Raw genomic sequence first — 144,179 nt, 5'->3', positions numbered from 1 at the left:
TTTAGTAATTAGATCCCATTTGTCAATTTTGGCTTTTGTTGCCATTGCTTTTGATGTTTTAGTTGTGAAGTCTTTGCCCATGCCTATGTCCTGAATGGTATTGCCTAGGTTTTCTTCTAGGGTTTTTCATGGTTTTAGGTCTTTCATTTAAATCTTTAATCCATCTTGAGTTAATTTTTGAATAATGTGTAAAGAAGGGGTCCAGTTTCAGTTTTCTGCATATGGTATGGCTAGCCAGTTTTCCCATCACCATTTATTAAATAGGGAAACTTTCCCCATAGCTTGTTTTTGTCAAGTTTGTCAAAGATCAGATGGTTATGGATGTGTGATGTTATTGCTGAGGCTTCTGTTCTGTTCCATTGGTCTATATATCTGTTTTGGTACCAGTACCATGCTGTTTTGGTTACTGTAGCCTTGTAGTATAGTTTGAAGTCAGGTAGTGTGATGCCTCCAGCTTTGTTCTTTTTGTTTAGGATTGTCTTGGCTATGTGGGCTATTTTTTGGTTCCATATGAAATTTAAAGTAGTTTTTTCTAATGCTGTGAAGAAAGTCAATGGTAGCTTCATGGGAATAGCATTGAATCTATAAATTACTTTGGGCAGTATGGCCATTTTCATGATATTGATTCTTATTATCCATGAGCGTGGAATGTTTTTCCATTTGTTTCTGCCCTCTGTTATTTCCTTGAGCAGTGGTCTGTTGTTCTCCTTGAAAAGGTCCTTCACATCCCTTGTAAGTTGTATTCCTAGGTATTTTATTCTCTCTGTAGCAATTGTGAATGGGAGTTTATTCATGATTTGGTTCTCTGTTTGTCTGTTTATTGGTGTATAGGAATGCTTGTGATTTTTGCACATTGATTTTATATCCTGAGACTTTGCTGAAGTTGCTTATTAGCTTAAGGAGATTTGGGGCTGAGATAATGGGGTTTTCTAAATATACAATCATGTCATCTGCAAACAGAGACAATTTGACTTCCTCTCTTCCTGTTTGAATACCCTTTATTTCTTTCTCTTGCCTGATTGCCCTGCCCAGGACTTCCGATACTATGTTGAATAGGAGTGGTGAGAGAGGGCATCCTTGTCTTGTGCCGGTTTTCAAAGGGAATGCTTCCAGCTTTTGCCCATTCTGTATGATACTGGCTGTGGGTTTGTCATAAATAGCTCTTATTATTTTGAGATACGTTCCATTGATACCTAGTTTATTGAGTGTTTTCAGCATGACGGGGTGTTAAATTTTGTCAAAGGCCATTTCTGCATCTTTTGAGATAATCATGTGGTTTTTGTCATTGGTTCTGTTTATGTGATTGATTACATTTATTGATTTGTGTATGTTGAACCAGCCTTGCATCCCAGAGATGAAGCTGATTTGATCTTGGTGGAAAAGCTTGTTAATGTGCTGCTGGATTCGGTTTGCCAGTATTTTATTGAGGGTTTTTGCATCAATCTTATCAGGGATATTGGCCTGAAATTTTCTTTTTTTTTTTTTTTTTTGTTGTGTCTCTGCCAGGTTTTGGTGTCAGGATGATGCTGGCCTTATAAAATGAGTTAGGGAGGAGTTCTTCTTTTTCTATTGTTTAGAATAGTTTTAGAAGGAATGGTATCATCTCCTCTTTGTACCTCTTGTAGAATTCAGCTGTGAATCTGTCTGGTCCTGGACTTTTTTTTGGTTGGTAGGCTATTAATTACTGCCTCAATATCAGAACTTGTTATTGGCCTATTCAGGTATTTGGCTTCTTCCTGGTTTATAAAAAATAAAAGTAATTCATGGCTCAAGAAGAGTTTAATGTAATCAACTCAGAGATTTCACTGTGCATTCCTTCAGCTCTTTTATAGAAATACATTTATTAAAAAATGTTGCTCCACCCAATCCTATCCCTAAGGAATCATGCTTTTGAAATGTCAAAACAATCCTTTAACCTCCTTTATCTTTATCTTTGTTTCCTACTTCTCAGGCAATATCTACTCAGAGGAAAGTGGGTTACAATCCTATGGTGACTTAATTCCCTTAAAAACAGATGTTATGCACAGCTGGGAGTGGTGGCTCATGCCTGTAATCCCAACACTTTGGGAAGCCAAGGTGGGAGGGATCACCGGGGTTTGAAATCAGCCTGGGCAACATAGTGAGACCCCGTTCTACAAAAATAAAATAAAACATATTTACTAGGTATGGTGGCTTGTGCTTGGTGCCTGTAGTTCCAACTACTCAGGATGTTGAGGCAGGAGAATCCTTTGGGTCCAAGAGGTTGAAGCAGCAGTTAGCCATGATCATGCCACTGCATTCCAGCCTGGGTGACAGAGCAAGACACTGTCTCGTAAAAAAAAAGAAAAACAGAACCAGTGGTTGTGACATCCTGTCAGAAGCCTTTTGGTGACCTGCAAATCCCGTCTGAATTAAAACAAAAACAAAAACACCCTTTTTTTTTTGAGGCAGAGTCTCCCTCTGTTGCCCAGGCTGGAGTGCAGTGGCATGATCTCAGCTCACTGCAACCTCTGCCTCCCGGGTTCAAGCAATTCTCCTGCCTCAGCCACCCAAGTAGCTGGGACTACAGGTGCACGGCACCATGCGTGGCTGATTTTTTTTGTATTTTTAGTAGAGATGGGGTTTCACCATGTTGGCCAGGCTGCTCTTGAACTCCTGGCCTCAAGTGATCTGCCCACAACCTCCCAAGTTGCTGGGATTACAGGCATGAGCCACAGCACCAGGCCAAAAAAAAAAGAACTTTTTTGAGATCAATTTATATTATATCCACTGAATGTTTTATCTGTTTGCCATATGCTATATAATCTTTCAAGTAAATCCAGTTAACTAAATAAGCATTACAGAAATCACCATAATTTCCTTTAACAAATTATACTGGTTCAGATATGCTCTACTAGCTTTTCTGACATGACAGTCAAACTCCTCAGTTCTTGACCTCTATTGTCACATAAAAATCTTTTAATTATGGATATTTTCAAACACACACACAAAAGTATAGAGAATCACACAATGAAGTTCCAGATATCCATGACTCAGCTTCAGCAATTACATTCTGCCAATATTAATCATCATTTTTTTATTTTGTTTCTTGGTTTCAAGGAAATTTTGAGCATTAGGCTCTAACTAGGAAGACGGCCATATCCACATTCTCACTTGAAATAAAGCTGTAACCTACATAACAGTTATCTAGAGTCTAAAAACATCCCTATTCCCATATTTTCCATCTCTAACCAACCTACTCTTCACTCCCTCTCCTCCCCACCCCTGAGCTGCAACCAAGATTTGTCCCAACCAACTAATCTAACCCTTTCAACTATGTAAATATAGGAGAGGAGGACTTTGAGAATAGATTTGCTCAGCACACTACATAAGAGGCAAAATTGCCTTCTGACAAGTTTATATCAGGGTAATCCCAATTTCAATTCGTTACTTCCTAGAAAAGTGAACAAATAACAGGATTAGAACAAAACTTATTTTTTAGCCCTTTACTTCAAAGATCTGTTTAAAAGCATGCCTAGGCCTGACATGGTGGCTCACGCCTGTAATCCTAGCACTTTGGGAGGCTGAGACAGGTGGATCACCTGAGCTCAGGAGTTCGAGGCCAGCCTGGCCAACATAGCGAAACCTCATCTCTACTAAAAATACAAAAATTAGCCAGGTGTGGTGGCTCACGCCTGTAATCCCAGCTACTCGGGAGGCTGAGGCAGGAGAATCGCTTGAACCCAGGAGGTGGAGGTTGCAGTGAGCTGAGATCGTGCCATTGCACTCCAGCCTGGGTGACAGAGTGAGACTGCATCTCAAAAAATAAATAAATAAATAAAAGAAAAAGAAAAGCATGCCTAGTGTCTATGTATGTAAAAGTGGATGTTAGGCAAACAAGGCCAGAATAGCAAGACTCAGAGTGAATACAATGAAGGAGGATTAAGTTATAGATATTGGGAAGGGGACCAATAGCTCTAGGGTCCCTCTGGGAGCCTATGTCTCCTCTAATCTTCCAAACAACTTCAGGTATAATCTAATTCCCATATTACATATGAGGAAACCGAGAAAACTCAAACCTCAGGAGTCCTGTGGCTCAAAGCACCCAGCTTGGGAGAGTTGAAGGAGAGAACTGAATCTTATCTGACTCCAAAGTCATGTTCTTTCTACCTAAGTGGTAGGATCAGGAGCGCTAGACCCTCACACAGGGAATTGGTTGGGGTCTTCAGGACAATCCCTTTTGAGGTCTGAGCCTGAAAACAAATGCCACTTTGTAATGAGACTTTCTGTCTCTCTTACCAGATGGTCCCCTAAATTAGTTGAAGCCTGTGGGCCTTAAATATAAAGCGGGAGGATGCATTTTGGTTATAATACAGCAGTTTGATTTAGTTACAAGTGTTATGCTTAAAATGGTAGAATGTGATTGACTTATGGCATTTTCTTTTTGAAGGATAGGACGGTTCTTTGTGCATGGTCAGCCCAACCCCTGATGGCTTGGCTGCTGTCCATAACAAACAGAACTACACCAGACAGACCTCAAAAAACAAGGGTTCTATAGTCATTTCCCTGAGACATCCCTGGGCCACAGCACCTTCACCCAATCTACACTGCTGATGTTGATTCTATGAGACCCACTGGTGGCAGCTCTTGCTGTTCATCGCTAGGCAAGAAATATTTCCTCAAGAAGCCCCCAGCTTACTGGAATAACATCCGCTCATTTCCTTCTTCAACATTAGCATTTACCCTATCCTGCCTGGATCTAGAAGCTGATCCCTCTGAACTAAAGATCTTCCCTTTTCTTCCCAACCGAGTGGGGGGACAAGAAGGAGATTTAAAACTTGCTTCTCTTTTACTCACATTCAGTATGACTATTTTCTCAAAATGTAAAGGCCCGTTCATCCAGAGCTAGGAAAAATACTGCTCTCACATCTAACTTTGGAACTGAGAAGTCAGTCTTTATTCAAACACACACGTTTCCTCCACAAAGCATGGCAGTTAGGGTGGAATGAAGGCAGCAGTGAAGCCTACTGAGGATCAAGCAAGGACAGAGAGAAAAGCAATGCTGAAAGGAAGTGAAGGGCAGTCTCTCTCAGAGAAGGCTGATGTGAATGGATCAACTGAGCCCAGGAGTTCGAGACCAGCCTGGCCAAGGTAGTGAAACCCTGTCTCTACTAAAAATACAAAAATTAGCCAGGAGTGGTGGCTCACGCCTGTAATCCCAGCTACTCGGGAGGCTGAAGCAGGAGAATTTCTTGAACCCAGGAGGCGGAGGTTGCAGTGAGCTGAGATTGTGCCATTGCACTCCAGCCTGGGTGACAGAGTGAGACTGTGTCTCAATAAATAAATAAATAAAAATGAAAAATGAAAGCATACCTAGTGTCTATGCATGTCTCTCAGGGAAGACAGAAGGTGCAATCAGAGGGTTAAGCAGGCACTAGTGAGAAAGAGAAATTCATGGTTGAGGAGAAAGGGAGAAAGAACTAAGTATTGGCCAGGCGCGGTGGCTCATGCCTGTAATCCCAGCACTTTGGGAGGCAGAGATGGGCAGATTGCCTGAGCTCAGGAGTTCGAGACCAACCTGGGCAACATGGTGAACCCCATCTCTACTAAAATACAAAAAATTAGCCAGGCGTGGTGGCGCATGCCTGTAGTCCCAGCTACTTGGGAGGCTGAGGCACGAGAATCACTTGAGCCCAGGAGGTGGAGGTTGTAGTGACCCGAGATGGCACCACAGCACTCCAAAAAAAAAACTAAGTACCAAGCACTATGCTAGATGTTTGATATGCATAAAGTAAGGAGGGACTGGAAATGGGGAGGAATGTATGTATGCTATTACACTATTTAAGGCAAGAAGTGATGAAGGACTTAATAAAGTGGTGGCAGTTTGAAAAGAAAAAAAAATGGATGCAAGATTCACTGTGAAGGGAGCATTGACCTGACAGCAACTGACTGGATGTAGAAGTTAGGGAGAAGGAGAAAACCAAGAGAACTTTGCATGTTCACAATAAGTAACTGGGAAGATAAGAGGACATTAATGAGAAAACAATTGTCAGGAGATGGATGTAGGTGAGGTTGATCAATTTGATTTTGGATCTATTTAATATTTTTAAATCTTTATTATGCAAGTTTTCAAACAGAGAGAAAAATAGAGAGAATAGGATATTGAAGCCCTATATACCCATTACCTAGCTCAACAATTATCACCTCAAGGTCAATTTTGTTTTATCAATCTTACCTATTCCTCCCCTTCCTGAATTAAACTTGGAACTTTTTTTTATTTTTTCAAATGTATGGTTTTTTTTGTTTTGTTTTGTTTTATGAGAGGGAGTCTTGCTCTTTCACCCAGGCTGGAGTGCAGTGGTGCGATCTCAGCTCACTGCAACCTCCGCCTTCCGGGTTCAAGCGATTCTCCTGCCTCAGCCTCCCAAGTTGCTGGGATTACAGGTGCACGCCACAACACCTGGCTAATTTTTTTTTTTTTTTTTTTTGAGATGAATCTCGCTCTGTCGCCCAGGCTGGAGTGCAGTGGTGCGATCTCGGCTCACTACAGGCTCCACCTACCAGGTTCATGCCATTCTCCTGCCTCAGCCTCCCGAGTAGCTGGGACCACAGGCGCACACTGCCACGCCCGGCTAATTTTTTGTATTTTTAGTAGAGACGGGGTTTCACCGTGTTAGCCAGGATGGTCTCGATCTCCTGACCTCGTGATTCGCCCACCTCAGCCTCCCAAAGTGCTGGGATTACAGGCGTGAGCCACCGTGCCCAGCCACACCTGGCTAATTTTTTGTATTTTTAGTAGAGACAGGGTTCCACCATGTTGGCCAGGCTGGTCTGGAACTCCTGACCTCGTGATCCACCGGCCTCAGTCTCCCAAAGTGCTGAGATTACAGGCATGAGCCACAGCGTCTGGCCTCAAATTTATTTATTTTTTAAATTGACATGTAAAATTATTTATATTTATCATGTACAACATGATGTTTTTGAAGTATATATACATTGTAGAATGGTTAAATCCAGCTAATTAACAACTACAGTATCTCACGGTTAATCATTTTTTTTTGCAGTGAAAGCACATAACTTCAACTCTCTTTATGCTTTTCAAGGATACAATATATCCTTATTAACTATAGTAACCTTGCTGTATCATAGATCTCGTGAACTTATTCCTCCTATCTAACTGTAAATATGTATCCTTTGACCGACCACCCCCCAACCCTTCTCCCTGTTAATCCCCCCAGCCCTGGCAACCACTATTCTACTCTACTTCTAAGGGATCCATTTGTCTTCCTGTGCCTGGATTATTTCACTTAATATAATGTCCTCCAGATTCATCCATACTGTCACAAATAACAGAATTGCCTTCTTTTTGGTGGCTGAATAGTATTCCATTGTGTATACATACTACACTTGACCCATTCATTCACTGTTGGACACTTAGATTGGTTCCATATCTTGGCTATTGTGAATAGTACTGAAATGGACATGGATGTTCAAATAGCTCCTCAACATACTAATTTGATTTTTCTTGGATAAATACCCAGTAGTGGGATTGCTAGATCCTATAGTAACTCTATTTTTAATTTCTTGAAGGACTTCCATACTGTTTTCTGAATTGAATTATTTTGAAGTAAATCCCAGACATCATATGATATAATCCACAAACAATTCACTATATATTTCTAATTACAATTACATACAATTATCTCAACTAAAAACATTTTTTTTGAGACACAGTGTCACTTTGATGCCCAGACTGGAGTGCAGTGGCAAAAACACAGCTCACTGCAGCCCCGACCTCCTAAGCTCAAGTGATCCTCTCGCTTCAGCCTATTGAGTAGCTGGGATCTCAGGTGCATGCTAATTTTTTAAATTTTCTGCAGAGACAGAGTCTTGCCATGTTGCCCAGGCTGGCCTCAAACTCCTAGGCTCAGGCAATCCTCCTGCCATGGCCTCCCAAAATGCTGAGATTACAGGCATGAGCCACCATGCTTGGCCACCTAAAAAATCAACATTAAGCCTGTAATGTAATCAAATATCCATTAAGCATTTAAATGTTCTCAATCATTTACTTGTTTGTTTACAGTTGATTGTTTGAAATCAGGATCCAAATAAGCAGATTCACTGAACGTTGGATTCTATCTGAAACAGTCATATGGAGATATCAAGCAGGCAGTTGAAATTTCAGGTCCAAAACTCAAGGAAGACATAGAGGCCAGAAATATGGATTTGGAAATCATCCTCCCAGAGGGAGTAGTTGAAGCTATTTGACTAGATGAAGCTATTGAGTAGATATCATAGGGGGAGAATATAGCAATTAAAATGACCCAAGGAAAGAAATTTAGAATGACTGTATTTGGGAAGAAGAGAAAGAGACACCAAGAATGGGGATAAGGAGGGAATAATTTGAAAGAAATGAGAAGTTGAAAGGTTGGATTGGGTGCAGTGGCTCACGCCGGTTAATTCCAGCACTTTGGGAGGCCATGGTGGGAGGATGGCTTGAGGCCAGGAGTTTGAGACCAGCCTGGACAACATAGTGTCTCTACCAAAAAAAAAAACTATAAACAAACAAGTAAATGATTGAGGAAGAAAAGAAAAGAAGAAAAGTCGAAAAAGAAAACAAGACATTGGTGTTGTAACTGAAACCAAGAAATGAAATCTTTGCAGGAGGGAAGACCTGTTTTCCATCTAAAGAGCCTTGGGCTAGGACTTACTCCCTGCTCTATTGTGTGACTTTCTGGATGTGTTGTGTGTAGCAAATTGCCTCCCTAAGGCCAAGATTCTTCAGATGTAAAAAATGAATAAAACCAGTCTTTCTGGTTAAAATGCAGCTATGAGGATCAAGTAAGAATGCATGTGAAGAAGGCCCTTGTTGGCTATAAAGCACTGGACAAATATGAGAGACTGTTCATTCGTTAATCTTTATTATTATTTTTATAAACAATGTGAAAATGTAATTTAACTGTTGAACGGAGGATTTGAATATTGGAAAATTCTGAATTTGAGAGGCCGTAATTCTTCAAGAATCTCATGAGATACAATAGTTGGCTTTTATTGAGCATCTACCATGTGCTAGGCACTGTTTTAAACCCCCTACATACCCTACCTTATTTAATCCTCACGAAAACTTTATGAGTAATAATAGGTACTATTATTAATCTTGTTTTACAGATGAGGAAGCTGCGGTTGAGAGAAGCGAACTGATTTGTCCCAGGTCACACAGCTAGGAAGTGGTAGGACCAAATCTCAAAACCAAGTATTTCCCATCTCAGAGCAGGATCTCTTAATCACAACACTAAGTTTCCTCTTTAAAATATGCCTTGGAAAATTAGATCACCATATTGCAACTCTAGTGAATTACCAATCTAGATATTGAGCATCAAAGACAGCTATCATCACAAAGAGAGACAACCAGACATTATGTGTCTCCTGAGTGAAACACGCACCACCCCCTATGAAGCAGTTTTGCCTTAAAAAAAAAAAAAAGACCATGCGCGGTGGCTCACGCCAGTAATCCCAGCACTTTGGGAGTCCTAGGCCGGTGGATCACTTGAGGTCAGGAGTTCAAGACCAGCCTGGCCAACATGGTGAAACCCCATCTCTACTAAAAATACAAAAAATTAGCCCAGCATGATGGCGGGCACCTGTAATCCCAGCTACTCAGGAGACTGAGGCAGGAGAATCATCACTTGAACCTGGGAGGCAGAGGTCGCAGTGAGCCAAGATCATGCCACTGCACTCCAGCCTGGGAGACAGAGCAAGACTCCATCTCAAAAAAAAAAAACCTGGGCCAAGCTCGGTGGCTCACGCCTGTAATCCCAGCACTTTGGAATGCTGAGGCAGGAGGATCCCTTGAGCCCAGGAGTTCGAGACCAGTCTGGGCAGTATAGCGAGACCAGGGAGACTTCGTCTCTACAAAAAATAAAAGTAAAAAAATAGGTGGGTGTGTTGGCACATACTTGTAGTTACAGCCACTTGGGAGGCTGAGGCGGGAGGATTGCTTGAGCCCAGGAATTTGAGGCTTCAGTGAGCCATGATTGTGCCACTGTACTCCAGCATGGGCAGCAAAGTGAGACTCTGTCTCAAAAAAATATTGATCTTGAATCTAGCATAGCCTTGAGATTAAGCTTAGTGTTGCCAGGTAAAATTCAGGATGCCCAGTGAAAAGTGAATTTCAAATAAACAACTATATATAGGCCGGGCGCAGTGGCTCACGCCTGTAATCCCAGCACTTTGGGAGGCCGAGGCGGGCGGATCACGAAGTCAGGAGATTGAGACCACCCTGGCTAGCATGGTGAAACCCCGTCTCTACTAAAAATACAAAAAATCAGCCGGGCATCGTGGTGGGCACCTGTAGTCCCAGCTACTCGGGAGGCTGAGGCAGGAGAATGGCATGAACCCGGGAGGCGGAGCTTGCAGTGAGCAGAGATGGCGCCACTGCACTCCAGCCTGGGCGAAAGAGCGAGACTCCACCTAAAAAAAAAAAACAACTATATATATACATATATATATAGTTTATTTCTTTGTATATATTATATATATAAATTATATGTTTATATGTGAACTATATATGTGAAATTTATATAAATATATATTTATATAAATATATATATATATTCATGTAAGCACGTCCCATGCAATATTTAGTATGTCCCATACATTATATTTGGGACATGCTTATACTACAAAACCATTCATTGTTTATCTGAAATTAAATTTAACTGGGAGTCCTGCATTTATCTTTGCTGAATCTGGCAACCCTACTTTACTTTTTATTTTATTTTTGTTTTTTTGAAATGGGGTCTCACTCTGTCGCCACAATGGAGTGCAGTGGCGCGATCATAGGCTGAAGTTAGCTCACTGCAGCCTCCACCTCCTGGGCTCAGGCAACCCTCCCACCTCAGGCTCCCAAAGTGTTGGGATTCCAGGCGTGAGCCACCATCACACCCAGCCCAGCCCTACTTAAGATCCAACTACCTGTTTATGAGGAACACAAAAGACAGAGAAATATATTAAAGGAACCAGGATGAGGCAATCAGCACCAGACTAGGTAAAGGTACAAGAAAATAAGGCTGGGTGCAGTGGCTCATGACTGTAATCCCAGCACTTTGGGATGCCAAGGCAGGAAGATCACTTCAAGCCAGGAGTTCAAGACCACTCTGGGCAACAAAGTGCATTTTTACAAAAAATTAAAAAAAAACATCTGGGTGCAGTGGCATGAGCCTGTAGTCCCAGTTACTTGGGATGCTGAGGCAGGAGAATCACTTGAGCCCAGGAGTTTGAAGCTGCAGTGAGCTATGATTGCACCACTGCACTCCCGACTGGGTGACAGAGTGAAACCCTGTCTCTAAAACAAACAAAAAAGACAAACAACCAGATTTCTTCAATAAATAAATATCAAGGGGAGAAAGAGAGAGAAGAAATCTATAGACAACAGAGAACTAAGAGACACATAAACAATCACAATGTGAAGACTATTTGGATTCTGATTCAGACTATTAAAAAATCACATTTGTGATATTGGTAATTTGAACACAGACTGGATGTTTGATCATATTAAGGAAGTTTTTAGTTGTTCTAGTGGTATTGTGGGTTTTTCTTAAGAACTCCTTATGTCTTATAGAGATATACAGAAATGTTTGTGGATGAAATTATATAATTTTTTTTTTTTTTTTTTTTTTGAGACCGAATCTCGCTGTCGCCCAGGCTAGAGTGCAGTGGCGCGATCTCGGCTCACTGCAGGCTCCGCCCCCCAGGGTTCATGCCATTCTCCTGCCTCAGCCTCCCGAGTAGCTGGGATTACAGGCGCCCGCCACCACGCCCGGATAATTTTTTGTATTTTTAGTAGAGATGGGGTTTCACCGTGTTAGCCAGGATGGTCTCGATCCCCTGACCTCGTGATCCGCCCGCCTCGGCCTCCCAAAGTGCTGGGATTACAGGCGTGAGCCACCGTGCCCGGGGAAATTATATAAAATTATATAATGTCCAGGAGACACTTTTGAATAATCTAGAAAGGAATGAAATATGGGTACAGGTATAACTAGACTGGCTTTGAGTTGATGATGTTAAATCTACATAAAAAGTGATTTCATTATAATTTTTTTTCTACTTTTGTATATGTTTGAAATTACCCATAATAAAAAAGTTTAAATAATGATTAACACAATGCCGGATGTATTGCAAACACTTAATATATGTTTGCTGGAGGGTGAATGGGTTTGTTAATTAAAAAAAAAGAAAGCTCTGGTTGGGCGCTGTGGCTCACGCTTGTAATCCTAGCACTTTGGGAGGCCGAGGAGGGTGGATCACTTGAGGTCAGGAGTTTGAGACCAGCCTGGCCAATATGGTGAAACCCTGTCTCTACTCAAAATACAAAAAAATTAGCCAGGCGTGGTAGTGTGCACCTGTAATCCCAGCTACTTGGGAGGCTGAGGTTCAAGAATCGCTTGAATCCAGGAGGCAGAGGTTGCAGTGAGCTGAGATGGCACCACTGCACTCCAGACTGGGCAACAGAGTGAGAGTCTGACTCAAGAAAAAAAAAAAAAACCCTCAGATGGCCATCAAATAAAAAAAAATTTTTGAAATGAAATTACAAGCATGAATATGCCTGAACACACAAATGAGATTCATTTAAAGATTACACTATACACAAATGGAAACAATAATACATTTGTTCAGACAGGAGAGTTTGTTTATTGAACATGAACAGTTGAGAAACTCTGGGCAGAAGAGATACATATATTATAGGCACTTTATTAAGGTAATCACAGAAAACATTTTTAACCCTTCAAAAAGATGTTATGCAGAAAATTCACTGTAGATGTCCTTCAATATTTTTTATTCCAGTGAACTCTTGTGGAAAGCTGTCTTAATTTCCCAAAGGCATTTGGGCAGATTTGAGTGCTCACGTGCAAGTGAATCACTAATTACTAGAAATTAATGACCTCTCATGCTGAATAATGCATGCGTTTGATAGAAGAGCCTTACCCAAAATGCAGTGTCGTCAGTTTTTAATGCATTCTTGCCTTGCGTGCTGTGTACATGAAAGCCACCAAATTCAAAGCAACTCTCCCACACAAGGTGTAGCTTACTGTGTTTAAGGAAGTGTTTAGTATAGGTTAGTGAAATAAGCTCTCTATTTTATGCTTAATATTCCATTATATGGATGTACCATAATGAACTCAAACATTCCCTTATTAATGGCTATTTCCCACTTTTGCTATTATAAACAAGAATATCCAGTTTCAATTTTCTGCATACGGCTAGCCAGTTATCCCAGCACCATTTATTGAATAGGGAGTCCTTTCCCCATTGCTTTTTTTTTTTAACTTTGTCAAAAATCAGATGGTTGTAGGTGTGAAGCATTATTTCTGAGCTCTCTATTCTATTTCATTTGTCTATGTGCCTGTTTTTGTACCAGTACCATGCTGTTTTGGTCACTGTAGGCCTGTAGTATCGTTTGAAGTCAGGTAACTTGGTGCCTGCAGCTTTGTTCTTTTGCTTAGGATTGCCTTGGCTATTCAGGCTCTCTTTCGGTTCCATATGAATTTTTAAATTGTTTTTTCTAATTATCTGAAGAATGTCACTGGTAGTTTGATAGGAATGACATTGAATCTGTAAATTTCTTTGGGCAGTATGGCCATTTTAACAATATTGACTCTTCCTATCTATGAGCATGGAATGTTTTTCCATTTGTTTGTGTCATCTCTGATGTCTTTGAGCAGTGTTTTGTAGTTCTCTTTGTAGAGTTCTTTCACCTCCCTGGTTGCTGTATTCCTAGGTATTTCATTCTTTTGTGGCTATTGTGAATGAGACTGTGTTCCTGATTTGGCTCTCAATTGGATGTTGTTGGCATATAGGAATACTACTGATTTTTGTACATTGATTTTGTATCCTGAAACTCTGCTAAAGTTATCAGATCAAGGAGCTTTTGGGCAGAGACTATGGGGTTTCCTAGATGTAGAATCATATCATCCACAAACAGGGACAGTTTGACTTCCTCTCTTCCTATTTGGATGTCATTTATTTCTTTCTCTTGCCTGATTGCCCTGCCCAGGACTTCCAATACTATGTTGAATAGGAGCAATGAGAGAAGGCATCCTTGTCTTGTGCCAGTTTTCAAGGGCGAATGCTTCCAGCTTCTGCCCATTCAGTATGATGTTGGCTGTGGGGCTGTCACATATGGCTCTTATTATTTTGAAGTATGTTCCTCTTCCTTACACCATACACAAAAATCAACTCAATGTAATCCCAGCACTGTGGGAGACCAAGGCAGGCAGATCACAATGTCAGGAGTCTGAGGCCAGCCTGACCAACATGGTGAAACCCCATCTCTACTAAAAATACAAAATTCAGCCGGGCATGCTGGTGCATGCCTGTAATCCCAGCTACTCAGGAGGCTGAGGCAGGAGAATCGCTTGAACCCGGGAGGTGGAGGTTGCAGTGAGCCAAGATTGCACCACTGCACTCCAGCCTGGGCGACAGAGCGAGACTCCGTCTCAAAAAATAAAAATAAAAAATAAAAAAATTAACTCCAGATAAATTAAAGACTTAAATGTAAAACCTAAAACTATAAAAACCCTGAAAGATAACCTAGAAAATACTAAATGGCATAGGCCCTGGCAAAGATTTCATGACAAAGATGCCAAAAGCAATTGCAACAAAAACAAAAATTGACAAATGGGACCTAATTATCCAAAGAGCTTCTGCACAGCAAAAGAAACTCTCAACAGAGTAAACAGACAACCTACAAAATGGGAGAAAATATTTGCAAACTATGTATCCAACAAAGGTCTAATATCCAGAAACTATAAGGAACTTAAATGAATGTACAAGCAAAAAACAACACCATTAAAAAGTGGGCAAAGGACAATGATATTGTTTGGCTTTGTGTCTCCACCCAAATCTCATCTCGAATTGTAATCCCCACGTGTCCAGGGAGAGACCCAGTGAAAGGTGAATGGATCATGAGGACGGTTTCTCCCAAGCTGCTCTCATGATAGTGAGGGACTTCTCACTAGAGCTGATTGTTTTAAGTGTAGCACTTCCTCACTCTTCCTCTCTCTCTCTCCTGCCACCATGAGGAGACATGCCTTGCTTCCCCTTCACCTTCCACTATGATTGTACGTTTCCTGAGGCTTCTCTAGCCATGCAGAACTGTGAGTCAGTTCCGGCACAGTGGCTCAAGCCTGTAACCCCAGCACTTTGGGAGGCCGAGGTGGGCGGATCACCTGACGTCAGGGGTTCAAGACCATCTGGGCCAACATGGTGAAACCCTGTCTCTACTAAAAATACAAAAATTAGCTGGGTGTGGTTGCATGCGGCTGTAGTCCAAGCTACTCGGGAGGCTGAGGTGGGAGAATTGCTTGAACCTGGCAGGCAGATGTTGCAGTGAGCCGAGATTGTGCCACTGCACTGCAGCCTGGGCAACAGAGTGAGACTGTCTCAAAAAAAAAAAAAAAAGAAGAAGAAGGAAAAGAAGAAGTGTGAGTCAATTAAACCTCTTTCCTTTATAAATTATTCAGTCTCAGGTAGTATCTTTATAGCAGTGTGAAAACAGACTAATACAGACATGAACGGGCACTTCTCAAAAGAAGACATACATGTGGCCAACAAATATATGAAAAAATGCTCATCATCACTAATCTTTAGAGAAATGTAGATCGCAACCACAGTGGGATACCATCTTGTGCCAGTCAGAATGGCTATTATTAAAAAGTCAAAAATAGCAGATGCTGGTAAGGTTGTGGAGAAAAGGTAATGTTTATACACTTCTGGTGAAAATGTAATTAGTTCAGCAATTGTGGAAAGCAGTGTGGTGATTCCACAAAGGGCTTAAAACAGAATTATCATTTGACATAGCCATCCCATTATTGAGAATATACCCAAAGGAATATAAGTCATTCTACCATAAAGACATATGCATGCATATGTTTATTGCAGCACTATTCACAATACCAAAAACATAGTATCAACCTAAATGCCCATCAATGGTAGACTGGCTAAAGAAAATGTGGCATGTATGTACCATGGAATACTATGCAGCCATAAAAAAGAATGAGACCATGTCCTTTGCAGCAACATGGATGGAGCTGAAGTCATTCTCATAAGCAAACTAACATAGGAACAAAGAAAAAAATACCACATGTTCTGTTTTTTATTTTTTGAGACAGAGTCTTGCTCTGTCACCCAGGCTGGAGTGCAGTGGTGTGATCTCGGCTCACTGCAACCTCTGCCTCCCAGGCTCAAGCGATTCTCTTGCCTCAGCCTCCCGAGTAGCTGGGACTACACTTGTGTGCCACCATGCCTGGCTAATTTTTTTTATTTTTAGTAGAGACGGGGTTTCACCATGTTGGCCAGGTTGGTCTCAAACTCCTGACCTCAGGCAATCTGCCTGCCTTGGCCTCCCAAAGTGCTGGGATTACAGGCGTGAGCCACTGCGCCATGCCTTTTTTTTTTCTTTTTTTGAGACAGAGTTTTGCTCTTGTCGCCCAGGCTGGAATGCAATGGTGTGATCTTGGCTCACTGCAACCTCTGCCTCCCAGGTTCAAGCAATTCTCCTGCTTCAGCCTCCCGGGTAGCTGTGATTACAGGTGTGCGCCACCACACCCAGCTAATTTTGTATTTTTAGTAGAGACGGGGTTTCACCATGTTGGTCAGGCTGGTTTCGAACTCTTGACCTCAGGTGATCTGCCCGCTTTGGCCTCCCAAAGTGCTGGGATTACAGGCGTGAGCCACCACACCCGCACTCTCATTTATAAATGAGAGTTAAACAATGAGAACACATGACACGAAGAGGGGAACAACAGACACCAGAGATTACTTGAGGGTGGAGGGTGGGAGAAGGAGAAGATTAAAAAACTAACTATTGGGAACTATGCTTATTACCTGGGTGACAAAATAATTTGTATGCCAAACCCCCAAGACATGCAGTTTACCTATATAACAAACCTGCACATTACCCCTTAACCTAAAATGAAAGTTAAAAAAAAAAAATACTGCTGGCTTGACACAGTGGCGCACGCCTGTAATCTCAGCACTTTGTGAGTCCAAGGCTGGAGAATTACTTGAGGCCAGAGCTCAAGACCAGCCTGGGCAACACAGCAAGCCCCTGTCTCTACAAAACATTATCCAGGGTGGTGGTGCCTGCCTGTAGGCCCCATATTTGGAAGGCTGAGGCAGGAGGATTGCTTGAGCCTAGGAGTTGGAGGCTGTAGTGAGCCATGATTGCACCACTACACTCCAGCCTGGGTGTCAGAGTGAGACCCTGACTCTAAACAAAAACAAAAAAAAAAAAAAAAAAACAAAAACAAAAAAACAATAATGCATTTGCCCCTATTTCTGTGGGAGAGATTACTAGAATGGGTTTGCTGGGCCAAAAAGTATGAACATCTTAATTTTAATAGATACTAATTGCACATGTTTTTTAAATTAGGGCTGAGATATGGAATGTTGTCTTAAAAAAACGCCATTACTGGCTGGGCGTGGTGGTTCACGCCTGTAATCTCAGCACTTTGGGAGGCCGAGGCAGGTGGATCACCTGAGGTTGAGAGTTCGAGACCAGCCTGACCAATGTAGTGAAACCCTGTTTCTACTAAAAATACAAAAATTAGCCAGGCGTGGTGGCATGCGCCTGTAGTCCCAGCTGCTCGAGAGGCTGAGACAGGAGAATTACTTGAACCTGGGAGATGGAGGTTGCAGTGAGCCAAGATCACATCACTGCACTCCAGCCTGAGTGACAGAGTGAGACTCTGTCTCAAAAAAAAAAAGCCATAAGTCAATCATCTCACTAACTTTATTTAAAATGCTAAGTATATGTAAGTTATTTGTCAAGTAAAGAACTGGGTTCTTAGACAATTTCTTATTACCAGCGCTTTTGGTGTTGAAAATCCCATGGTTTATTCTGTTTCAGAGCATCTTGTGTCAATTTTGTGTGTGTGTGTGTGAGACGGAGTCTCGCTCTGTCACCCAAGCTGCAGTGCAATGGCATGATCTCGGCTCACTACAATCTCCGCTTCCCAGTTTCAAGCGATTCTCCTGCCTCAGCCTTCCAAGTAGCTGGGATTACAGGCGCGCGCCACCACGCCTGGCTAATTTTTTGTATTTTTAGTAGAGACGGAGTTTCACCGTGTTAGCCAGGATGGTCTCGATCTCCTGACCTCAGGTGATCCGCCTGCCTCGGCCTCCCAAAGTGCTGGGATTACAGGTGTGAGCCACCATGCCTGGTCTCTTGTGTCATTTTTTAAATAATATTTTTTAAAATTACCAACCACTATAAGAAGCGCTGCTCTTATATTATTAATACTTCCAGTTTGGTATACAGTACTTTTCTATACTAAAAGAAGAATCATTTTATTTTTTTCCAGCTTTATTGAGGTATGTTTGACAAATAAATGTATACAATTAAAGTGCACAATGTGATGATTTGCTATATGTATACACTGTGAAATGATTACCACAATCAAGCTAATGAACATATTCATCGTCTCAAATAGGTGCCCTTATTTTCTAGGAGAAACATTTTATATTGCCTCTTCATCACAGTCTGAATTCTGAGTGTCATTTCTGTCCTTCCTGGTCCCTTTTTGCGAGGACAGACTGGTTCTCTGCATTCTTTGAAAGATATTTTTATTGGTATCTTTTCTTTTTTTTCTTTTTGTCCCTGTAATTTTAAGGTCCCTTTATTTGCTGGTCTTCAAATTCAAAATAGGTGCTGTTTATAACCAGTGAAACAATGCAATACAAGGATGTATAAAGACAAAGCTAATCATCCCCACCTCAACCTCCTGATGTAATCAATATTAAGAGCTTGCTAAGTATTCTTCCATAACTCTCTTTGTTCATACGAACAGATCAAACCTATGTGCACATGTTTGTTTCCACCAAAACATAATCATATAATATGCAGTATTCTGCAATTTGTTTCACTTAACTATATAGGTATATATACATACATACATATATATTTTATATAATATGTGAAATAGACTATATTACTTAACAAAATATAATGAAAATATTCCACGGTCTTAAATTCTTTTCCAGTTCTAAAATTCATTTTTTCTTTTCCAGGGTGCCCACTGTCAGAAATAAAATTCATTTTGGTATTCCTTTAGAAAACATACCACCATTATAATTATTAGTAATAAATTGTTTAATGTCTTTCTTCCCCACTTGACTGACAGCTCCATGAAGTCAGGGTACTTATTTTGCTCACCACTGTATCTCCAGATTTTAAGATAGTGTTGCCAGGATAGTAACTACCTACAATATATTTGTTCATTGTTTCAGAGTTCCCTGAAACCTTCAGTCTACTTAAACTAGGTCACTGACAACACTCAAATACATGTGTGTCTTTAGGAACTCAGGCCCGAGTAAGTCACCACTCAATTTTATCTTAATGGAACCTAGTAACAATACACTTTAAATAATTGTAAAAATTTGGGCTTTTTAGCAAAAAGCCTTCTGCCACAAAAATGAATTTTTTTTTTTTTTGAGATGGAGTCTTGCTCACTCTCCCAGGCTGGAGTGCAGTGGCACGATCTCGGCTCACTGCAACCTCCACCTTCCAGGTTCAAGCAATTCTTCTGCCTCAGCCTCCAGAGTAGCTGGGATTACAAGCGTGAGCCACCACGCCCAACTAATTTTTATTTTATTTTATTTATTTTATTTTATTTTTATTTTTATTTTTTTGAGATGGAGTCTCGCTCTGTCGCCCAGGCTGGAGTGCAGTGGTGCTATCTGGGCTCACTGCAGGCTCTGCCCCGGGGTTCACGCCATTCTCCTGCCTCAGCCTCCCGAGTAGCTGGGACTACAGGCGCCCGCCACCTCGCCCGGCTAATTTTTTGTATTTTTAGTAGAGACGGGGTTTCACCGTGTTAGCCAGGATGGTCTCGATCTCCTGACCTCGTGATCCGCCCGCCTCGGAGTCTCGCTCTTTCGCCCAGGCCAGACTGCAGTGGCGCTATCTCGGCTCACTGCAAGCTCCGCCTCCCGGGTTCACGGCATTCTCCTGCCTCAGCCTCCCGAGTAGCTGGGACTACAGGCGCATGCCACCGCGCCCGGCTAATTTTTTGTATTTTTAGTAGAGACGGGGTTTCACCGTGTTAGCCAGGATGGTCTTGATCTCCTGACCTCAGGTGATCCACCTGCGTCGGCCTCCCACAGTGTTGGGATTACAGGCGTGAGCCACTGCGCCTGGCCAAAAATGAATTTTAAAAGACAGATCGGTGGCTCACAGCTGTAATCCCAGCACTGTGGAAGGCCGAGGCGGGTGGAACACCTGAGGTCAGGAGTTCGAGACCAGCCTGGCCAACACGGCGAAACCCCGTCTCTACTAAAAAAAATAATAATAATAACCAGACGTGGTGGCACACACCTGTAATCCTAGCCACTAGGGAGGCTGAGGCAGGAGAATCACTTGAACCCGGGAGGCAGAGGCTGCAGTGAACCGAGATCCCGCCATTGCACTCCAGCCTGGGCAAAAAGAACGAAACTCGGTCTCAAGAAAAAAAAAAAAGAGACACATCAAATATTTCGTGGAAAGAGAGCTCTGCACTCTTAATTAGAAGACCTGGGGGCCGTGCGCAGTGGCTCAAGCCTGTAATCCCAGCACTTTGGGAGGCCGAGGCGGGTGGATCACCTGAAGTCAGGAATTCAAGACCAGCCTGGCCAACCCCGTCTCTACTAATAATACAAAAATTAGCCGGGTGTGGTGGCGGGCGTCTGTAATCCCAGCTACTAGGGAGGCTGAGGTAGAAGAATCGCTTGAACCCGGGAGGCAGAGGTTGCAGTGAGCCGAGATCGTGCCATTGCACTCCAGCCTGGGCAACAAGAGTGAAACTCCGTCTCAAAAAAAAAAAAAAAAAAAAAAAAAAAGACCTGGATTCCAGTCCCACCTCTGCCATTAACTTGCTGTGTGGACTTTTGAAATTTCCTTATCCTTTTTAGGCCTGGTTCCTCAGCTGTAGTTCTAATATTCATTAATTCCACTAATATTTACTGTCCACTGCGTGCTGGCACTGTGGTTAAGTACTAGAAATACTGGGGTGAATAATAACAGCCAGTACTTTTTAGTAAATGCTTACTCTAGGCTTGAAATTTTGCTAAGGGAGTCATATGCACTATCTCATCTAATTTTCTATGAAATAGGCACTACTGTGACATTTTCTGTACTTTACAAATGAGGGAACTGAGGCACAGCGAGGTGAAGTAACTTTCCTGGGATATCAAAAGGTGTGGTGAAGACAGGATTGGATTCCAGGCAGTGGGGCTTCAGAGCTCATTCCAGTAATAATAGGAAACCGTTGGTGTCATAATTACGTGACTATTTCAGTGGCTTGCGTTTTGGTCTCAGCCCAGGAGTACTGGGGGGGTGGGCAATATGAGGGTTCAAGGACGCAGGGGTACATCAGAGAAACCATCAAGAGGTCTGATAAAAAGCGACACCGGGAGCAAGAATCTCTCGCTCTCGCAATTTCCATGCCAGGAAGGTGAAATGGGAGGTGTCAGCGAGTCGTACGCACGGCCTCTTCTCTGGGCGCCCGTTGGGTAAAGGAGAGCGCCCGGGTCACGCAGGCCTATAGCAAGTCTCTGAACTCGGCAGGGGGCGGGGAGAAAGGGCACGCAGTGTGCGCGCAGCGGGCGCGCCGGCCCTTCCGACGCCTGCGCGGGCGGGCAAACGGACGGCTCCGCCCAGCCGCCGGCTCCTTTGCCCCGCCCCACTACCCCCGCCTTCACGGCGCTCGTTTCCTGGCCCTCCCCACCTTTAGCGAGACCAACGAGAGGACACCGCCTGCAGCTAGAACAGCCTGGCCAGGAGCGTAACGGAGTGGTGCGCCAACGTGAGAGGAAACCCGTGCGCGGCTGCGCTTTCTCGTCCCCAAGCCGTTCTAGACGCGGGTGAGTGGCGGGGCCTCGACCCCCACCCCAAGCGCACCCTGACTCCCCTCCCTCTCTTGGGGGAGGCCTGGGCCCCAGCCCTTTCCCAGCATGCTCCACGCGGGATGCTTGGGCAGGTGCAGCGGGAGGATTGTCAGGACAGGAGACCGAGAGTCTTCTTCCTGGGGGCGCTCTCTTGGTCCCTCAGAGGGATATCGAGGTTACCATGTCCTCCCTCTCACTTCTCTTCCCTATTTCGTCTTCGTTTTCCGTACTTCACCCCAACTACCTTCACCCAAAAAGGTTCATCTAAAAACCATTGGGGTAGTTTCTGTTTCATTTGTGCTCGTGTGCAGTTTTAAGTTTCCTTCTGCACAAAGTATCCTATCATATGCATCCCTAGTGTTATATTTTTTGCCTCTGTGATGGGGAAAAAATCTCCTTAGAATAATTTTTGCAAATTATTTTATTTAAAATGTGTAGACTTACTGAGTTTTGATCACTATTTTTGCAGCCAGGAGTAGGATCACCATCAGGAAGAATTCTGACACATATGCCATAATTGAGCAAAGAAACGTGTGAATTATGTATTGGCCAGAAATAATGAAAACTGCGTGACATGAAATACAAAAATCCTATATAAATTAATCTTAGAGTGCACCTGACAATTCTTTTTCTTTTTTCTTTCTTTCTTTTTTTTTTTTAAACAGAGTCTCGCTCTTGTTGCCCAGGCCGGAGTGCTGTGGTGCGATCTTGGCTCACTGCCTGCAACCTCCGCCTCCCGGGTTCAAGCAATTCTCCTGCCTCAGCCTCCTGAGTAGCTGGGATTACAGTCATATGCCACCATGCCCGGCTAATTTTTGTATTTTTAGTCGAGACAGGGTCTCACCATGTTGGCCAGGCTGGTCTTGAACTCCCTACCTCAGGTGATCCACCCGCCTCGGCCTCCCAAAGTGCTGGGATTACAGGCGTGAGCCACTGCACACAGCCGACAATTCTAATATTATGCCGAGCTTGTTTTCTGTCACTTCTCTTCTTGGAACTGTGTTTATTGACCAAGTTCTGTGAGTGACACAGGAAAGTCTTCCTGCCTCTTGCCCCACCCACCGCTCAGAAATTACATCTGCCAAGCTATTCCACACCTTGTCTTTCTGGTAGAAGTCAAAATTCCATTTCCTCTAGCAGAAAACCACAGGAGTGGTTTCCTTGTAGCAATATGGTGCTGTTGGGTGCAAAATATCAGTTATGGTCAACAGATCCCACTTTTTTTCCATTTGTATGAAAACAAGGATATTCAGTAACCCATTTATTAAACTCTAATGTAGTAGAAGCACTATGGCAATTATTCTTCTGTAATGGAAAAAAACCATTAAACTGATATTGAGAAATGTGGTTTCTAGTCCACTTATACCACTGTCTAACTGTGTGACTGAGTCAGTTATTTAACCTCTGTGGACTTCCATTTCCTCTCTGTAAAATGAGAGAAGTGACTGACATTGGGTAGTTTTCTAAGGCTCCTTTCAACCATAAGAGAAAACTGGGAAGTCTAAGTAGCTCAATAGATTGCTTTTTTCTGAAGATGGAGGGAAGATTGGAAAATTCAGCCTTTACTAGAATAAATGGTTAACATACAATTTTTTTCAACAAGTTTATTTAATGTCAGCTTTTAATTTCTTTTATTTATTTATTTTTTCTGAGACAGAGTCTCACTCTGATGCCCTGGCTGGAGTGCCGTGGTGAGATCACAGCTCACTACAGCCTCCGCTTCCCAAGTTCAAGAGACTCTTGTGCCTCAGCCTCCCGAGTAGCTGGGATTACAGGCACCCACCACCACGTCTGGCTAATTTTTTGGATTTTGGGTAGAGACAAGGTTTCACCATGTTGCCCAGGCTGGTCTCGAACTCCTGAACTCAAGGAATCCACCCACCTCAGCCTCCCAAAATGCTGAGATAACAGCCATGAGCCACTGCACCTGCCTCTTAATTTCTAATTGAAATAAAAGTGTAAATTTTTCCATTTTTACTTCCCCAAAGAAGAAGAAAATTCCTTTTGAGGAAATGAAAATGTTTATTAATGGGCCCCAGATATATCTATCAATATTCCTTTTTGATCCAAAAAATGTAACTTTTTATTATGGGCTTCTATTACATCAATAGTTGGGATACTGTATTGGAAACCATTTAGTTTTAGGAACAAAAGGGTAAATATTAACCTATATGGTGTTATTCTCAAGAAACTTGGTTTAGATTTACTCAAAACACTTAAGGACAGCAGCCATCAGTTAAAGAAAGCACTATGTTGAGAACAGATATGTCAGCACAATACCATTGGTGATTTGCCATTTATAGGTGGTTTTATCTGTTCAACCCAAGGTTTTGGTGTAAAAGTTCACTATATTTTTAGAGGTATTTAAATAATGCAAGCTTGTGATGTGAAATTCTTTAAAGAGAATGGTGGATGGATAACCTCTGTAACACTGGTTTCAAGGGTTTATTAAATCCCCATAGATGAAGTGCAAAACAAACTTCTCCATAGAGGAGTTGTTGTAAAGTTCCAGTTTATACCAAACAGTCATCAGATTCCATTGGAAGCTAAAGATTTTGAGAGCCTTTTGTACTATATGCAACTAACTTGATTTCGAGCTTGGGAACCTTTTAAAAAAAACATTAAAAGCAAAATGTAAGTATATAAGGAATACCAAATCAAATTTATAGACTAATCTTTTTCTATTAAGTATTTTAAGAGTCTTTTTCTTCTTTATAGGAAAAATGCTTTCTGAAAGCAGCTCCTTTTTGAAGGGTGTGATGCTTGGAAGCATTTTCTGTGCTTTGATCACTATGCTAGGACACATTAGGATTGGTCATGGAAATAGAATGCACCACCATGAGCATCATCACCTACAAGCTCCTAACAAAGAAGATATCTTGAAAATTTCAGAGGATGAACGCATGGAGCTCAGTAAGAGCTTTCGAGTATACTGTATTATCCTTGTAAAACCCAAAGATGTGAGTCTTTGGGCTGCAGTAAAGGAGACTTGGACCAAACACTGTGACAAAGCAGAGTTCTTCAGTTCTGAAAATGTTAAAGTGTTTGAGTCAATTAATATGGACACAAATGACATGTGGTTAATGATGAGAAAAGCTTACAAATACGCCTTTGATAAGTATAGAGACCAATACAACTGGTTCTTCCTTGCACGCCCCACTACGTTTGCTATCATTGAAAACCTAAAGTATTTTTTGTTAAAAAAGGATCCATCACAGCCTTTCTATCTAGGCCACACTATAAAATCTGGAGACCTTGAATATGTGGGTATGGAAGGAGGAATTGTCTTAAGTGTAGAATCAATGAAAAGACTTAACAGCCTTCTCAATATCCCAGAAAAGTGTCCTGAACAGGGAGGGATGATTTGGAAGATATCTGAAGATAAACAGCTAGCAGTTTGCCTGAAATATGCTGGAGTATTTGCAGAAAATGCAGAAGATGCTGATGGAAAAGATGTATTTAATACCAAATCTGTTGGGCTTTCTATTAAAGAGGCAATGACTTATCACCCCAACCAGGTAGTAGAAGGCTGTTGTTCAGATATGGCTGTTACTTTTAATGGACTGACTCCAAATCAGATGCATGTGATGATGTATGGGGTATACCGCCTTAGGGCATTTGGGCATATTTTCAATGATGCATTGGTTTTCTTACCTCCAAATGGTTCTGACAATGACTGAGAAGTGGTAGAAAAGCGTGAATATGATCTTTGTATAGGACATGTGTTGTCATTATTTGTAGTAGTAACTACATATCCAATACAGCTGTATGTTTCTTTTTCTTTTCTTATTTGGTGGCACTGGTATAACCACACATTAAAGTCAGTAGTACATTTTTAAATGAGGGTGGTTTTTTTCTTTAAAACACATGAACATTGTAAATGTGTTGGAAAGAAGTGTTTTAAGAATAATAATTTTGCAAATAAACTATTAATAAATATTATATGTGATAAATTCTAAATTATGAACATTAGAAATCTGTGGGGCACATATTTTTGCTGATTGGTTAAAAAATTTTAACAGGTCTTTAGCGTTCTAAGATATGCAAATGATATCTCTAGTTGTGAATTTGTGATTAAAGTAAAACTTTTAGCTGTGTGTTCCCTTTACTTCTAATACTGATTTATGTTCTAAGCCTCCCCAAGTTCCAATGGATTTGCCTTCTCAAAATGTACAACTAAGCAACTAAAGAAAATTAAAGTGAAAGTTGAAAAATATCCCTGAGAAAAAAAACTGAAAATTACTTACAAAATTGAGTAATTTTCCTGGAAGCGAATTTAGTGTCATTCCTCAGAGCATACGCAATTTCATTGTAACTGTCTGTACTTCAGCCTGCAGATACTGACATTGGATTGGTGCCTATGAAGAATGTCATGTCATTTAATTGTGTTGTTTCTCAGTTAATCAAGCTCCCAGCTGCAATTTGGATAAAAATATAGTCCTGCTGGGTCAATGAGTTCTGTGGAAATTTGAAGAACTTGTTTTGGCCATCTGGCAGTTTCACTTACCTGAGTTGAATCTGTTCTGTATTTTGTTTTGTTTTGTTTTTTTGACACAGAGTTTTGCTCTGTCGCCCAGACTGGAGTGCAATGGCACAATCTCGGCTCACTGCAACCTCTGCCTCCTGGTTTCAAGCAGTTCTCTTGCCTCAGCTTTCCAAGTAGCTGGGATTACAGGTGCCCACCACCACACCTGGCTAATTTTTTGTATTTTTAGTAGAGATGGGGTTTTGCCATGTTGGCCAGGCTGGTCTCAAACTCCTGACCTCAGGTGATCCACCCGCCTCGGCCTCCCAAAGTTCTGAGATTACAGGCATGAGTCCCTGCGCCCAGCCTGTTCTGGATTTTGTTTCCTTGTACAAGTTCAGGGAATTTTTCCCATGTTCACAGCTGTACCATATCTGTTTTCAGTGTGGAGGTCCTAACCTATCTACTTTGCATTACCATACCTTTTCCCAAATTTCAATGGCTACTCAGAAACTTAATCCAGTGGTAAATGCAATAGCTCCTCTACTGATAAATGTGTGAAATACTTAGAGCTGACTTGTTCTGCAATCTGGCCAGCACATGCTGTGAGTCCGCATAGAGTGTTAGAGCATGACATTTTAGAGATCAATATTTCTTGTAACTGGCCTCATGATGGTAATGGTCTCCCACAGCTTTAGCAAACCAGAAAGAAAATTTCCTTAAGATGGCCTTGGGCTTGAAGTTATTGATCCTCAGGGTAGTGTGTAAAACTTTGCTTTATTTCTGATTATTCTCATTGAGGGTTTTGGTTAAGATGAAGCGTTATTAGTTTTGAAGAATAACAAAACCCCTTTATGAAGCCCCCTAATATGTGGTCTCAGATGCAATTACTACAATCAAATCATGTTCAATGTGAGTACAGTAATAAACAGTATCTCTCAGAGTGTGACACAGCTTATGCGTCACCTTGCCCCCAACACCAGTATATTTAAAATTTTTCTATTGCATTTATCATCTTCACTTACATTAGTACATCAGAGTATCATCATAAACATGTCAGAATGCATTGCATTGTGTGTTTTGCTAATGAGTACTAAGGTAACATTGCCTTTTAAGCCAAATTGATGCTCTTGATTGTATCTTTATACATATTTTTTTTTTTTTTTTGAGACGGAGTTTCGCTCTTGTTGCCCAGGTTGGAGTGCGATGGCGTGATCTCGGCTCATCCCAACCTCCACCTCCCGGGTTCAAGCGATTCTCCTGCCTCAGCCTCCCAAGTAGCTGGGATTACAGGTATGTGCCACCACGCCCAGCTAATTTTGTATTTTTAGTAGAGACAGGGTTTCTCCACGTTGATCAGGCTGTTCTCAAGCTCCTGACCTCAGGTGATCCGCCCGCCTCGGCCTCCCAAAGTACTGGGATTACAGGCATGAGTCACTGCGCCCGGCCGATACTGAGTATTTTTTTAACGAAATGTTAGGTGTCTCAAATAATATGCTGTCTCTCTGAACTTACTTGCAGCCAGTCTTGCAGATAAAATCTGAATCAATAACAGAAAATAGTACTACTGAGGTTGTGGTTACAGATTTGATCACCATATATGTCTGTTAGCTTTACATAGAAAAATAATATATTCAGTAACCGAAAACAATAACCCTAACCCCACTCATGATGAGAGAGTTGGAAAAAATGGAGGTCTGATGGAAATTGATCGGGATTGTGAATATACTCTACATACGGCTAGTGGCTGTCATATTGGACAGCACAGGTCTAAGCAATTCTAAGTGTAAGATCCCACTCCTGGCTGAGATGTGAATAAGAGAAAACTTGAAATTTCCTCTAAAAGTTGTATTTGTTTGTCTGGTTGTCTCAAATGCAATGGAAACCACAGCATGACTTTTAGCAGGCCCCAGACCATTGCCTTGTGTGAGTTCAATCACTGAATCTTCCTTTTCAAAAGTAAAACATTGGATCTGGAGCAAAATATAGATTTAGACCCCTTGGCTATTTTCTGGGGGCGGTGGGCTGGCAGGGGAGTAAGCTAAAAGGTTGCTTGTGTATCAAATCTGATTCATAATGCCCAGATTTTTCTATAATGCATTTAAACAAACTCAGTTATTGGGTGTTCTTAAAGCAGGGCATACCTGTAATAGAAAAGTTGCTGAAAATAGAGTCTAATGATGATGTACCGCTAATTTCCCTTTCATTTGTTAAGAATATTGTGTTCTGGCTGGGCACAGTGGCTCATGCCTGTAATCCCAGCACTTTGGGAGGCTGAGGCTGGCAGATCACCTGAGGTCAGGAATTCAAGACCAGCCTGGCCAACATGGTGAAACCCTGTGTCTACTAAAAATAGAAAAACTAGCTGGGCATGGTGGCGGGCACCTGTAATCCCAGCTACTCGGGAGGCTGAGGCAGAAGAATTGCTTGAACCTGGGAGGTGGAGGTTGCAGTGAGCCAAAATCGTGCCATTGCACTGCAGCCTGGGGGACAAGAGCGAGACTCCATCTCAAAAAAAAAAAAAAACCAATATTGTGTTCCTTTTGGTATGGGCTGACTTTGATGCACTCAGTACTTGCCTGAGTGGTTATGTGAAAAGCATATGTTTATAGAAGTTAGCTTTCTTTTGGCACACAAAGACATTCAGCAATGTTTATCAACTCCCCCCCAAAAAAATATTGCCCCAAATTTTAAAAATAACTATACTTGACAGTTTTTACAAGTTTGAAAAAAATGACAAAAAATAACTATAGTCAATAATTCTAATATAACCAAAAATAGAATACTATAAAGCATTTAAAGGGTAATGGGAAAATGACTTGTTTGGAAAGTATAAAATGATGACATAGTGTATCTCTAGGGTCTCTACCATAATAAAAAAAAATCCAGCTTTACTAGTGTGGCATCCATACACTATAATTTTCTTTGTATATATTGGGTATCTATGAGGTCAACAGTAGGCAGTAGGCCTGGTACTTTGTGGAAAGCAGAAAGAGCCCAAACTCATAATTCATCATAGTCAAATAATCATTTCACATAAGCTTTGCATGAGCAATAAGACAAACTGTAATTTAATAATGTAGTACTAGAATATAGTGGTCAGCCCTTTTGTCTTAAAATTCCTGGATTTGATCAATGCTTTTTTTTTTTTTTTTTTTTTTTTTTGCCCAGGCTGGAGTGCAGTGGCACGGTCTTGGCTCACCGCAACCTCTGCCTCCCGAGTTCAAGCGTTTCTCCTGCCTCAGCCTCCCAAATAGCTGGGATTACAGGCATACACCACCACACTCGGCTAATTTTTGTATTTTTAGTAGAGACGGGATTTCACCACGTTGGCCAGGCTGGTCTCAAACTCCTGACCTCAAGTAATCCACCCGTCTTGGCCTCCCAAAGTGCTGGGAATACAGGCATGAGCCACTGCGCCCTGCCTGATAAATGCTATTTCTTCTAACCCACATAGTTCCCATTTCTTTAGGTTTCTACTGATTACATGCAAGAATAGCCACATTGGTTATGCCATTGCTTTGGAAATTTGGCAAAAACCCTAGCAGAAAGAGCAGGACTTAAAAATAAGACTCAGGTTTTAGAGAGATAAATAGGATAACTGCCTTTAATGAGTGACAGACTTCCATTAGAAAAAAAAATGCTTTGATCTAGTGAGTGAATGATACAGACATCCACCTAGTTACCCAAAGTGTTGAATTAATGGAAATATTCTAATAGTCAAAATACCACCCCTGTACCATCTGAGGGGAAGAGGGAAAAACTTCCTGGCTTGATGGAAGACTGAATGCTGGCACTGAAAATCTTTTTCATACTTACCACTTTAAAGCACGTGCCTCTAGCACGAAGCTTCAGGGAATACTGCCTTTTCTCCAACCCATCGCCGTCCAATAGATAAAATATGAGCCATATATAATTTCACATATTCTTTCTTTCTTTTGAGATGGAGTCTCACTCTGTCGCCCAGGCTGGAGTGCAGTGGCGCAATCTCGGCTCACTGCAAGCTCCGCCTCCCGGGTTCACGCCATTCTCCTGCCTCAGCCTCCCGAGTAGCTGGGACTACAGGCACCCACCACCGCGCCCGGCTCATTTTTTGTATTTTTAGTAGAGACGGGGTTTCACCGTGTTAGCCAGGATGGTCTCGATCCCCTGACCTCGTGATCTGCCCGCCTCGGCCTCCCAAAGTGCTGGGATTACAGGCGTGAGCCACCGTGCCCAGCCTTTAATTTCACATTTTCTAATAGTCACATTTAAAAAGTAAAGACACAGGTGAAATTACTTTTAGTAATATATTTTATTTAACCCAAACATATCCAAAATATTATCATTTCAATATATAATCAACAGGAAAGAATAGATAATTTACATTATTTATTAAGTCTTTGAAATCCAGGGTGTATTTTACAGTTACAGCACATCTTAATTCAAACTAGTCACATTTCAAGTTCTCAGTGGCCACATATGGATGGGCAGAGGCTACCATATTAGATAGCATAGGTCTAAGCAAGTCCAGAAGTATGAGACCCCCCAATGGCTAAACATGAATGGGAGAAAACTTAGTTTCTTCTAAAAGTTGTATTTATTTTTCTGATTTTCTTGAATGCAATGGAAACTGCAACCTGACTTTTAGCAAGCCCCAGGCCATCTCCTTGCATGACTTTAATCACTGGATTTTTCTTCCCAAAAATTAAATCATTGGATCCGGAGCAAAATGTAGATTAGGCCCCTCAATGTTTTTTCCCTTAAATTATAACTGAACCCAAACTCTTCCTGTCATTAATTTTAATATCTTTTTTTTTTTTTAGATGGAGTCTTGCTCTGTCGTCCAGGCTGGAGTGCAGTGGCACAATCTCGGCTCACTGCAACCTCCGCCTCCCAGGTTCAAGCAAATCTCCTGCCTCAGCCTCCTGTGTAGCTGGGATTACAGGCACGCGCCACCACACCCGGCTAATTTTTTTTTTTTTTTTTTTTTTTTGTATTTTTAGTAGAGACAGGATTTCACCATGTTGGCCAGGGTGGTCTCAATCTTCTGACCTCATGATCCACCCACCTTGGCCTCCCAAAGTGCTGGGATTACAGGCGCGCGCCACCATGCCCAGCTAATTTTTGTTTTTTGTTTGGTTGGTTTTTGAGACGGAGTTTCACTCTGTTGTCCAGGCTGGAATGCAGTGGTGCGATCTCAGCTCACTGCAAGCTCCGCCTCCCGGGTTCATGCCACTCTCCTGCCTCAGCCTCCCGAGTAGCTGGGACTACAGGCGCCCACCACTGCGTCCGGCTAATTTTTTGTATTTTTAGTATAGACGGGGTTTCACGTTAGCCAGGATGATCTCGATCTCCTGACCTGGTGATCCGCCCACCTTGGCCTCCCAAAGTACTGGGATTACAGGCGTGAACCACCATGCCCGGCCTTCCCCAGATATCTTCAAAGCAACTGCTAGTCCTGCTTTTGCACATTACACTCTACATTCTCATTGCCCCACTTAACTAACCCTCCCTCATGTCCTTTTCTAAAGATGTAGAAGACTTTGAAATAGCATAACATTTAAATGGTCACAAATCACCTGGCTTGAAAGTGACTAATAATAGGAAAATCAGACCTCAGGACTGAGTTCAATTTCAAGATTCTCCCACTCCACTTTGCAGTCTAAGAGGGAAACAGAAAAACATTACTCCAGCCACACAAATATGATACTGTGCAAGTATCCCACACTTACTCATTCAAATCCTACCCATATTTTCCCATTGTGGAACAGAGTCTTGCCAACTTATACCTCTCTCCAATAACCCATAAAGATGGTGATTTGAATTTGGGCCAAGATTTAACATTTTATGAAATACAAGAGGAGAGTTTTCTGCAAAACACAGGATTTGCAGACAAGGAGACTTAGGTTCAAATTCCAGTTCTGCCATTTATTACCTCAGAGAGGTCATACAACTTTCCTGAAGTTGTATGACCTCTCTGAGCCTTAGTTTCCTCGTTTGTAAAATGAGAGTTAAAATCTACCTCATGGAATCATTGCTAAGATTAAGCAAGATATATAAGTAGAGCTTGTGCACATGGTAGGTACTTGGAGAATGTTATTTCTCCTTCCCTCTTACTCATCTGGACAAGTTTAACTAGAATTCTAAACAGTTAAATATGTATCAATCCTTTGTATTAAATATCTTGATGGTAAAATGTTAAAATATTGATGTGAATAACAGCTGGTATTGAATATTCAAATTAGGGGAACTCTTTCATTGTTTTAAGATAACATCTGTACATTTAATCTGTGCCATGCAATAAAACAGCTTTTCCTGAAACAGCTTTTTAAAAACTATTTTTAAGAAATTCATAAGTTACTTTTAAGAACATTAGCTTAGAACATCTTCCCCTTTCACAACAAATTAGACATTAGAGCCAAAATTGCCCAAATTGGTATAGTTTCTATCTCCCTACACTTTAATCAAGATGTTTGTCTTTATATCAGCAAAAACTGCTGCTTAAGTGAGATTCCTACATCCCAATAAATATATCTGGGCATTTGGTACTTGAGAGAGGATTGGGTTTGACAACACCCAGAAGCTAATGAGGATGTGCCTTCTCTCAGACCTTTGCATTCAGGAGCAAGAAAGCAGAAATACTTTGTGGACTCCTTTTCAGACACTTTACAAAATACAAAATTTTAACCTTGTGAAACACAAAATAAATGCAGGATAAATGTCCAAACATTTTAGCTCCTACTGTTTTTGAAACTGAATAAAGCCATGCTAGTGAAAAATATTTTCCAGTCAGTGCTTTTTGGAAGCTATTTAGTAGATATTAATTTGATGGGTTAGAGATTGCTATTATCCCATTAAATGAAGCTGTTTCTACTTTATATTCAAATATATTTCAAGTTGAACTTGCTTAAATCTAAAATGCTTACACAAGCAAACTGTGGAAAGAATTTAGTCACGCAAAAGAAAACTTTTTCTTAATCCTGGATAAGTCAACTCTAAGAAAGCTGTCCAGAGCCTACCGAGCAAAAAGGACTTTCTTTCCAGCCTCCTCACCATGTCCAATCTAGTCCAGATGTGAAGAGTCAATTTTGGTTTTAAACAAAATTTGCATGCAGCAGCATTAGAACTAATGAAAACAGTATCCAGACTAAGACGTGCATACAAAAATCTTTCACATCATGAGAAACTAAAAATTTGTTAAAACATCAGTCGGCAGGAACAGACATCTCAAGCTCCACTGATAAGGGAAGCAAAACTGGAACTACATGCTGCTTTTAAAAGTGTCTCAAATTTAAGCTCACTCAAGGACTATTAATAGTGTCAAACTGACATGCAGTTTCATCATTAAATCATCTTATTGGTTTGCAAGTTTCCAAGCCTCAGGGCTTCATTATGCATCAGCATAGGACAACACCAGAATTTGGGGACAAAGACAACATCCCTTTTTGAAAGAGGTGGTAAGAATAAAAACAGGTTGGCCAACCTTGGAAGCCACCGCAGTATGGCTTCCCATGAACCAAAAAGGCAATTGAATTGTATTTGTTTTCAAGGCATACGTTTGGAAAAATAGCACTTTTTCCAAGCATGTGCTTAGTTAGAACAAATGATTTATTGCTTAAAACCCAGTCTTTTACTCACACGCTTGTGAAAATAAGAAGAAATTACCTATTTCACCATAGATTATTAAATGGACGTTAACAGTTATTGACAATTGAGTCTCGTGATAAGAAATTAAAATTATAAAGTAAATCTTCCCGTCTTTAAATTCTAGGTGGTAGAGTTCTGAGAACACTTATAATGAACTTTAAGGGAGTAATTGATTATGCCTTTGAAGTCTCCTATATTCACATATTGGCTGAAAGTAAAGCATTTTAAAATTGGAGAATGAAATGAAGAGCAATAACATTTGTTATATGAAAACTGTGGTTTTACTTTTAAAATGGGATTTTAAAAATGTATTCGTTGGGTCGGGTGTGGTGGTTCATACCTGTAATCCCAGCACTTTGGGAGGCCAAGGCGGGTGCATTACCTGAGGTCAGGAGTTTGAGACCAGCCTGGCCAACATGGTGAAACCCTGTCTCTACTAAAAATACAAAAATTAGCTAGGTGTGGTGGCACACGCATGGGATCCCAGCTACTCGGGAGGCTGAGGCAGGAGAATTGCTTGAACCCGGAAGACAGAGGTTGCAGTGAGCCGAGATCGTGCCATTGCACTCCAGCCTGGGCAATGAAGCAAGACTCCATCTCAAAAACAACAACAACAACAACAACAACAACAACAAATGTATGAGTTGGATGAGTTTAATTTTTTGCTTTGTTTCTGCCTAAAGATAAACCAATTTAGCATATATTGATATTAAGATGTCTGCCATATTTTGAACGTTAGCCTGTTGATTTATAGTCTTCCAAATAAGACTGATGCCTGAAGCTCATTTTTTGGTTAACTGCTTCTGTTAGTTGCACACCTTTTCCTACCTTCCTCTAATCTTAAGTCTATTTAGTCATTTGAAATATCAGTTTTCACCTGTTAGTATGACTAGCTATGTTTGCTATATTTCACAAATACATTTCTAAAACAATCCATTTAATTAGAATTGGACATTAATAGTGAGGCATGTCATTCTCTGTAACAACTAAGATTTTAAGTAGAAATTATTTCACTAACTCATCTTCTATTTCTCAAAGTATTCAAGGCTAAAATTTGGAGTTCTTTAATTTTCATTCTAAGAGGCAAGTATTAATTATACTAATGAGTTCAGATGTTATTTATTTTTCCTCCCAATGACCTATTCTTAATGAACATGGTATTATTAAGAGAAATTCCAGTGAATCATCTCCTGTATTTTTTTACATGCATAAATTATATTCCCTAAGGCCAGACTCTTAAACAGACAGATGAACCTAATAGTCTCAACAATGATTTAAAAACTGGCCCTCAATTTTCTTCATTCATTCCTGATCTCGTGGAGTTGTGGTCCTTTACTTGGTTTTAACACAGTATTCAACAAATTGTTGTTATAGTTGATAACATCTACTCATTCTTTTACCTGCCTTAAAAAGTGTAATAAAAGTATTCATACAAAGTATAAAATACATACAAGTATAAAAATGTATAATACATTTAATTTACATGCATCAATCTCTACAATGACAAGTATGATTTCTTTAGAAACTGATGCATACATTTTCACTGTTTTTCTTTCATTATATATCAGTTTTAATGCATACTCCTTAGAAATTAGAATCATTTTGAGTTTCTTGAAGAGCCTTGATAATTATAGTCTCAAAATTAAGGAACCTAGATAAACAAAGTTAAAATATTTATGACATTTTGCTTGGGCATACATTCATATTTCCATTAATATATAATTGCTACATTATTAATAAGTGACATATTTATTATAATGAAACACCTCCACGAATTTAGTGAATTGTAATTCTTATCTCTTCCTCTGAAGTATTATACTTAGAAATACTGTATCTTCAGTTACTGATTTGTGTACGACGGGGAACCTGGCTGGATATCATTATTATTTGATATATGCCATATAACCTTCTGTTTGGGGAATATAAAATCCCTCAAATTGGAAATGTTCATGACTACCCATGGGATAAATCCAGCTGTTTTTGTTTGGGGTCCAGAGCATAAAAACAGAAAAGGAAAAATGCAGCTTCCCAACAGACCACTACCAAACCACCATAACAGACAGTCTGCTAGAAGAGAACTGATCAGGCCATTATGTCACTGGACAACAGGACAATCATCTGAGTTGGGATGCTGAATCACGGCAACTCCAAGACATCTGGGATTTTTTTTTACCCTCACATTGGATACAATCTATGGAATATTACTACATTTAGTTCATTTGTAATTTACAATTTTTGATGACTAAAATTGGAAAAGGATTAGTACATTCCTACTGGCTTTACATATTAGTATTGGGCTGTCACCATTACCCAGATTATTTAAAATGTAAATTTTCTTTACTCAATAGATTGGAAGCTCCTTAAAAGCAAGGGCTACTTCTGTATTATTCATCTTCATGCCACGTCACTTAGAACCTAGTAGATACTCAATAAATACCTATTGAGCTGAACTGACCTTGTCTGAGTAAAAGTGAGTCCAATACACAAGTTACTAGATTGTAGGTTGGTTTGACACAAACTTAATTTTGAAACTAAAAATGAACTAAAGACACACTGCCTGAGAGAAGCAGGCTCTCTATCCCTGTATTCCTATTCTCACGAATATAGGTAAACTAAGTTTCCATTAAGCACAGTATCTAAAGATGCTGACACATCTGCTAGTTTAATCTCTTTGAATTGCCTTTCATGTATGACCTAATGTTTAGAAAATGACAAGGATCACACATGTAGAGTGACATCCCTGATTAACAGTGATGAGCAGAGGCCTCAGACCCAGGGGAAGCAGAGAACATACATATTTAGTCCATATCACCAAGGCAACACAGTGTACCTCAGCACAGTAGAAAAACAAGCACAGATGTTGATGTTGAATATTTAAAAAGTGTTCCTTACACCCACTGTAACAGTGGTTAGACACAAAGATGAATTATTTCAAAAACCAAGCTATTAAAAGTTTTTACTTCTCTAATGTATGTATATGTGTGCTTTGTTTTTCATTGCTAATACTCCATAGGCAGTCTTGGTCAAAAAACATTCTCTTAGCAACAAAAATAAAGGTTCAAAGTTTGATTCTGACATAAATGACTTGTATATTCTTTTTAAGAACATAAGGAGCTACAGGCCTCAAATAGGGTGCCTCCTCCCCCAAATAGGGAGACATCTGAATTTGAAGCCAGTAAGTCAGCAAAAAATGAAACTATCTGTTGAAGAAACCTCCCTGGGAGATGACTTACAAATGAGTTCCTGATGAGACTATTTATACTTTCGTGGACCAGGAATAAATAATATGGTAAGCTGCAGAATAAAACTGTCATAACATAAGGAAAACTACATGGAACTTGAAAAGGATATAGGAAATAAAATATCAGGGCACCTCTATGGGCTAGGAAAGAGATGAGATTTTGGCAGAGATAAGCATTCTAATTAATGATGAAGCAGGAAAAATTCTCCAAGTCTTACCTCAGCACAACTGAAATATTACCCCAATTTATCAATCTTCCTTTGCTCATACCTGTGTTTACCAAGTAACTTCCTGTTTCCTAATTGTTTACCATAGGCAGACCTATCACTATGAATTAATACATTTATATTCTAACTGGGGAATCTCCAAGTCTCTCAAGTTTCATCAGTGGGAAATGGTTTCTCAAGCTGAGGGTCAGACCCTGGATCTATGTCCACCTATGTTACATCCTGGGAGACCCAGCTGGAACAGCCAGCCAAATGATCTCTCTCTTTTTGCTATCCACCCTCACCTTTCTCACCAACTTCTAACTGTAACACAGGTCACCACAATCTTGTATATGTCTGTATCCATCTGAAAAATAAAATCACATGTCATATATTGGTAAACAACCAAATGAAGATGGCTAAGACACTAGAATAACAGCAAGGTTATTAGGAAGAAAAATGGTCTTTATCAATAAATAAATCCACAACTGCTCTTTTAACTCCCCAAACAGATTACTGTTCTTACTAAAGCAGGTCCATGTCCCTTATATTCCACTTATAGAAGATATACATTATTTAAGGAGTCTAGTAGGGACCCAAATCCAGATGTTCTGGGCATCTGTTTGGTATGACTTTACTCAAAAGAAGGCACTAAAAAAACTGAACCTGAATCTGATCAATCTTATTTGTTTACAGGATATACAGGAGGCATAAAAACAAGTTAATGACTTCACAGTGATACAATCAACAAAATCCAGAATATGTGTGGAAACTTTAAAGACAAAACAACTAGATTTCTTAAATAATTTAAGGGGGAAAAGAAAAGGTAACTTATAAATTAAACAGACTTCAATAAATAACAACCAAATGCAATGTATGAACCTTGTGTGGTACCTATTTCAAGCAAACCAACAGTTAAAGAGAATTAACAGTCTGGACAGTTGATCATATTAAGAAACAGTTCAACTTTTTAGGTGTGATAATGGTATTGTGGGGTTTTTCTAATTTTTAAAGATACATACTAAAGTAGTTATGACGCCAGGCATGGTGACTCATGCCTATAATCCCAGCACTTTGGGAGGCTGATCACTTGAGGCCAGGAGTTCAAGACCAGCCTGGCCAACTATAAAATATATAAAAATTAGCTGGGCACGGTGGCTCATGCCTGTAATCCCAGCACTTTGGGAGGCAGAGGGGGACGGATCACTTGAGGCCAAGAGTTCAAGACCAGTCTGGCCAACATAGCGAAACCCCATCTCTACCAAAAATACAAAATTAGCCGGGCATGGTGGCACGTGCCTGTAATCCCAGCTACTCAGGAGGCTGAGGCACAAGAATCGCTTGAACCCGGGAGGTGGAGGTTACAGTGAGCCAAGATCATACCACTGCACTCCAGCCTGGGCAACAGAGCAAGACCCTGTTTCAAAAAAAAAAAAAAGAATAAAGTAGTTATGGATGAAATGATAGGATGTCTGGGATTTGCTTCAAAATAATTGGGGGGTGGGGAGAAATAATTGAGGTATAGATGAAATAAGACTGACCATAAACTGAAACTGGGTGATGGATATGGAGAGGTCCATTATACTATTCTCCAGACTTCTTAATATGTTTAGAATTTTCCATTGAAGTTTTTTTTAAAAAAACAATCAACAAACAAAACACACACACACAAACACACACACACACACAAGAATGAGCACTGCTGGGTCCCCTGGAGTAATAGAATAAAATTCCTAGTCTAGTTTCTAGCCCCATTTAACTAGACAGTTTCTCTAGAGGTCTACCATAAAATGGCAATCCATTGACCAAGTCCTGCTCTTCACTCTTATATCATTAGCCTAAGAAAGGACATTAGTTGTATGAGTTTGCTTACTTACCAGATACCTTTTAATGTCCAAGTTTGCTACCCAATTTTAACTTGAGTTTAAGAAAACTTAAAATAATTTCTGAAGCTAACAGAATTTTAGCATCTGGTGAATTTATTCAGCATAACCACAGGCATTATCTTCATGCTGTCACACACAGACACAAACACAGATACAGCACAATATCCATATTTAGCCCAAGTGCATTCCTTCTGAGGCTCATTTATATGTCTTCATATGCCACAGCCCATCATTTAAATAATGGATATTTTCAATGCCAATTCCTTTGTTGACTTTCTCACTGTAGAAGGAAAAAAAACACATAAACATACTTTTATGCATTTTTATAGTCTTACTCGTGATAAATATAATTCAAAGTATATTGTTATTTTTTAATTATTAAGCCACAAGTAAAGAACTTATTGACATCACAATTACATTGTTGTTTATATTAAACTACATTACTCTGTGGCAGCTCATATCTAAAAGTGATTTTAGTGATCTAACTAGTGGGTCTATAGAACCAGAGTAACAATGTCACAAGACTAGGGGAATATCAAAGTGCTACATTAACCCTGAAACAAAATTAATACCACTAATTTGGTCATCAAATGGGTTCTAAAATTTTTAAATATACTGCCTATGTTTTGATAATATATCTTTACTAGTTCTCTAAATATTCTACATTTCTTGTACTACCAGGTCAGAATATAAGATACTGTGTGGTGGTGAGATATATCACTGTTTTTAAAACTAGCAGTAATGACCAGGTGCAGTGGCTCACACCTGTAATCCCAACACTTTGGGAGGCCGAGGTGGGTGGATCACTTGAGGTCCGGAGTTCGAGACTGGCCTGGCCAACATGGTGAAACCCCATCTCTACTAAAAATACAAAAATTAGCTGGACATTATGGCGCACACCTGTAATCCCAACTACTTGGAAGGCTGAGGCACAAGAATCGCTTGAACCTGGGAGGCAGAGGTTGCAGTGAGGCGGGATCGCGCCACTGCACTCCAGCCTGGGCAACAGAGTGAGACTCCATCTCAAAAAAACTTAAAAAAATAAAAATAAAAATAAATAAAATGAAGCTAGCAGTAAAACATCTTCCCTCCTCCCCCAATTTAAATGATACTAAATAAGATTCCTAAAGTACCACGTACACACATATAAAACAGCTGTGTTGGCACATGGGTTCTTTTCAGTGCTTAAGAAAGACTACAATCCTGAAGACAAAATAGGTTTCGTTGGCTTCCTAAGTGTTAGGAAATATCAGAAATGAAGCTTCTGTGCTTGGATATTTGTGTAATGTGGTATGCATGATAGCAAATTTCGCCTGTAATTCTGATGCTTCCTGGGTTGGTTACCCATATATCAAAAGTTAAGGGGGCCTAAAGTAAGACTTACATGTCTTCTGCAGACATCTTCATGACTCCAACACATAGAGCATGCTGTTTTCCTTCTGCCATGATAGCCTGAAAGAACACAGCTAAGAAAACTATTTATCAAAATGCCTTGGGGCCTCCCCATCAAGGAAAGGGTGTCAAATAATGATCATGTTACTAGTTAAGCCACTTGGAACCCCTCTTGTGTCTTCTCCTAGACCATTAACTCCTTGAGAGCAGAGACCTAGCAGAGTCTGTGGGTACACTGTAAATACTCAGTAAATGCTAAATGAATAAATCTAATAACCCCTTTTCTTTCAAGTCAAATGTTAATACTATAACCCCATGCTAACAAAACCAGAATAAGTCACACAAAAAAAGGAGTAAAATTTCTTGCACATAAATACTAAAAACTGTGAAATCAATAAATATTAATTGTTCTGATTAATTATTCTGATCACTGACTAGTGGGGATTTTTGTTTGTTCTTGAGACAGAGTCTCACTCTGTTGCCCAGGCTGGAGTGCAATGGCAGTCTTGGCTCACTGCAACCTCTGCCTCCCAGGTTCAAGCAATTCTCCTGCCTCAGCCTCCCGAGTAGCTGGTGCTACAGGCGTGTGCCACCACACCCAGCTAATTTTTGTATTTTTAGTAGAGACGGGATTTCACCATGTTGGCCAGGCTGGTCTTGAACTCCTGACCTCATGATCCGCCTGCCTCAGCCTCCCAAAGTGGTGGCATTATAGGCGTGAGCCACCATAGCCGGCTGTTTGTTTTTTTGAGATGGAGTCTTGCTTTGTCACCCGGCTGGAGTGCAGTGGCATGATCTCAGCTCACTGCAACCTCCGCCTCCTGAGTTCAAGCAATTCTCCTGCCTCAACCTCCCTAGTAGATGGGATTACAGGCACATGCCACCCCACCCGGCTAATTTTTGTATTTTTAGTATAGACAGGGTTTCGCCATGTTGGCCAGGCTTGTCTCGAACTCCTGACCTCAGGTGATCTGCCCGCCTCAGCCTCCTAAAGTGCTGGGATTACAGGCATGAGCCACCACACCCGGCCTGAATGGTGGTTTTATGTAAAGGCTGTTTTAAAATAATAGGTAAATTCCCAGTCTATCTTTAAGAGCCTGATATAACAGTTTCAACCTTTCTAGAAAAACCAGAGTGGTCTTGGTTAACATTTGAAGTTTCTGGAATGTTAAACACTGCAGTACATATTTTAAAAAGTCAAGATTCAGGGTACACAAGACCTCTCTGTACCATTTTTTTTTTTTACAACTTTCTCTAAATCTGTAACTGTTTCAAAATAAAAATTATTTTTAAAAGTAAAGACTAGGTACTAAGGAAATTTTCCATTTAAGGTTAACTCCAGAACTATAAATTTACCAACACTTAATAAATATTAAAAACAAACAACAACAACAAAAAACCCGTCCTCACTTTTCTCCCTTGATTTTCAATTCACTCAGTGTTCCAAATATGTGAGCACCTATTAGGTAAAAAGCATGTCAACATAAGCTGTTCCTAGAATATAAACATACTACTTATACTACCTCTTCGCTATAACTGCCCCAACAGAGAATATCATTTTTTTTCTTATTCTTCTTAAACACACCCCTGGCCAGGTGTGGTGGCTCACACCTGTAATCCCAGCACTTTGGGAGGCCAAAGCGGGTGGATCACCTGAGGTCAGGAGTTTGAGGCCAGCCTGACCAACATGGTGAAACCCTGTCTCTACTAAAAACACAAAAATGAGCTGGGCGTGGTAGTGGGTGCCTGTAACCTCAGCTACTCAAGGGGCTGAGGCAGGAGAATTGCTTGAACCCAGGAGGCAGATGTTGCAGTGAGACAAGATCGTGCCACTGCACTCCAGCTTGGGCGACAGAGCGAGACTCCATCTCAAAAACTAAAATAAGATAAACACACTCTAAAAGTAGTTTCCCTATTCCCACCAAGTACCATTCCTTTTCTATACCCGAGGCAAATGGCTACTTTAGCTATGATAAAGGAGAAGATGTTCTCCTGTCCAGAATAGTCACAAAAATCTATTTAATCCAGAAAATAGCTGAAACAGCATGGTAGAAATGGAAATAATGCCGAATTATTCAGCTATGTCATGAGTTGAATCGATCTTTAAGGACCATCTGGGACTCTGACATTTCTCTTTGAGAAAACGTGCTCTGAGGCCCCCAAACTCAACTTTTCAAATAGTTAATTTTCAAAATAAAAGTTGGAGGTTGCCAATATTTCCCACTATTCACTCCTAACACAAAATTGTTGCTTGGTAAGAGATACCTATACCTGGTGCCTAAATTCTTTTCCCTTTTGAGAGCTTTCACTCCAACGTATGTCAGTAAGTCAAAATGAACATTACAGTGGCAAGTTGATATCCAAAAAGCTGATCCAATTATATCATCTATATCCTTTCCCCTAGTAATCAAGAATTCCCTATTGTGTCCTAAGTCTGATAACAGTAGGCCCTGACTGGGCTGAAATGCAGCTGAGACTCTTCTGTAACTTGTTCTCATTTAACTTCTAAGAAACGACCTAAGATGAGATAATTTAGTAGCAACAAATAAAATTACTTTGTACAACTTCAAATGTAACCAGAAAGGCATGAGATAAGAGTAACAGTAACCTTCAAAAAAGTACATCTAATGTTCTCTTGGATGGTACACCTTTCACAGTAATGATAAGAGCACAATGAATACATTTTTCAGCAGTTTTAGCCTGGGAAGGATACAACAATGGTATCTACTGCAGCAGGGTAAAGCTTAGCTCCAGGAGAAGTTAAGCCTGGACACATGATATTTGCTCCACTGAGTACAAATTTGATGGCTCCTTTATCAACCTGCTGGTGTGGCAGGATAAAAGGATCTATAAGAAAAGAAATACAATATATTAATAATAAGACTAATGACTCAACAGAAAAAGGCAAAGGATCTGAACAGTATTTCCCCAAATTAATCTGACAGATACAAAAGAAAACTCTGAAACACTATCATTTGTTTACCAAATTGGTAATCTTTTTTGTTTGTTTTTTTGAGACAGGGTCTTGCTCTGCCACCCAGGCTGGAGTACAGTGGAGCAATCAATACCTCACAATAACCTTGAACTCTTGGACTCATGCAATCTTCCCGCCTCAGCCTCCCAAGTATTCTCCAAAAACCGTAATTTCAAAACTATGGTTTTTGGAGACTACTTAATATGCCCTGGGAAATTTTTGTGATATAATGTTAAGTGAAAAACGCAGAGTAAAAAAACGATTAAAAAGATCAGTGGTTACCTGGGGTTGGGGAAGTGGGGGGAGGAAGGATGAATAGGTGGAGCACAAAGGATGTTAGGGCAGTAAAACCATTCTGTATGATACTTTAACAGTAGATACTTGACATTATGTATTTGGGAAAAACCATAAAACTGTAGAATACAAAGAGTAAACCCTAATGTAAACTAAGGACTTGCGTTAATAATAATGTATCAATGCTGGTTCAATTGTTACAAATGTATCATTCCGAAACAAGATGTTATTCATAGGGGAATCTGAACTGGGGAGAGGGAACTCTGTTCTTTCTGCTTACTTTTTCTGGAAACCTAAAACTGCTCTAAAAAATAAAAGCCTGTTAATTTAAAAAAAAACTACAAGGGGATGAGGAGAAGTTGGTTAAGGGGTATAAAAATACAGGTCGATAAGTTCTAGTATTCGAGAGTACAATAAGGAAATTATATTTAGCAATGATTTACTCTATATTTCAAAATAGCTAGAAGAATTGTAATCTTCTCAACACAAAGATAAATGTTTGAGGTGACAGATACCCTAATTACCCTGATTTGATCATTACACGCTGTATAAAGGTATCAAATATCACATGTACCCCTAAAATATGTACAACTATTATAAATATATACAGGTGGTGGGGGATACAGGCACCACAACAGCAGACAATGTACAGCTATGACGTATCAATTTTTAAAAACTATGTAACAGAGAGCCCAATTTAAAAAAAAATGCATTTACACACATCACAGGAAATACCTGGATGGAAGGACACTTAGTCAATGCTTTCCCATATATAGACTTTTCTCTATTAGGCAAATAGATACAAATATAAAAGATGAAAATGCTCACAATGCTTATCACAGTTTGTAAATACATATTTGTGTAATTATCTAATTGTTGTTTATTCTCCAAACTAGACTATTAGTTTCTTAAGGACAGAGACAATGTCTTTGCTTCCCATTGTATTCTCAGCACCTAGCTGAGTGCCTAGCACATAGTAAGTTCAATAAATATTTGTCTTTTTTTTTGAGACTAAGTCTCGCTCTTGTTCCCCAGGCTAGAGTGCAATGGCGTGATCTCTGCTCACTGCAACCTCTGCCTCGCGGGTTGAAGTGATTCTCCTGCCTCAGCCTCCTGAGTAGCTGGGATTACAGGCACGTGTGACCACGCCCGGCTAACTTTTGTATGTTTAGTAGAGACGGGGTTTCACCATGTTGGCCAGGCTGGTCTCGAACTCCTGACCTCAGGTGATCCACCCACCTTGGCCTCCCAAAGTGCTGGGATTACAGGCGTGAGCCTCCGTGCCCGGCAATAAATATTTGTTGAATGAATGAATAAATGATCTTTCTTGGGCTTTCTGGAATGCATGAGAGAATCTGCATTTTTCAGATTTACCACAAGATGGGCATTCGTTTTAGTTTTACATCCATTATTACCTAGTACTAATAAACAATGAGTCAATTATCAGAAGTCACTCTAAACTCTTTTTGTGTCTTTCAATATTCCCAAATGCATATTTCTGTTTTTCTCCCCCAGCAGTGTCTTATCTGATTAAATGCATATTTCTTACAAGACTTTACATTTGAATATTGCAATAGGAGTAAAATTTCAAAAAATAAAAATAAAAAAACCTTACATTTGTGAAGTAATCTTAGGGTTGGATAAAAAGGCCCTTCTCTTTGTCTAAAAAAGAGTAATTCTCCATTTACTGTAAGGATTTCTATATGTTCATGGCTGTAAGACAAATGTCACAAAGTACCAAGTTAGATATTTCCTTTCAAAAATTCACAATATAAAACACGCATATACAGTGATAAACTTTCTTAAAAAGTCAGTAAAAATCCTGGCCAAAAAATATTGTTTACATTGTTTTTACTATCATGCAAGTCCAGTAGAGAAAAAAAGAAAAATATTACCTGCTACAACCAATTTTATTTCACATTTTATTAATTCCATTGTTAGGTAATTCAATAAAACAATTCTCTAAACAACAAACTGAAATAAATTAAATCCAACTCTGAACTAAAACATTTAACTCTTTACTAGAACAATCAATACACAAAGCCACATTTTTTCAGGGACATAGAAAATCTTTGAAAATACAAATATTGGAGTTTTAGAGTTATTCTGTGTCTACCCCATTATTAATCTATCAATAGTTAATCTGAAAATAATTCCATTTAGTATGAGTGCAATCTAATCATTAAATATTCAGCTACACCGAGCTTTACACAGACAAAAACAAAGACTTACCATCGGACTATTTTGACAGGATCTTTCTTAGGCATGATTTGATTAAGCCATGGTTCAATACCTGGAAATTGCTCTATCAATTGATTCTTAATACCCTTAATAACTGAAGTTTTCAACTGGATGCAGTTGGACACATTTTCTTTTTCATCAAATCTGCCAAGTAATTTTTGCAAGAAAAGAAAAGGCATTTCTAAGTAGAGGTATCAGAATACCTAAAGGTACTGTTCTAATTAGTCATTTATTCCCAACCAAGTATTTAGATACTTAATTATGAAATAAATTGTTCTTTTTAAAAAAAATACCATCTCCCTTTTACTCTGTCCAGCACAAAACCAATGTCTTAATACAATATTGAAATAAACTGTCAAGTATACAGCAATTAGCTGGGGTTAGGGGGAGGAATATGAGACATACTTTGCACCATAATCTGTAATTAGCTACACAAATGCCTTTCCTGGAAAATCTTATTCAATTCTACCCAGGAAGAAACACAGGCTCCCACCAATAATAAAACCTGAGATCAGAAAACAAAACCCTCAATTCTTGAGATACAGAAGACCAACCCACGCATAACATAGAAAATCGGCCCCTGCTAGGCTATGTAATCTGCTGAGATTTTTTTTAAGTGATGATAATAATGATTTCTAAGATCCCTATTCGTTTTTGCTCAAAATTTCATGCACAAAACCCACCTTCCTTTGCCCATGTTCCCCCTTTGCTTTTTGCGTCTACCAAATCTGGAAGGCAAACCCACTAGTAGGTTCCCAAGGAATTTTTGTCTTCCTTACACTGAATAGCCTATGGGGCAATCGTTATTTTCAAGGCAAGGTTAATCTGGCAGCTAGGCAATAGACATGACAGGCCGCTTGCTTCCTGTCACCCAGACTCCTTCACTCCCATGACCCAGGAAGTCAAGCCTTCCTTTATTCAGTTCATAACTAATAAACATATGGCAGTGAGCGCAGGGCTCCCCTCTCAGCTACAGAGAATATGCCTCTAAATCACAGTGCACGGATGTGATTGGTAGAACCCTAGGAATGGAGACAGAATTGGGGGAGGGGGCAAAAGAGAAAGAGGGGTAAGGAGAAAAAACAATGGGAGTGGAGGGACTGAAACCCAATTAAGGACTACGGATGGAAAGCTTAAAGAAGTGTTCAAGTTGGGAGTGAGAGCATAGTACTATAGAAAACCTTAGGGAGTCAGGATGGCAGGGGCGGGGGAGAGAGAAAGAGGATCTTAGCTCTCGCCCTCTTCCCCACCCCCACCCCACCGCCTTTGTGAGCAGCCGATGGAGGCCACAGCATGTCCTTACTTCTTGAACATGATCCAAGGTGAAGGGGGCGACGATAGGGAAGGGCCCGGAATGGGAAAGAAATTGAATTTGCAGGGGTCCGGCAGATCCCCTCACACGAGGAAGGCCGGCACTGACAGTCGGAGCTGTAGTCGTTATCCGGAAAACGAGAGCCAGCCGCGCTTTACGGCTCTCAGTCAAATCTGACTACTTCCGCTCCTCTGGACTCCACGTAGGCGCTTTTGCCGGCTCCTTTTAGGCAACCGGTTCCTCAGCAGTTGGAGGTAGCTGAAAGGGCGGGACTTGAGAGGGAAGAAGTGATAGAGCAATTGCAGGAAGAGAAGAATGGAGGGGGCGGGGAATCAATCAAAGTAGCATTTATGGCACTTGCGTCAGTTACGGGTTCCTCAAAGGGTCAAGATTCTTCCGTGCTTCGTTGCTACCTATTGTCAAAGTAAACGATTTTTTTAGAGGGAATGGTTTCTGTCCTGTCTGAGGCAACCGAATGGATTGGTGCTTACCTACCAGCATGATCCAGGCAACCCTCATGGCTTCATGTTAAAGTGCTGGTAGGATTGCCAGGTTTAGCAAATGAAAATACAGGATGCCTATTTAAATTTGCATTTCAGGTAAACAACGAATATTTGTTTTCGTGTAAGTATACCTCATTAATATTTTGGATATACTTACACTAAAAATATACAGCGCTTGTTTAGCTGAATTTAATTGAGCATCCTGTTTTTTATCTTATAACCTTATTCACTTGCAACCGTACGATGCTCCCAAAGTTTTTTGCGGGTTTTTATTGAGACAGGGCCTCACTCTTGCCCAGGCTTGAATGCGGTGGTGCTATCATGGCTCACTGCAGCCTCTACCTCCTTGGCTCAAGGGATCTTCCCACTTCAGCCTCCCAAGTAGCATGGACTACAGGCACACACCATCATGCCCGGTTAATTTTTTTATTTTTATTATTATTATTATTTTTGTAGAGACGGGGTCTATGTTGCCCAGGCTGGTTGCAAAGTCCTGGGCTCAAGCAGTCCTCCCACCTTGGCATCCCAAAGTGCTGGGGTTACAGGCGTGAATGACTGTGCTCCCGTAGAATAATTCCCATAGAATTATTACAGAAGGTAATCTGATTTAAGAGATAATAGCTAAAGAGACATGTTTTACTTATGTAATTTTTTAAAAAAGAAAGCTGATAGAGAAACAAAATTATGCCAATCAAGAGTTTCACTTTGTTTTTTGTTTTAGAGACAGCATCTCACTCTGTCACCTAGGCTGGAGTGCAGTGGCATGATCATGGTTCATTGGAGTTGCAACTTCCCAGGCTCAAGTGACCCTCCCTCCTCAGCCTCCGGAGTAGTTGGTACTACAGGCATGCACTACCACACCTGGCGAATTTTAATTTTTTGTAGAGACAGGCAGGGTCTCACTAAGTTGCCCAGACTGATCTTGAACTCCTGGCCTCAAGCAATTCCCCGAACTCAGCCTCCCAAAGTGTTGGGATTACAGCCATGAGCTACTGTGCCTGGCCTAATCAAGGGTTTTGATCAGCCAAGAAATCATGGAAAAATTTAAAAACCTGAAAAGGCCCTACTCAGGAGGTGGGGTGGGTAGGCACTGACATCCAAAACAAATACACCAGTCTCCCCAGGGAGTAAATATTCTAGTCCATATTGAGGAGACGGGCCATTAGAGCAATTATAGCAAACAGTACTATGCATTTAAATGATCCAACTAACACCTTGTCTTAATTCTATGGTATGAACAATATTCTGATTATAATTTGGCTTCCCATGAAGATCTGCCCACAGGGAAAGAATTAGCTACGTTCCAATCAAATCTGCATGAACAATTATGTTTGCATTTGTAAATTAATAAATTGGCATTCTGGTTTATACAACACTCTCTTGTGAACATCCTTAGTGAGAATCCACATTCCCAGCATCCATCAACTCTGCAACATTTAGAATATTAACATTATGAACACGTGAAACTGATGTCCAGACCCCAAGCTGTGGTGAGTGCCACACTGGCAGGATTATTTTTTTTTATTTTTATGGGTACCTAGTAGGTGTATAAATTTATGGGGTACACGAGATGTACAGGCATGCAATGTGAAATAAGCACATCATAGAGAACAGGGTGTCCATCCCCTCAAGTATTTATCCTTTGAGTTACAAACAATTCAATTATGCTCTTTAACTTATTTTAAAATATACAATTAGGTTATTATTGACTATAGTCACAGTACTAGTTCATTCTCACACTGCTAGAATACCTGAGTCTGTGTAATTTATAAAGTAAAGAGGTTTAATTGACTCACAGTTCTGCATGGCTGGAGAGGGCTCAGGAAACTTACAATCATGGCAGAAGGGGAAGCAAACACATCCTTCTTCACAAGGTGGCAGGAGAAAGAAGTGTGTGGAGCAAAGGGTGAAGAGCCCCTTATAAAACTATTAGATCTCGTGAGCACTCACTCACTATCACAAGAACAGCATGCAGAAAGCCACCCCCATGATCCAATCACCTCCCACCAGCTCTCTCCCCAGACACGTGGGGATTATGCGGATTACAATTCAAGATGAGATTTGGGGGGGGGGACACAAATCCAAACCATGTAAGTCACCCTATTTTGCTATCACATAGAAGGTCTTAGTCATTCTTTCTATTTTTAATACCTATTAGCCAACCCCACCTCCACTACCCAACCCCCCACTACCCTTCCCAGCACCTGGTAACCATCCTTCTATTCTGTGTGTCCATGAGTTCAATTGATTTGATTTTTAGATCCCACAAATAAGTAAGAATATGTGACGTTAGTCTTTCAGGGCCTGGGTTATTTCACTTAACATAGTCAACTCCAGTTCCATCCATGTTATTGCAAATGACAGGATCTCATTTTTTTATGGCTGAATAGTACTCCATTGTGTATCTGTACCACATTTTCTTTATCCAAACATCTGTTGATGGACACTTAGGTTACTTCCAAATCTTAGCTGTTGTAAACACCGCTGTAAGAAACATAGGAGTGCAGATATTTCTCTGATATACTCATTTCCTTTCTTTTTAGGTAGATACCCAGGAGTAGGATTGCTGGATCATATGGTAGCTCAATTTTTAGCTTTCTGAGGAACCTCCAAACTGTGCTCCATAGTGGTTGTACTAATTTACATTCCCACCAACAGTGTACAAGTGTTCCCTTTTGTCCACATCCTCACCAGCATTTGTTATTACCTGTCTTTGGATATAAGCCATTTTAACTGGGGTGAGATGATATCTTGTAGTTTTGATTTGCATTTCTCTGATGACCAATGATGCTGAGCAACTTTTCTTTTGCCTGTTTGCCATTTGTGTGTCATCTTTTGAGAAATGTCTATTCAAATATTTTGCCAATTTCTTGATTGTATTATTAGATTTTTTCCTATAGAGTTGTTTGAACTCTTTATATATTCTGGTTGTTAATCACTGGTCAGAGGGGTAGTTTGCAAATATTTTCTCCCATTCCATGGGTTGTCTTTTCACTTTGGTGATTGTATCCTTTGCTGTGCAGAAGCTTTTTAACTTTATGCAATGCAGTTTGCCCATGTTTGCTTTGGTTGTCTGTACTTGTTGGGTATTGCTCAAGAAGTCGTTGCCCAGACCAATGTTGTGGAGATTTTCCCCAATGTTTTCTTGCAGTAGTTTCATGGTTTGAGGTCTTAGATTTAAGTCTTTAATCCATTTTGAATTGACTTTTTTATATGTCAAGAGAGAGTCTCGCTCTGTCGCCCAGGCTGGAGTGCAGTGGCGCGATCTAAGCTCCCTGCACCCTCTGCTTCCCGGGTTCAAGAAATTCTCCTGCCTCAGCCTCCTGAGTAGCTAGGATTACAGGCTTGTGCCACCATGCCCAGCTAATTTTTTTTTGTATTTTTAATAGAGATGGTGTTTCACCATATTGGCCAGGCTGGTCTCAAACTCCTGACCTAGTGATCTGCCTACCTTGAACTCCCAATGTGCTCAGATTATAGGTGTGAGCCACCGTGCCCGGCCAGTGTATTTTACTTTTCATTATAGAGACCTTTCACTTCTTATAGTTCAGTCAATTCCTAGGTATTTAATTTTACATGTGGCTATTGTAAATGAGATTATTTTTTAAATTTCTTTTTCAGATTGTTCACTGTTGGCATATAGAAATGCTACTAATTTTTGCATTTTGATTGTGTATCCTACAATTCTAATTAATTTATCAGTTCTAATAGTTTTCTCATGGAGTCTAGTTTATTCTAAATATAAGATCATATCATCAACAAACAAGGATAATTTGACTTCTTCTTTTCCAAATTGGATGCCCTTTGTATCTCTCTCTTGTCTGACTGCTCTAACTAGCACTTTCAGAATAACAGTGATGACAGTGGGCATCCTGTCATGTTCTGAATCTTAGAGGAAAGGCTTTAAGTTTTTCCCCCTTCAGTATAATACTAGGTGCAGGTCTATCGTATATGACTTTTGTTATGTTAAGGTATGTTTTTTCTATCCCCAGATATTGAGGGTTTCTATCATGAGGAAATGTTGAATTTTATCAAATGCTTTTTCAGCATCAACTGAAATGAAAGGTTTTTATTTCAAACTGAAACTGAAGGTTTTTATCCTTCATTCTGTTGACAGGCTGTATCACATTGATTGGTTTGTGTATATTGAGCCATCCTTGAATCCCAGGGATAAATCCCAGTTGGTCATGATGAATGATCTTTCTAATGTATTGTTGAATTTAGTTTGCTAGTATTTTGTTGAGGATTTTTTTTTTCTTTGAGACGGAGTCTCACTCTGTCACCCTGGCTGGAGTGCAGTGGTGCGATCTCGGCTCACTGCAAGCTCTGCCTCCCAGGTTCATGCCATTCTCCTTCCTCAGCCTCCCGAGTAGCTGGGACCACAGGTGCATGCCACCATGCCCAGCTAATTTTTTTGTATTTTTAGTAGAGACAGGGTTTCACCGTGTTAGCCAGGATGGTCTCGATCTCCTGACCTTGTGATTCACCCACCTCAACCTCGGAAAGTGCTGGGATTACAGGCATGAGCTACCGTGCCCGGCCGAGGATTTTTGCATCAGTGGTCATCAGAGATATTGGCCTGAGACTGAGTCTTGCTCTGTCACCCAGGCTGGAGTGCAGTGACACGATCTCAGCTCACTGCAACCTCCGCCTCCCAGGATCGAGTGATTCTCCTGCCTCAGCCTCCCGAGTAGCTGGGATTACAGGCACATGTCACCACGCCCAGCTTTTTTTTGTATTCTTAGTAGAGACAGGGTTTCACCATGTTGGTCAGGCTGTTCTTGAACTCCTGACCTCGTGATCTGCCCGCCTCTGCCTCCCAAAGTGCTGGGATTACAGGTGTGAGCCACCACGCCCGGCCGTGGTTTTCTTTTATTGTGTCTTTGTCTGGTTTTGGTATCAGAGTAATGCCAGTCTCATAGAGTAAATTTAGAAGTATTCCCTCCTCCTCTATTTTTTGGAATGGTTTGAGTAGGATCAGTATTAGTTCTTCTTTAAATGTTTGGTAGAATTCAGCAATGAAGCCTTTGGGTCCTGGGCTTTTCTTTACTGGGAGAATTTTTATTACAGCTTTGATCTCATTACTTGCTTTTGTGCTGTTCAGGTTTTGGATTTCTTCCTGATTCAATCTTAGTAGGCTGTGTGTGTCTAGGAATTTGGCCATTTCTTCCAGATTTTCCAATTCATTGGCATATAGTTGCTGATAGTAGCCTCTAATGATCCTTTGAATTTCTGTAGTATCAGTTTTAATACCTCCTTTTTCATTTCTGGCTTTATTTGGATCTTCTCTCTTTTTTTCTTAGTTAATCAGGCTAAATGTTTGTCAATTTTCTTTAACTTTTCAAAAAATATCTTTTTGTTTCATTGATCTTTTGTATTGTTCTCTTCGTCTCAATTTCATTTATTTCTGCTCTGAACTTCACTATTTCTTTTCTTCTACTAATTTTAGGTTTGATTTGCTCTTGCTTTTCTAGTTCTTTAAGATGCATCATTAGATTGTTTATTTGGAGTTTTTCTTCTTTTTTGGATGTAGGCACTTAGAGCTATAAACTTTCCTCTGAGTACTGCTTTTGCTGTATCCCATGGGATTTGATAGGTTGTGTTTCCATTATCATTTGTTTCAAGACATTTTTCAGTTTCCTTCTTAACTTCTTCACTGATCCACTGGTCATTCAGGAGCATATTGTTTAATTTCCCTGTGTTTGTATAGTTTCCAAAATTCCCCTTGTTATTAATTTCTAGTCTTATTCCATTGTGGTCAAAGAAGATGCTTGATATTATTTCAATTTTTGAATTTTTTAAGACTTGTTTTGTAACCTAAGATATAGTCTATCCTTGAGAATGATCCATGTGCTCAGGAAAAGAATGTGTATTCTGCAGCTCTTAAATGACATGTTCTGTAAATATCTATTAGATCCATTTGGTCTACAGTGCAGATTAAGTTTGATGATTCTTTGTTGATTTTCTGTCTGAAAGGTCTGTCCAATGCTGAAAATGGGGTGTTGAGGTCTCCAGCTATTATTGTTTTGGGACCTATCTCTTTCTTTAGCTCTAATAATATTTGATTTATATGTCTGGGTGCTCCAGTGTTGGGTGCATATATATTTAGAATTGTTATATCCTCTTGCTGAATTGACCCCTTTGTCACTACACGGTGACCTTCTTTGTCTCTTCTTCTGGTTCTTATCTTGAAATCTATTTTGACTGATGTAAGTATGGCAAATCCTGCTCTTTTTTGGTTTCCATTAGCATGGAACATCTTTTTCCATTCCTTTATTTTCAGTCCATGTGTGTTTTTATAGATGAAGTGTGTTTCTTGTAGCAACAGATCAATGGGTCTTGTTTATTCATCCATTCAGCTACTCTATGTCTTTTGATTGGAGAATTTAGCCTATTTACATTCAATGTTATTATTGATAAGTAAGGACTTATTCCTGCCATTTTGTTATTTGTTCTCTGATTGTTTTGTGGTCTACTCTTCCTTGTTTCATTCCTGTATTCCTCTAGTGAAGGTGATTTTCTCTGGTGATATGACATAATGTCTTTCTATGTTTTTTTATCCATTGTATGTTCTTCAGTTTGAGGTTACCATGAGGCTTGCAAATCATAACTTATAACCCATTATTTTAACCTGACAACAACTTGACACTATACACATAAAGGAACAAACAAGCAAAAAAAAAAAAAAAAAACTAATAAAAACTCTACACGTTAACTTCATCCCCACCGCTTTTTAACTTTTTATTGTTTCTATTTACCTCTTATTGTATTGACTATGTCTTGATGAGTTTTTGTAGTTGTTATTTTTGATTGGTTCATCATTTTGTCTTTCTACCTAGTATAAGAATAGTTTACACACCACAGTTACAGTGTTATAATATTCTGTGTTTTTCTGTGTACTATTACCAGTCAGTTTTATACTTTCAGGTGATTATTGCTCATTAATGCCCTTTTCTTCCTGATTGAAGTACTCCCTTTAGCATTTCTTGTAGGACAGGTCTGGTGTTGATGAAATCCCTCAGCTTTTGTTTGCCTGGGAAAGTCTTTATTTCTCCTTCATGTTTGAAGGATATTTTCATCAAATATACTATTCTAGGGTTACAGTGTTTTTCCTTCAGCACTTTAAATATGTCACACCACTCTCCTAATCTGTAAGGTTTCCACTGCTGCCAGATGTATTGAAGCTCCATTCAATGTTATTTGTTTCTTTTATCTTGCTGTTTTTAGGATCCTTTCTTTATCCATGACCTTTGGGAGTTTGATTATTAAATGCCTTGAGGTAGTCTTCTTTGGGTTAAATCTGTTTGGTGTTCCACAACCTTCTTGTACTTGGGTATTGATATCTTTCTCTAGGTTTGGCAAGTTCTCTTGTTATCATCCCGCTAAATAAACTTTCTACCCCTATATCTTTCTCTACCTCCTCCTTAAGGCCAATAACTCTTAGATTTGCTCTTCTGAGGCTATGTTCTAGATCCTGTAGGTATGCTTCCTTGTTTTTTATTTCTTCTTTTGTCTCCTCTGACTGTGTATTTTCAGTTAGCCTGTCTTCAAGCTCACTAATTTTTTTGTCTGCTTGATCAATTCTGCTATTAAAGGACTGTGATGCATTCTGTAGTATGCCAATTGGATTTTTTTAGCTCCAGAATTTCAGCTCGATGCTTTCAAATTATTTCAGCCTCTTTTTAAAAATTATCTGATAGAATTCTGAATTCCTTCTCTGTGGTACCTTAAATTTCTTTGTGGTTCTTGCAGACTCGTAGGGGTACTGCCTCGATGGTCTTGGACAAGATCTGGGAGAATTCTCTGCATTACCAGGCGGAGAATCTTGTTCCCTTCACTTACTTTCTCCCAAACATAGTCTCTCTGTTCTGAGCCACCTAAATTTGGGGTGGGGTGACACAAGCACCCCTGTGGCCACCACCACTATGACTGCACTGGGTCAGACCTGAAGCTAGCACAGCGCTGGGTCTCACCCAAGTCCTATTGTAACCTGTCCCTGGCTACTGCCTATGTTCGCTCAAGGTCCTGGGGCTCCACAATCAGCAGGTGGCAAAGCCAGCCAAGCCTGTGTCCTTCCCTTCAGGGCAGTGAGGTCCCCAAAGCCCCAGGTGGGTCCAGAAGTTCCATCTGGGAGTCAGGGACTAGAGTCAAAAACCTTAGATGTTTACCTGGTGTTCTATTGTATTGTAGCTGAGCCAGCACTCAAACCACACCATTCAGTCCTTCCCACTCTTCTCTACCCTTTCCAAAGGGAGAGGAGGTTCACCCCATAGCCATTGCCACCCCAGGCCACAAGGAGTACTGCCAGATTATGGCAGATGTTACCTTAAAGCCCAACGTCTCTTAAGTCAGCTTGTCATGCATGCTGCCTGGCCTGGGATTCACCCTTCAGGCCAGTGGGCTTCCCTCTGGCCCAGGGCAGGTCCAGAAATACCATCCAAGAATCAAGTCCTAGAATTGGGGATCCCAAGAGCCCACTTGGTGCTCTACCCCCTGTGGCAGTGTGTAAGGTACAACACAAAGTCCCCTTTACTTTTCCCTCTGCTTTTCTCAAGCAAAAGGAGTTTTGTCCCATAGCCACCACAGCTGGTAATGTGCTGAGTCTCACCTAAAGCCAGGAAGTCTCAGAGGTTCACCCAAAGACTTCGATGTAGTACCTGGGTATTGCTGCTGGTATTCAAGGCCCAAGGGATCTTCAGTTAGCAGGCGATGAATGCTGCCAGGACTGGATCCTTTCCTTCAAGGAAGTGGGTTCTCTTCTGGCCCAGGGTGTGTCTAGAAATGTCATCTGGGAGGTAGAACCTGGAACAGGGACCTCACAACTCTGACCAGTGCCCTATCCTGCCATGGCTGAGCTGTTATCCTAGATGCAAGACACAAGTCCTACCCACTCTTCCCTCTCCTCTCCTCAAGTGGAAAGAAGGGGTCTCTTTTGGAGCCACAAACCATGCAGCCTAGGATTGGGGGAGGGGTGATGCCAGCACTCCCTTAGCCACTGCAGCTGGTGTCTCAGTATGGCGCATGCCCCCACAGTCCACTGTCTCTGGGCTTAATTCAACACTAGGACTCACGACAAGTTGCAGTCCTAATGGCCTAGAATGTTCTTTAAGTTTACTTGGAGACGCAGAGTGCTATAGTCCTCATTGGTGAGGTTTGTGAAAACTCAAGTTCCGAACACCGAGACTGGTGATTCCCCTCTGGCTAGGGCTACTTCAAATGCTCCCTCCAAGGGCAGGCATCAGCTGAGTTTGGTCTGGGTTTCCTTTCTGCTCTAACAGGACAGCACTGAGTTCAGTGCCTCACAATTGCTGTGTTCTCCCTCCCCCAGCACCCAGAGATGCTCTCCCCACCACGCCATTGCTGCCGGGGGTGGGGAGAGGTGGTGTAGGCAATCCCAAGCTGTTTTTTAATCTCTTCAGTGCCTCTTTTAGCAGTATGAACATGAGGGCTCACCTGATTTTTGATTCTTATGAAGGTATTTCTTCTGTGTAGGTAGTTAACTTGGTGTCCTTGTGGGGGCGGAGTATGATCGGTGGCGCTTTCTATTCTGCCATCTTGCTCTACCCTCCTCCAGCTTTTGTCTGTCAGGATTCTTGCCAAATGGCCTTCCTCTCCTGGCAACTCTCAAATCACCCTGGGAGCCTGCCATTTAACAATAAATACATTATAAACAGCAATAGGCCAGGCACATGGGCTCACACCTATATTCCCAGCACTTTGGGAGACTGAGGCAGGAAAATTGCTTGAGCCCAGGAGTTTGAGACCAGCCTGGGCACCATAGTGAGACCCCACCTGTAAAAAAATTTAAAGATTAGTCAGGCCTGGTGGTGTGTGCCTATAGTCCCAGCTACTCTGGAGGCTGAGGTGGGAGGATCACTTGAACTCAGGAGGTAGATTGCAGTGAGCCAGGATCACGCCACTGCACTCCAGCCTGGGCAACAGAGTAAGATCTTGTCTTGGAAAAAAAAAAAAAAATGGCCGGGCACGGTGGCTCACACCTGTAATCCCAGCACTTTGGGAGTCCCAGGAGGGTGGATCACGAGGTCAGGAGATCAAGACCATCCTGGCTAACACGGTGAAACCCCGTCTCTACTAAAAATACAAAAAATTAGCCAGGCGTGGTGGCGGGCGCCTGTGGTCCCAACTACTTGGGAGGCTGAGGCAGGAGAATGGTATGAACCCAGGAGGCAGAGCTTGAAGTGAGCTGAGATCGCGTCACTGCACTCCAGCCTGGGCGACAGAGCGAGACTCTGTCTCAAAAAAAAAAAAAAAAAAAAAAATGACAAAAGTATTACACTGAAAATCTGTGGTGCTAGAAATAATAGTAAGAGTTAACTTTTTTGTTTGTTTGTTTTTTAGACAGTCTCGCTCTGTCACCCAGGCTGGAGTGTAGTGGTGCGATCTCAGCTCACTACAACCTCCATCTCCTGGGTTCAAGAGATTCTCATGCCTCAGACTCCCGAGTACGTGGGATTTCAGGTGTGTGCCAGCCCGGCTAATTTTTTTTTTTTTTTTTTTTGTATTTTTAGTAGAGACAGGGTTTCACCATGTTGACCAGGCTGGTCTCGAATCCCTGACCTCAAGTGATCTGCCCGCCTTGGCCTCCCAGAGTGCTGGGATTATAGGCTTGAGCCACCATACCCAGCCAAGAAATAATAAATTTTATTTATTTATTTATTTATTGTGAAGGAGCTTTGCTCTTGTTGCCCAGGCTGGAGTGCAATGGCACAATCTCAGCTCACTGCAACCTCTGCTTCCCAGGTTCAAGCGATTCTCCTGTCTCAGTCTCCCGAGTAGCTGGAATTACAGGCGCCTGCCACCACGCCCGGCTAATTTTTTGTAATTTTAGTAGAGATGGGGTTTCACCATGTCAGCCAGGCTGGTCTCAAACTTCTGACCTCAGGTGATCCACCCGCCTGGGCTTCCCAAAGTGCTGGGATTACAGGCATGAGCCACCACACCGGGCCCATAAATTTTAATTTTATAAAAATTACACATATGCTATCTAAGTTATGACGGATCTTACATGCATGGGAATTGATATATAACCACATGTACATATATATTTTAATCTACTTTCATACACTCTGACAATCACAGAAACTAAATCTGAATGATGACAAATACCACGTTTGGTCATTAGTATTAACGTGCTATTCAGATCTGTACGTGTGCATAAGTACCTTCATTCATAACCCATCTATACAGGTACATAAGCAGGGCCCACTTTTCACTGCAATGCATTTCTGGATATTGTGTTGTAAATGGTATCATCATAAAGTGGATTCTGTTTTTCCAAGGCTGTAATTGAGGGTTTGCTCCTGACTAATAACTTGTCTTCAAATAAATACTTGCTACAACCATATGTCATTAAAAAAGAAATGCTTCAAAATAAACTTCTTCAAAAATTAAAACAATGAACTTCATTTAGTCATGTAATAAAGGACCTTTATGTTTTAGACATACATTTTCTCTGTCCTGTAACTTGTGCATAAATATTCTGTGAAATTTATCTTACAAGGGTCCTTGAGGTACATGTAGCACAGGACACAGAAAACCCAAGTCTATCATACATTATACTAAAATAAGTAATGTAGCTGTAATAAGCATTAAATATTCAACAACTGTGTTTACCTTCTTAGAATCCTGAAAGGATTTTATAGGGTCATCTTGACACAAGGCTCTAAAATGCTGCCCAAGGAAGTTTGCAATAAGGCCTCCTGTTCTTTTTTACAAATTTCCTTGAGCACCAAGAATGTCACCCAAACCTTTCAGTAAAGAAAGGTTTCTTTAGGAGCTAGGCCAAAGCTTTGAACACTGGAGGAGATGCTTTCACTGCAAGAAAGAATTGGGCTACTGCCAGACCCCTGCTGGGCCTCACATCTCTCAGAATCTACAGCCTGTGAAGTCCTCCAGTAGGTTCCCATTTCCCACAAACTGCCTCTCAGCCTTATACCTTAGAGGCAGCTGCAGCCTGGCCTTATATATCCAACTAGGGCAAGACGCATCTAAGAACCACACCACTGCCGCTACCACCAATTGCTCTGCAGAGCACAGGTGAGAAAATATACTGGTCATGCCACTGCCTGGATCCTTCCACACCTAGCAATGTAAGGAACACCAATAAAACAGCAACTCCTGCCTCCAGGTCCAAATACAGCTAAATTTGGGGAGACCTGAGAGCCCCCGTTTATCACAAAATAGCAGGACTAACCATCTAACCAAATTTGTGATGAGCAAAACCCACCATACCTCATTCACATCCCTGTTTTCCTCTGTCATCATTCAACATGTAAGCATCCAGTTTGACATACCTGCTTTGTGACCTTGGGCAAATCACTTGAGCTCTGTGCCTGTCTTCTCATCTGTAAAATTAAGGTCTACTCTTCATGAGGTTTTATGAGGATTAAATGAAATAATCTATGCAAAGCCCTGTTAGATTATTATTGTTATTATTGTTATGTTTTATTATTATTGTTGTTCTTATCCTCTAACTGCATTCCCATATTGCCTGTGCTTCTTCTCCCTGAACCTGACCTTCCACTTTTTTTTTTTTTTTTTTTTGAGATGGAGTTTTGTTGTTGTTGCCCTGGCTGGAGTACACTGGCAGGATCTCGGCTCACCGTAACCTCCACCTCCCGGGTTCAAGCGATTCTTCTGCCTCAGCCTCCCAAGTAGCTGGAATTACAGACATGTGCCGCCATGCCCGGCTAATTTTGTACTTTAGTAGAGACGGGATTTCTCCATGTTGGTCAGGCTGGTCTCGAACTCCCGACCTCAGGTGATCTACCTGCCTTGGCCTCCCAAAGTGCTGGGATTACAGGTGTGAGCCACCGTGCCCGGCCCTGACCTCCCACTTCTACCTTCACTCCTTACATGCTTCGGCTGTGCCTCCTGGAACACTATTCCATGATTAACAAACTCTTCTGCCATCCACAAACTCATCCCTGAATATCCACGTTCCTGGGTTTCCCATGAGGATGGAGCTTCCTTTACAGCCCTTTCCAGTGAAAGTGATCTATACCAACACACCGCATGTACTGCATATGGAGGAGGTAAAGTGGGTATCCTCTTCCAACCACACTGCACCTTTCAAACCATTCCTCCTCCACCCTCAGGCAAAACCCCCTGATCCTTCTTCCTCTGAGTTTCATGATATTTGGTTACACCTTGACTCCACCTCTTTGCTGTCCTGTACTCATTCATCAAAGATGCTGGCATCTGGTTCACAGCCTTTCTTCTCACTCCTACCCCCAGGGTTGTTAAGCACTGCAAGAGAAAGTCACATAGATGAACAGGTTGTTACCACTCTGAATTCGTAGTCACCAACGTCAAGTGGACCTTCAATATTTCTGGGGATTCCTGTCATATTTTCAACTCACTCTCTTATTTTCCCAAATGATACTTCTCAATCTTCTTCATTTTCCTCAAAACTCCAACTACTCAGCTGCCCCAAAGATAAGATAGAAGTCTCCAGATGGAAACCAACTTCCTACTACCAAACTAGAAACATATTCACAGGCATCCTTTTCTACTGTTAAAATGAAAGATATCCCTCTTCCAATCTAGGTGTAATTCCTCCATGTGCATTGTAGAGCCCATTCATGTACAGGTCTCCTCACTAGCCATACTCAACCTATTATTACCTCTTTCCTATTTTCAACCTCTCACTCTCTACTGGCCCCTTTCTCTTGGCTTTTTCAAAGGACGTACATGAATATTCCAACATTATATAACATCCAAACAACACAGAAGCCGACAATCATAATAGCTAACATTTATTGAGGACTTACCATGTACCAGGCACTGTTGCAAATGCGTTCAGGTATTAACACATTTAATTCTCAGAATTACTTATCAAGTAGATACTATTAGTATTTTCTCTTTTCTTGAATTAAGAACCTGAGGAAAAAGAAGTAACTTGCCGAAGATTACCCAGATATGAAATACCAGAATCTGGATTTGAACTCAAGTGGTCACAACACTATGCTCTCTAAATTACCACATTTAAAGTGTCCCTGCTGTGTGCTGCCCTGTCCTGCCCCACTCCACCTCGTTCTCCCTCCCCTCCTTAACTCTTCCCTTCCTTCCCCATAGGTAATGACTGGCAATAATTTTGTGTGTATATTGTGTGTACATTTGTGTGTATATCCTTCCAGAAATTTTTGGTGCATTTATATACACAGTACATATGTGCTTTTTATCTTTACCTGTTCAGAGAAACTTCTCTAGTAACAAACTATAGAAGTGACCCCTGAAAATATAGTCTTACACACATGCTTTTAAACTGATACATAATATTTGCATAAATTTATAGGGTATATGTAGTATTTCATTGTATGCATCGAATGTGTATTAATGAAGTCAGGGTATTTAGAGTATCCATCACCTCGTGTCTTTATCATTTCTATGTGTTGGGAATATTTAAAGTCCTTTCTTCTTGTTATTTTGAAATGTACAATGCATTGTTGCAAACTATGGTCACCCTACTCTGCTATCAAACATTGTAACTTATTTCTTCTATGTAATTGTATTATTGTACCCATTAACCAATCTTTCTTCATCAACCCCCCCCAACCCACATACACTTCCCACCCCCTCTGGTTTCTATCATTCTACTCTCTACCCCCATGAGATCAGCTTTTTTAGTTCCCACAGATGAGTAAAAACATGTGATATTTGTCGTTTTGTCCCTGGCTTATTTCACTTAACATAATGACCAGACATGTTGCTGCAAATGACAGGATTTCATTTTTATGGCTGAATAGTATTCCATTATGTATAAATACCACATTTTCTTTATTCATTTGCCTGTTAATGAACATTTAGGTTGATTCTGCATCCTGGCTATTATGAATACTGCTACAATAAACACAGGGGTGCAAGTATCTTTTGGTTATACTGATTTCTTTACTTTTGGATAAATACTCAGTCGTGAGATTGCTGGATCATATGGTGGTTCTATGTTTAGTTTTTTGAGAAACCTCCATGCTGTGTTCCATAGTGGCTGTACTAATTTACATTCCCACCAACAGTGCATATGAGTTCCCTTTACTCTGCATCCTCACCAGCATCCGTTGTTTGCTTTTTAATAACAGCCATCCTAACTGGGGTCAGACAATATCTAATTGTGGTTTTGATTTGCATTTCCCTGATAATTAGCGACATTGAGCATTTTTTATATATCTTTTGGCCATTTGTGTGTCTTCTTTGGAGAGATGTCTATTCATGCCCTTTGACCACTTTTTTAATAGAATTACTTTGTTGTTGTTTTTGTCATTGTTTTTACTATGGTGTTGAGTTCCTTATATATTTTGAATATTAACCCCTTATCAGATACCTAGTTTGCAAATGTTTTTCTCATTCCGTAGGTTGCCTTTTTATTTTGTGTTTCCTTTGCCATGCAAAAGCTTTTTGTTTAATTAAGTCACATTTGTCCTTTTTGTTTGTTTGTTTTTGTTGCCTGTGCTTTTGAGGTCTTAGCCATAAAATATTTGCCTAGATAAATGTCCAGAAGTGTTCCTCCCATTTTCCTCTAGTAGTTTTATAGTTTTGGATCTTATGTTTAAGTCTTTAATCCATCTTAAATTGATTTTTGTATATGGTGAGAGATAGGGGTCGGATTTCATTCTTCTGAATATAAATATCCAATTTTTGCAGGACCATTTATTTGTGGTGTGTGTGTGTGTGTGTGTGTGTCCCAATGTATCCATGTAACAACACCAGCACCATTTATTGAAGGCAGTGTCTTTTCTCCAATGTATGTTCTTGGTGCCTTTGTCTATAATCAGTTGGCTATAAATACATGGATTTATTTCTGGATTATCTATTCTGTTCAATTGGTCTATGTGTCTGTTTTTATAACAATACCATGCTGTTTTGGTCACTATAGCCTTGTAATATAATTTGAAGTCACATAGTATGATGCCTCCAGCTTTGTTCAGAAGGCTGCTCCTTCTGAGACTCTTTCACTGATTCCTTCTTCTCTCCCAGAATGCTATTCTTGGTATTCTCTTCTCTGTCCACACTTCCTCTCTTGATAATCTCATCTTGTCTCCTGGCTTTAAACACCATTTATATCTCCATCCTAGACTTCTCCCTTAAACTCTAGACTTGTATATCCAAGTACCTATTTGACTTCTCTGCTTGAATATCTAAAAGACATCTCATAGCACATGTCTAAAACTACCACCTGTTTCCTAAAAACTACTGAAATAAAATAAAAAAATAAACAAAACAGTACTTCTAGTCTCTCCCCATTCTGCCTCCCCACACACATCCGAAAACTTATATTACTGACAACCTTCAGTTGATGACAGTTGCTTCCTTTCACATGGATGGCACTGCATCCTTTGCTTAGATCCAAACTCTTTGGTATTTCTTTGACTCCTCTCTTTCTCTCACATTCTATCTTCAAATAATAAAAAAATCCTATTTACTCTTCAAAATACCCACTTCTCACAGCTCTCACAGCTACCATCCTGGTTCAAGTCATCATTATCTGTTGCCTGGATTATTTCAATAGCCTCTTAACTGGTGTTATACCTCTGCCCCCTACCACAATCTACTCTCAACACGAGTCAGATTTTCCTATTAAAAATGAAAGTTAAATTAAAGTCTCTCCTCTGCTCAAACATCTCCAATGGTTCCCCATCTCATTTAGAAGAAAACATTGTAAGCAATGTCTGTACAATAGCTTACAAGGTCTTTAATTGTCTGGATTTCTGTTATCTCTTTAACATCATTTCCTACTAGTCTCCCCTACTTTCTCTGACTCTTCTCTAGTCACACTAACCTACTTGCTATTTTTCTTTTCTTTCTTTCTTTCTTTGTTTTTGTTTTTGTTTGACAGAGTTTCGCTCTTGTCGCTCAGGCTGGAGTGCAATGGCACGATCTTGGCTCACTGCAACCTCTACCTCCCGGATTCAAGCAATTCTCCTGTCTCAGTCTCCTGAGTACCTGGGATTACAGGCGCCTGCCACCACACTGGGCTAATTTTTTTGTATTTTTAGTAGAGACGGGGTTTCACCATGTTGGCCAGGCTGGTCCTGAACTCCTGACCTCAGGTAATCCACCCGCCTCGGCCTCCCAAAGCACTGGGATTACAGGCGTAAGCCACTGTGCCCCGCCTCCTCCTTCCTATTTTTCAAACACACTAGCCATGTTCATACCTTAGGGTCTTTGCACTGGCTGTTCCTTCTACCTGGAAGGCTCTACCCTAGATCTCCAATGACTACATCCCTCCCTTCCTTCAAGTCTTTGCTCAAATGTCACCTTCTCAATGAGGCATTGCCCTAGTCACTCCACTAATAACGTCATTTGCCCTCCCATCCGTTTTGCTCAGGGATGTAATTTTTCCATAGCATGCATTACCTTCTAACATACTGTAAAATTTGTTATATTATTATTTATTGTGTCTCTTCTCAACCAGATTGTACGCTCAATGAAGGCAAGGATTTGCCTGTTTTAGTTCACTGTTTTATCCAAGATCCTGGCACATGGTACACATTCAATAAATATTTGTTGAATGAATAAATGGAATACCACATTAACTACCATTAAAGTTTCCTATTCCCCATTATAGCAACAATCCTGGAAATAGTTTTCTATATTCACAATCAAGGTTAACATCATCGGTGATAGGTCATGTACCTTTGGTATAATGTGATAATGGCACTTTACCTTCCTGATCTTCCTTCCAGAAATCCATAACCCCTAACTATGAAACAAGCATCAGACAAACCCAAATTCTATAAAATACCTCAACAGACTTTTAAAAATTGTCCACATCATCAAAAACAAGGAATGTTTAAGAAACTTTCACAGCCAAGAGAATCTAAGGAGACATAATAACTAAATATAATATAGTATCCTGGATGAGATCCTGGAACAGAAAAAGGAACATTAGGTAAAAAAACTAAAGAAATCTGAATAAAACATAGAGTTTAGTTAACAATAATCAATATTGGTTCATTAGTTGAGGCACATGGCCTTTCTACTTTCTCTTTCTGTTTAGCCTAATCCCTCTCTTCTTAAATCTGGGCTGATCTTAGAGACTTGCTTAACCAAAAGAATGCAGCAGAAATGACATTCTGGGATTTACAAGGCTAGTTCATAAGAAGCCTTGCAGCTTCCACCTGGGCTTATTGGGACACTCCCCCTTGGACCCTTGAGGCATGATGTAACAAGTCTGTCTACCCTGAGTCTGTCATTCTGTGAGGAGACCCTAGCTAGCCACATGAAAGGATGTCTGGAGAGAGAGAGATGACCAACTTGCCCCCAACTGGTCTAGTCCTTCTTCCTCCTTTCCCCCAAACCAAAACCAAAACAAGAATTTGGTCCTCTTGCAGTATTCTGTAACTCAGTAAATGGCACCATCATCCATCCATTTGCACAAGCCAGAAACTAGGAAGTCATCCTTGTTATGTGCTGTTCCTCATCTTGCCCACTAAATGTCTCTTAAAAGCTTGCTTGGGCCAGGCACAGTGGCTCATGCCTGTAATTCCAGCACTTTGGGAGGCCGAGGTGGGTGGATCACTTGAGGTCAGGAGTTCGTGAACAGCCTGGCAAACATGGTGAAACCCCGTTTCTCCTAAAAATACAAAAAAAAAAAAAATTAGCCAGGCATGGTGGCACGCGTCTGTAATCCCAGCTACTCGGGAGGTGGAGGTTGCAGTGAGCCAAGATCACTCCACTGCACTCCAGCCTAGGCGACAGAGCAAGACTCCATCTCAAAGAAAAAAAAAAAAAGCTTACTCGTTCTTTCTCAATGTCTACCACTCCTCTACCACTTCTACCTAAGATATCTTCTTTTCTCAGCAATAGCTTTTTAATTGATCACCCTGCTTTGACTTTTGCCCCTCATCCAATACTTTTTACAGTTAGTGTGGTCTTTTTCACTTTTAAACTTTTTTTTTTTTTTTGAGACAGGGTCTCACTCTGTCACCCAGGCTGAAGTGCAGTGGTGTGATCATGGCTCACTGCAGCCTTGACCTCTTGAGCTCAGGTGATCCTTCCACCACAGCCTCCCAAGTAACTGGGACCACAGGCATGCACCAACATGCCTGGCTAATTTATTATTATTATTATTATTTGTAGAGATGGGGTCTCCCTATGTTGCCCAGGCTGTAAACTTTTCAATGATTCCTATTTCTCTTAGCATTAAAAACAAAATAATTAATATAGCCTCTGAGGCCCTGCATAGCATGGCCAATATCTACCTCTTCAGCCTCATAAAATTCTCCACTTGATGTCTGAGCCCCAGCTACACTGGCTTTCTTTTGTCCTCCATATGCACTGGGCTTCCTCCTGCCAGAGGGTCTTTGCACATGTTTTCCCCTTTGCTTGCAATGCTTTTTTTCCTGCTTCATCTGGTTAACTCCTGTGCAGTCTTCAAATCTCTGAGGAAGTTTTGCTTGGTCAGGAAAACCTCCCTGACCTCATATTCTGTGTGCCTCTCCTACAGAATAATTAATTGAGTAATTAATAGAGAACTCATCGCAGTTGTAATTTTACATGTATTTGCATGAATATTTGAATAATGTCTGTCTCCCTCACTAGACTGTCAGCTTCATGTGGCAGGCGCCAAGATTGTTTTGCTTGGTACTCTGCCCACAATATCTAACACAATGCCTAATACATACAAGGTGCTAAATATCTATTTGTTGGAGAAAGGAAGAGGAGAAAGCAAGAAAAAGATAAGGAGAGAAGTAGGGAAGGAGAGAAGGGAGAGCAAGAGAGGGGACTCTCCCCCCGTGACTGACTATTTGTAAATGTTTATTCTCCTTGTATTTCTAACAGACTTTGCTTTATATTTCTTATTCATGTCATTATGTGCATAAAGGTCCATGACAGTCACATGTTATTGGTGGAGTGCGCCTTTTATCAATATTAAATATCCCTTTGCCAGGCATGGTGGCTCATATCTGTAATCCCAGCTACTCGGGGGGCTGAGGTGGGAGGATCACCTGAGGCCAGGAGTTCAAGACCAGCCTAGGCAACACAGTGAGACCCCCGTCTCTACAGAAAATACAAAAGTTAGCTGGGTGTAGTGGCATGCACCTATTGTCCCAGCTACTCAGGAGGCTGAGGTGGGAGGATCACTTGGTCCCAGGAGTTCAAGGCTGCAGTGAGCTATGATTGCACTCCAGCCTGGGTGATAGAGCAAGACTCCAACTCTTAATTTTTGAGACAGAGTCTCACTCTGTCACCCAGGCTGGAGTGTAGTGGTGCAATTTTGGCTCAACGCAACCTCTACCTCCTGGGTTCAAGCGATTCTCCTGCCTCAGCCTCCCGAGCAGCTGGGACTACAGGCACATGCCACCACACCCAGCTAAGTTTTCATATTTTTAGTAGAGATGGGGTTTCGCCATGTTGGCCAGGCTGGTCTCAAACTCCTGACCTCAGAAGATCTGCCCGCCTCGGCCTCCCACCTCAGCCTCCCAATGTGCTGGGATTACAGGCATGAGCCACTGTGCCTAGCCCCCTTTGTCTCTTTTAATACTGTTGGCTCTAAATTTATTTTTGTCTAATTCAAATGTTACTGCTTTTTGCTAGCATCTGGAAAACTCAAAGCTTCACTGTTTCTTTGCTCATCACTATTTCTTATATTCCACATGTTCCTCTTTTTTTGGATTCATTTCTCATTTTGCTGTACTACATACTTGAGTAATTAATAGAGGCTCTGAATATGTGTGAATATTATAATCTGAAAATTGGAGTTTTGTTCCTTATATTATTTCCCCCCCACCACACCCATGCAGGGTCAATTGTGCTATTTATTCATTTTGGTTCTTCTCTTTTATGCTATATTTTTTCTCCAAATATTTCTGGTAATCCTTTGATATCTATGCACACTAGTGAATAAGGGATAAATCAGTTAGCAAAGATAGCTTACCTTGGTCTCCTCTGCAGTTACATTGGTCTGTGTCCCCTGACTGGCCTGTCTCCTGAGATAGAGGGCTTTGTGTAAGTGGGTTGAGTGTCTTGACCTATCAGACTTCACTTTAAGGTGGGTGGGTACAGAGGAGATAGAAAGGCTGGTCTCTTCCCTCCCTACAAATTGTCAAAATAATTTTGCTCTAGTGTAATCACCCAGTGGGCTCTTCCTGCACACTGCACAGACAAAATCAATTCACTGAGACCAAGGTATTACAGTAAAGAAAGATTAATTGACACTAGGCTAGCAATATGGGAGACAGAGTTCTAACTCAAATCAGCCTCCTTTAGAATTCTGAGGCTAGGGTTTTCATGGTCAACTTGGTGGACAGTGGGCTAGGGAATGGGTGCTGCTGATTGGTCGGGGATGAAATCACAGGGGTGTGGCAAACGGTCCTCATGGGCTGAGTCCGCCTCTGGGTGGGGCCACAGGACCAGTTGAGACATAAGTTATGGGTCCAGGCAGAGTCAGTTCATTGCCAGAAAATCTGAAAAAAAAATCTTAAAACACCAATTTTAGGCTCTACAATAGTGATGTTACTCATAGGAGCAATTGGGGAAGTCACAAATCCTTTGGCCTCTGACCACATGACTCCTGAGCAGTAAGGGTTTATACAAACTACACCTACATTTTTGCAGTATTCAAGTTCCTTCCATAATCCTAATCTTGTCACCTTTCATTAGTCTTACAAAGGCAGTTTTCAGGCCCTAAGCAAGGAGTGAGTTAGTTTTAGTGAGGGACTATTATCATCCTTAATTTTAAGTTAAGCTATAAACTAAATTCCTCCCGTGGTTAGCTTGGCCTGTGCCCAGTAGTGAGCAAAGACAGCTTAGAGGTTAGGAGCAAGATGGAGTTATCCATGTCAGACTTCTTTTACTGTCATAATTTTGTAAAGTCAGTTTCAATCCCCCCTTTGGATTTCAGCACACTTCAGTCCTGAGGTGTGAGTTACAGAGATGGGAAAAGGCGGATGACTACTCCAACTTCTTCCTGCTGATGGGGCATAGTTGGAGTAGGGTTTGCCCCAGGGTAAGAGGAGTGAAACTGTCTTGCAGTTGTTTGTGTATTCACAAGTGCCTAGTTAGGATCCCAAGGTCTGTATAACAAAACATTAGCACTCTTATCTACAGCTTTGGTATAGTACTTAAGTGAACAGCAGACTTAAAATAAATAATAAGCCCTAACATAAGGGGTAAAAATCCTAGCTTCAGGTGTCGCTGTAGAAATGATATGAAGCTTTGAGGGACCTAGGTGAATGACCTTGAGAACCAATCATATATTGGGTCATCAGCAGAGACTCAAAAACAATGGACTGGAATCCAAAAACAATTAGCTGGAATCTAGTAACAGGTATACCATGTTTTTCCAAAACATAATTTTTCTCTCTCCAGTTTTTCAATTCTACCAAAGACAAATCATAGTAGGACCAATTTATTTGCAAAATAAGTATGAGTCTTATTATGCTTAGCTTAATTATTTGCATAAAGTGCAACAAGAAAAATTATTTGCCATAAAGGCATTAAAAAAAACAAACAAACCTGGTGTTGCTGGAACTTCTCATAAGGAATCTCAGATTAGACCTTTTAACAGCCTCTTGAGCCCAGCCAGGGATTTATTTGTACCTGCAGATAACTGTGTGAATTGGGTGAATTGCTCTCTTCTCAAGGTACCAAAACAACTTGGGGTTCCTGGGCCTGTCAGAAAGTAACATTCTTTACTTGCCACAGGTTCGGAACCCTGTAAAGGACAAAGTATGAGGCCAGTTTTCTAAGGGGCTCTTATCAGCTCTATAGGTAAACCTCAATTTGCCAATACAGTCTGAAAACATGTCATTACAGTAAAAGCCTTGGTAATGTAACCAGTGTCCTGAATTGTGTTCTGTTACAAAAGAAAATGGATTCTTATTGAACTTATACAAATAACTATATTGCCATAAGTTAAGAATAATCACAAATAGTCTGCAAATTCTGGAGAAATCAGGTAGAGAGAAAGAAATATGCTCCAAATTTTGTTCACAGGAGTATACTCTACTCAATTGTTAAAAGCTGTCGAATAGCTCAAAAGAAAAAAAAAGTTGGCCAGGCATGGTGGCTCTCACCTGTAATCCCAGCACTTTGGGAGGCTGAAGTGGATGGATCAGTTGGGGACAGGAGTTTGAGACCAGCCTGGGCAACATGGCAAAACCCCGTTTCTACTAAAAATACAAAAATTAGCTGGGTGTGGTCATGAGTGCCTGTAATCCCAGCACTTTGGGAGGCTGAGGTAGGTGGACCACTTGGGGACAGGAGCTTGAGACCAGCCTAGGCAACATGGCAAAACCCCGCTTCTACTAAAAATATAAAAATTAGCTGGGCATGGTCATGTGTGCATGTAATCCCAGCTACTTGGGAGGCTGAGACAGGAGAATTGCTTGAACCAGGAGGTAGAGGTTGCAGTGAGCCAAGATCACACCACTGTACTCCAGCCTGGGTGACAGAGCGAGACTGTCTCAAAAGAATTTTAAAATGTTTAAAAAGAAAAAAAGTTTTCTTAACTCTGAAAAGCAAACCAAAAAGGATCAGCAACATTTTAAGCAAAAAGTCGTAAAAAGATAATTTCAGTCTTCTATTAGTTCAGTCCATGTGATTAACTCCTGCTCTATTTGATATTGGGCCAACAATCCTTATGGACACATAAGCTCTCCACGAGAGTCCTGGAAGTTTTTTTCTTTATTCCAGTGACACAATTTCTGAAGTTATCAGGAAACTGCATTCAAGAGCCCCTGTCGAGTCCCATAGCTGAATATAAAACCACCTTTTGAAAAGGATTAAAGCAAATCAATTGTAGATGACAAGAGAATCAGAACACCCATGGTTAAAGACACAATTAACAAAGAAATGTGGTTATTTTGTGGCATACAACAATCTAACATAATAATCATAATTATTACTGATAACATACATAAGTCATATTAAAATTATAGGAGTCTCACATAATTCTAGAACACACATTAATAACACATTCATAAAAATACATCCCAAAGAAAGCCAAATGCCATTTCACACATGACAATGCTCCCTGTATGATTGTAACATACCAAATAAGCCAAATATGTCTCTTTTGGACATCAGGGGACCCAATATCTTTAAAAAAATTAATGAGGACAAAAGGACTGAATTTAGAACTTGAAATTTTTATTTTGGAAGATCTGCCAAATATCAACGATTAAAAACACTTGATATCACAAAATAGGATCACAGGTCATTCAATTAGCCAAAGTGATAACTGAAAAAATTTCAAAAAGGCAAAAATCTTTACTCATTGGGAGACCCAGCTTTCCAAACAACAAGACCCAATAAAGACAGCATGGGACCAACTGAATCTGTCTCTTCTCTCTCCTTTCTTTTTTCCTTTTGTCCTACAGTTTACCCAAAAGGCAAACACAAATCTTTATTATTTTAATATTACATGAAAATCTTGATCAAAAGAGAAAACCAAATTTTGCCTTTGCATTAGTATACTATTAATGTTAAACCTATTTTAATAAAACTTTATAAACAAATCTGTCCAATCTTAATCAGTTTGACCATAAGTTAAAATTTTTGTAAACCTTTTATAACTCTTTACAATTTTCTATTAAAGAGCAGATCGATGCTCCAAAGAAACCCTGTTATTCTGGCACATGGACCCAGATGTGCTTTTTATTTTTATGTTTAATTTATAGAAAAACTAAATAATCCCCTTCAAATTGTGTCCAACTTGTTCACACACAGAACTTCCTTTATAAGATCAATATTTTACAAACTTCTACAACTTGCTTAAGGCTTCAGTTTTGTCCTATCATTCTTTTAACTTAGGACATTCCATAAAAACCTCTAAACTAGACAAAATTACTTTCCTTTTAACAAAAAAAAACATGTTTCCATGCCTTCTTATAACCTCTTACCAAAACACATTCTACTTTCTTTATATGCCTTACATGTAACTATTTTGCCAGTAATCTCAATTACATATGTTACAATGTTAACTCTCAGCAATTTTTATTCTAGTGAGAAACTTAGTAAGTAAGCAACTTTGACAGTGTATCAGATTTCAGAGCCCAGGACAAGGACAGAGCTGTAGACAATGTCTGACTCTTTCCAGACTAGCTAGGGGACACAGTTAACTCCATATGTCCCCAGGCCTTACCTAGAATCTAATGGCTGTAAAACAGACAAGTCAAACAATTATCAAAAATGTCATAGTAGCAGTTTATGACCTTAAAACATCTGACAAAGACTGTCTGACCTGCCTGATTCAGACTAAATATCTAAATTCTGAAGACATCTTTATTTTATTTTACCAAAAATCTTAAAACTATATTTACCAAAGATTACTAATGCCACATGAACTAAAAAGCATTAAAGTTTCTATTTTTTCAAGTGTTTATATTTATTGAAGCCAATTAATTAGAGCTCTTTCATATATTTTGGTTATTGAAACATCACACACAGGACACATACAAATGTATAGACAGACAAAAGCAGATCTGGTAGAGTTATAAGATTCTTCATTTGCCAGTTTTAAAATTTCTTTTCTCCATTTGAGACCACTCTCTTAATTACTTGTTCCCTGCCCTGAACAATTGTCAGCTAGGCAACTCTAAATTTGCATTTCTAAAGGGACAATTCTTAGGTGAAACAAGATAGAGGATTCATATTTTACTCAAACCAAGGAAAAAATGGTGTGAGTAAAAGTTCAGTTAAGACAGCCAGGAAAAGCAGACACCCTTACATGTGGACATTTCCTTAAAGATGTAAGTTTCTTCATTGGACTACTGGCTTTAAGATGGAGCCTTTTAAGGAACAGGGTCAAGGAGGCATGCAGTTTCTAGGGCCTAATAGGCAGTCACAGCTGGAAGGCAGAACAAATCCCCAAAAATCAAGGATCCCATTTTCACACCAAAGTCTGGGTCCCCCAGAAAAACTAAATACTGTGGGATGACACAACACAATGCTTTTACCTGAATCCCACTGCAAGGGCATTCCTCTGAGGCTGGTGGCCAAACCAAAGCCAATCAACCCATTCTATAATCAGGCCATCCCCCATGGGAGCCTGTATTAGTCCGTTCTCACGCTGCTGTAAGGACATACCTGAGACTGGGTAATTTATAAAGGGAAGAGGTTTAATTGACTCACAGTTCCACATGGATGGGAAGGCCTCAGGAAACTTACAACTCACAGCAGAAATGGAAGCAAACACGTCCTTCTTCACAGAGCGCAGGAGAGAGAAGTGCAGAGCAAAGTGGGGAGAATCCCCTTAGAAAACCATCAGATCTCATGATAATTCACTCACTCTCATAAGAACAGCATGAGGGAACCACCTCCAAGATCTAATCACCTCCCACGAGGACCTTCCCCCAATACGTGGGGATTACAATTTTGATTACAATTCAAGATGAGATTTTGGATAGGGACACAGCAAAACCATATCAGAGCCTTACCTCTCAGTGCGGGCTGGGAATGTTTCCATACCTTCCAGGTGACCAAAAGCATTATTTTATTATCTAAACATGCAAAGAACCGAGTATCCCCCCATAACTGCCATTAACCATCCCTAAAAGTATATCTCCTACCTAGCTATTACATACCAAGGCTAAAAGCTATCTCAATACGCAAAGTAAAAAGGTCAGGTATTACAATGCAAAACAGAGTAGAGCCTTATATCTAATCTGTTTGCTTACGACTCCTGGGGTTCCATGAGGAAAACAGAGGTTCCACCCAAAACAGAGTCTGTGATGCCTTCTGTTTTTCCTGAGGGGTCCCATGCTGTTAGGAATCATCTTAGGTCCTCTCATGTGGGCATCAAGGGTGGCAAGAGGGCAGACAGAAGTAAATGGAGAAACATAATTCAGTCAACTGGGAAGAAAAAAAACCTTTTCCTCAAAAAACAAGATCCAAGAAGGGAAAAAGCATAAAGGCCTTTTACTGTCATAATTTTGCAAAGGCAGTTTCACTGGTATTACTCAGGAGTGTATTTCTCTCACGATCAAAACTGCTTCGGTTTTTTTCCCTATATTTCCTGAAAGTCCAGATTACACAAAGGTCTGTTCTGTTGTTTTCGTTTTTCTAGGATCCTACACTCACATTAGCAAACCTTTGGAAGCAAGTAGTTCACTTTCTTTAGTGTGAAATTCTAGGTTTTAACCTTGGAATAAGTTGGGGGGAAGGAAGGACAGAAACAGCCACAGAAGTGACCCTTCTTTTCTGAATATAGTTCTCGTTTGTTTTTTTTTTTTAACTGCTCCATTCCAATTGTAGTGAATGCAATTCTTTAATTAACTGGAAGTTCCCCCTTCCCATGCGTTCGCATTTATTTATTCTGAAATTTGATTTTCTCTGGATTTACTCCCGTAATCTTCTCTTGCAGGTTTTGGACCAGGCTTCTCTTCCTCTCTTATCAATATGATTCTAACTGATTTCTATCCTCAGGGGATTCTTCACAATTTCTGGACTGCTGATGGTACACTTTCCTTTAATTATACTGCTCTTGTTTATTTTGCCATTGTAATATTTTAAGGGATTTGAAGCGGGGAGGATGAGAACAAAGTTACAGGTGTGTAGGCTGCCATCTTGATTTAATCTGACCAGAGTCATTTTCTTATGTCAATTTGCCTGAGGTGAGGAGACTGGCCAGGGCTCACTCAGAGAGGCAAGGAGAAAGGGCCTCTTCCAGGGAAGGCTTCTGATTACTCAGGATTATTTCTTCTTCTTCTTCTTCTTCTTCTTCTTCTTCTTCTTCTTCTTCTTCTTCTCCTTCTTCTTCTTCTCCTCTTCTTCTCTTCTTCTCTTCTTCTTCTTCTTCTTCTTCTCTTTCTTACTATTGTACAATATTTATATTATGATTACTCATGACCTCTGATAAAGGACCATTAGGACTTAAGGACCTACAATCTGCATATCAGTGTTTTAGAAAGAGCAAAGGCTACAGCTAGCACATAAGACCCCTTAGGGCAAATTAGAAAAGGGTATGACCTTCGGAGCAGAAACATTGCAAAAAATAGTCTCCCCTTGGGGTAGATTAATTGGAAAAAGGCACCTCTTTGGATAGGCCAGTCATAAGAAAGTTTGCCTTTCTCTGCTGACCATGGCACCCCTGAATGAGTACACGAGGCTTGGTTACTAGTACAGTATAGGCTAGATTTCATTTCCCCACACATAGCTGTGTGGGGGGCATAGGCTGCAGAACCATATTACCAATTATGGTGGCCTCTGCTGGTGCTAATCACAATGCCCAGAGACAAGGCCTCTGCCTTCTGGAGTGTCTCCCAATTCCACGCACAGGTCTGAAAGGTCAGTTGAAACTCAGAGAGACTGCTAAAGTAGGCCTTCTATGACAGCAGTCTTTGCTCCCCACTTTCCACTGCACCAAGAGACAGCCCTGAATCCCTGAGTCCTAGCGGAGCCAACATTGCAGAGCAGCCCAGAGATCATCCTTCTAACAACCAGGGAACTCTGGTTTTAAAGACTAGGCTCTCCTCACTTAGGCTTGTAATAGAGTCACTCTCAGCACCAAGAAGAGAGTTTGTTTTGTTTTGTTTTGTTTGTTTTTTGAGACAGAGTCTCAATCTGTCGCTCACGTTGGAGTGCAGTGGCGCGATCTCGGCTCACTGCGATCTCTGCCTCCCAGGTTCAAGCGATTCTCCTGCCTCAGCCTTCTGAGTACCTGGGATTGCAGGCACACACCACCATGCATGGCTAATTTTTGTATTTTTAGTAGAGACAGGGTTTCACCATGTTGGTCAGGCTGGTCTCGAACTCCTGACCTCATGATCTGCCCGCCTGGGCCTCCCAAAGTGCTGGGATTACAGGCGTGAGCCACCGCACCCGGCCGAGGAGAGGTCTTCAATGCAAATGCCACCAACAACTCTTAGAGACCATCAACCACCACTAGGACTCCCTAGGAGTTGTCCTTAGGAATTAGAGACGAGGCCTCTATTGGACATGCTACAACCTCTCTCCCACAATTTACTTCACTCACTCACCAGGGCCATCAGCAGATACACCAGAATGCATATATCTTTATTTATATATTTAAAACAAAAATAGGATTAGTCAATAGACATTGGGCTACAACTGGTTTTATGCCTCACTTAATGTATCACAGACTCCTTTCAGATGGATACATACAGCGCCATCATTTTCTTTGTAATGGCTGCAGTGTTCTACTACATGGATGTACCATAATCTATTTAGGCTTTCTTATCTTCCCCCCAGTTCTCTCCTCCTCATCCTCTCAACAGAGTTATAGCAACTTTTGGATAAACTATTATGTGTAAATAATTAACTGATGAGCCACGTAATATATTATAATTACATTTCCTTTCTTAAACATTTGCTTTTCCTGGATTTAACAATTGCCTCTCCTTTTCATTTGCTTCATTTTTCTATGGTGCTCTGTGGAGTTGTGCAGTGCATAACTTATGCAGTTATATATGGCAGCCCTGCCTGTACCTATGGCTAAGTCATCCCGAACTATGAAACAGAGCTTCTTTATTTTTCCTCTAGGGTGAATGAGGGGTGAGGGGGCTGGGTTTCTGAGAAGAGAGCCAGACTTTCAATATAATTTTATAGACAGTTAAATTAATAGATGATCTATCCATTCCATTTTATTTTCTTAGATGCCTCTGTCTTCCTATTTCAATATCCTGTGTCAGATCATCTGTTTCCTGGATGCCATGTCTTCCTCTTTCTTGGTTTGCCCTTTAGTTTTAGTGGAGCATGTCTTCTAGTCACTTCTTGTGAGTGTGTGCATGGGAGGAAAATTATTTAAGCACTGCATGACTGAAAATGTATTTATTCTACCTTAAAACTCAATTGATATGTTGACTGAATATAGAATTCTATATTGGAAATCATATTCACTAATAATTTTGAAGTATGGTTCTGCTGTCTTTCAGCTTTACTGATTTCTATTGAGAAGCCAAATGCCATTCTTATTCTTGATCCTTTGTATGGAAACTTTTACTTCTTCCTACTTCTGGAAGCTTTTAAGGTCTGCTTTAATACTTTGAAATTTTACAATGGTATGCCTCCATGTGGGGCTCTTTCTCGCTCATGCTTCATGTTTTATGAATATAACACTTTTATCTTTCTGCATATACTGGAGTAGAAGCTTAGTAGGGCTTTTTTTTAACGTTTTTTATTTATTTATTTATTTATTTATTTATTTATTTATTTATTTATTTGGAGACAGTGTTGCTGGAGTGCAGTGGTGCGATCTCGGCTCACTGCAACCTCTGCCTCCTGGGTTCAAGTGATTCTCCTGCCTGAGCCTCCGGAGCAGCTGGGATTACAGGCGTGCGCCACCACGCCCAGCTAATCTTTTTTATTTTTGTAGAGACGGGGTTTCACCATGTTGGCCAGGCTGGTCTTGATCTCCTGACCTCAAGTAATCTGCCCACCACAGCCTCCCAAAGTGTTGGGACTACAGGCGTGAGCCACTGCGCCCAGCTTTTTAAAATGTTTTTATTTGTTCTTGTCATTGTTTATATTTTCTCCCACCTCCCCTTTTCTGTTTTTTGGCTTTTGTTTCACTTCTGGTTTTCACGTTGGTACTTTCCTTGAGTTGTTTGAAATCTTTAGTGATTTGTTCATATTTAAGAGTGAGGCACTAAAAAGCTGGCTGGAAGTTCTGAATGCCTGGGAGAAGGGGTGGGCTTTGATGTATGGCAATTGGATAGCAGGATGCTTTTTGGTTGAGGTACCTGTACCAGTAGACTATTCTTTGATGTGGCTCAATTCTTCAGAGAAGGATCCTTTAAATCTCCTATCTGGGATATAAGACTGCCTGCTTATATTCCAGGAACTAGATATGAGAAATAGAATCCCAGACTTTATTCCTCCTATTTTCAGTCTAGCATACTCTACTTTCCCTACTTGTCTCTAAGTCTATAACCTCTGTGGTTCATTTTCACTTATTTGCATTTTAGTCTATTTTAAAAACGTTTTGTTGATAAATAACATACAGAAATGCACAAATCATTGGCTGGGCACAGTGGTTCACGCCTGTAATCCCAGCATTTTGGGAGGCTGAGGCAGGCGGATCACCTGAGGTCGGGAGTTCAAGACCAGCCATGACCGACATGGAGAAACCCCGTCTCTACTAAGAATACAAAATTAGCCGGGTGTGTTGGCACATGGCTATAATCCCAGCTACTCAGGAAGGCTGAGGCAGATGAATCGCTTGAACCCGGAAGGTGGAGGTTACAGTGAGCTGAGATTGCATCATTGCACTCCAGCCTGGGCAACAAGAGCGAAACTCTGTCTCAAAAAAAAAAAAAAAAAAAGAAATTCACAAATTATAAGTGTACTGCTCAATGAACTTTTACAAATAAAGCTACATAATGAGCATCCAGATGTCTCTTGTTTAGTTTCTACAAATAATAGACCTCTTTTGCTGGAGTAACATATGTAAAGCACTTAGAACGTCCATGGGATTATGATGAGTGCTTCTACTGGAGCTAGCTAAAATAATTTAGTCACCTATCCATCTGCTTTCCATCTGCCTTTCTTTCTTTCTTTTCTTTTTCTTTCCTTTTTTTTTGAAACGGGGTGTCACTTTGGCCGAGGCTGGAGTGCAGTGGCACACTCACGGCTCACTGCATCTTTGACCTCCTGGGCTCAAGCAATCCTCCCGCCTCAGCCTCCCTAGTAGCTGGGACTACAGGTGCGTGCCCACCATATTGAGCTACTTTTTGTATTTTTTGTAGAGATAGGGTTTCACCATGTTGCCCAGGCTGGTCTGAAACTCCTAGGCTCTAAGTGATCTTCCCTCCTCAGCCTCGCAAAGTGCTAGGATTATAGGCTTGAGTCACTACACCCAGCTCTAAGCAGTGTTTTCATGTAGCATTTACCACTCCTAGTTTCACGGAAGGTAAAGTCTACATTCCAGTTTCTCCATTTTCTTGTTTTCAGGTGATTTCTGTACTTTACTATCTTCCTTACAAAATTTTTAATTTTGATGTAGTCTTACCTGTTAATGGATGGCCAAAAGGCACTGGATAAAAATCAGCAGCTATTCCTTATAAATGAGTGCAATGAGTATAGAAAGTACAATGAGAATAGAAAAAAAACTTTTTTTTTTTTTTTTTTGGCCATGGTCTCGCTCTGTTGCCCAGGTTAGAGTACAGTGGCGTGATCTCTGCTCACTGCAACCTCTGCCTCCCCAGGCTCAGGTGATCCTCCCACTTCAGTCTTTGGAGTAGCTGGGACTACAGACATGCACCACCATACCCAGCTAATTTTTTGTATTCTTTGTAGAGACTGGTTTTACCATATTGCCCATGCTGCTGTCGCACTCCAGGGCTCAATCCACCTACCTCGGCCTCCCAAAGTGCTGGAATTACAGACATGAGCCACCACACCCAACTAGAAAAGAGCTTTCTAAACACAGTAAAGAGTATCGAAAAGCCAATAGAAAGCATCATAATCAAGTCACTTCCCCTGAAATTCAGGAATAAAGCATAGATGTCCACTACAGTGTTTTGAAGGCTCTGGAATGTGACAAAACAAGAAAACAAAATAAGCTGTATAAATCTAAAAGAAAGAGAAAAGAGGAAAAAGTATATTTATAGATATGATTATACACATTGAGAATCCAAGAAACGTAACTTAAAAACATTAAAACTAATAAGCCTATGTAGTGGATATCTGCTATTTTGCTCTGCCCAGCATTCCTTCCTCTCTGCTTCTAGCAACAGCATTCTTCTTCCTTTGGGTACCTGCTCCTACTTTATCCTTTCAATATAGTCCTGGTAGGACAGGCAATCACAATAGTCCCCTCCGCTGCCTGTGGCTGGGCACCTAACCCAGGATGGACTAATCATAGCATCATAATCATAATATCCAACCCCATTGGACTCAGTGGTAGCTCCAAGTGGTAGGCATGAGACCTGGCCCAGAGATACAAGATCTCCCTTGGAATTTTCCAAATCAAAGGTAAAGAAGTAATTTTCTCTTTTCCTTGGATATTGAACTGTAAGTATGTGACCCAGAGAAATTAGTAGCCATGTCGGGTCTCTACCATGTAAGAGTCTTAGAAAATTAGGCGATACAGAGAGAAGCAGAGATGAAAGATGAGACGGAGTGAGAGCCTAGATACCATTTGAGTCCCTCGATCTAGTTGGTTCTGAGATCTGCCCTATTCTTCCCAGTTACGTTAACCAATAAACTCAATTTTCCTCTTAAGATTATTCAAGTTGGGTTTCTGTCACTTGCAAACAAGAGTCCTAATACAAGCCAGATGCAAAATAAATATATAGAATCCCATCATTTCCATTTTTTTCCTTTTCAAAGTATTATTAAATAGCTCCCTTTTATTTTCCAATATTTGTTATAAAAATGTTCAAACATGCAGAAAAGTTTAAAGAATTTTTACAATGAACATCAATACACCCACCACCTAGATTTTAAAATTAACATTCTTTTGTTATATTCCAATAATTTTCTCTTATTCTAGTAATAACAGAACTAGACATTATGTGTGCATATATATATCCCATTCACAACAGTGTGAAACACCAACAGACACAGACTAAAGCCTTAACAAAACTTGTCTCTCAAGACAAAGGACCCAAAAAGGAGCAATCTAGCAATCGAGAAAATTTTAGATAGCTAATCTAGTCAAGCCAAATGCCATGGGAAAAAAGAAAAAATGCAGACTCACCCTTACCCAAGCCAGCAATGGCGGAACAGGAGCCTAGACTTCGGCTCTTAGAAGGCTCCAGTTCCCATCTCCCATCCCCCACCTTTTCCCGCTCAGCAGAGACCACGTGGAGAGCCTGATGCCCCTCACCCTCCCCATGGAGGAGACGTCAGCACTACCCTGATGCGCCACCCCTCCCCATGAGGGTGACGTCAGCACTACCCAATTGTGAAGACACAATCCCTCCCCAGCAGTTCAGTTTAGAAACTGCCAGTCTTGGTATAGAACAACCTAGGCTTATCTGTTCAAGTCCCATAGGTAGTATTATTAGAGAATAACCCAGGCTTTGGGAACTGTATAACTCTGAGATCGTTTGAAATTTTCGTTTTGTTTTTCTTTTGGCTCCAACCAGGCCTCTGTTGTTAGACTAATGGGGTTTCCCCTGCAGAGATTGGTCAGCTCTGCAGTCTATCATCCCGGAAGGTGTTAAATACACAGGAAAGCCAGCCTCGGCGGGCAGAACCTAGCCCGAAAGGGCGGGCATGCTAAAGTGTTTTCAAAAGGTCTTCCCAATCCTCTGCTTTAGACAGCTCGGACCTTAGATAGAAGAACACAACGGATCCTCCAGTGACTGACGGTGAACTAAAATGCCCTTTTGAGATTTCGGAATGTGGGGAGGATCTTGTTTAGGAACTTATTGAAGGTGGACCTGGTTATGTACCTGGTTATGGGTCACAAGACCTAAGCAAAGCCACATTTTTAGGCAATTTTAAGTTATTCTCAATGTTGTGCTAGGTTTCGTTATTCCCAAATATTTATAAGAGGTATGTTAAAAGTTACAGCCTTTATTCACCTGTGATGCGGATAACTTAGGGAAAAGCTCGTTAGAGTCATAGTTATTTGTGGTGAAGATCCTACCCAGCAAAGTGGTGATCACAAGATGGCCTTCAACAACCATAGCACTGCAGCTTAAAGAAGAGGCAGGAACAGAAGAAAATTTGTGACTGATTCAGATCATAAGTGAGATAGTACTTTGAAGAACCTCCAGAAATAGCTGGAGGACACTTTGAGGGGAATCTGTTTTGTTGACATTCAAGCCCGTAGGAGTTCAAGCCATTGTAATTTAAAATGGCATGTCAGGCTTCCAATTTAAGAGAATCTTAGCAAATGTGTTTTCCCTGCCAAATCAGCTTGAAATGACAGAAGAAAAAAACAAGTAAAAGAATAGCACTAAAATTGCAAGGGTTAGCAAGGAAGGATGTGATTAGCAGACCAAAATTTTGATAATTTCCTTGAAGATATGGAACAAATAGGATAAAATTGGCTGGGAAACCAGAGTCAATGAATTCATAACACTATACAGATATGGGAGAGGACTGCTGGAAAAGTGAATTCTCTGTTTTCTATCGTAGACCCAAAGGACGGATGATGTCACAGTCATCTGGATCAGGAGATGAGAATGATGATGAGGCTACTACCTCTAAAGACGATGGTGAGTAAATGAACTAGTAAAACTCAAGAGTTAAGTCTAAATAATTGTTAACAGGCCGGGCGCGGTGGCTCACGCCTGTAATCCCAGCACTTTGGGAGGCCGAGGCGAGCAGATCACGAGGTCAGGAGATCGAGACCACGGTGAAACCCCGTCTCTACTAAAAATACAAAAAATTAGCCGGGCGTGGTTGTGGGCGCCTGTAGTCCCAGCTACTCAGGAGGCTTAGGCAGGAGAATGGCGTGAACCCGGGAGGCGGAGCTTGCAGTGAGCCGAGATCGCGCCACTGCACTCCAGCCTGGGTGACAGATCGAGACTCCGTCTCAAAAAAAAAAAAAATTGTTAACAACATGTCTAGGAAGCTTGAGTAAATTCTTATGAAATTATACCTCAGGGCCGGGTGCGGTGGCTCACGCCTGTAATCTCAGCACTTTGGGAGGCTGGGGCAGCGGGGGGCAGGTGATGGGGGAGGAGGGGTTGGCGGGGAGGACCACCTGAGGTCAGGAATTCGAGAGCAGCCTGGCCAACATTATGAAACCCCGTCTCTACTAAAAATACACAAATTAACTGGGCGTGGTAACGGCACGCGCCTGGAATCCCAGCTACTAGGGAGGCTCAGGCTGGAGAATCGCTTGAATGTGGGAGGCGGAGCTTGCAGTGAGCAGAGATTGTGCCATTGCACTCCAGCCTGGGCAACAGCGGGACTCCGTCTCAAAAAAAAAAAAAAAAGAAAAAAGAAAAGGAAGGAAATTCCTCAGAACATCTAGCGTAATGAAACAATTAATAAAAAAATTAATAGCAAGGTAGAAACAAATTTTCCCAGAGAAAACTGGGATCAGGGGATGGTGGTCAAGAGAGCACTCCTGCTTTTACTTTGTTTTTGTTGCTTTACAGTGAGAATGAATTCATGTAATATTTTGGCAAAAACTTTAAGGTTTGATAAAATTTAGTGTTGCTAAGGATATGGGGCAGTTAATGGTCATTCAGAAGGTGGGGATCATATGTTGGCACAACATTTTTGAAGGGTAAATATGACAGTGTATCGAAATTTTAAATATACCTTCCCCTTGACCCAATTCTACTTTTTCAAATATATCCTCAGAAATACTTTTATACATGCACAGATTTATGTTACAAGGATGTTCATTGGAGCATGTTTGTAGTCACAAAAATTGGAAATAACCAAATGTCCAAAAATAGGGGAATGGTTTAATACAATATGGTATATTTTTACTGTAAAATAGTATACAGCCCTTAAAAAGAATGAGGTAGATCTCTATATACTGTCATGGACAGATCTCTAATATATATTAAGTGAAAAAAGCAAATTGTAGAGCTATATGTACAGTAATTATGCCATTTGAAAAAATACTAAAGCTTCCTATTTGTATATATACAAGTATATATGTACATAAATGCTGAGGAAGGTGATGCACCAAATTTAACAGGTAAAAGACACTTTTAATTTTATTTTATTTTTCTTTTTTGTATGCTTATCTGACCACCAACACTTACACTTTTTATCCTATATTCTTCTATATTGTTTAAATTTTTCTTACAAAAAGAATGTTTATATATCATTTGCATAACTAAACAGAACTGAAACGTGACCATTAATAGAATGTAAATAGTATGTAGAACTTCCAAAACACTAATAGTTGAAAAAAGAAACAAAGGAAATTGTCAGTCCAGCAACGTAAGGTAACAGAAAAAAGCAACAACAATAACGTGTGATAATTAGATTTTTTTAAGTGATAGGAATATGTATCCATATATAGTATACTATGTTGCCCTTAAAAATAGTGAGGTAGATCTGTGTGTAGTGACAAGGAAAGATGTTCATGATATAATATTAAGCAAAAAATAAAGTCACAGAAAAAGTTATACTGTGTGATCCTTTTTTAAAAAAAAGCAAAAACTGCATGTTGGTTAAGTGTATAGAAAAAGATCTTTAATCAGTAAACTTAACTGAGGTTACCTTTGGGGGCTGGTTTTAGTTGGGGAACAGGGACTGAGTGGAGATTTCACCTTATTTTGTAGTCAAAGGTTGTTGAGACCTGGACATTTCTTTTCTTTTTCTTTTTCTTTTTCTTTCTTTTTTTTTTTTTGAGGAGTTTTGCTCTTGTTGCTCAGGCTGGAGTGCTATATGGCATGATTTCGGCTCACTGCAACCTCCGCCTCCTGGGTTCAAGCAATACTCCTGCCTCAGCCTCCCAAGTAGCTGGGATTATAGGCATGCACCACCACACCCGGCTAATTTTATATTTTTTAAGTAAAGACAGGGTTTCACCATGTTGGTCAGGCTGGTCTTGAACTCCTGACTTCAAGTGACCCACCTGCCTTGGCCTCCTAAAGTGCTGGGATTACAGGCATGAGCTACCACGCCTAGCCAAGACCTGGACATTTCTAACTGTACCTCTGGTTATATTACTCCCTTCCATATTTGATGCCCTTCAGTGGTTACCCATGACCTACTAGATAGAATCTAAACTCTGGAGGATGACATACAATATTCGCCATGATCTGAACCCACCCCACCTCTCTGTCTTCATCTCTCATCATTCCTCCACAGGCCTACTGAACATCAGTCACACAGCATGGTAATATGGTTGTTCCAACGTATCTGCAGGGAACTGGCTCCAGGAACCCTGCAGATACCAAAATTGGTGCATATTCAACTCCCACAGTCAGCTCTGCGGAACCCACAGATACAAAAAGTTGGCCTTCCCTTTACAGGTTTCCAATCCTGCAAATCCTGTATTTTCCATTCCTGCTTGATTGCTGATGTGGAACCCGCCCATGCAGAGGGCCGACTGTATTTATTGAAAAAATATGTGTATAAATGGACCATCACAGTTTAAACCCCAATTGTTCAAGGGTCACCTGTAAACAGTTGCCTAAATGAGCCATGATCTTTCTCATGCCTCCATGTCTTTGCACACACTGTTCCCCTTTTCAAGTAATCCATAGATCTCTAGATCTCACTGTCCTGATACTACAAATTAAGTTTGGATTTGTATGATTAATATACAGGTTACAACGTTAAGTCCCCATATTGTGGACCATAGAGAGTCCATTCTTCCACCAGGTTGGAGGGTGCATCCCCCGCCCTTGAGTAATTTCCAGAAATCCACAAGGTATGCTTAAATGTTACAAAAATCAATCCTAGTTGTCATTTGTTATCTCTGCCAGCTATTCTTTCTGCATACTGTCATGGTCTGCCTTCAATAAGTCACCACTTCCTGTCTTGAAACTTTTTTTTAAAAAACCTTTTAGTTTTTTTAATTTTAAAAATTTCTGCAAACACTATGGCGACTTGTGTAATTTTAATACATACAAAAGATGTATGATGTGTAATTTATGGAGCATAATTATTAAATAAACATCCAGGAATCTATCATCTGTGTGTAAGAACTAGAACATTACTGATGCTTTTGAATCTACCTAAATTCCCCTTCCCTAAATTTTCCTCCCACACTTCCCCTAGAGCAATCTCCTATCCCAGATCTTATATTAATTATTCCCCCCACCCCACCCCACCCCCTTTTTTTTGTTATCTCCCTGTGTTGCTCAGGCTAGTCTCAAACTCCTGGGCTCAAGCGATCCTCCTGCCTCAGCCTCCCAAGTAGCTGGGACTACAGGTGCATGCCATATCACCCAGCTATTTTCCTTCTATACTTTAATACCTTTATCATATTATATAGCTGCAAGTTTTTCTTATTTTTGAGCTTTATTTAAAAAGTTATCAAATTGTAGGTATTATTTGGTGATTTGTGTTTTTCACATAACATTGTTTGAGACTTATGCACATGGCTGTAATTTATTCATTGTTCAATGCTGTATAGTATTTCATTATGTGACTACACCACAATTTATTTAGCCATTTTCTTATCAAAGAATATTCTCTTGCCATCCTTTGAAGTCTGCATGCAGACTAGGAATAGAAAATCCTTAGCATGTTCTAAATCACTTTCTCCTTTGTGCCATGTCTCTGTTTTTAACAATTAGTATATTCAAATGCAAGGACTGGCAATTTTTTTTTCTGTTAAAGAACTAGTAGGAACTATTTTAGACTCTGTGGGCCATACGGTCTCTGTCAAAACTCTAAACTCTGCTGTTTTAGCATAAAAGCAGCCACAGAAAATACATAGACAAATAAATATTGCAATGTTCCAAAAAAACTTTATTTACAAAAACAGGTAAAGGACAGGGTTTGGTCCATGGGCTGTGGTTTCCAAACCCTGCTGTAGTTCATCTCAATTTTTGTAGTGTTGCCCAGTATTGTGGTTCTTATTATCAAGTCTGCCCTTGTCTTACTTTGCACGTGTCAAACCCTATTCTCCCCCTTTGTGATTCTCACCTCCTATATCTAAGAGTGAGCCTGACTTTTAAATCCAATTCCTGAACCAGTGTGGCTCAAGGCAAGAAGTGTTATCTGTAGCCACAGCTCCAACAGCAAGTAGGGTATTTGAGTAAGATTTGGTGCTAAGAGGCCTAAGATTGCTGTACCAGACTTGAGATTGGGATGCTGCCTTCATTTCCTTCATTAGCTCTTCAGAGTTTCTGGTTAGGACTGAAGTTACACTCTAATAACTAGTCTCCTTGCAATGTCCTAAATGTGCCTTACTCTCTCTTCCTTTAGGATTTAAATGTGCTTCCTATCTTCCTTCTTTATGCCCCCTGCTCCCTTTCACTCCCTTTGCCTGGCTAATTCCCACTCACTCTCGGGGATTTAAATTGGATTTCTTTCTCTGGAAGCTATTCTTAATTCCCTTCCTCCACTGCACCCCACCTCACCCTCCTAGGCTGGGCCAGGTGTCCCACCTCTGCGTTCTCATAGTGGCCTTTGTCACTCTGTCTTGTAATTGTCTGCCTTACCCACCAAATATATTACTTGGTAATAGAAACTTCCCGGCTGGGCGCGGTGGCTCACGCCTGTAATCCCAGCACTTTGGGAGGCCGAGGCGGTTGGATCACAAGGTCAGGAGATCGAGACCATCCTGGCTAACACGGTGAAACCCCGTCTCTACTAAAAATATAAAAAGTTAGCCGGGCGTGGTGGCGGGCGCCTGTAGTCCCAGCTACTCCGGAGGCTGGGGCAGGAGAATGGCGTGAACCAGGGAGTCGGAGCTTGCAGTGAGCCAAGATCGCACCACTGCACTCCAGCCTGGAAGACAGAGCGAGACTCCGTCTCAAAAAAAAAAAAAAAAAAAAGAAACTTCCCTAAGGTGAGTGATAATTTAAAAGTTGGGCATTTAGGGATAGCTCTAAACCTACATTGCCAGTTGAGAATGGAGGGCAAGGGTTGTCTTTGTATACTAAGGGAGTAGATCATGATGGGTCTGCCGGCAGGGTTCCTTCACTGTTTTCCTGGATTTGGCCAGGAGAAGCAGCCAGTTTCTACCTCTTGTGAAGATCAGCCACTGGCTGAGGGTCCAGCCAGAGAATAGACTGATTCTCTAGAACAAGATTGCCACCATATCCTTAAATGTGCATTGCCGGCTGTTTTGTCCTACCTGCTTGATGGTGGCCTGAACTGCATGCAAGCTTGGTCTCCTTTTGGGCATTTTGATTTGGCTTATCTCAGTAAAGGAGTTATTTTCTTATTCTTCATTTTTTTCTCTTGGTGAGTGGAGAGTGAGAACGTCTTTTTCTAACATGTCTACTACTTGAGACTATTTTATGGCAAGTCTCCTTACGAAATTGTAAACTATGGGAAGTGCTGTATTTGGAGTCAGTGAAGAACTGGACCTAATTAGGTCTGTGTGCTTTGTGACTTTAGCAAATAATTTTAACTTCCTTTGCTGAGCCTATTTCTTATCTGTACAGTGGGGATGGTACTTGATCTATCTCACAGTGTGTTTATCAGGATAAAATAAGATTGTATGTGAAAGTGCTTTGAAAAACTGTGAAATCAACTACAAATTGAATTTTGTGTTATTCTGTATTCCCTCACGGCACCTAGCACCATGCGTTGCTGAGAGTATTTGCTCAATACATTTTTGTTGAATGACCAAAGGAATTGGAGAGAGAAATAATGCTGTTGGTGGGAATAAAGGGCATTTAGTAATAGAAGCAGGAAAAATACATGACTTGGTAATAGAAACTTCCCTAAGGTGAGTGATAATTTAAAAGTTGGGCATTTAGGGATAGCTCTAAACCTACATACCCAATGTCTGCTCTCTGCTTTGCTTATAAAAAATATTTAAATTTTCTTTTAGTATGATTTTGGCAGCTTAGATAAGCTGTCAAACTTGATTAGGTTTTAAATATGCAGTCATCAAAAAGCAGGATTGGCCCTAGGCAATACTGTGAGGTCAGCAAAATGTACTCTCAGAAATCTTTCCTTCCTGGTTGGTAACCTCACCTCTCACCACTCCCTATTGCAGTGGCTTCTTCTAGTTCTGTTTACCTCCAGTCTCCTAGGACTTTCCTATTAGCTTTTTTCCTCCAAGAGGCATTCACCTTAAAGGGTTAGGAACTAAGACTCCTTGGCTAATTTGCACTTTAAAAAAGGATTCCTAGAGAAGGAGGCAATGTGTTATCCAAATGAGTGAATAAATAATCATGAAATTTCAGGCATTAAACGGAATACAAGTGCTTATCAGCCCCATTCAAATCACAAGACATACTTACTTCATCTACAACTATGGTTTCTCAAACTTGGAGGTATGTAGAATTTCCTGGAGAGCTGTTTTTTTTTTTTTTCTTCAGAGTCTTACTTTGTCACCCAGGCTGGAGTGCATTGGCACCATCATAGCTCACTGCAGCTGGAACTCCTGGGCTCAAGCAATCCTCCCACCTCAGCATCCCAAAGTGCTGGGATATGCCAGCACATACAGCTAATTTTTTTTTTTTTTTTCCGATAGAGATAGGGTCTCGCTTTGTTGACCAGGCTGGTCTTGAACTGGCTTCAAGCAATACTCCTGCCTCGGCCTCCCAAAGTGCTGGGATTACAGGCACAGGCATGAGCCACCGCACCTGGCCAAGAGCTTCTTAAAAATACTGATAATTGAGGTCCTCCTCACAGAGATTCTGATTGAATTGGACTGACTAGGTTTGGACCTGGGTAAAGATTAAAAAACAAAAAAAACTCCCAGGTCATTCTATTGTACAGTGAGTTGGGAACCCTGGATTTAAATCTAAATTGGCACTGGGTGCAGTGGCTCATGCCTGTAATCCTACCACTTTGGGAGGCCGAGGTGGGCGGATCACCTGAGGTCAGGAGTTCAAGACCAGCCTGGCCAACATGGCAAAACCCCATTTCTACTAAAAATACCAAAAAATTTAGCTGGGCATGGTGGCGCACACCTGTAATCCCAGCTACTTGGGAGGCCAAGGCAGGAGAATCACTTGAACCTGGGAGATGGAGATTGCAGTGAGCCAACATTGTGCCACTGCACTCCAGCCTGGGTGACAGAGCCAGACTCTGTCTCAAAAAAAAAAAAAAAAAAAAAAAAATCTAAATTGGCCTTGTCTGTGAGAAAAAGAAAAGCTGAATGCCATTAGATCAAACATTGAGCAGGGTGGGGTTGGAGGGACTTTGAGAGACATCAATAAAGTAAACAGAATGTTAAAAATAGGCCCATGCCATGGCACATCAGCTCGCCAAATATATATATAGGCCCAGCAACTCCATAAGCAAGTCCTTGGCAGCACCCAAGGGAGAAGTCATCTGTGGCTGGTCTGGCTCCCCACTCCCAAACCCTCAGAGAAAACAGCCTATCTCTAACTTTTAGTCCTTAAATCTGCTTTCCAGATGGTTCACAGGTATGACAGATAAAATCTCTGAGCTAAGGAACGAAGTGCTTGAATGGTTGATGTACCAAGTCAGTAACTTCAGGTGATGTAAGATAAACAATTTCGCTAAAAATATGAAATTTGGCTAGGTGCGGTGGCTCACACCTGTAATCCCAGCACTTTGGGAAGCTGAGGCAGGCAGATCACCTGAGGTTGGGAGTTCGAGACCAGCCTGGCCAACATGGAGAAACCCCGTCTCTACTAAAAACACAAAATTAGCCAGGCGTGGTGCTGCATGCCTGTAATCCCAGCTACTTGGGAGGCTGAGGCAGGAGAATCGCTTGAACCCGGGAGGTGGAGGTTGTGGTGAGCCGAGGTAGTGCCATTGCACTCTAGCCTGGGCAACAAGAGCGAAACTCCCTCTCAAAAAAAACCCCAAATATATATATATATATATATATATATATATATATATATATATATATATATACCTATACACACACACATACATATGAAATCTGTGTTATCTATTTACATTTTACTTAGCACATAGGTTCAGCACATGTTATTACTTTCCTTGCTTTTATATAGCAATCTCAGGATGGGAAACGGATGAATTCACATTGTGTAGTTGGATTATTTTTGCTTGAGCTTTGGCCTCCTCAGCAGCCCATTGGTGTTGATAGCATAACAAAGCCCTTATTATGATACAATCTTTACTATCTCAGCATTGCTTAGTTTGCCTTCTCTGTACTTTCCTGCTTCAAAGATGATCCTTCAGAAAAGTGGATGAAGAAAATGGACTGCCTGGGCCGGGCGCGGTGGCTCACGCCTATAATTCCAGCACTTTGGGAGGCCAAGGCGGGCGGATCATGAGGTCAGGAGATCAAGACCATCCTGGCTAACATAGTGAAACCTCATCTCTACTAAAAATACAAAAAAAATTAGCCGGGCGTGGTGGTAGGCGCCTGTAGTCCCAGCTACTTGGGAGGCTGAGGCAGGAGAATGGCATGAACCCGGGAGGCGGAGCTTGCAGTGAGCCGAGATGGCGCCGCTGCACTCCAGCCTGGGTGACAGAGCGAGACACTGTCTCAGACAAAAAAAAAAAAAAAAAAAAGTAAATGGACTGCCCTTTACCTAGCAGTTTTTTTTTTTTTTTTTTTTTTTTTGCACTCTGTCACCTAGGCTGGAGTGCAGTGGTGCAATCTCGGCTGACTGCAACCTCTGCCTCCCGGGTTCAAACAATTCTCCTACTTCAGCCTCCCAAGTAGCTGGGACCACAGATGTGCACCACCAGGCCTGGCTAATTTTTGTATTTTTAGTAGAGACAGGGTATCGCCATGTTGCCCAGGCTGGTCTCAAACTCCTGGCCAAGTGATCCACCCACTCTGGCCTCCCAAAGTGCTGGGATTACAGGTGTGAACCACTGTGCCCAGCCGTTTTTTCTGTTTTGTTTTGGTTTGGTTTTTGCTTTTTTTTGTTTTTTGTTTTTTTTTAATGCATTCTCAGAAACATCTTCAGATTCTCCTGGGCAAGCAGTCTCTCCCATTCCTAAGGAAAATCCCACCCATTGGATAGGAAGGCTTCCAGGAGTGTCTGTCTAGTGGCAAGCCACTGGTATGAGATATCTGGAGAGGACCTAAAGCACCCCAGATGGCTATAACTGTATGGCGTCCTACATTACACATCTTGATTCCCCAAGCACCCTGGGGAATCCCTGTGATCAAAAAGGGGAAATGGGTTACACTCTGCCTTTTTAGGGAGATGTCCACAGAAATAAAGGAATTGACATTGTAAAAGCTAGCTCCCTGTCTTTGTTTGTATTTCTTCCTTTACACATATACTTACCTTTATAAACAGCTTGGTTAAAGGTGGCCAATAATAACTACACCTCATGTGGCAACATTGTAAAGTTTAATTAATGTTTCTAAGGTATGAGTTGAACTCACAAGATGAAAGATCCTAAATATGGAATATGTGTTAAGTGCTCAGTCTGGTTTAGTCTGATAATGGCTATAATTGTATGGTGTCCTACATTACACATCTTGATTAGTGTGGCTCCCGTGAGTTCAACCTTGAAAATGTATTTTAATGTTGAGAATGTGTTTAACGTTGATTGGCAAACATTTGGGTGTACAGAATATACGCTTATGTTCTTCAACTAGCCTCAATTAGTTGGTTCTTGATGTAAAAGATATTTTACAAACCAACTTGGAAGGTTTTTGGTTTTTTTTGAGACAGACTCTTTCTCTGTTGCCCAGGCAGGAGTGCAGTGGCACAATCTCGGCTCACTGCAACCTCCACCTCCTGAGTTCAAGCGATTCTTCTGCCTTATCCTCCCGAGTAGTTGGGATTACAGGCACCCGCCAACGTGCCCAGATAATTTTTGTGTTTTTAGTAGAGATAGGGTTTCACCATGTTGGCCAGGCTGGTCTTGAACCCCTGACCTCAGGTGATCTGCCCGCCTCAGCCTCCCAAAGTTTTGGGATTACAAGCCTGAGCCACCTAGCCTTGTTTTTTGTTTGTTTGTTTGTTTTTTGTAACAAGGTCTCACTCTGTCACCCAGGCTGGAGTGCAGCAGTGTGAGCTTGGCTCACTGCAACCTCTGCCTCAGGTTCAAGGGATTCTTTTGCCTCAGCCATTTGAGTAGCTGGGATTACAGGTGAACACCACCATGTCCGGCTCATTTTTGTATTTTTAGTGGAAACGGGGTTTCACTATATTGGCCAGGCTGGTCTGGAACTCCTGGTCTCATGTGATCCACCCATGTTGGCCTCCCAAAGTGCTGGGATTACAGGCATGAGCCACCACGCGTGGCCAGATCTGTGCTTTTTAAAACCAACATATAACTCAGAAGACTGAAGGGCTTAGATAACCATGTGAGATAGGGAACTATTATTACTAGAATGTAGTTAAATATTAACAGGACTCAGCTATCATTTAGGTTAGTAGAAAAGTTTATCTTTGTATGGCAAAAGCAGCTTTCTCTTATCTTTATGTCCATTCCCTTTCAGTTGCACTAATATTTGTAATTTTTTAAAATGGCTAGCACTTCATATACCCTCCTAAAGATTTTAACTACATGAATTAGAACAACCTTGTTCATTAAATCCTGAAAATGAGTCAGTTAATCCTCCCTTATAAAGACACAGCATTATTTTATTCACATGCAATGAAATACTCAATTCAATAAGCATTTACCCTGCATTTACAGTGGTTCAGCATTTTGTGAACTGTGAGACACGATAAAGGAAAGTTCAATGTATTAAGGTGTCTTTCCTGGCCTTAAGAGTTTACTGTTTCTATTTGGGCAGCAAGAACTATATGGTAGGCCCAGTACTTTGGGAGGCTGAGGCAGGCGGATCACTTGAGGCCAGGAGTTCGAGACCAGCCTGGCCAACATGGCAAAACCCTGACTCTACTAAAAATACAAAAAAAATTAGCAGGCGTAGTGATACATGCCTGTAGTCCCAGGTACTCAAGAAGGCTGACGCACAAGAATCGCTTGAACCCGGGAGGCAGAGGTTGCAGTGAGCCAAGATTACACCACTGCAGTCCAGCCTGGGCGACACAGCAAGATTCTGTCTTCAAAACAAAACAAAATGAAAAAAACTATGTGGTATATTCAAAACAGATAGGAGTGCTTCCATCTGTCTCCTTTCAGGCCCCTGTCTCCCTTCTCAGCGGTTCTAAGTTCCATTAGAGCCTTGCTTTCAGCAGGCTGTCATCAAATAGCAATGATATTGTCTAATAATGCCAAAGGTTGATTTGCATTTTAATCAGGGACTTTTCAAGACACAAAAACAAGTGGGCCTGTTTAAACAAAGTTAGAAAGTTGATTTATTTGCAGGGTTCTGATTCACCTATCACAAGGTATACCATACAAGCTGCTTTTACTCCACTCACAATCCTGTCACCCCTGGTTTGTAAAAGCTCTGCTTGCTGGATTGTCTCCCTGCTATCTATGATCGCCTACAGAGTAGACTCCAAATTCTAAGCTTGGTGTGCCAGGCACTTTTGAGCCTCATCTTCCTTACTCCCAGCCAGACATCCTACTTCCCAGCCTCACTGCACTTTCCATGTTTCCATAAACAGGCCTGGCCCTTTCACTCCTTGCTTTGCCCTTGTTTCCGTTCCCCAGAATGCCTTTCATCCTGTTCCCTCTTGTCTTTTTGGCAACTCCCACTTTGAGACACAGCATAAACATAATCTCTGTAGAACTCTTCCTATTCCAGATTTCTCCCAAATTTCTTGTTTTGCCTCTTCTGACAGCACTTTGTATATATGTCATATTATTGTTATGGAAATTAGTTTTGAAACTATCTTCCCCTACTGGCTTCTCAAGGGCAGAGACCTTGCATAGTCTTACCATACATGCTAACTGAATGCTTTTGCAGTTAGAATGATCAACAGGTTGGCAAATTTAGTTTTTGATATTGTGTTACCTCCCTCTGAGAATGCCCCAAGGTTAAGTAAAAACTCCCAACAGGGAACTTACAAGGTTTATTGTTGCTAATTTAACCAAATTTAAAGATTTTTTAAATCAGTAATCAATTGTAAAGCATGGGGTCATGAAACACATTAGTAGAAAACACTGACTTTTGCCGATATGGTTCTAAAATGTCTCCTTTGGGACAGCGTGTAAACTGAGATTTGGCAAAAGAAGGAAGTGGGTCTTAGCTTTGTTGGGTCTATAAATTACTGAGTTAAGGACTGATAGAGTGGGGGTTAGGACGATCCTGGGCATAGTGCTGGGTGGGTGAGGGGTTAGTTACCTTTCCATTTCTTCGCCTTAGAATACACCCTTAATTTGGCCAGCCAGCTTAGAAAATGCTCCTGGTAGTAAGATAAAAGGATTTACAGCTACATGAAAGAGAAAGGCATCAAAATTCAGGCCTTATTCAGCCTTGGGTCTGTGGTGCCTTGAAATAAAAGAGAAACAATTTATACCGGCACCGAATTAAAAAGTCCTTTTCTTCCTATCTTAGCTCGTTTTCTTCTCCTTTCCTATCTTAACATAGGGACATTCCTCTCCAGCAGCGGGCATAATGGCATGATTATGTTTTCCTCTATTTAGGGTTACTCCCCTAGCCTTGCAACCACTCCTTATTCTTTTATCTCTTTCAAAGTTTCTATTCTCCCGGACCCTTACGTTTTATTCCGTCCCTCCCTCTCTCCTCCTCTTCCTCCTCCTCCGTTTTCCCAGCTAGCTCACTCCGCCCCTCGCCGTCACTACCTTCCCTCCCCCGAGGCTCCTTCCCGCTCCTCCCGCCACCCCCCCACCCCCTCGCCTTCAGAAAGCTCCAATCAGGAGCTCCGAAGGTGTCTCGAAGGCCCGCCCCCTCCTCCTATCCACTTTTCTTCCCCCCAACTTCTCCCTCCCCCCTTCCCCCCCCCCACTCAAGTCCTGCGGACCTGGGGGCTTCGGGATCTGGGCGCTATGAAAAGTGTCTGCCCAGTCACTTCCGGTAAGGGCGCTGCGGCGCGAAGCTTCCCGCGGGACCGTTAAGGAGGGAGTGGGAGTTCCCGGTGGGCCAGGGAAGGAAGGCGCTGCCAGGAATGGGGATCGCGAAAGGGAGCGGGAGCAGGAGCGAACTAGCGCGAGCGTCTAGGGCACTTTAGCCGCCCCTTTCCAGCCGCCCCCTCACGCGCGAGCTCCCCCGCCCCCCGGGCGGCTGCAGCGCTTCCCTCACCCCCACTCCCTGAGGTTGACACCGCCCCTCCCTCGGCGCCGCGTGACCGGAAATGGCGCCATCTTTAGCCTCTTGTGCTATTGACAATAACAAGCCCTGGTTCTTTCCCCCTCCCCCTTTCCCCCAACCACAGCCTCTCCCCTCCCAGGGAGAGGGAGAAAAGGAGGAGGAGCTGCAGCCTCACAGACTCGCTGAGTCGCTCCTGCAGAAAGGGGGGGAGAGAGATCGAAAAGCAGGGGAGGGGGACGGCACGGCCGTTTACCTGTCTGCCTCCTCATTCGCTCTCCCCCCTCGTTCTGCTCACTCCTGGTGTCAGCCTATCCGCCTTCCCAAACCCTCCCATTCCCCCGGTGTAGCCCCCCCTTCACTTTCCTTCTCGTCCTCTGTGTTTCTCCTCTCTTCTTTCTTCCCTTCCCCCTCTAGCATTGCTACCTTCTCTCCTACACGCACGCAGGCATATAAACGTAGGTTTTTGATGCTCCTCTGCCTGTTGACCCCGCTATTTTCATGTTTCCAACAGGTTTTTCTTCCCCCAGTCCCTCAGCTGCTGCTGCTGCTCAGGAGGTCAGATCTGCCACTGATGGTAATACCAGCACCACTCCGCCCACCTCTGCCAAGAAGAGAAAGTTAAACAGCAGCAGCAGTAGCAGCAGTAACAGTAGTAACGAGAGAGAAGACTTTGATTCCACCTCTTCCTCCTCTTCCACTCCTCCTTTACAACCCAGGGATTCGGCATCCCCTTCAACCTCGTCCTTCTGCCTGGGGGTTTCAGTGGCTGCTTCCAGCCACGTACCAATACAGAAGAAGCTGCGTTTTGAAGACACCCTGGAGTTTGTAGGGTTTGATGCGAAGATGGCTGAGGAATCCTCCTCCTCCTCCTCCTCATCTTCACCAACTGCTGCAACATCTCAGCAGCAGCAACTTAAAAATAAGAGTATATTAATCTCTTCTGTGGCTTCGGTGCATCATGCAAACGGCCTAGCCAAATCTTCTACCACCGTCTCTAGCTTTGCTAACAGCAAACCTGGCTCTGCTAAGAAGTTAGTGATCAAGAACTTTAAAGGTAACCAAGGCCAAAATCCATAATCACCTAATAAGGATTTGACACTCGAGGGGTCACGTGCTCTATTTATGTTAATATATTAAACAGTTTGGAGGTGGCCTAATGTTTTATGCATAATCAATGAGGTGGAGGGGAGGTCCTTTTTTGGTGGAGGGTTCATTTTCCGGGGGTGGTTAGGATCCTTGTGCTGAAGCATACACCGGGTGTTTCTGTGCAGTATTTTGAGGTCTTTTTCAACCTATTGTATTTAATCTGTTATTCCTTATAACACTGACAATCGGTATGATTGATCCGGATTTTACAGGTGAGAAATTTGTATTCCAAAGAGATTTATTTATTTCAGGTGCATAGCGAGCCTTGGCATTGCTGGGATTTTTATTTTTATGCTTCAGTAGGCCACATTATCCAATGCCTAGAAATGCAGGTAGCAATAGTGATCTTTTTATGCTCAAATAAGATTTATAATTAGATTTATACTGTATTCATTTGGAAGGAATATTTGAAGAAAAATTTATGTTCTCTGCATTTCTTTCCAAAGGTAGGGTTTGAAAGTGAAAAACATTGTGTATACACAGAAGTAGTAACTCTGTGTACCACTAGTCTAAAGATAGGAACAATTACTACATCTATTTTTTCCATCACTAAAATGGATTTTAAAGTATCGACCTGCAGCTTTTAGGAAAATTTGTTCAGACCGTGTTTGAGATATGTGAGGAGAGTATTATGAATACATTGAGGCAAATATAAACAGCAATCTTTAAAAATGTATTTGAGCTGAATTAATTTTTATTTGTTGAATGTGTTTCTGTTTTTCTGACTTACTTTTTCAACACCCTTAACTGCCAGGTAATCAGTGCTACAGTGTTTATTAAATAGAGAAGTAAATGAATGAACTTAAGTAATATATATGAGATAAGTGCTTTGTGGCTGAATATTAGTATTGAGAAGATTAGGTTCTCTATGCTTGTGTTTTTAACATTGTGTGGAAATCAGGAGTATGCTCTATTTTGTCTCAAGCAGAGGGCTATGGTGTTGTCTATTTTTAACCCTTTCTTTTTTATATCACTACCTTCCCATACCCAGGCTCTCAGTTTCTGATTTAATAGTAGAGCTTTCTGAAGTCAATATGAATTGTAATTGACTAACGTTTTCATTATTTCACTTAAAAATATATGGATTTTGTAGCTAAAGATTTTTAAATGAGTTATGATCCTGGTTGCATTTTCAAATTGGTTTCAGAGATTTTTTTCTCTCCCTCCTAAAATAAAAGCATATTATTAAGGCATTTGGATGTTCTAATTAAAACTTTTTTCCCCCTACTCATTGCTAGTCAGTGAAGTTTAAAGCCTAGAGTAAGATGTTTCTTTCTATTCTGAAAATGCAACATGGTTTCTGGAGTCATTTCTTTCAGTCTTTAAAAATTTCACTCTGCTCGTAAATGTAGTTTAAAACCTGAGTTAAGATGTTTCCATTTCTATAGATGCTGCATAAATTTGGGGGTCAAACAGACCTGAATTAGAATCCCAGCTTTGCCATTGACTAGCTATGATGACCTTGGGCAAGCTTACTAAATGAGTTCCAGCCTCAGTTTCCTCAGTTGTAAAATAGATTCCTCAGGGTATTGTTGGGAAGATTAAGAGGCTTATAAAGTACCTTGCACATAGACAGTACTTTAAATCTCAGGTTAAAAATTCATGTCGACTTAGGTTTTACACATGATGAAATAAGATCAGGATTGTTATTTTTTATGGTCATTCTTGAATTTTTATTTTTTTGAAGCAATACAATCAATAGGAGAAAAACCTCACCTTCAATTTTAATAGGTGAGTCAAAATGACTTAAACAGTATTATGGCATTTCAAATTTTATTCTTTATATTAAGCTTAAATACAGTGGTTACTTTAATGATTAGGTGTAATAGTTATAAAGATCACAATTTACCCTAAAAATAGTAATGCTATTATATTTTATGAATCTTTGGTTACTGTATCTGACATGGTATTCTGATACCAACCTTTTACATATCATCTAGATAAGCCTAAATTACCAGAAAACTACACAGATGAAACCTGGCAAAAACTGAAAGAAGCAGTGGAAGCTATTCAGAATAGTACTTCAATTAAGTACAATTTAGAAGAACTCTACCAGGTATGTATTAATATGCATAACCAGATTTGATTAACATAAATTGAGGTGGGATGTATATGGATTTTGCTTTCTGAAATAGGTTCTTAAGTAGACTTTTGGTTCCCTTCTAATTTTAGTTTCTCCATTAATTGATGAACTCTATAATTAGACCACGTATTCTCACATAAACCATGGGTACAGTCATACCGGTATAAGTTGTGCTTATATTTGACCCTCCTGATAAGAAATTACAGTTACGTGTACCTTGGTGTAATAGAAGTTCTACCTATAATGTAATCCTATAGCATGAATCCCAAAGATGATTTCTGGTGACATGTCATTCTATTGTGATAATTGTTTCTTAGTTGTGTTACCTACCCATAGGAAAGGCCTCAAGACATGCAGATATTATTCATATCCTTTATTCTACCTCCTTCTTAATAGTAGACTTTGCCATTTCTTTTTCTTGCTCTTTACATTTTTCTAATACCTGGGCTACAAGACGCACCTTAGCCCAGAAATGAGTAGCAGTTTGTAGTCCAGCAGCTTAGTCTGAGGTTCAGATTCTTTACTTAGCAAATGGGTCCTTACACTTAAATATAATGTTAAGGGCAGTTCCTAAGGGCAATCCCTTGCTACCAAGAAATTTTTCCCTACTGTGTATTTGACACACAACCAATTCAAGAAGTTACTTTCATTAGAGTGTCAGGGATTTGGTGTTAAAAGATACTTCAGGCCGGGCACGGTGGCTCACACCTGTAATCCCAGCACTTTGGGAGGCCAAGGCTGGCAGATCACCTGAGGTCAGGAGTTCAAGACCAGCCTGACCAACATGGAGAAACCCCGTCTCTACTAAAAATACAAAATTAGCCAGGCAATGTGGTGCATGCCTGTAATCCCAGCTACTCATGAGGCTGAGGCAGGAGAATCGCTTGAACCCAGGAGGTAGAGGTTGCGGTGAGCCGAGATTGCACCATTGCACTCCAGCCTGGGCAACAAGAGTGAAACTCCATCTCAAAAAAAAAAAAAAAAAGATACTTCAGAGTACAATAGCTTGAATTTTTGTATTGATGAGTACCTTGTAAGAAATTATGTTGGTTTTATTTATCAGTATTTGTATATTTTAGTTGCAGAGCTAGTATGGTGATGGGTAAATCCTGGATTAGGAGTCAGAAGATGGGTTTGGGATCTAGTTTTGACTGCTGTTACCCTCATAATCTTGGGCCAGGTGCTAAAGCCCTCTCAGTTTTTTTTCCTGTTTTTTTAAGAGATAGGGGTCTTGCTATGTTGCCCAGGCTGGTCTTGAACTCCAGGGCTACAGCAGTCTTGTCACCTCAACCTCCCAAGGTGCTGAGATTACAGGCATGAGCTACCAAACCCAGCCGTCACTCTCAATTTAAATTTCCTCCTCTCTAAAGTAGAGGAAATAATAGTTTGCCCTACCTATCTCACAAGGTTGCTGATAAGAATCAAATGAGATATTTGTGGAAAACGCCTCCAGGCACTATAATCTTACAAATATAAGATGGTATCACGAGTCAGACTTTTTTACAAGCCACATTATAGCTTCTTCACTTGTAGCATGTCAATTGAGATCACCAGTTTCTGTTACTGTGAAAATTAGTACACGCAAAATACTCAAATCAGTGCACAACACATAGTAATAATGCCGTGTAACATTATAAGCATTATAATGCTATGCAAATGTCGGCTAGTAGTTGTAGTACTAAGCTATTACTTAAGAATAAGCCCATTTCATATGGCTCTTTTGGCGTATTATATATGCGTCTCTTAAAATGTACAACAATAAAAGCCAAAATATGAAACTGACTTGGAAAGGCCTTAAGAGAGCATGTGGTCCAATATTTTTTCTTTGTGGTGTCCGTGACAGCCTGCAAAGGGGATTCATCCCGTATTATCTCATATAAGCATTATGGAAACCCTTTCTGGGGTACGTAGGGTAGTAGTTACTATCCCCACTTTTTTTTTTTTTTTTTTGAGTTGGAGTCTTGCTATGTCACTCAGGCTGGAGTGCAGTGGCGTGATCTCGGCTCACTGCAACCTCCACCTCCCGGGCTCAAGTGATCCTCTTGCCTCAGCTTCCCAAGTAGGTGGAATTACAGGCGCCTGCCACCACGCCCTGCTAGTTTTTGTATTTTTAGTAGTGACAGGGTTTCACCATGTTGGCCGGGCTGATCTCGAACTCCTGACCTCAAGTGATCCACCCGCCTCCACCTCCCAAGGTGCTGGGATTACAGGTGTGAGCCACCGCGCCTGGCCTATCCCCACTTTATTGATGAGGAGACTGAGTCTCAGAGAAGTTGAATAACCTGCCCAGAGTCACATATTGGCAGAGCAGGGGCAACTCAAACTGAGATGCTGGATTTCTAGTTCATTGCACTTTTACTCCTGTACCACCTCACTAATATACCCTGGTACTTTGAATACCACTGTAGTGCAGTGTTTGAAACAATTAAATTGTTTTACTTTAGGGAAAAAGCTCTTTATCATTTTAGTAGTATTTTTATCTGTGCATGCATAAGCGGTGTTTATTTGGATAGTATATGGTGTTTATTTGGATATGCTGGTATACAGCATATTTAATTTCAATAATATTTTATATATTCCATATTTGTAACAAATGTTTATTGTGGTTATTAATTAACCCTATTTACTTTACCTTGAATATTTTTCCAGAGCTTTTGATTTGAAAATACTTTTCCTGATACATTGATTCTGTTAAATCTTTTTCTTTCAAGAGCATAGAGCTTGCATCTCTTGTTTTTGTTTTCTTGTACTTCGTAAGTTTTACCTGCTGTTGTTCAGTTGCATTTCTTTAGCCTAGTCACAAGTCTTATAACTTCACTGTTTGCATTTTTCATAATACCTTACTGCTTTTGCTATAATGAATTCAAAAGCATTGGTTTTTAGCTCTTTTACTGTTTTTGACCTTAATTTTATAAATGTTCCTTTGGATTGTTCTCAGAAAGATTATTTTGAGATGTTCAAGTTCAAACAGGAGGATAAAGGAGGTAAAGCTATTTCATATAATCTGGACTTCAGGTGCTTGTTTGATTTTGACTCATTGAAACGTAATTAGAAGTACTCTCTCAATCTACCTGAGTGGGAAATAAAAACATAAGAAAAAGTACTCTTCTAAAATTGAAATAATGTGGAAATATGTAGTTATACAAAAGTTCTCCAAACCCCTGTCCCACCCTCTTTCTCTGAGGTAAACACTTACTGGCATATATCTGCTTAGAACTTACTTCTGCATGAAAAAACATTTTGCTTTAAAGCTTTAAGTATGGAAGTCCCTAGTGTGGGTTGCATGTACTGCCTACTAAGTTTTTAATTTCTATAAAAGAACATGCTGTTCTAAGTACACTTGCAGTAAGCAAACATTGTCTTTTTAAAGTAATTTTAAATTAGAATTGGACCTGAGTTTTAAAATTATCTTTCCTTGACAACCTTGAGATCCTGTGGGTGTGAGGCAGTGATTAATGTTTTCATTTGACTGTTTTGTTTGTTTGCGTGCTTGTTTTTAATTGACTGCAAATAAGACTGATTAAATGCACTGACTTTTGAGCTGTCCAGCCTGCCTTAGGTTACAAATCTGTCACTCATCATATAACTTTGGGCGAGTTACTTCTCTAAGTCTTGGTTTCCTCATTTACAAGATGGTGAGACTAACGGCTACCTATATGGTAGGGTTTTTTAGACGTAAATGAAATATTGCAAAAAAGTAATTATCACAGTTCCTGCTATATATTGGTATGTGTCATCAATGATAGTAGATATTTGAGTCTTTAGAAAAGAAATCTTTATTTTAAAATTACATTTTATTTTAGAGCTCTGAAGCCACACGATTTTAAATTCTAAATCTACACTGGGCCAGAGCAGCTGTCTGATAAATAGATTACATTCCAAATGTGCTTCAGTAGACACCATTAGCGAAATTGAAAAAATAATAGAAAAAGACAGGAACTCTCTAGGAACAGTGTCCCTCTACGCTTAAAAAGAATGTGTCTTGTTTTCACATGTGGTATCGTACAGTTGGAATTTTGGTTTTGGTGTGAGTTTTTTTACTATTAATAAGTAATATTTTAAATAGGATTATTTTCATAATCCTATTACGAGCTCATGTTCTCAACTTTTGTATGAGTAGCCGCAGTGCTTTGTTTAGTGCTTTGTTTTGTTTTGTTTTGTTTTGTTTAGAGATATGGGGGTCTTGCTATGTTGCCCAGGCTGTTCTCGAACTCCTGGCCTCAAGCAATCATCCCGCCTTGGCCTCCCAAAGTGCCAGGCTTACAGGCATGAGCCACCATGTCTGGCCTAGTACAGTGTTTAAGATCAGCTACCTTTTTTGGAGATGCTGGAAGTTTGTACAGGAGCGTGTAACATTTATCTTTCCTATAAATCTCTAGCTATTTTTAAAGTCAAGCCTAGTCCATACTTCAATTCTGATGAAAATAATTTTATTTATTATTAATAATGGGAACTGTAGTTACCTTTTTGCGAAATAAACCTTAAATGATGAACCTTTCTATTAACGATTCATTTATAGAGTAGATGACCACAGGACTAGAATCAAATAGTATAGGTTATTATCAATTGTAAAATCTGGTTGCTTAAGCAGTCAGTGATTATTAAGAAAGCAGTTAGATTCTTAGCATTGTTGATGACTAGCTGTTGGAGTCTGTGTAACTTTTGTCACCCTGTTGATGTCTTAAAGCTTAGTCTATTATGTATTATGTATTTCTCTTTTTACTGAATCGTTCATCAGTACTATTGTTGCTGTTTTTTAAAATGTACAACTAAAATTCTACTCTTTGTTATTTTGAAATATACAATAGATTATTAAATAATAAAAAATTTTAAAATGTGCACTTACAAATTCTTAGTCCTTGATAATTTTCAGTCTTATTTAAGTCATGTTTACTGGAAGTAAAAAGAAAAGGAGTTTAGGTTTCATTGTATAGTTGGTTTCCTTTAAACAGATTCTTAGTTTTTGAATACTTAGAGTATCTTAGCCATATTTACTTGACATAAAAAGAGAGATAATGTAGATCTTATTGCTATATCAGTTGTTGAATTTTTGTTATGTGCTTTACTTACTATCTGTAAACATAGCTCGAAAGCTAAGACTCCACTCCTTAGACCAGTGACCAGAGTTCAACACCCTGGTGGAAATTCAGTATCTTTTTTATTGTCTGTTGTTCAGTAAATATTTGCATATGTCATTTGCTACACGTTTATATATTTTTTTGACTGTGTTTTTTTTCAGACACTTTTTTTTAGCTCATCCTTGTGAAGAAAGACACATTTTTTATGTATCCTGTGGATTATGGAGGGGAAGGGCTGGGATTTGGAAGAATAAGGGTTAGAAGCTTGCTAGAATGCCTGTATTTTATACCTAAGTACCTTCAAAGGATTTAAGGCAGCATATTTACTGGTAATTAGTGGGAGCTTAAATAAAAAGATAGTTTTATTAAAAAGACTTGTAAGGCTGGGTGCGGTGGCTGACGCCTGAAATCCCAACACTCTGGGAGGCCAAGGTGGGCGGATCACCTGAGGTCAGGCATTCAAGACCAGCTTGGCCAACATGGTGAAACCCAGTCTCTACCAAAAATACAAAATTCAGCCAGGTGTGGTGGCACGTGTCTGTAATCCGAGCTACTGGGAAGGCTAAGGCATGAGAATCGGTTGAACCCAGGAGGCAGAGGTTGCAGTTATCTAGAATCTGTTTATTACAAATAGTTGTTTGTGAGGCAAGAGGTTACTTCCAGAGATTCCCAAAGTGTTTTATTAGTGTAAATAATAAATACGTAATGCATAATATGTAAAAATACATTAATAGTACATAATATTTAAATAAAACAATGCATAATATGTAAAAATACATAAATAATAAATACATAATATTTAAAAGAATATATTTCTAAAAGTGCTTTTCAAAGATCTAGAGTAAAATAGAGCTTATCTCAAACACCTTCTTATTCCTGTTTCCATCCCAGCATGTAATAGGATGAAGAGTACTTAGTAAACAGTCATTCCTTGTTCAATCCATGACTGCTTACTGTGTCCAAAACTGGACTGATACCTTGGGGTTATGGAAAGCACTTAGTACTAGTAAGAGAGCATAAGTACCTACCCTAAGTTACTTATGTTCTAATAGGTTCATGAAATTAATAGTTCGTGACCAGCATTTTTTAAAAAGAAATGAAATAGCAAATATCAGAATGCATCACATAGAGTAATGATGTGTAGGTTCGTGAAGATTTTATTTTAGTTACATAAATTTATGTATGATGGATTGTGACATTAGATTTCCTACTGTGGCTTTGGGTCAAAACATTTTGGAAGCCACTGTTTTACAGACACCACTCCAAATCTTGCCCAAAGGTGAGAAAAGTGGAGTACTTGGATCAAAGGATGTGTGAAAGGTTATAATCGGGTGGCCAAGGTGGCTCATGCATGTAATCCAGCACTTTGGGAGGCTGAGGTGAACAGTTCACTTGAAGTCAGGAGTTCGAGACTAGCCTGGCCAACATGGTAAAACCCCATCTCTACTAAAAATACAAAAAAACCTAGCTGAGTGTGGCGGTGCATGCTTGTAATCCCAGCTACTTGAGAGGCTGAAACAGGAGAACCACTGGAACCTGGAGGCAGAGGTTGCACTGAGCCAAGATTGCACCCCAATCTGAGCGACAGAGCAAGACTCCATCTAAAAAAAAAAGAAAAAAGAAAAGTTATAATCAGACATGAGATGAAAGTGGTAAGATTTGCCTTGAACACCATGCTAAAAAGTATGGTGGTGGGGAAGTTAGAAAGGCTTTTATTGGGGAAGGCAAGGATTTAAGTTTTTTGAATACCTGATATATTCCTCTGGTTCAAAGCCCCGAAAGTATTGCAGAGCATGTAGTGAAAAGTCTCACTTCCACCCCATCCTCCAGTCCCCTAGTTAGTTCTCTTTGTGACAGACATTATTAGTTTTTTGGGTATCTTTCCAGAGATGTTTTATATACGTAAAACGACTGTGTATGTTTTTATTTTGTCCCTTTTTTACATAAATGATAGCAGACCATGTACCGGATAGTTCTTTTTGTTTGTTTATTTATACCTATTATGAGATTGCTCCATCACAGTACAGGAAAAGCTTGATGGAAGGTTGTTGAGGAAGGAAAATGACTAGATCCGGTCTATAGGTTAAGCAGTCAAGGCTAAATTAGAAAAACAGAATGTTCCCTCCGAACTTGACCTCAAAACTCACCTTAGATGCTCCTGCCTTTCTTGCCTTAAAGTTCTTAAACCACCCTCCAGCCAAACACAGGTGAGACTCTGTGCTGTAAAGCCCAGCTTAATTCTCGATTTCTCACTATTTCCACTAACTTTTTATCTGTTTCCCTTTGGGTCTTTGGGACTCTGTCCCTTTACCTCTTCCCAGGAAGGCTTTTCTGACTTGCCCTCCCCTGAATGCTGGGTTAGGGGCCTCATCTCTCTGCTTATCCTCATCATAGCATCTAGCACACTCAATCGTAATTACACGTTTTCTGGCAACTTTTCTCATACTAGAAGCCCTTTCTATGTGCAGGACACATTGCTAGAGTTTTTTTTGAATACTTCATGTATTCACTTGGTTCAAAGCTCAAAAAGTATTAAAGAACTTATAGATAGATGAACACACAATGTCTTTCTGTCATTAAGGAGTCAGAGAGAGAAGATATACACATAAAAAGATAAGTAGTTTTGTGTAAGAAGTGTCCAGTGGTTGGGAGATAAATAGTGTTGACTCAATGACTAAGTCAGTGTGGTATGATGGGTGCGAGTGCCATGTGAGTCACTGGTAGCTGAGTCAATTAAGAAGAACTTATTGGAAGAAGTGGGACCTAATTGAGTAGTAAGGGAATATGGTATCTTGTGTGAGAAGATAAGTAGATGTGCCGAGAACTGTTTTATTTGAGAAGGGAACATAGCAGAAGGAAATGGGATAAATAGGACTTAGAGAAGTACCGGAAGTACGCAATGTGGAAAGATGAAGTACGCACTAAGTCATATGACAGAATCTAAGCAGAGCGATAAGAAATGCTGAGAAAACAGTCATTCAGAAGGAACGGTGAGATACAAGGAGAGGAATACTAAAGGTAGAAGGGGGACAGTCCACAAAGGACCTGTGTGAACAGAGAGGCACATGAAATAAATGTAAATTCCCTTAAGCATTTGTGGCCTAGCCCCAGGTCACGTGAAAAGTGGGCAGGCCAGCAGGGTCTCAGCCTTCTTATTCCTCCATAGCTGCTCAATCTAATTGGCCTGCTGTTTCCTGATGAGGTGTGGTGACTTGTCTCATGGTGTAAGAGGTTTCCTTTAAGCTCTGCTCTTCTCTTCTTTTCTCTTCTCTTCTCGAGACAGAGTCTCACACTGTTGCCTGGGCTGGAATGCAATGGCACATTCTCGGCTCACTGCAACCTCCACCGCCCGGGTTGATGAGATTCTCCTGCCTCAGCCTCCCGAGTAGCTGGTGCACACCACCACACCCGGCTAATTTTTGTGTTTTTAGTAGAGACAGGGTTTCACTATGTTGGTCAGACTGGTCTCAAACTCCAGACCTCATGATCTGCCCGCCTCGGCCTCCCAAAGTGCTGGGATTACAGGCGTGAGCCACCGCGCTCTGCCAAGCTTTCTTTTCATTTGCTAATTTATTTACTGGACCTGCATATTGGGAATGTGACTTCTAACTACATATTTTTAAAATTCCACTCCAACCCACAGAACTTGGATGCCCCCCTAGAGTTCATTTTAATGGAATTTTTTTCTTCTGTTGTGGTGAGAAAGGAATTCTGGTGTTACATTTAAGTCATTACCACTTGGAATTATAGATTATATCAGAGTTTTCCCAAAGAGTTTTACCATGCCTGTTGTTTTAAATTTGAAAGTCTTTTATATATGCATAACAGGAAACTTACTGAAATCTGAAGGTCATCCTTCTGGAATCTGAGTATAAAAGAAGACCAATTCAGTTATTAAAGTGAAGTAAAAATGCAGTTCTTTCTTTTGTAATTGGTGTTAATTCAGTTGTACAAATTTTATTTATTTTTTATTTTATTCCTTTTTGAGATGGAGTCTCTCTCTGTTGCCCAGGCTGGAGTGCACTGGTGTGATCTCGGCTCACTGCACCCTCCACCTCCTGGGTTCAAGCGATTCTCCTGCCTCAGCCTCCTGAGTAGCTGGGATTACAGGCGTGCACCACCATGTCCGGCTAATTTTTGTATTTTTAGTGGAGACGGGGTTTCACTATGTTGGCCAGGCTGATTTTGAACTCCTGACCTCAAGTGATCCACCCGCCTCAGCCTCCTAAACCGCTGGGATTACAGGCATGAGCCACTGCGCCCAGCCACAGATTTTAAAATCTATATTTAACTATTCTTAAACTGAAATGTTGGAGAAAATTCCTTGGTATTATATCATACTCATTATCATACTACTAGCAATAATTTCTGCTTTGTTCTGTTCGGGAAAATCCAAGAACGTTTAAGTAAATTTTAATTCAATTGTAGTAGGACTGCCCAACCCATCTGATACATAAACAACAGGTGAAATTCTTTTTTAAACCCAAAATGAAGCTCTGCTTGTGAAAATGATTAATATTTTAAACAAGACAGCTTTTTTATTTTTGAGACAAGGTCTCACTTTGTCCCCAGGCTAGAGTGCAGTGGCGTAGTCATGGTTCACTTCAACCTTGAACTCTTGGGCTCAAGGGATCCTCCTGCCTCAGCCTCCTAAATAGCTGGAACTACAGGTACACACCACTGGGCCCAGCTAATTTTTAAATTTTTTGTAGAGATGGGGTCTTGCTTTGTTTCTGTATTAGTCAGGGTTTTCTTAGAGGGACAGAACTACAGAACTAGTAGGAGATATATATAAAGGGGAGTTTATTAAGTGTTAACTTACACGATCACAAGGTCCCACAATAGGCTGTCTGCAAGCTGAGGAGTAAGGAGAGCCAGGTTGATTCCCAAAACTGAAGAACTTGGAGTCTGATGTTCGAGGGCAGGAAGCATCCAGCATGGGAGAAAGATGTAGGCTGGGAGGCTAGGCCCTTCTCTCCTTTTCACTTTTTTTGGCCTGCTTTATATTCACTGGAAGCTGATTAGATTGTGCCCACCAGGTTAAGGGTGGATCTGCCTTCCCCAGCCCCCTGACTCAAATGTTAATCTCTTTTGGCAACACCCTCACAGACACACCCAGGATCAATACTTTGTATCCTTCAATCCAATCAAGTTGACACTCAGTAGTAACCATCACAGTTGCCTAGGCTGTTCTAGCCTGGCATCAAGCAATCCTCTCACCTTGGCCCCCCAAAATGTTGGGATTACAGGCATGAACCACTGTACCCAGCCCAAGTAGGATTTTCTTTGAGCAGCATGTTGGCACTCAAAAAGTTTCAGATTTTTGAGCTTTTTGGATTTCAGATTTTTAGATTAAAGATGCTAAACCTGTAATTTGTTCTTTTTTGATACAGTGCATTGGTTATGAGAAAGTTTGCCACCCACATTGATATATTTTGTTGTTTTACCTTGTGTCTTAAGTGGATGAATAACCCTTTTTAATAAGCTGATGTGGTAGAAATATCAAATTAATAAGAATCTGATGTAAATAGTTGAGAAATCCTTCATCCTCTCCTTAAGAAAGTATTTTAACCTTGCAGGCTGTAGAAAATCTCTGTTCTTACAAGATTTCTGCAAACTTGTACAAACAGCTGAGACAGATCTGCGAAGATCACATCAAAGCACAGATTCATCAATTCAGAGAATATCCTTTTTAAAACAAAAAATCGTGAATAGTTTTGTCTTCCTCTCTGTCCCTACCCCTCACTGTTTAACCCAGCTTGAAGTAGAATGCCTGTATTTTGTAGGTTTGTCATTTTTTGTGCCTTGTGTTTCTTGAGAAACAAACACATTTTGACTTTTCAGCCTTAATTCGTGTCCAGGACTACATGTGGTATTCATGTAAATAAGATGTCCTTATGTCTTTACCCTTTTTGCCCTAACAGATTTCCACTTGAGGAAAAATAATCTCCTAAGGGAAATCGTAAACTGAAAACACGATGTTCAGTTATGTCTAAGACTTGTTTTTAAAGGTGTTTTTTAGTATAAACTATGTTTTTTTTTTCTTTTACAAATTAGGAAATAGCACTTTGGTGCATAATCAAGTGCCATTTAGTTTCACTTAGTGTGCAAGGTATTCATGTTTAAGACTAATGTGCTGTCTGTCACATGGCACATATGACTTGTACCAAACGCTTTAAGATATCCTTAACATATGTTTCAGGGATTCATTGGATAGCGTTCTTTTTTTAAAGAAGATTGATAGATGCTGGCAAAACCATTGCAGACAAATGGTAAGCTGGAAAAAGTATTGTATTTTGGCTAAACATTGTATTAATAGTTAAAAACATTTCTTCAAATACAGGAATGTTAGTTTTTAAAACTTAGCAATAGGGAGATTGCTTCAATATCTATTCCTTTTCTTTTTTTTTTTTTTTAAATTTATTTATTTTTTATTTTCCCGTAAGTTATTGGGGTACAGGTGACATTTGGTTACATGAGTAAGTTCCTTAGTGGTGATTTGTAAGATTTTGGTGCACCCTTCACCAGAGCAGTATACATTGCACCATTGTAGTCTTTTATCCCTCGCCCCCCTCCCATTCTTCCTCCCAAGTTCCTTTTCTGAATTGGAAACTAGTTTTGGTTGAGTTTTCTATTTTAAAACCACAAGTTACAGGTAAACCTGCATTTCAGAATGTCTTGCACCTTGGGTTCATTTTTATTTTTGTCACACTTACCAAAAATGTATTTATCTCATTCATTAAAAAGCTACATTTCGTCTGTCACTCTTATTTTTTTTCTCTCTTGATGGTTATCCTGTCCACTATTTGATTACCTGTGAAGGTGCCTGATGGTCCTGTGTTTTAGTTTATTCAGATAACAACCTTTTCCATTTTTCTTAATCTGGTTTATACCTTATATTCTACAGATTAAAATCTTAAAATCCATCACCCCTCCCCACCCCCACCCCCTGCCAAAAAAACCCTCACATGTGCAATGTAAGGCAGCTTCATTCCCAAGCACTGTGGCGCAGGAAGAATTATATGAGTGTCCCCTTGATTTTTCAGTTACTTCTCAAGTAGTAAATCAGAGGGCCATTTTAAGTGTCTTTTTTCTAGAAAACACGAAAAGGATTGACTGTTGAGTAATAAAAACGATATGGGCATATTCTCAGATAGATGTGTTTATCTGCGTGTTTGATCTTAGTAATCTAATATTATATATACAGACAAACTCTTCAGTTTTATTCTTATTGAAAGCAAATATTTCAGCTTCACAACATACAAAACTTGTTTGATTTCTTTTTTTTTCATTGGCAGATCATGATCAGGAGCATTTTTTTGTTTCTGGATAGAACTTACGTTCTTCAGAATTCAATGCTACCCTCCATTTGGTAAGGATGCCAGAAAAATATGAAAAGATTGTTCCAAATCATACTCAAATCTTAATTACACTAATGAAAGAGTATAAGCTATACTGTGAATATTCTAAAAATTCACATTTGGTTCTAGACTTTCCTTTGTAGCAGTTTTATCTTCCTAATATGTTGCCTATGCTAATATTGAAGATAGCTAACATTCCCTGGGCATATATTAATTTATGAAGAAGTTTTTTGTTAGCCGAGGGGACTAAAGTTTGCTCTGGAATGTCTATGATTGTGATTCATTTTGCTGCTGACCATCAAGAGTTCACTCATTTAACATTATGCAAAAGTCCATGTATACACGAAAATAGAATAGTATCATGAACTCTTCCCCCTCCCATGTACCTATCATCTGCCTACAGCAATGATCAGAATTCACTGATTCTTCAGTATTGAAACCAGTTGATAAATAACCAAATAAGCTTTCAATACCAGTACAGTGAAAACTGTTTTATGTCTTTGAACTAATTTTGTCTGTTGATTTGAGCAAAGAAGAAATCCACAAAAAGAAATAATACAACAAAACTTAGTTATGGAGGAAAATAGGAATTTAGCTTCAATTCTCAGTAAAGACAAAATGAGTTTCCTGTGTTCTTTAATCTAATAATGTTATTCAAAATTAAATGTGTGGATTTTATTTTTTGACAATTGCTGCTTCAAAGCCCTGGAGCCCTAATTAGCATGGGAACATGTGGTAAGAAGTTAAGCAAACCTCTTCAGAAGTGGTATTGTCAATTAATTTAGGTTATATGTGTTTTTTATTTTAGGGACATGGGACTGGAGTTATTTAGGGCTCATATTATAAGTGATCAGAAAGTGCAGAATAAGACAATTGATGGCATTCTTCTCTTGATTGAGAGGGAAAGGAATGGTGAAGCAATTGATAGAAGTTTACTTCGAAGCCTTTTAAGCATGCTGTCTGATTTGCAAGTAAGTTAACTACTACACATACTATACAGAGCTGATTGCTATTCCTAGTTTTTTTTCCCCCCACATCAGACAGGTAATGTGCTGATGTCATAACAAGGTTTGAAGGAAGCACATCTCATATATGAGCATAAAAACCCAATCATCATGCTTCTAAACTACAAAAGGATCCTAGCTTCATGTTTAAAAACCAAATTCATAATGCTGTTTACATAGACATAGAGGACATTTAGTAAATATTTGCTAAATAAATGATCTCCTTCATTTTGTTCCCCCTCCAGATTTATCAAGATTCTTTTGAACAACGATTTTTGGAAGAAACTAACCGGCTCTATGCAGCTGAAGGCCAAAAATTAATGCAAGAAAGAGAGGTATTTAAAAATCATGACTAATAAATTCTCACTGTCTCTCACAATAGACCTTACTTTGTAGAATATAAGCTTCCCTTTGCATTTATCTTCCCAACATTGTGATGCTCTTCTCTCACTTAGGTGCTCCTTTCTTTTCTCTCTTCTTAAAGGCCAGAATTCTGGATCATAAACTCTACCTATAAATTTTTACATATGATTCTACCCTGTCACATTTGACAGGGCCACTTCCAGGATCTTTTGGACTTGACATTTTCTGAATGATTTATGGGGAGGAAAACAATAATATAAAAAACTATCTTTGTAGGTTCCTGAATATCTACATCATGTTAACAAACGTCTAGAAGAAGAAGCAGACAGACTTATTACTTACTTAGATCAGACCACCCAGTAAGTATTACATGCTGAATTTAATAGTCTTAAACTGTCGTTAAATCACTTGCAGCACTTTAGCCATCCTAAACATGTTAGTAACTGTTTTCAGGTGTGATTTGAAGTGTTAACAGTTGTTTTCATAATACAAACTTCAAGTTATTCTTTTCCCTAGTTAATTAGTTTTCATCCAAGGATTCGATTATTAGGGGTGTGTGTGTGTGTGTGTGTGTGTGTGTGTGTGTGTGTGTTTAGAAGGTAATTTAGAAATAATACTAGAAGCTGATGTGACCTTTAAACTCTTCAGGCCAATTAAAATTCAGTGGATTCCCCTATTTCTGTGCTTTCCTAAGTATTAATATTGCCAGTCGAGGGGCCTCTGTATGTAGTACTTCTTTACCTTCCTAATAAAAGTAGCAAAACTTGGAAAAAGCCGACTACAGCAAGGTCTTGGAGATATTCATTTCATTATGTAAACCAAATTCTAAAATATGCAGTGTTTTTAAAAAATTTTTGCCTGTCAGTTCCTTTATGTCTTTTTCTTTTAGGCATAAAGTATAGTAACTCTGAGCACCAATAAATTTATACATAGGATAGGAATCTTGAAATCAACATAAAATGAGCTATTTGATTTTTTTCCCCCTTCAGGAGAGGCTTTACATTTTCTGGAAGTCAAACGTCAATAATACTAACCTTTTTTTTTTTTTCCTTGTAGGAAGTCATTAATTGCTACTGTAGAAAAACAACTTCTAGGTGAACACTTAACAGCAATTCTTCAGAAAGGTAATTGGCAATTTGTAAATAAGAGATTGCTTTTTAAATGGTAGTGGCAAACTAGTAGGGAATTTTTAAAGATGTTGCCCTTTTAAAAGTTTGATAGCATGTGGCTGCATTTCTGAGGATGGACACAATCTTTATTAATCACAGTAAACTTCCTGGAGGTGCCAGTTTTCTTATCTGAAAGATACAGGAACTAGAAGAGAGGGATCCACAAATACCAATAAAAAAACAGTGGTTGATATGTGCCTGTAGTATCAGCTACTTGAGAGGCTGAGGCAGGAGGATTGCTTCAGCCCAGGAGTTTGAGGTCAGCCTGGGCAACATAGTGAGACTCTTGTCTCTTTAAATAAAATAAAAGAAAAAAAGTGGGAAATTCTTGACTAATATGTAAGCTTTCAGTAAGGAAAGGTATTCCTTTTTACACTAAAGCGGTGAGGGTTTTTTGTTGTTCATGGCATGTCAAACCAAGCACTTCTAATCCCAAGTGAATTTAGAGTATACCCTACATTTTACTTTGAGAATGCCGCAAATAGGTAAAAGCCTTACCTTTCTCCCCAACAATATTTTCTTTTGTATAAAAATTTATATATTTAGAAATTTAATGCAGTTATACTGTTATTTCATCCTGGAAATCAAATATTTATTAGAGCCTCATTTAAATTTGACCTATTTATGCATGGCTTTTGATATATCACAGGCTATATCCAGTATTCTGAAATATAACTATGTACATAATATGGCTACTACATTTATGAGGTATTTATAATGTATATTTATGTAAGCCAGTTTTTATAAGTTTGTTTTTGCCTCTAATCTATCATGCTAAATGGCACAAACCATTATGGAGTTAACCATTTTTCTTTTTCTTTTTAATTTTTTTAACTTTTTGAATTAAAATAGAGAGGGGGAGGGGGTCTTACTGTTGTGCCCAGGCTGGTCTTGACCTCCTGGCTTCAATTGATCCTCCTGCCTCAGCCTCCCAAAGTGCTGGGATTACAGGTGTGAGCCACCGTGCCTGGCCTGTTTTTATTTTTATGGCGACTAAAGTCTCTATATTTAGTTTTTACCCAGAAAGATGGTTGGGTTTAATTCAAAGGAAATCTTACATTACAACTCACATACAGACTAGTCATAGTTCAAACCAGTATCACAATAATGATTATAACTCAAATTTTATTAAAATGTCTGATAATCTTGTTCACTTTTTTGTTCACTATATTTTAATGCCAAAATGTTTTAAAATACAGGTTTAAATAACCTCCTTGATGAAAACCGAATTCAAGATTTGTCTCTTCTGTATCAGCTCTTCAGTAGAGTTCGAGGTGGAGTTCAGGTTCTTTTGCAGCAGTGGATTGAATATATCAAGGTATTAACAATTTACCTGTGATTTTTCTCTCTTACGGCTTATCTACACATCAAGAGTGCATATTGGCAAGCATTTCTTGTTTGATCCAATTTTTTTTTTTTTTTGAGACAGAGTTTTGCTCTTGTCACCCAGGCTGGAGTGCGGTGGCGCGATCTTAGCTCGCTGCAACCTCTGCCTCCCAGGTTCAAGTGATTCTCCTGCCTCAGCCTCCCAAGAAGCTAGGATTACAGGCATGCACCACCATGCCTGGCTAATTTTGTATTTTTAGTAGAGACGGGGTTTCACCATGTTGGTCAGGCTGGCCTTGAACTCCTGAACTCAAATGATCCACCCGCCTTGGCCTCCCAAAGTGCTGGGATTACAGGCGTGAGCCACCACACCCGGCCTTGATCCAATTCTTTTAAGGGAATTTTAAATTTGTTTAAAAAGTAATGGGAATTTTGAGAACAGTCAACCTGAGAATGGTAGCTGTGTGGCATATCAGCTATAAAACCTGATTGATGGCTGACATAATTTCTGTCTCTACCACTTAAAGCAGTAAATGTAGAAAAAGAAGACTTTGAACCCCAAATTTCTTTCCTTTCTTCAATCTTACACTAAAGCCAGATTGCCATTTTAAGGAAGTTGAAAGCTGACTTCTTTAAAAATAAGGAAAAGATCCCAGAGGCTTCTAATAATACCCTGTTATGATATCATATGCCCAGTGATCATTGCTTACTATTTTTGTGATTATAGATGAGTGGTTAACAGTGTGGATATTTAGCACTTTATTTTTTTGTCCTCATTTCACCATCAGCTTTATTTTGCCCGGTGCAGTGGTACTTGCCTGTAACCCCAGCTACTTGGGAGGCTGAGGCAGGAGGATCCTTTCAGCCTAGGAGTTTCAGACTAGCCTGGGCAACATAGCAAGATTCCATCTTAAAAATAGCTTTATTTTACTTTTTAAAGATCTTTAAATATATATGCCACTTAAAATATGATTTGGGGATTGTTTTCATTGTAGACAATTCGATTACAGTAAAAAGTGGTAATTTTTTGTTTTAGGCATTTGGCAGCACTATTGTAATTAATCCTGAAAAAGATAAAACCATGGTTCAAGAATTGCTGGATTTTAAAGATAAGGTTGACCATATAATTGATATCTGCTTTCTGAAGAATGAGAAATTTATCAATGCCATGAAAGAAGCATTTGAAACGTTCATTAACAAAAGACCAAATAAACCAGCTGAACTTATAGGTATGTTTTCCAGTCCTTTTTCCAGTTGTTTAATGATGTTCTTTGAGTCATAAAATCTCAATCTGAAATTTTTACCAGGTTGTAGTATTACTAATTCCTGATTTGTTTGAGGTTGCTTAGCTGGTATATCAAGTTTGAAGAGTGTTTCTAAAAACCTGGATGTAAGTACTGAAAGCCCACATGTCAAACATAATGTGCTTTCTTTCAAAGACGGTACGTTGGACACTATTTACCTTTATTGATAATAAGCTAGTATGTTTTCCTAGCCTAATGATTTAGAAATGAGGCAGGGTGTTATTTCAAGCTACAAAAAAGGGCAGCATGAAATTACAGTTGTCAGTGAAAAAGAAAAAAGTCCAGGGCAAAAATAAACCTAATAATCTGGGCCCATTTAGCATAAGGATGTGATATACACTACAGTGCTTCTCAGGTTTTTCCACCCAAGTACCCTTAGTGTCAGAGGAGGAGGTAACCTGAGAAGGTCTAGGGTCCTCTGCCAAAAGGATGAAATTTTGTTGCAACCTATCTACTATTTATCCGTAAACATGTAGCAAATTTTACCTTCTACTCTACGATGTATCTGGTTTATTTTAATAGAAAAGTAATGTTTAAGATTGCTTACTATTCCTATAAAATGGATACTCCAGAAGATTCCTCATGTCTTTTCGTGGCTTTGATTACATTATGCCCTCACAGGGCTACATGAGACCTCCCCCACAGGATATCCGTATCCTATTTTCATAAACATCAGTATAGTGGAAAGTACATTTGATCTGGAGTCAGAACACTTGGGTTTGTGTTCAGGCCCTGATGTTATTAGCTCTATGGCACTGAACAAGTCAGTTGATCTTCCTGACTTTGGAGACTTTTAAAAATGCATATAAATTTCTGAAGTATTGAAAAACTCAGTGTATCGTACTCCTCTTTGGGTATATATAGTGCCCAGTACCTCGTGTATTCCCTGGTTATTAAACAACAAACTTTTCCCCCATTTTAGCTAAGTATGTAGATTCAAAACTTCGTGCAGGCAACAAAGAAGCTACAGATGAAGAACTTGAGAAAATGTTGGATAAAATTATGATCATATTTAGATTTATCTATGGTAAGTATTTACTAATGTTTTAATATTTTTCTTTTAAAATAGCACTCAACAGAGAAGCTAGCAAGTATATTCAAACTGGAGGGAATATTTATTTGGAAATTACAGATTTAAAATTGTGTTTAATTCATTGGGGGGATACGTGAGGAATGTTACCTGATTGTCCTATGCTTTGGCTCTTCTAGTATTAAGTGCCTTGATTTTTGCTACTTGGCTGAATCTCTTAAATATTGGCACCAAAGCTACCAGTCCACAAAAGCTTTTCTGAAGAAAAGTTAATGCAATCAAGACAGTTACATGCAAAAAAGTTTTACAATAAAGACTTCGAAATGTCTGGCACAAAAATGGATCTCTACTGTTTCTTGCATTTAACAAACTTAAATAAAATGTGTAAAGTAAAATAACTTGGAATAATGGTGTGCTTTATTAAAGCACTTTAAAGCAGTTTTGTCAGTACTTTTTATTGGAATATTATAAATTTTGCATTTCTTTTTACATAGGCAAGGATGTTTTTGAGGCCTTCTATAAGAAAGATTTAGCCAAGCGCCTGTTAGTCGGAAAGAGTGCATCTGTAGATGCTGAAAAATCAATGCTGTCCAAACTTAAACATGGTAGGTTTCTCATTCTTTCTGTTCCTTTTCTTTGATTCCTGAAGGAGAATGTTAGCTTTTTACCCTTTCAATCGATTTCCTCTTTTGTCACTCATGTCTATGTATATATGATGAAAACATAAATTGAGCAAGCTCCTGAGGTTTCCAACTTATTGTACATAATATCCAGAGTTGTTGTTTTTTTTAAGATAAAGCATTGTTCTTGGTTTTATTATTTGTATAAAAATTTCCCATTTATTTTATACCTAAATAGTAGATAAGGTTACTACAGGATTAAAGAGTTTGACTCTGAATTAATGGGGCATACACTTTGGGGTAAGGATTTCTTTTTATTCTTATGAAAGTTACAGATCATACTTCATACTAAAGTTTTGTATTTCGTGTTTCCCACTTTTAAACCTCTTTTGTTTTTACCACTTTAAAATATTATACATGTACAAACATCTTTAATAGAATGCGGAGCTGCTTTCACCAGCAAACTTGAAGGAATGTTTAAAGACATGGAACTTTCTAAAGACATCATGATTCAGTTCAAACAGGTAAAAGTGAGTTAAACTCTTAATTCCTCAAACTTAGTTGTATTTAGTTATCTGCTTGCTATGATTTGTACTAAAGAGGATAAATAGAAACGTGTTTGTTGTAATTCATGGCAACTGAGGTGATATTCACAGTAGAAAAAAAAATTGGTGAAATATAAGTATATTTGACCTACTTTAGGATTTATTTTTAACAAACACCCAGAATAACACAAAAATAAAAATAAAATGTATTGAACTGAAGTCAGTACAAGAAGAGCTATAGTGGGAACAGGGCTTTCCTCAGCATCTTATCGTTCGGTAATTTGCATGTTCAGAGCTTGCAATGGGGAGAGAGGAGAAGTGATAATGCAGCTGTATAAAAGCCTTTGGGGACATTGGGGATAGAAAGCTAGATCCACAGTTTTGAAGATGTAGGTAGAAAGTAGTTTTGAAATGTTTAAGAACATAGGTGATAATGATGGCAAATTAGATTTTCCTCTTTTGGGTTTTAGTAGTGACTTCTTTACCCCACAGTGTTGCTAAGGTGGGAAGTGGAAGTGAAAGAATTAAGAAAAAATCAGGGTCAGTAAGATTATGGATTCTATAGTAGCTACAGAATAGGGCTTATCTGCTTTGCCCTTTTCCCCTCTTTTTCCTTCCCTACTCCAGGTCACTCCCTGCAGACAGGCAGTGGAGCAAGTGAAAAACTGGAGACTTGGGCTGGCTGGGGGGTGAGGAATGGGGGTTGCTGCAAGGTGTTTAAGCCACATAGGGGTATTCAAAGGTGGGGACTGCAGGTGGTATTGGGGAAAAGAATGGAGAAGAGATCCTATAACGGCCCAGCTGTATGTGAGAAATTATTTAAGTTGATAACTCCTGTAATGAGGTCATGTGATCCTTGTATGCCTTTGTATCAAAATGTTAACCTCTGTACTTGCCTAGTGCATTTTGTGTAGGTTTCATTTAAAGTCTTCTTAATAGTTGCCTTTTATTTTAAGGATGGTCAGTGTTTGCATGTAATTTCATAACAGGGAACTTCTTAAATAGGTTATTATGATATGAAATGTATGCAGTTTTAAGATCTCAGTGTGTGTTTTGATCTTCTTATAGTATATGCAGAATCAGAATGTTCCGGGAAATATTGAGTTAACTGTGAATATCCTGACAATGGGCTATTGGCCGACATATGTGCCTATGGAAGTTCATTTACCACCAGAGGTAAGAGTTACTGTTTAGAACTGAGTTATAGGCATAGAAATCATAGCATTTCCATTTTGCTTGTCATTTAAAAATAGATACTTAGAAAAAAATAGAGACCCAGGGTCTCGCTGTATTGCTCAGGCTGGTCTTGAACTCTTGGGCTCAAGCGATCCCCCCCGCCTCAGCCTTCCAAAGTGCTGGGATTACAGGTGTAAGTCACCAGGCCTGGCATGGATACTTTTAAAAGTGTATGTCAGTAAACGCACCAACACCAAATACCAACTGCTCTAATGTTTTACTTTTGTACTTAGAAGTCCAGTTAAGCACATAGCTAATAATGCCAAATTTCTGGGTTCAGGGTCAATTTCCCTGGCTCTTCTTCCATCTTCCCAGGTTATACCCCTCACTCTACCTAGCTATTAAGAATTCTTGCACATATTTCACCCATAGGTGGGATTGCTAAATGATGGGTCCTTGATTAAATCTATCCTGACTCCTGGTAAACTGTCTAGTCCAGGACTGAAGCCCATAAAAGGGATTAAGGCTAGACAGATAGATATTGAGAATCCTCCATGGAGATGATTATGAAGGCCCAGGGAGTAGATTTCTCTCAAAGAGGAAGAAAAAACAGCAGAGGCAGAACTTTAGAAAAGGCTCACATTTGGCAGATGGTAGAAAGAGGAACCTGTGAAGGAAACCAATGCAGAAGCAACAGTGAAATAAAGGAACCAGCATAGTGCAGAGGCACAAAAGCTGCTGCAGGTGAATGTTTCAAAAGAGGGGATGATTAAATGTTCAGAGAGAGCAAAAGGTATAAATCCTAATAAATCCCATTTGATTTGGTGGTTGGGAGATCATTGTTTTTCATCAAAGTGATTGGTGGACCTACTGGATATAGTCTTAAAATTTTCCAGAAACTATATCACATGAGGTAAGTATAAAAAGTGGTAAATGTGGTATTGGATACAGAGCTTAAATAAAGCCTTATTTTATTTACTTTAGATGGTAAAACTTCAGGAGATTTTCAAGACATTTTACCTAGGCAAACATAGTGGCAGGAAACTTCAGTGGCAGTCAACCCTAGGACACTGTGTGTTAAAAGCAGAATTTAAAGAGGTAAGTGGATGTTCCCAAAACTTTTAGTTTTCATCTTTATCTTTAATGTTTAGGTCATCCTTCTTAACTGAAAGTTTAGGCTATTGTTTTTTGTTTTCTTCTTTTTTGTTTTGTTTTTTTTTTTGAGAGAGAGTCTCACTCTGTCACCAGAGTGGAGTGCAGTGGCGCTATCTTGGCTCACCGCAACCTCTGCCTCCTGGGTTCAAGTGATTCTCATGCCTCAGCCTCCCGAGTGGCTGGGACTACAGGCGCGCGCCACCATACCCAGCTAATTTTTTTTGTATTTTTAGTGGAGACGGGGTTTCACCATGTTGGCCAGGATGGTCTCTGTCTCTTGACCTTGTGATCCACGCGCCTCGGCCTCCTAAAGTGCTGGGATTACAGGTGTGAACCACCGCATCTGGCCAGTTTAAGCTATTGTTTTATAATTGTATCCTAGATATCCGCATGATGACAGTGATAGTTTGTCATAGCTTTATGTATTTTTAAGTAATTTTAGGTGTGTGGTCTTTCCACGATTGATTTGGCCCTTCTGCAAAATGAAAAGCAGTGAACTTTCCCCCTACCCTTTCCTCACCTGTGGATGAAAACTGTACACTGCCACTTCCTATTTTTATTTATTTGTTTATTTTTAGAGATAGGGTCCCACTCTGTCACCCAGGCAGGAGTACAGTGGCACAATCATAGTTCACTGTAACCTCAAACTCACGGGCTCAAGCTATCCCCCTGCCTCTGCTTCCTAAAGTGCTGGGATTACAGGCATGAGCAACTACACTTAGTCTAACACTGCCACTTCTTGACAGAAATCTTGTTCCTGGGAGCTACGAATAGAGTGGGAGTTAAGGGAAACAGTGTGCAATATCTAATCTCAAAAAACTTTAGCTTTTCATGACTAATCTGAGCCAAACAAATCAAAAATACATTTGAAATAGTGATTTCTTGCTGCTTATGATGAATATCTAGAATGACACATAAGGCTGATTAATTTTCATTACTGTATTCTATTTATAAGGCTTAAAAAAAAACTGTTAAAAGGTCAGCTAATCCTTCCCCCTATTTTAGGTAGGGTCACACCTAAACCTCACACTGAAATACTGTATTACCACGTCAAGTGGCTTTGCTGGATAATGCTAATCATGTTTCTAAATCCACTAATTGAAAAATGCTTTTCCTATAAGAGATGATTAATTTTTCATGTGTTTTTTAAAAAGTGATGACTAAACACTTTTATTTCTTCAACAGGGTAAAAAGGAACTCCAGGTCTCTCTTTTTCAAACACTGGTGCTGCTAATGTTTAATGAGGGAGAGGAGTTCAGTTTAGAAGAGATCAAGCAGGCAACTGGAATAGGTTTGTAGCAAACATTAAGTGTTCACTATGTGCACACCACTATGTTAAGAGGTCTGGGGGACATATTTATAGGAATAATTCCTTGCCTCAGAACTGTTTTGAGTTTTTTTTTTCTTTTTTTTAAATGAGACAGGGTCTCACTCTGTCACCCAGGCTGGGGTCCAGTGGTACAATCATGGCTCAGGCTCAAGTGATTCTCCTGCCTCAGCCTGCCAAGCAGATGGGACTACAAGTGCATGCCACCATGCCTGGCTAATTTTTAAAATTTTTTTTGTAGAGACAGGGTCTCACTATGTTGCTTAGCCTGGTCTCAAACTCCTGGGCTCAAGGGATCTTCCTGCCTCAGCCTCCCTAAGTACTGCAATTACAGGCATGAGCCCCTGCAGCCAGCCAGAACTCTTTTTTTTTCCCCTCAAGACGGAATCTTGCTCTGTCACCCAGGCTGGAGTGCAGTGGCGCGATCTCGGCTCACTGCAACCTCTGCCTCCTGTGTTCAAGCAATTCTCCTGCCTCAGCCTCCCGAGTAGCTGGGATTACAGGCGCCTGCCACCACACCTGGCTAATGTTTGTATTTTTAGTAGAGACGGGGTTTCACCATGTTGGCCAGGCTGGTCTCGAACTCCTGACCTCGTGATCCGCCTGCCTCGGCCTACCAAAGTGCTGGGATTACAGGTGTGAGCCACTGCGCCTGGCCAGAACTCTTTATATAACCATAGGGAAAGGGGGAAATGACACTTGAAATAATGTCAAAACCCATAAGTACTGGCTTGTGGTACTGACTATAAGTGTGGTAAGAGTGCAAGAAAGCAAGAGATCACTGTGGACTGGCACAATTGGGAAAGCTGTCATGAAGCAAGTGGCATTTGAGCTGGGCCTTCAAGTTTTGGTCAGGGAGAAGGCATATACAGCAAGGGGAAATATTTTGAAATGAGGTTTGGAGGTAGGAATGGGCACAGTATAGGCCCATGAAGAGCTTAATTGTAGCATAGAATCATGAAGAATCATGAAGAGCTTAATTGTAACATAGAATAGTGAGTTAAAAAATTAGGTAAGATGAGTAGGGCCTGATTGTGGAGAACCTGATAAGTCTAGCAAATGAAACCTACACTGTAGTGTCTCAACTATGTGGCATGGTGGAAGTAATTATTTGGACCACTTACTGAAATCAATCTACAGGGCAACTGGAAGGATCAAGGGATTCCAGTTTAGATGCTATTGGGATGATTCAGGCATAAAGTAGAAGGGACTTAGACTAGAATGAGACCATGAAAATGGAGAAAACTCATCTCTGCGGAAGCAGCGGCTAGCTATTATGTTGAGGATGAAGGAGAAGGAAAAGTTAAAAGATGATTTCAGGGTTTCCCAACTGAGAAGGTTAGTGGTATCACCACTGACAATTGGAAAGAGGACACAGTTATATGGAGATGATGAATCAAATTTTGGACGTAACTACAGTTGATAGTAAAACAGCCAGGCGGAATTGCCCTTTAAACGTGCAACTGGAGAGAAGTGAAATGTCATTTTGGAAGATTTGGTAGTTGCCCACATGGTATGATGATTGACGTCTTTAAAAGAGGACTAGGGGCCGGGCGTGGTGGCTCACATCTGTAATCCCAGCACTTTGGGAGGCCAAGGCGGGTGGATCACTTGAGCTCAGGAGTTTGAGACCAGCCTGGGCAACATGGTGAAACCCCGCCTCTATTTTTTTTAAAAAAGAAGAGGACTAGGAAAAAAGCCATTGGCTAGAACAAAGAAAAGTTGTTGGTGACCTTTGGGAAAAAATGAAACAGTTTTAATAGGGGGATGGAGTGGAAGCTAGATTGAGGTAGAATGTCGTAGTTGTTCATGCTGGTAACAAATAACTAAACCTCTGTTTCTTCTTCAGAGGATGGAGAGTTAAGGAGAACACTGCAGTCATTAGCCTGTGGCAAAGCTAGAGTTCTGGCGAAAAATCCAAAGGGCAAAGATATTGAAGATGGTGACAAGTTCATTTGTAATGATGATTTCAAACATAAACTTTTCAGGATAAAGATCAATCAAATCCAGATGAAAGAAACGGTATTTCTTTCACTTTCTCTTAGTCCTAACACACTGGAATTATACATGTTAATAATCAAAATATATAAAGATTTTTATACCTGTAATACTGCCAATACCATTAATATTTTTTGTGCCTATGTCCAGCTAAATATGTTTCCTTATTTGATTTTGGGTGTTTGGGAGAGTGGTTGTACAGGATTGAGATGATACTCAACATAGTTTCATATCTTACTTTGTTTATTTAGTATTCAATCTTTAGAATTTTTCCATGCCATTAAATAGCTTCGAAAAATGGCAGATGGCAGTGTAATATTTTTACATGGCTCTTATAGTTTGTTCAACCACTGTTCATTTTGGGGCAATTAAATTCATGACTTATTAGTATTATAAATAAGATTGCAAGAAACCTCTTTGAAACTAAATTTTAATCTCTGATATATGATAAATTTGTGGAAGTAGATTTTTTTGGGTTAAAGGGTATGAACATTTTAGGAGTCTTAGTACATAATGTCATATTGTGTTCTGGAAAGGCTGGACCAGTTTATACTCTGTCCAGCAGCATATGAGAGCCTGTCTTACTATGTCCCCCAGCACTAAAGATTATATTTTCTTTTGCCAACTTGCTTGGTGAAAAATCTGAATTGATTTATTCACTATTTATTTGATTAACAGTGAAGGTGGGCCAGGTACGGTGGTTCACACCTGTAATCCCAGTACCTTGGGAGGCCGAGGCGGGCAGATCACCTGAGGTCAGGAGTTCAAAACCAGCTTGGCCAACATGGCGATACCCTGTCTCTACTAAAAATACAAAAATCAGCTGGGCGTGGTGGTGCGTGCTTGTAGTCCCAGCTACTTGGGAGGCTGAGGCATGAGAATCACCTGAACCCGGGATGTGGAGGTTGCAGTGAGCTGAGATCGTGCCACTGCACTGCAGCCTGGGTGACAGTGAGACTCTGTTTAAAAAAAAGAAAAAAAAACAAAAACAGGGAAGGTGAATATTTTGTTTGTTTTTGCCATTCGAATTTGTAAGAGACTTCCAACTGCAGCATCCTGAAACTGATGGTTTCGGTTCCAATAAGGTTTAATGCAATATTTGGAAAAAAAAAAAATTTTTTTTTTTGAGGTGGAGTCTCACTCTGTCACCCAGGCTGGAGTCAGTGGCACGATCTTGGCACACTGCAGCCTCCGCCTTCCGGGTTCAAGCGATTATCCTGCCTCAGCCTCCTGAGTAGCTGGGACTACATGCGTGAGCGACCACGCCCGGCTAATTTTTGTATTTTAAGTAGAGATGGGTTTTCACCATATTGGCCAGGCAGGTCTTGAACTCCTGACCTCATGATCCGCCCATCTCGGCCTCCCAAAGTGCTGGAATTACAGGTGTGAGCCACTGAGCCCGACTGAAAAAATTTTATTGTAGGACAGCGACCAGTATCTCCAAACAAGTTCCTGTCATTTTCACATACACATCAAAGACAGGATATTTTCTTAAAGGATTACCATGTCCTTACTTTTAAAACATTTATGCTGTACCAGGAAGAAACTGCTGCAAAAAGGCCAAACTGTGTTTTTGGTTTAATTACTAAAGATGAACATTTTTACTTTAGCATCAAGATTGGTAAACCGCCTCCTAAATACCTACATTTCTGTAAGTCTTGAAGGATTGTAAGCACTAATGGCATGCATGTCTGATTTATATATTACAAAATAAAAATTAATTTTCAAAGAGGTTGACTCTTAACTAGTTTGCTTAGCCAGTTAATACCATGCCTTGAGTCAGAGATCAGACAGAGTCACCTTATAGACAAGCTATTGTCATAGAGAAATCTGGTTAACAATCCATTGAAACTGATACACACATTTAGAAGATATATCAAAGACAGAGTAAAAAAACAAAATGGTAAATTCCACATCAGCTATCTCTACTTCTAGAAAAGCAATTCAAAGATGATGTTTTTCTGTTAACTAATATTAGCATTACTTCATTGGTATAGGGCAATATAATCAGAACAGAAAGGAGTTATGTTTGTAGGATTTTTCTCTGTCAGCATCTATATTTATAAGACCCCATTTAGATAATTCAGTACCTTTAAAGCAATAACAATGTCATGTCCCTAAAATGCACAATTTATGTAAATAGTCAGGTTTTGCTTCTGGTATAATTCCTAGGTTTAAAACTTTTTTGTTAGGTTGAAGAACAAGCAAGCACTACAGAAAGAGTATTTCAAGACAGACAGTATCAAATTGATGCTGCAATTGTTCGAATTATGAAGATGAGAAAGACACTTAGCCACAATCTCCTTGTTTCAGAAGTGTACAACCAGTTGAAATTTCCAGTAAAGGTAGGTACTTCTGTGTTTTCCTATTGAGCGTGTTATAAATAAAAGAAAGTACATTAGATTTTCAGACACAAATCTTGCAAACATAAAGCGTCATGACCATTTAGAGAGAGAAAAGTTTTAATTTCCCATGTTGATGCATATGATTTCCAAAAAAAAACTTTGTTGGCATATGTGGGCAGCAGTGACAAAAGGGAAAAATAACAGAAAAGCCTGGATACCTGAAAGTTTAACTGCTAAGTGAGTGTTTGAAATTTTCAAGTTTATTCACTATATTTCTTTTGAACTTCTTGGTTGGTTATTTACTTCTTTTCCTCTTGAAATACCATGGTATTTATTGAAATACCATGGTATTTGACAGATTTAGTTATTGTGGATTGAGTTAAATCTCCTGTTTAGTTAGCTTATATAAGAGATCATCTGTTAAAAACCATACAGATAACTAGTCATGATTAAGCATCTTTTTGAAAAGTGTAGTGATAGTTCTGGTAAACTGAAATTGGTCATTAAATGGAAACGTTCCATTGTGAATGACCAATAATAAAGTCACTTAATGTGATGTTGTACTGGCCTTTTTTCCAAGTTTTAGGAGGTAGATAGCCAAACCCTTGGATGATAAACATTGATAGAGTTTGAATAGACTGCTAGCTATTAGGGTTCTTATGAGCTTTGGACTTTCATAAATCACTTCACCATGCTGATCTTGTTTCCTCTTTTGTAAAACTGAGATAATAATAGTACTTACCTTGTAGGATTATTGTGAGGTTTAAGTGAGATCATGAATGTAAAAATCTTAGCACTGGACCTGGTACATAATAAGCACTCGGTAGCTCTTAGTTCTAATAAGGTAAGCATTTTCTTTTCTCCAAACCTAATATTGCACTCCTCATTACCACCCTCTCACCCTCATGCTCTGCTTAACAGTCATTTCACCTCAAGCCAGAGAGATCACTGATGCTGGGGAAATTAGGGGATCGCTGTAGTTAATATTGTGCTGATATTCTAGGTCTTTCACCATAATTAAGAGAAAGTCATCTGATTTCCCAACCTTGGGATTACTGGATAAAATTTTCACTGCTGTATCAGACTACCTCCCCACTTTTCCCCTCTTGAACAAGTCATTTTACTTATCCTGAAAAACTTTCTATTAGCAAACAAGATTATATTATATTTACAGACTAGATACATAAGATATATAGTGGAATTTTGTCATCCAGGAGCTTAGAATGCAATCATGAAGATAAAGCTACAAGCTTTCTTGATTACTTTTAAATCACAGGATGCAGAAATCCAAGTCACTTAGATGCACTAAACCAGAAATATGAAGATCTAAATTATGAGGTACTTCATTTATCAAGCCATTTCATGTAGTTTTTTTTTTGAGATGGAGTCTCGCTCTGTCATCCAGGCTGGAGTGCAGTGGCATGATCTTGGCTCACTGCAGCCTCTGCCTCCCGGGTTCAAGCAATTCTTTTGCCTCAGCCTCTCGAGTAGCTGGGACCACAGGTGCGCACAATCACGCCTGGCTAATTTTTGTGTTTTTAGTAGAGACGGGGTTTTACCGTATTGGTCAGGCTGGTCTCGAACTCCTGACCTCATGATCTGCCCACAGCCTCCCAAAGTGCTGGGATTACAGGCATGAGCCACTGCACCTGGCCAGTATTCTTTTAAATAGTGATTTTTTTTTTTTTGAGATGGAGTCTTCTTGCTCTGTCACCCAGGTTGGAGTGCAGTGGCGTGATCACGTTTCACTACAACCTCCACCCCCCGGGTTCAAGCAATTCTCCTGCCTCAGTCTCCCTGGTAGCTGAGACTACAGGCGCCCACCACCACACCTGGCTAATTCTTGTATTTTTAGTACAGATGGGGTTTTGTCATGTTAGCCAGTCTGGTCTCAAACTCCTGACCTCAGGTGATCCACCCATCTTAGCCTCCCAAAGTGCTGGGATTACAGGCATGAGCCACCACACCTGGTCTAAATAGTGATTTCATCAGTATGTTTTAAATCTTAATTTATAAAAATGAAGCCAACTAACTCTTGCCCAAAGTAAAGGTGTGCTTCATGAACTATCTTGACAAAACTAGTATTCTGTGTCCTTAAACTACCTTACAGTGCTCATGTGAAGTTACAATAAATGTAGTCTTTTGTATTTAACCACGCGAAGGGTAGCTGCTTCTGGCATGACCTCTTTAAAATAGAAAACTAATAGAAAGTATTCCGTAACAATATGACAAGGATGTGACAGTTTAATGTATGTATAGTATATAGTACAGGTTGAACACCTTTAATGAGAATCCAAAATCTGAAATGCTCTAAAATTGGAAACTTTGAATGCCAACATGATGCCACAGGTGGAAAATTCCACACTTTACAGGTTGGAGTCAAAACTTTGTTTCATGCACAAAAGGTATAAAATTATCTTCAGGCTATGTAAGGTATGTATGAAACATAGATGAATTTTGTGTTTAGACTTGGGTCCCATCTCCATGGTATCTCACTATGTATATGCAAATATACCAAAATGAAAAAGTCAGGACCAGGCATGGTAGCTCACACCTGTGAGTACTGGGATTCCAGTACTTTGGGAGGCTGAGGCTGGGGGGATCACTCCAGAACAAGAGTTTAAGGTCAGCCTGGGCGACATAGCAAGACCCTGTCTATTAAAAAAAATTAAAAGCTCCAAAAAAAAATCAAAAATACTTTTGGCGTTAAAGAATCTTCAACATACCTGGGCACGGTGGCTCATGCCTGTAATCCCAGCACTTTGGGAGGCTGAGGCAGGTGGATCACCTGAGGTCAGGAGTTCGAGACCAGCCTGGCCAATATGGTGACACCCCATCTCTACCAAAAATACAAAAATTAGCCAGGCGTGGTGGCTTGTGTCTAGTCCCAGCTACTCGGGAAGCTGAGGCAGAAGAATCACTTGAACCCAGGAGGTGGAGGTTGCAGTGAGCCAAAGTGGTGCCACTGCAGTCCAGCCTGGGTGACAGAGCGAGACTCCGTCTCAAAAAAAAAAAAAAAAGAATCTTCAACGTGTATAAAACATTTTTTAACCTGGTTTATTTTCATGATACTTTTCTCTAAAAAAGAGATTTAAATAAATAAAAATTTTAAAAAAGGAGATTAAATTCATGAGCCGAAACTGTTGTCTTTTTAATGGGGTATTAACTAAATGGGCTTGAGCCAATGATAATGAACTTTACATTGAAAATTTGCCTTCTCTTACAGCCTGCTGATCTTAAGAAGAGAATAGAATCTTTAATTGACCGGGACTACATGGAAAGAGATAAAGAAAATCCAAACCAGTACAACTATATTGCGTAGAATGTTGGCCTTGCAGCATTTGATGTCATATGCAGTAGCCAGTGGATAAACTAACCTGTTGATTCAATATTATTTGACTCCTTTTTTACTACCGATGACCAAATGAAGCAGTGTAATTAATGGAAATAGTTGAGTGGACTTTTTCTCAGTGGTTAACATGCCCATTTTAAAGAGTAATACTTACCTTTAAGAAGAATGTTGTTGAACTCTTTGCATGTTATTTAGTATGATGTGCAGAAAACACTTAAGAACGTACCTGGTCTTCATGAATTCCTCTTTGGAACTGGGAAAGAGATCCCTGTGGCTATTAAAAAGGGGGGAGGGTTCTTACACACCATTAATTATGAAGCAAAAGGTTTATTTGCTTAAAATGTCATTTAAAGATACTTAAACTGCATGCAAACTTTATTTACTGTACAGAGTTCTGGATGTATTTATCAAATAGAAAAACCACCCTTGACTTGGTTGTTCACCCGTTTTGTGATTTCCCTTGAAAAGAGAAATGAATTGTCATAGCTATTGATATTTTACTAGGTGATGTTCTGTTACACTGAAAGGGATGTTTTTTAAAAAAAATTATTTGGAAACAAGTTTTCAAGTAGGGGGACAGTTGCTTACATAATATCTTGTATATTCACATCCTAAAAAATTTCATTTATGAGTATGGGATGTGTATATATGGCTTAGCCCCAAGTTAACTGTGCTGATTAACAAGTACTTATAAAAATAGCTAAAGTAGAAAATTAATGATCAGTTGTACTAGAGGAACATCATAGAGGAGAAAAATCCAACTCTTTATATTAAAAATGAATACAATAAGAAAATTGCAAAAGAGACCAAAATGAACGTGTTTTGTAAATTGTTACAGGAGCAAAAACTTCGCAACTAGTTTTCAACATACTTTAGACTTTAAATGTTGTTTGGACAGTTTTGTCTTCAACTTGGACCAATTGTAGATTGTTACAGGCTTCCTAGGATTTAGCATTCCTATTTTCTCTACCAAAGTTTTTTTTAGAAGCATCCCGACTCTTCTCTTTGTTGATAAATAAGCCTTTCCTGTCATCTTCATTTTAACTTGCTAAAACCCTAGATACAAAGGTCCTCCCTCATTTTTCCCACAGAGCCCCTGTTTGGGAATTTGAGATTCTGTGTCATGCTGGTTTTCCTTTCAGAATTGCTTGAAATCGAGTTCTCTTAGCCACTGGACACCTAGTTTTCAGGAGAATGTCCCAAGATTGTTTATATATACAAAATGGCAAAAGTACTGTTTTTCGAATTGATAATTCAAGCAAAGGCTTCTCTTTACCATCACTGATTTTTTTTTGTTTTTATTTTGTTTCCTTGTTTCTATTTCCTTGAAGCTTTGAAGGGAGGAGAAGCAGAAAATTTTGTTTTTGTTTTTTAAAAATCAGAACTACTTAATGCTTTTTGCCACAGCATATTTCCTTGCCTGTTGGAGCCGTTAGGAAGATTACCTATGTCCTAATCTTCAACCTGAGAAGATTTTTGACTCTTGTGTCTACTGTTGATTGTTTGCTTGAGTTCTCAAAGACCTGTGGCCAGGTATTTTAAAAAGTCGTCTATTTCTTTCTAGTTGCATCAACTTGCACACTGGTGTCTAACTATATGTGGTATTCGGAACTTGTAATTCTTATTGAGCAGCCATTGCCTATATTTTCTCAGCTCCTCACTGATTTCTTTATATGAGCTCAGCTGACAAGCAAATGCAGCTATTTTGTTTACCCTCTCTTCATACCGGACCATCAACAACAGTGTTCTAACTCATCCCTGATGGTCTGTGAGACGTAGACTATTACACAAGATTCAAGTTACTCGTAAGCAACTTTTAGATAGAGTTGGTCCTGTTAGGAGGAGACTCTTGATGTCACCTTCAGTATCTTGAAAGCGGGTCCCCTCCCCGAGGCTCTTAATTCTTTGAAAACTTGATGCTGTTTCAGCTGAAAAATTAGCAAGACTGTTAAAAAAAAAGTTGAGGGGAGCTGTTTAAGAAACTGAAAAGTAATTGCAAACTACATTGGATAATTGTGACTTTCAGTTGTTGTTCTGTATCAGTTGAATTTTTGTGCTCTTTTCCCTGTGTACGTGGTGGTTCTATTTTTCTCCAATAAAACTTTTATTTAAAAAAAGTTTCTAGAGAAGATCTTTAAAATTCAAGTATTGTAAGAAAGTTATAAAATCACAGGACTTAAAATCTTCCTAACAACTTCTAATGAACTCACATTTGTTGATTTTGTTATTTTTAAACTTTTTAAAAATTTTGTAATGATTTTGTGGTAATCCTATAAGAGTATGGGGGAGGGCATGGTTAACAGGGTGAGGAAAATTCCCAGGAATCCTCAAGGTGGATAATTATTCTTAAACATGCGGATACAAGTATAAACATTGCTTCATTCAAATCCTCAGTGTCAAATTGTTTCATAAAGTCAATATGAAATGAGTCTAGATTTGAGTTCAGGGGAGAAGAAAAGATTACTCTTAGTTATGGCATTTGCTCTGCCTTTTCTGTTAATAGTTTTTTGAGTTCTGGGCCAGATACTCTCAGAGTAAGATGTTCCTCAAAGTTTTTGAACCCAGTTCCTGAGTCTGCTTGAATGGTCTTAATATGATGTCTAGCCATACTCTTGAAATTTTTGCTGTGTATGTGAGTGTACAGTTCAGAAAACCAGTTTATCTAGGCATCTGGATCTAAAGATTTGAGAAGTTTGTTTTTTAATCTGGATATTCATAAATCTTTTAAAATGAGCTGGTCTTTGTTTTCATGACCACTCTGTTTAATGCTGTGAATGGCAGGAGTGTTGTGAGCATGTTCTATTCTCTTATTTACATAAAATTGCCAAAACAAATTGTTCATTAAAAAGAAAAGAGCAGTACTGATGAAAATTTGCATAATTATGCTTTGTAAAATGATATCTTGCTAATGCTTCATTAATGAATATTTTTCAGTGTCCTACAAAAAAAACACCTGCTTTACATTTGAATACTGAAGTTTGTTCACCTGCAAACACTTGGTTGAAATCAAACACTTTGCTCAATTATTTTCCTTTTTCCCCTTGCTATTATAAAAAAGGGTATTTCTTCTTTTGAATGGACACATAATGTACCTTTATGTTTAACAATCCTTAGAAGTCATCTCTAGCATAGTGAAAAAGACTCTGACCTTTCTTTTGTAAAACCGTTTCTATTGGATGTAAAATATAAGAATGTGCTGCACTGGCATGTTAGAACTTAATAGTTTTGCCAGCTATAACAACAACAGATCCTCTTCATTTGTTCTCTAATTTCAAAACTTTTCTTTAATTTTTAAATTTTTTATTGTGGTAAAGTACACACAAAATTTACCATTCTAACCATGATAAAGTATACAATTCTGACATTTAGTACATTCACAATATTGTGCAGTCACCATTATGTAGTTCCAGAACATTTTCATCAACTCTAAAGGAAACTTGGCACCAATAAGCAGTCATTTCCCATTCCCCATTTCACCCAGCCTCTGGAAACCACTGCTTTCTGTCTCTCTGGATTTGCCTATTCTGGATATTTCCTATCAATGGAATCATTATGTGACTTTTTGTATCTGGTTTCTTTCACTTAGCATGATGTTTTCAAGGTTCCTCCACGTCATATGTATTGATACTTCATTCCTTTTTATGGCTGAAAAATAGCACGTTGGACATTTGTGTTGTACAAGGTGTTGGACATTTGTATGGTTTCCACCTTCTGGCTGTTGTGCGTAGTGCTGCTATGAAGATTTGTTTACAATTATCTGTTCAAGTCCCTGTTTTAAAATCTTTTGGGAATATACCTAGGAGTGAAATTGCTGGGTTATATGATAGTTCTGTGCTTAACTTCTCGACGAACCACTAAACTTTTCCACAGCGGCTACACCATTTTCTGTTCCCACCAGCAATGTATTTCTCCAATTTCTCCACATCCTCAACACTTGCTGTTTTCTGGTTTTCAGGTATTATCATAATCATCTTAGTGTGAAGTGGTAGTTCATTGTGATTTTGAATCTCATTTCTTTAATGACTAATAATGTTGACCATCTTTTTATGTGGTTATTGGCCATTTGTATATTTTCTTTGGAGAAATGTCTATTCACATTTTTTGGCTGTTTTTTAAATAGGTTGTTTTTTTATTGAGTTGTAAGAATTCTTTCTATATTCTAATATTTTCTCCGGTTCTGTGAATTGCCTTCTCACTCACTTAGTGGCGACCTTTGCACATGAGTTTTTAATTTTAATGAAGTCTAGTTTATTTTTTATCTGTTGCTTGTGCTTTTAGTGTCATTTTTTTTTTATTTTCACTTATAAGCTGTCTGTATGTCATGGTGTCATATTTAAGAAACCATTGCCAAATCAATGCTCATGGTTTTACCCCTGTGTTTTCTTATAAGAGTTTTACAGTTTTATTTCTTATGTTTAGGTCTTTGATCTCGAGTTAGTTTCTATATATGATATGAAGTAAATGTTTAACTTTATTCTTTTGCATGTGGTTATCTAGTTGTCGCAGCACCATTTGTCAAAGAGGCTATTTTTTCTCCCATTGAATAATCTTATCAACCCTTGTTGAAGATCAATTGGCCATAGCTGTATGGGTTTATTTCTATATATATATATATATATATATATATATATACTTTTAAGTTCTAGGGTACATGTGCACAACGTGCAGGTTTGTTACATATGTATACATGTGCCATGTTGGTGTGCTGGCACCCATTAACTCGTCATTTACATTAGGCATATCTCCTAATGCTGTCCCTACCCCCTACCCCCACCTCACTACAGGCCCCAGTGTGTGATGTTCCCCTTCCTGTGTCCAAGTGTTCTCATTGTTCAGTTCCCACCTATGAGTGAGAACATACGGTGTTTGGTTTTCTGTCCTTGCGATAGTTTGCTGAGAATGATGGTTTCCAGCTTCATCCATGTCCCTACAAAGGACATGAACTCATCCTTTTTTATGGCTGCATAGTATTCCGTGGTGTATATGTGCCACATTTTCTTAATCCAGGCTATCATTGATAGACATTTGGATTGGTTCCAAGTCTTTGCTATTGTGAATAGTGCCACAATAAACATACGTGTGCATGTGTCTTTATAGCAGCATGATTTATAATCCTTTGGGTATATACCCAGTAATGGGATGGCTGGGTCAAATGATATTTCTAGTTCTAGATCCCTGAGGAATCGCCACACTGTCTTCCACAATGGTTGAACTAGTTTACAGTCCCACCAACAGTGTAAAAGTGTTCCTATTTCTCCACATCCTCTCCAGCACCTGTTGCTTCCTGACTTTTTAATGATCGCCATTCTAACTGGTGTGAGATGGTATCTCATTGTGGTTTTGATTTGCATTTCTCTGATGGCCAGTGATGATGAGCATTTTTTCCTGTGTCTGTTGGCTGCATAAATGTCTTCTTTTTAGAAGTATCTGTTCATATCCTTCACCCACTTTTTGATGGGGTTGTTTGTTTTTTTCTTGTAAATTTGTTTGAGTTCTTTGTAGATTCTGGATATTAGCCCTTTGTCAGATGTGTAGCTTGCAAAAATTTTCTCCCATTCCGTAGGTTGCCTGTTCACTCTGATGGAAGTTTCTTTTGCTGTGCAGAAGCCCTTTAGTTTAATTAGATCCCATTTGTCAATTTTGGCTTTTGTTGCCATTGCTTTTGGTGTTTAGACATGAAGTCCTTGCCCATGCCTATGTCCTGAATGGTATTGCCTAGGTTTTCTTCTAGGGTTTTTATGGTTTTAGGTCTAACATTTAAGTCTTTAATCCATCTTGAATTAATTTTTGTATAAGGTGTAAGGAAGGGATCCAGTTTCAGCTTTCTCCATATGGCTAGCCAGTTTTCCCAGCACCATTTATTAAATAGGGAATCCTTTCACCATTTCTTGTTTTTTGTCAGGTTTGTCAAAGATCAGATGATTGTAGATGTGTGGTATTATTTCTGAGGGCTCTGTTCTGTTCCCTTGGTCTATATTTCTGTTTTGGTACCAGTACCATGCTGTTTTGGTTACTGTAGCCTTGTAGCATAGTTTGAAGTCAGGTAGCGTGATGCCTCCAGCTTTGTTCTTTGGGCTTAGGATTGACTTGGCAATGCAGGCTCTTTTTTGGTTCCATATGAACTTTAGTTTTTTTCCAATTCTGTGAAGAAAGTCATTGGTAGCTTGATGGGGATGGCATTGAATGTATAAATTACCTTGGGCAGTATGGCCATTTTCACGATATTGATTCTTCCTATCTATGAGCATGGAATGTTCTTCCATTTGTTTGTGTCCTCTTTTATTTCGTTGAGCAGTGGTTTGTAGTTCTCCTTGAAGAGGTCTTTCACATCCCTTGTAAATTGGATTCCTAGGTATTTTATTATTTTTGAAGCAATAGTGAATGGGAGTGCACTCATGATTTGGCTCTCTGTCTGTTATTTGGTGTATAAGAATGCTTGTGATTTTTGCACATTGATTTTGTATCCTGAGACTTTGCTGAAGTTGCTTATCAGCTTAAGGAGATTTTGGGCTGAGACGATGGGGTTTTCTAAATATATACAATCATGTCATCTGCAAACAGGGACAATTTGACTTCCTCTTTTCCTAATTGAATACCCTTTATTTCTTTCTCCTGCCTGATTGCCCTGGCCAGAACTTCCAACACTGTGTTGAATAGGAGTAGTGAGAGAGGGCATCCCTGTCTTATGCCAGTTTTCAAAGGGAATGCTTCCCGTTTTTGCCCATTCAATATGATATTGGCTGTGGGTTTGTCATAACTAGCTCTTATTATTTTGAGATATGTCCCATCAATACCTAATTTACTGAGAGTTTTTAGCATGAAAGGCTGTTGAATTTTGTCAAAGGCCTTTTCTGCATCTATTGAGATAATCATGTGGTTTTTGTCATTGGTTCTCTTTATATGCTGGATTATGTTTATTGATTTGCATATGTTGAACCAGCCTTGCATCCCAGGGATGAAGCCCACTTGATCATGGTGGATAAACTTTTTGATGTGCTGCTGGATTCGGTTTGCCAGTATTTTATTGAGGATTTTTGCATCGATGTTCACATGGCCGGGTACCCCTCTGAGACGAAGCTTCTAGAGGAACGATCAGGCAGCAACATTTGCTGTTCAGCAATATTCGCTGTTCTGCAGCCTCTGCTGCTGATACCCAGGCAAACAGGGTCTGGAGTGGACCTCCAGCAAACTCCAACAGACCTGCAGCTTAGGGTCCTGACTGTTAGAAGGAAAACTAACAAACAGAAAGGACGTCCATGCCAAAACCCCATCTGTATGTCACCATCATCAAAGACCAAAGGTAGATAAAACCACAGAGATGGGGTTTATTTCTTAATTCTTTTCCATTCTTCTTATATGTCCATCTTACACTGATACTACACTGTTTTGATTACTATAGCTTTTTAGTAAATTTTGAAATCAGAAAATGTGGATGTTTCACCTTTCCTCTTTTTCAAGATTGTTTTAACTATTTAGGTGCCTTACATATAATTCCATATGGATTTTAGGATCAGCTTTTTCATTTCTGCAAAAAAGGCCATTGGGATTTTGATAGGGATTGCATTGAATCTATATATCACTTTGGGGAGTATTGTCATCTTAACAATATGAAGTCTTCTAATCCATGAACAAAAGATGTCTTTCTGTTTTTAGGTATTTAAAATTTTTTTTTCAGTAAAGTTTTATATATGTCAGTGTACTTTTCTTGTATCTCCCTAATTATGTTCCTAAATATTTTGTTCTTTTTGGTGCTATCATAAATGTAATTGTTTTCTAAATTTACTTTTCATGCTATTCATTGCCAGTGTATACAACTGTATACAGCTGATTTTTGCATGTTTATCTTGTATCTGGCATTTTTGCTGGATTTGTTTGCTAGCTCTTATGAATTTTTGTGGATTTTTAAGGAGTTTCTATTTATAGCATCTTTGCCATCTACAGTTTACTTCTTCCTTTCCATTTTGGGTGCCTTCAATTTCTTGCCTAATTTCTCTGAGTGGAGATTTCAACAATGTTAAATACGTAGCTAAAGTGAGCATTCTTGACTTGTTTCTGTTCTTAGGTGGGAAGCTTTCAGTCTTTCACCACTGAGTATGATGTTACCTGTGGGTGTTTTCTAAATGCCCTTTATCTTATTGAAGAAGTTTTCTTTCTCTTTTATTTAGTTTTTTAGAGATGGAGTCTCGCTCTGTCACCCAGACTAGAGTGCTATGATACAGTCATGGCTCACTACAGCCTCTACCTCCTGGGCTCCAGCAATCCTCCCACCTCAGCCTCCCAAGTAGCTAGGACTACAGGCACCTGCCACCACACCTGGCTAATTAACATTTTTTAAATAGAGACAGGGGTCTCACTGTGTTGCCCAGACTGGTCTCGAACTCCTGGCCTCAATTGATCTGCCGTCTTGGCCTCCCAAATTGCTGGGACTACAGGAGTGAGCCACTGCCCGGCCGGAAGTTTTCTTTCATTCTTAGCTTTCTGAATGTTTTTGTCATTAAAGGGTGTTGAACTTTGTCAGATGCTTTTTCTGCATCAATTGAGATGATCATGTGGTTTATTTCCTTCATTCTATTCATGTGGTGTAATACATTGATTTGTTTTCATATGTAGAATCACCCTTGCATTCTTGGCATAAATCCCATTTGGTCATGTTGTCTAATCCTTTTGGTATGTTGTTGGATTTGATTTGCTATTATTTTTTGAAGATCGTTGCATCTATATTCATAAGGAATATTGATCTGTACTATTCTTGCAGTATCTTTATCCAGCTTTAGTATCAGGGTAATGCTAGTGTTACTCAATGAACTATCAAGTATTTGGTCTTCTGTTTTTTGGAAGACTTTCAGAAGGATTGGTGTTCATTCTTCTTTAACAGAATTCACCAGTGTGAAAGTCAGAGGATGAAGAAAAAAAAAGAGAATTCACTAGTGAAGCTGTCTGGTACCAGGCTTTTCTTTTGGGGGATGTTTTCGATTATTTAGTATCTTACAGGTCTGTTCAGATTTTCTGTTTCTTTTTGCATCAGTTTTAGGTCATTTGTATATTTCTAGGAATTTGTATTTTTTTGTTTGTTTGTTTTTTTCGTGTCTTTTTTTTTTTTTGAGATGGAGTTTCGCTCTTTTCGCCCAGGCTGGAGTGCAGTGGTGTGATCTCGGCTCACTGCAACCTCTGCCTCCTGGGTTTAAGCGATTCTCCTTCCTCAGCCTCCAGAGTAGCTGGGACTATAGGCGCACACCACCACGCCCAGCTAATTTTTGTATTTTTAGTAGAGACGGGGTTTTACCATGTTGGCCAAGATGTTCTCGATCTCCTGACCTTGTGATCCACTTGCCTCGATTTTCTCTTAGATATCTAATTTGTTGGCATACAATTGTCGATAGCAATCCTCTTTTCTTTTTTTGAGACAGGGTCTCACTCTTGTCACCCAGGCTGGAGTGCAGTGGCACGATGATAGCTGACTGCAGCCTAGATCTCCCAGGTTCAGGCAGTTCTCCTACTTCAGCATCCCAGGTAGCTGGGACCACAGGCATTCACTACCACACCTAACTAGTTTTTTTTTAAATTTTTTCGTAGAGATGGGGTCTTGTTGTGTTGCCCAGGCTGGTCTCAAACTCTTAAGCAATCCTCTCACCTCGGCCTCCCAAAGTGCTGGTATTACAGGCGTGAGCCATTGTGCCCAGCCTCATGGCAATCTTTTATCATCCTTTTTAATTCTGCGAGATCAGTAGTAATATCCCACTTTCATTTCTGATTTTAGTAACTTGAGTCTATTCTATGTTTTTCTTTTTCTTTTTCTTTTTTTTTTTTGAGACAGGGTATCACCCTGTTGCCCAGGCTGGAGTGCAGTGGCACAGTCACAGCTCACTGCAGCCTAAACTCCTGGGCTTCAGCGATCTTTCTGAGTAGCTGGGACTACAGGTGCATGCCACCACATCCAGCTAATTTTTTAAAATTTTTTTGCAGAGATTGGGTCTCCCTATGTTGCCCAGGCTAGTCTTGAACTCCTGGCCTGAAGCAATCTTTCCATCTTGGTCTTCCGAATTGCTGGGATTACAGGCGAGAGCCATCATACCTGGTCTATTAGTGATTTCTAATTTTACTCCATGTGGCCAGAGAAGATAGTATATGATTTCAGTCTTGTTAAATCTATTGAGAGTTGTGTGGCCTAACATGATTTATCCTGGAGAATGTTTCATGTGGAGTTGAGAAGAATGTGTATTCTACTGTTTTGTGTGGAATGTTCTGTATATGTCTACCGAGCCAAGTAGGTTTGTAGTGTTGTTCAGTTTTTCTATTTCCTTATTGATCTTCTGTCTAGTGTTATCCATTATTGAAAGTGGGGTATTGAAGTCTTCAACCATTATTGTAGAACTGTCTATTTCTCCCTTCAATTCTACCAGTTTTTACTTCATATATAGTGGGACTGTTAGGTATGTCTGCTTATGATTATTAATACCTTACCCCTATATCAATATATATTATTGTTCTTTGTCTCTTGTAATAATACACTTTTTTACTTAAAAGTCTATTTTATCTGACATTAGTGGAGCAACCCTAGCCCTCTTTTGGTTTGGTTTGCTTGCAGTATCTTTTTCCATCCTTTCTCTTTCAACTTGTTTGTGTCTAGAACCTAAAGTGAGTTTCTTGTCGACAATTTATAGTTAGATCTTGGTTTTAAATCCATTCTGCCAATCTCTGACTTTTGAAATTGGAGAGTTTAATTTTTTTACATCTAAAATAATTACTGATGAGGAAGGACTTCTGTCATTTTGCTATTTGTTTTCTATGTATCATATTTTTTTGTTCCTTAATCCTTTATTACTGCCGTCTCTTGTGTGTGTTTCTTTTTAAATTCATGGGTTTTTTGTTTACTGCTGTACTTGATATATATGAAGTAACAAATACTGCATTTTTACTTATATATTTATTCTTGGTTGAATTAATTTTATAATCATAAACATCTAGTAGAAATAACATAAGCTTATTCGACTAGTAAACTCAGAATAAAAGTTGTGTGTCTACATTATATTTAATGCTGATGCTGACAACTCTGAAGGCATTTTCTTTTCTTTTTTTTTTTTTTTTAACTAAACCAACAGTATTATTTACCAAAGATTACCAGTCAAGTGAACTTGAAAAGCATTTGGGTTAGTTCTTCTGTTTTCTAAGAGAATACTTAATTTATGTAAGTTTCTCTTTCTGTCCTTTTTTTTTTTCTTGAGACAGTCTTGCTCTGTCGCCCAGGCTGGAGTGCAATGGCGCTATCTTGGTTCACTGCAACCTCCGCCTCCTGGGCTCAAGCATTTCTCCTGCCTCAGCCTCCCAAGTAGCTGAGATCATAGGCACATGCCACCATACCTGGCTAATATTTGTATTTTTTGTAGAGATGGGGTTTTGCCATGTTGCCCAGCCTGGTCTTGAACTCCTGAGCTCAGGTGATCTGCCTGCCTCGGCCTCTCAAACTGCTGGGATTACAGGCGTGAGCCACCATGCCCGGCGTTTTTTTTTTTTTTTTTTGGACACGTGGTCTCTGTTACTTATACTGGAGTGCGATGGCAGGATCATAGCTCACTGCAGCCTGGAACTCCTGGGCTCAAGCAATTCTCCTGCCTCAGCCTCCTAAGGAGCTAGGACTACATGCACAAGCCACTATGGCTAGCTAATTTTTAAATTTTCTTTTGTAGAGACGAGGATCTCGTTATGTTGCTGAGGGTGACCTTAAGCAATCCTCCTGCCTGGGCCTCCCAAAGTTCTAAGATTACAAGCCTAAGCACCACACTCAGCCAGGTTTATTTTTCTTAAAGCCAGTGAAGTAGACCTTGTTTACAAACTACATAATACCATGGGGATAGAAAAATGTCATATCTACAGAGACATACATAAACATACAGATACAAACAGATTTTACAGCTTTCATTTAAAAATTTTAGCCATGTATCAGGTACAATAATATGAAACTCACTCGTTTGTAAGAGAATAGCTGTATCTAAATTGTGTTTCTAGCAGATAGAGTAAGTTAAGGTTACCTACTCAGATGGCTAAAGGTTTTTACAAGTATTTGTGGAAAAGACAAGATTCTTCATTTGCCCAATTTCCAAACAGCTCCTTTTTTTTCCTTCAGGTGAGAGTCATCTCCTTGAGATTTTCATTTCAAAAGAGATAGCCCTCAGGCCCTAGAGAAGAAATTTTACATCTCAAAGACACAGAGAAAGGATGAAAGTTCTCTCCTAGGAGTTTTGTAGCATATTTGCCTATTTCCAGAGGTCAGTCTTATGAGGCTGTGGACTAAAATGTAGGTGACTGAGGAGACACCTAGTGGTTGTCTATCTCCAAAGCCCATCGGAGTGGATGAAATATCCAGTCTATTTCTAACTAGCCTTCCTTTTCTTTTTAGCCTCATGTAATTGCTTTTGGATGTCCCTAAGTCTCTTGAGAGCCAGAGTTCTACGGTTCAAGAGACTAAGGGGCTGGAGTGGGAAGGTAAAAGGTCTGACAGTAGTGGACAGAAGGATGGAGGAGGTAGGGGCTTGGAGGGGGAACAGATCAAGGTTCAAAGAAACTGAATTAAAGATCGAAAGTGGCAGAAGGAGGAGCAGAAGCAACGGGGAGGAAGAGGTCTTAGCACCAGTTTGGGGAGATCTTAAGTTTTCTGAAGAAGCCAATGAAGTTTCAAGTTATTAGCAAAATTGTGTCAACGAGAAGGAGGTGGCCAGAGTTGGCAGAGCATATAGTTTGCAGGATTTTGAGAAAGGAATTTCAGTTGACTAAGGTTTCCATGGAAGGAACAGGATCAAAAAGAATAGAGAATATTCCTGGCAGAATTGAACTCCTTTTTTTTTCTTTTAAACCAAAGGTGTAATCATAATATGTTTCTTGCCCAATGTACACAGCAAATCAATATGCTGAGATGCTGGGTTACAGCAGAGAAAGAGGTTTTTGTTTTTTGTTTTTGAGACGGAGTCTCGCTCCGTCACCCAGGCTGGAGTACAGTGGCACAATCTCGGCTTACTGCAGCCCATGCCTCCCAGGTTCAAGCAATTCTCCTGCCTCAGCCTCCCGAGTAGCTGGGATTACAGGCGCGTTACCACCACGCCCAGCTAATTTTTGTATTTTTAGTAGAGACGGGGTATCACCATGTTGGCCAGGCTGGTCTCAAACTCCTGACCTACAGTGATCTACCTGCCTCGGCCTCGCAAAGTGCTGGGATTACAAGCATGAGCCACTGCGCCCGGCCGAGAAAGAA

At 40.0% G+C, this 144,179-nt stretch overlaps 3 protein-coding genes, 1 long non-coding RNA gene, 1 other non-coding gene and 1 pseudogene across 8 annotated transcripts; 2 read left to right on the top strand and 4 right to left on the bottom strand.

The window, feature by feature from the left end:
• Positions 1–21,693: 21,693 nt before the first annotated feature.
• On the top strand, positions 21,694–26,095 carry C1GALT1C1 (C1GALT1 specific chaperone 1). Its single transcript, XM_521245.8, has 2 exons — positions 21,694–21,855; positions 24,598–26,095. The coding sequence occupies exon 2, from the start codon at positions 24,603–24,605 to the stop codon at positions 25,557–25,559; it is 957 nt and encodes a 318-aa protein (XP_521245.3). The 5' UTR covers positions 21,694–21,855; positions 24,598–24,602; the 3' UTR covers positions 25,560–26,095.
• Positions 26,096–39,381: 13,286 nt separating this feature from the next.
• MCTS1 (MCTS1 re-initiation and release factor) lies at positions 39,382–47,874 on the bottom strand. 2 transcript variants are annotated; one of them, XM_001137540.8, is made up of 6 exons: positions 47,511–47,874; positions 46,199–46,351; positions 45,582–45,679; positions 43,412–43,545; positions 40,691–40,758; positions 39,382–39,586 (listed from the first exon to the last, which is right to left on the bottom strand). In XM_001137540.8, the coding sequence occupies exons 1-6, from the start codon at positions 47,519–47,521 to the stop codon at positions 39,505–39,507; spliced, it is 546 nt and encodes a 181-aa protein (XP_001137540.1). In that variant the 5' UTR covers positions 47,522–47,874; the 3' UTR covers positions 39,382–39,504. The 2 variants fall into 2 exon arrangements, with proteins under 2 accessions (XP_001137540.1, XP_521244.2); XM_521244.8 differs by lacking the exon at positions 47,511–47,874 and adding an exon at positions 46,891–47,147.
• Positions 47,875–56,678: 8,804 nt separating this feature from the next.
• Positions 56,679–81,727, bottom strand: LOC134809373 (uncharacterized). The gene is made up of 3 exons (XR_010154922.1): positions 81,645–81,727; positions 57,476–57,664; positions 56,679–56,797 (listed from the first exon to the last, which is right to left on the bottom strand). It is a non-coding gene; the product is annotated as an uncharacterized LOC134809373 (long non-coding RNA).
• On the bottom strand, positions 62,203–62,292 carry LOC112207269 (small nucleolar RNA U3; annotated as a pseudogene).
• Positions 81,728–81,880: 153 nt separating the features above from the next.
• Positions 81,881–131,366, top strand: CUL4B (cullin 4B). 3 transcript variants are annotated; one of them, XM_016943303.3, is made up of 22 exons: positions 81,881–82,260; positions 83,036–83,115; positions 97,066–97,608; positions 99,641–99,756; positions 110,441–110,544; positions 111,064–111,133; positions 112,160–112,233; positions 113,031–113,193; positions 113,472–113,561; positions 113,866–113,948; positions 114,646–114,713; positions 115,958–116,076; positions 117,121–117,313; positions 118,311–118,415; positions 118,913–119,023; positions 119,477–119,562; positions 120,652–120,759; positions 121,744–121,857; positions 123,100–123,205; positions 125,091–125,263; positions 127,432–127,584; positions 130,811–131,366. In XM_016943303.3, the coding sequence occupies exons 2-22, from the start codon at positions 83,049–83,051 to the stop codon at positions 130,904–130,906; spliced, it is 2,742 nt and encodes a 913-aa protein (XP_016798792.1). In that variant the 5' UTR covers positions 81,881–82,260; positions 83,036–83,048; the 3' UTR covers positions 130,907–131,366. The 3 variants fall into 3 exon arrangements, with proteins under 3 accessions (XP_016798792.1, XP_009437856.2, XP_009437859.1); XM_009439581.4 differs by lacking the exons at positions 81,881–82,260; positions 83,036–83,115 and adding an exon at positions 96,176–96,320; XM_009439584.5 differs by lacking the exons at positions 81,881–82,260; positions 83,036–83,115; positions 97,066–97,608 and adding an exon at positions 97,767–97,912.
• Positions 113,257–113,360, bottom strand: LOC112207228 (small nucleolar RNA U13). The gene has a single exon (XR_002941679.1). It is a non-coding gene; the product is annotated as a small nucleolar RNA U13 (small nucleolar RNA).
• Positions 131,367–144,179: the final 12,813 nt, after the last annotated feature.

Source organism: Pan troglodytes, chromosome X, assembly GCF_028858775.2.
Source record: "Pan troglodytes isolate AG18354 chromosome X, NHGRI_mPanTro3-v2.0_pri, whole genome shotgun sequence".
NCBI classification, from domain to species: Eukaryota; Metazoa; Chordata; class Mammalia; order Primates; family Hominidae; genus Pan; species Pan troglodytes.
Note: the sequence above shows the minus strand (reverse complement) of the source record. Positions and strands in the feature narration are given on the sequence as shown.

Excerpts from the sequence above, each read along its gene's own strand:
- C1GALT1C1 (XM_521245.8), top strand. The coding sequence starts at position 24,603 with ATGCTTTCTGAAAGCAGCTCCTTTTTGAAGGGTGTGATGCTTGGAAGC.
- MCTS1 (XM_521244.8), bottom strand. Across the intron at positions 43,546-45,581 it reads CCTAAGATTACTTCACAAAT|ATCCTTTTATCCTGCCACAC; the intron begins GTAAGGTTTTTT and ends CTTTTCTTATAG. Across the intron at positions 39,587-40,690 it reads AAGATGTCTGCAGAAGACAT|TGAGAAAGTCAACAAAGGAA; the intron begins GTAAGTCTTACT and ends TTCCTTCTACAG.
- CUL4B (XM_016943303.3), top strand. The coding sequence starts at position 83,049 with ATGATGTCACAGTCATCTGGATCAGGAGATGAGAATGATGATGAGGCT. Across the intron at positions 99,757-110,440 it reads ATTTAGAAGAACTCTACCAG|GCTGTAGAAAATCTCTGTTC; the intron begins GTATGTATTAAT and ends TTAACCTTGCAG. Across the intron at positions 116,077-117,120 it reads AGTGGATTGAATATATCAAG|GCATTTGGCAGCACTATTGT; the intron begins GTATTAACAATT and ends TTTTTGTTTTAG.